General features: G+C 34.5%; 1 protein-coding gene and 3 long non-coding RNA genes across 26 annotated transcripts; 3 read left to right on the forward strand and 1 right to left on the reverse strand.

Annotated features, from left to right (window-relative positions):
* Window positions 1–10,040: 10,040 nt before the first annotated feature.
* LOC110007263 (uncharacterized) lies at window positions 10,041–12,284 on the reverse strand. Its single transcript, XR_002280941.2, has 2 exons — window positions 11,876–12,284; window positions 10,041–10,474 (listed from the first exon to the last, which is right to left on the reverse strand). It is a non-coding gene; the product is annotated as an uncharacterized LOC110007263 (long non-coding RNA).
* Window positions 12,285–19,647: 7,363 nt separating this feature from the next.
* Window positions 19,648–49,482, forward strand: PPL1 (PsbP-like protein 1). Of its 18 annotated transcripts, none has more exons than XR_016061325.1 (9): window positions 19,648–19,880; window positions 19,986–20,088; window positions 22,437–22,533; window positions 22,621–22,761; window positions 22,937–23,059; window positions 23,151–23,222; window positions 48,514–48,610; window positions 48,756–48,931; window positions 49,065–49,482. XR_016061325.1 is itself a non-coding variant. In XM_088874547.1 (8 exons), the coding sequence occupies exons 1-8, from the start codon at window positions 19,683–19,685 to the stop codon at window positions 48,872–48,874; spliced, it is 951 nt and encodes a 316-aa protein (XP_088730673.1). In that variant the 5' UTR covers window positions 19,648–19,682; the 3' UTR covers window positions 48,875–49,001. The 18 variants fall into 18 exon arrangements, 5 of the variants coding, with proteins under 5 accessions (XP_088730673.1, XP_088730674.1, XP_088730675.1 ...); XR_016061329.1 differs by having other exon boundaries at window positions 22,679–22,761; window positions 22,852–23,059; XR_016061328.1 differs by having other exon boundaries at window positions 22,679–22,761.
* An 898-nt stretch (window positions 49,483–50,380) lies between these two features.
* LOC110007262 (uncharacterized) lies at window positions 50,381–52,064 on the forward strand. The gene is made up of 3 exons (XR_016061333.1): window positions 50,381–50,682; window positions 51,312–51,465; window positions 51,687–52,064. It is a non-coding gene; the product is annotated as an uncharacterized LOC110007262 (long non-coding RNA).
* Window positions 52,065–65,278: 13,214 nt separating this feature from the next.
* On the forward strand, window positions 65,279–109,080 carry LOC110007259 (uncharacterized). 6 transcript variants are annotated; one of them, XR_016061337.1, is made up of 4 exons: window positions 65,279–65,498; window positions 70,535–70,610; window positions 104,989–107,929; window positions 108,230–109,080. It is a non-coding gene; the product is annotated as an uncharacterized LOC110007259 (long non-coding RNA). The 6 variants fall into 6 exon arrangements; XR_002280936.2 differs by having other exon boundaries at window positions 108,334–109,080; XR_016061334.1 differs by having other exon boundaries at window positions 104,989–109,080.
* The last annotated feature ends 16,880 nt before the right edge of the window (window positions 109,081–125,960 follow it).

Genomic DNA, 125,960 nt, shown 5'->3' on the forward strand with positions numbered 1-125,960 from the left:
TGAGAAAAAGGTGGCGAAGAAGGTTCGATTTTCTCAAGATGAAGATACAGTAGATGATACAACAACTCCTGAAAATTGCCGAAATTTAGAGACAATCTCAAATGAAAATGATTAACATGAGAAGAAAAAGCCAACCCCAAAATGGTTGAAGAGAGAAAATGCATCCATGGATAAAACCAATCATGGCAGTAAAGCTAGGGAGGAAAATAAAGAAGAGATACAAGAAAATCCTGAAATTTCGATTATGGTTACAAGGTTTCGTGCTATGAAGATGCTTGAGACAATAAGCCAAAATGAGCAGGCCACCCCTCTTCCTCAGAAGAAGGGGAAAAGATTAAGAAGTCAAAGATAGAGAAATTGGAGAAGAATGTTGAGGTAAATGAAAAATTCCCATCTGTTACTAAATTTTACACTGATGATGAAACTACATGATCAGACAAGGATGAAATTGCCAAAAAGAATGGCTAGAACTATGCTAGAAAGACATTACAATCTCTAAGAAATAGGAACATTATCACCCCAATCAAATCAAATGGAGAAGGTGACACAACTCTCTCTGTGTAATAGCTATGCTTACAATGGAATTATCTCCAAAAGCATTAGGATTAGAGCGAGGAGGGGAAAACAAAGAACTTGGTCCAAGTGCTTGGCATACCCAATTGATTCATAAGAGTTTCTCTCTCTAAATTATTTTAGTTCTCTCTAGAGTGTTTTGTTTTAATCTAATTTTTTCTCTCTTAAAACATAGTAAAACACCACTTGCCATCCACCAAGGTGATGGAGAGAATATGGAAAGAGAGGGTAAGGGAGATGGACAGAGCAAGAAAGGAAAGAGAGAGCAGCGGATGCAAATTTTTTGGGATAAAGGAGGGCTATACGTATAGACAGAAAATGAGGGATGCGTGGCTCTCTAAATCTTTTTAGCCAGCATGTGAAGTCAACTCACTTTCGGTTGTCCGGTTACCCATATGAGAGTCATCAACTCATACTTACATGGACGTCTTGGATGTGGGGTCTGCAACATAATAGGTGCGGGCTTGACCGTATAAAAACCGGGTTCATAGTTATATTATATTATAAGCGTAGTATAGGACCCTGCCACAAATAGGGGTGAGACCCCCCATAGATTACAATAGACTCCCATCTCAAGATAAAAATTCAATTGCCCTTATTCTTACTTTTTTTTTCTCTCTCTCCTATTAAATTTCTCATAACAAGTACAACAAGAGCCAGACTTGTCTATGAGTTTCTCTCTCTCAAGCAATATAGATGCCCCTCTCTCCTCCCTCACTGGTCTCTCACCCTCACGGCCTCCCTCTTCCGGCTCCCTTGCACCTCTCTCTTACCCTCACATCCTCCCTCTTCTCTTTCCCCCACAGCTTTCCTACACATCTGTCACACCCCAAGATTTCTAACATTCTCGAGGTGCGACAGACTATTCTTATACTAGGAGAAATTCAAATTCCTATTAATATATAATGTAACAAAACAAATTTTTCTATTAATTAAGCTTTGTACAAAGTTTGATCACAACTGGTATTAACATGAAGTCTAGGTATACATCTGTTGATAGAGCAAAAACTTACAGTGGTGAAGTTAAACAAAAGTTACAAAAGAGAATTTAGTTATGACATGACTGCATCGTCTTCACAAACTGGTCCTGATGTGCATTTAACTATGAGACTGCAATTACCTTGAAAAATATTTACCATAGTTTGGTGAGTTTGGCTACTCAGTAAGTGATCATCATGGTCTTAAAAATAATCATGGTTGGAAGATATAAACATTTTCTGAAGAATGTATGTTAAAAAAAAACAATATGAGGAAGAATTTCGAGCAAAAGCATTTATAGATAACAATTGCACTTTCACAAATCCACAGTTAAACATAATCCAATGATGGAAATGCATATAAACATTTTAACAGAAATGCATAATTCAAAGGATTTCACCAAATACCCTATTGGCGTCCCAAGTAGGTCACCTATATACGCTACCAGCGTTCTCATGGGTCTAAACAATCCCTGCAGGTCCAAACATACCTCATCGGCGTATCGGATGAGTCCAAATAGCCCCTATCGGATAGGTCTAAACAATCCCTACAAGTCCAAACATACCTCACTGACGTCCCGGATGAGTCCAAATAGTCCCACCGATGTAACCGGATAGGTCCTAACAATCCATGCAGGTCCGATCATACCTCACCGATATCCCGGATGAGTCCAAATAGTCCCTACCGACATAATCGGACAGGTCCTAACGATCACTGCAGGTCCACTTATACTCAAATTATCTATGAAACTCTTTAAACATCAGAAAGAAACAATATCATATATGCGAAGTATAATTGAAAACATTAACATAAATTCACTTGAAGCAATTTAATAACAATCACTTCCATTGAAATATCTCTAAGTAGCCATTTAAACATTTTGTGCAATAATTTCTGAAAGATAACAGTTCTAAAGGACATTCTAGAAATCTAACATGATAACAGTCCAGTATCAATAAAAGAACCCTTATGGGAATCCAAAATTAAATACAGAATTATCACAATTTATGGAATTGTCAATTTGTAAATGATCATTTTATAGGCAATACTACAATCAAGTGCAAAAATATCAATTTTTCAATAATAAGGAAGTCATTTACACATGAATTTTACAATGTCTAAATATTCAAAAATAGTAGAAGGAAAATCTCACACTTTTACTAAAAGCGAAAATATCACATTTATTTCTAATAATTTACAGTATTTAAAATTCTTAACAATAGATAAAATATCACAATCTTTTTACTAAAAAAATTATTCTTCAAGACAATGAGATCGCTTACTCGTAACTTTGCAGCTAAAGTCGAAGTAACAAGAGGACTCAAGAAATGGGGCGTGACAGAGAGGAGATAAAAGTAAAGGCCTCAATGTGCAAACATTGTGGATTAACCTAGATGATAGAGAAACAGCCATTCCTCGACCATTGACATTAAGCGATATGAATTAGTAACAAAAAAACTTACAAAAAGCTTGGCGAAAGGAGACAGAGAGAGTGTTGTTGTTCATCAGGACCGTAGCTTACCTATGGCTTAAAAAGAGAAAACGCAACTCAAAGTATGTGAGAGAGAGAGAAGTTTCAAATAAAAAAACAGATACACTTGCAAGGTGTTTGAAAACCGAGATGAGAGGGATATAACGCTGCCACGTTAAAAGCAAAGTAGGTAAGATATGAAGTTCAAGATGGTGGACGTAAGGTCCACCTAAATAAAGCTGAACCCTCAAGTGTTTTAACATGATGTAAGTGGGCTGCCACATAAGGTGGAGACGCCACCCACCTTTACACAAAAATTCTTACAAAAAGTTGGTGGACCAAGGGTCCATACTAACAAAATGGTCAGGCACAAACTTAGGAAAAAGTTGCTAAAATTGTATAAGTGAAAATAATGGTCCCTATAATGCATAATGAACTATCGTTCTGGATATTTATTTATTGTAAGTATTTTATTTTATTTTATTTTATTTTAGTTTATTTGTTTATTTTGTGTTTATTTATATCAACACTATTAATCTTATGTTTTAATTCTACAAATTTTAGGTCGTCACAACATCTCTCTCAACCCATTTGAATGAGCTACAGAACAACTACCTCAATAGATACCACCTCCACGACCAACATACAATCTTCTCTCCTTATTACAACATAATTGGTTTTACAGGTTTGAATGTTGGGGTTTTTTTAAATTAAAGATTTTAAAAAATATGTGGCTCTGTAGGATTAGGGTTTATGGTGGTTTTCCAAGTTTGAATGTTGGGTTTTTTTTTAAAATGAGAGATTTTAACAAATCTGTGGCTCTGTAGGGTTTTAGGGTGCTTTCTTAAACTAGGTTATAGAGGTTTGAATGTGGGGGCTTTTTAAGTCGGCGATTTAAAAAAACTCTGATGCTCTCTATAAAATGAAATTGTTTTTCATAGCTGCAAAACCCTTGAAAATGTGCTTTGCTGCCAAATTTGTCTGAGATATCTATTTATTTGTCTTCACTCAAATAGTTCTGTTAAAAACTAGATTCTGCAGCTTGTTCTCAGATTTTGTTGAATAAATGGTTTTCTCAGTTTTAAAAATCTTGTTTTATTATCAGTTTAATTGGAACTGTTTAATAAATGTTATTCATTTTCTTTCATTTACCATCATTTTTCTTCCATCACAACCTTTACTGTATTTCTTATTCATACATGAAACAAATATCTTAAGTCTTTAATTATGGTTTGAGTTTGTATTATCAATAATGCATCTTTTTTTTCTATTATTTATGTATTTAGATTTTGTAGTTCTAATGAAATTGATGTGTTTAATCCCTCTCATTTCCCTCATACGCTCCCAGTGTTGTTTTACCTGAATTCATTGTGAAACTTGAATGCTGGAGCATTGACTTTGTCTTTGAAAGATAACATTTAAGTTTGGATGCCCATGTGTCCATTCAAATTAGAGAATCTGTGCCTATTCCCTGAAATTGATTTTTTCTTTTATTTATTAAACTTGAAATTGGAGCATCCATTGAATTATTGGTAATCCTAAATGATTGAATTATTAGTATTCCATTCTTATACTATACTAGTTGTATTTCAATGTTTATAAGGTAGTTGAGTATTTGTATTTCAATGTTCGAATCAGGAAAAAGACTTTTCAAAAAGTTAGGGCCCAGTATACCGAGTCCTATTCTCTCTACCAAAAATAAAGGGTTGCATTCAATAATATAAAGCTGGTTCCACATGTAACCTACAATACTAACACACAAATAAAGTAAGTTTCCTTAAAAATAATAGCAATAGAGAAACCAAGAAAACTACATTTGTAACTTCCTTAGTACTCTTATATGAGTAATGATACTATGAGATCCTCCCACACCCATGTGAATAGGACCCCAAAAGATCACCACAAAATTTTCACGCAGATCTCTAGAAGATATTGAAATTCACCGGGAGACCTCAGCACCAGTCATAACTCTCTCTCTCTCTCTCTCTCTTTATTAGGGTCCTATACAATTGGGTGTGGGAAGGTCCTATAGGATCATTACTCTTTTAATTATTATTGCTTTAACTTTGCGCAGAGAGATGCCACTTTTGTTATGGAGCTTGTAATTGATTGTTTGTGGAGACAACTTTAGCATATAAACTTGTTTCTCTCAATGCTATCGATATGACTTCAAACTAAAATGTATTGTTTCTATACATGTTTTTCTAGTTGAATTGATCGAGTTTTCCAATTGTCTCTAAAGTCTAAATATTTATATTACACTTCATTGTGTCACTCTAATTCCATGTTGCTGATCCAGAAAGAAACACCAAAAATGTTTTAAGATTTTGTCTTAACCATGGAGGCAACCATTGAGGATTAGCTCTGATAGTATGGTGCCAATGCGGAAGAAATTGATAGTGCTATCCATGTAATGAGTTCTTCAGAATTGGTTAGTTTTTTTGTTCGTGTTGAAGTTTGACTAATATTTTTTGTTCATGTTGAAGTCTAATCAATCATTTGAATGACAACAGACACCTATAAAAAGTCCACATGCACCAGTGGAATAACATGTAAAAGGGAGCAATAAGGAGGTTAGTGTTATAAACACTCGTAGTGAGGAAGATGAAAGTAGAAGAATGGGAAGCTTGAATGCAAATGAAGAAAATATTGGTTGTGAACCATCTGTGGTTATGGAATTTTCATATAAGGAAGAAGCAAAATTATTATATAATGAATATGCAAGGCGAATGGGATTTAGCATGTGCATGGGAAATACAAAAAAAAACACAACATGACGGGGTTGTGTGCTCTCGTAGATTTCTATGTTCAAGATTATGATTTCCTTCAAGGAAAGTTGATATTGAAAAACCTACTCAAAAGGTACCAGACACAAGAGTTGGTTGCAAAGCAATGATGAAAATATGTAAAAAAAATATTGATAAGTGGATTGTTACACGGTTTGAGAGAGACCACAATCATGAATTTGTGAGCCCAAGCAAGGTGCGTTGTCTCTGATCGCATTGGGCTATTTCTGAATGTAAGAGAAGTATTATCGATACTGTTCATAAAGCCAGGATTCTTACTAATAAGATTATGAATGTCTTTGGAGTAGAATATGGTGGAGACTGTAATTTAGGTCTAATGGATCGTGATTGTAAAAATGAGCTTCGAAAGTTTAAAAAGAAAAGCCTTGACGATGATGCTCAATTGCTCTTAAATTATTTAAATGCATGCAAAGTGAAAATCCTTCTTTCTTTTATGCAATTGATGCTGATGATGCCCATTTACCAAATATTTTTTAGGTTGATGCGAGGTCAAGAAATGCATATCAATGTTTTGGGGATGTGGTAATTTTGGATACAACCTATAAGACTAATAGGTTTAAAATGCCTTTTACCCCTTTTATTGGAATCAACCACCGTACAAATTCTACCTTATTTGGGTGTACACTTTTAGGAGATGAAACTAAATCATCATTTGTTTGGCTATTTGAGATATGGCTTTCGCAAGCAAACATCCAATTACAATAATTACCACCAAGACAAGGCCGTGCAAGGAGCTATTGCTCGTGTATTCCCGAACACTGTCCACAGATTTTGCAAATGGCATAATTTAAAAAAGGTCAATGAGAAGTTGGGTAGCATTTGTGTAAAATATCCTACTTTTGTAAAGGAGTTCCTCAATTGTATTAATTGGACCAAAACAATTGAAGAGTTCGAGAGTTCATGGGGATTGATTATTGATAAGTATGAGCTAAAGGAAATAATTGGTTAGTATCATTATATGATATTCAACATCAATGGATACCAGTCTACTTGTGCGGTACATTCTCTGCAAATTGCTCTACTACCCAGCGAAGTGAAAGTATGAACCATTTTTTTCATAGGTTTTTTAACTCTCAAAGTACCCTGTAAGAATTTGTTCTTAAATATGAAGAGGCCATTGATCGCTGGTACAACGATGAATCCTATTTAGATAATCTCACTTCTTATTCTACACCAACTTTGAACACAAGACTACCTATGGAGAAACAAGTAGCATATGCTTATACCGAGACAATGTTCATTAAGTTTCAAAAGGAACTGGATGAAGTGATATCGATTGCGGTAAATAACATTGAGGATGATGGGTCAATCAACGCATACAAGTTGACCACATATGAAAAAAATAGCAAAGAATATATACTTATATTTTATGTCTCTAAAACCGAAGCAACTTGTAGCCGTAAATTATTTGAGTTTTTTGGTACCTTTTTAAACATATGTTAGCCGTTTTGCATCGTGAGCATGTTCAAGAAATCCCATCCCAATACATTTTAAGGCGATGGACAAGGAATGCCAAGAAAGGGTTAAATGAGCATAAAAAATTAGTGATGGAAAATTCCATGAATTCTCTATCCTAACGATTCAACTATTTAAGTCGCAAAGCAATTAACATTATAGAGATTGGGCAAAATCTACACTTGTTTTTGATGTAGCGTTGTTAGTATTTCAAGAATTAAGGCAAAGAGCTATCTGCGAGGAAAGTATTGAAAATGCAACACAAGTTTGCACTATGGGCAATGAAAGTAACATGGGAGTAGCTACGACAACAAGTGAAATAAATCTAGATTGTTCAACAAGTGATATTATATTGCAAAGTCTATTGCTACCAACAACAAATGGCCGCCCTTCGACCATAAAAATTAAAGCACCATCAGAGAAGAAGCCGTGAAAGCTTGTTACATGTCATATGTGCAACAAAGTGGAACATAATTCTCGCACTTGTTCATTGTCAAAAAGCAGTGATTCACACCTTGCAGAAGTAAAATATTGGTTATGTTGTAAGTATTGATTACTTTATACTCTCTTTATCTACTTTTTCTTCTTACTCTCACCACTTGTATGACAAGTTATTGTGTTTTTTAACATACGTTATAGATTTCAACGATAGATGCCATGACCACGGGTTAGTCCTCGAATGCTTTGATTCAAGATTATAGTGGTACGTTTTAGATATGCTTTTACTATTATGGTACTCTTCCCAATGACATACATGCAAGCTAGTTAAATATATTTTGTTTCATATGATAATTTCTTTTGTACCTATCATTTATTTTGGCCATGACATTTGGAACCTCTTAGTGAAAACCTATTATTTATTGCTTAGTGGTGATTTTTTACTCTTTACATGCAATTTGATGCAACCACAACATTTTGTTCCGACCCTTGTGGATGAGTCCCACTTTTGTTATGGAGCTACTCATTGGGAGGGACAGCCCAGCTTAGCATCCGATGATCTCGCTAAAGAGGAGCAACACAAGACAACAAACATAGGATTTTTTTAGAACCTTTTTTAGCATATGGTCTCCCATTTTTTTTATTTAAACTTCTTATTTATATTTTTGATATAAAGCATTTTTTTAGCCTCTTTTTGGGTTTTTGTATAGAGCAACCTCTTTGTGGGCCGCTTAACACTTGTAAATGGTACTAGCAATTTTTTCTTGTTACGGTTCTAGTCTATAGAAATATTATAGAAAATGAGAATTACATGCTGAAATTTGATGTGTATATCTTAGCCTCCACCCTCAAGTATCATGAGTGTGGATGGTCTCTCTCTACATACTGTCATCGGACACTCTAGATTGGACCGAAATCATTGACAATGAACACTTAACTAAGTTTCAAATAGTAAATGAACAAAAACGGTAAACCATATCCAAAATCATTCATTCCATATAGAGAGAGCAGAAAACAATTGTGCAAGCTGGGCAACAAAATGTCATCTTATTTGATAAGAGCAGAATAATGTCCCCTTGACAGCTCACAAAGACTATATGATTTTATAATACTTCTTTGTTATTGATATGGTACAACTTGGTAATCGTTACTTTTTTTTTGGGTAAGTCAATGGGGGAGAGCCGAATTGTTCATTAATAGGAAAAAGAAGAACACATTATTTTACAACCCTATAATAGGGCAGCTGCGCCAAATCATGCAAACGTTACTTGTCATATAGATAATACAAGTCTCATAAGAATAGAGATTAGAGAGAGACTGAGCAATAAAACATTATTGGGATAGGGATCACCTTTATGATGCAAGTTTCATAAGCCTAGTGGGCAATTTTGGACCTTATATAGAAAAACACAAGGTTACAAAAATACGGTCCTGACCATATTTTTCGGTATTTTATAGATCGAATTATAATTTTTTTCTCTTGCTCTCACACTCTCTACATACACGACCTGTATTATATCATATCCATAACATTGCATCTCTTAGATAACAAAAAAGTTTACAAAGTTAGATAATAAAAAGTTAACTATAAATTCTCCGATAATTGATTAAATAATATTTCACAGTACCAACATAAAGTAAAAAGAAGTTGTTCTATACAATTCACATTTTTGCACTCAATATGGGACGTAAAATTTCAACTGGCTGTTCTATACAATTGAACAAAAATGTCAACATCCAGGGCCTTCTTTAGCCCATGTAATTTCACCCCAAGTTTGGATGTTATCTTCTTTTCAAAAAGCATGAAAGAAAGAAAACAAACATTTGACTATGTCTCTTGTGTCAACAATAAAACAATAGAATAAAAATCACGCATGTAATAATTAAACAAACCAAAACTCTAACCTAAACATAAGGGGCTCATATAATACCATGTCAATTAGAATTTCGTAGAAATAAGTCAAAGAGGCAGTGGGTTATAGTGCTTTGCACACAAGTAGTTTAACAATGCCCAGATAGTTCCCATTATTAGTTAAGGCATGATCCAGGGTATTTACACGTTAAATCTGTATGACCACAACAAAGTCAAGTCTCCAAAAGGACTTATGTGTAATCAAAAGAAAGCAACCCCACTCATTAAACACTCTCATCAAAACAAAATGAGTATGTGTGTATGTGTGAGCTACTATTGTAGAGAGGACTCTCTCTCCCTCTCTCTCTCTCTCTCTCTCCCTCTGAGAGAGAGAGAGACAGAGAGAACATGATACAATTAAAGCAAAACCATTGTTTGCATTATAGATACATGAGAATCCAGTCAATTGAAGACAAATCATTGCTTGCATCATAGAGACATAAGAATCCAATCAATATAGAGTCAAGTCTTAAGAAGAAAAGAAACAGAAAGGAAAACCACAACATACAACATATTACAGGCAAGAAGGTGAAGAATCAAGCAGCCTGCTTTGTTAAATTTTAAAGCACAAATAGAAAATCCTAACAAATTCCAACTGACGTAAGTGAATATCGCCTTCTAAATTTATTTAAAAATGTTCATGGGGAAACCATGAACGTGCACCTGTACTCATCAGCCTTTTAAGAAGGACCAGAGCATCTACTAAAAAAGTAATCGGCCTTATAACTTGCTTAGGAAATGCTTCCATACCATTACATCCAAGTTGCATGTTGATCATCCATCCCATCCATCATATCTAATGGTAACTTTGCTTAAACACCCTTTCATGATTATGGTACTCTGCTGATGATTAATCATGTAACAAAATCCATTAACCACTCATTCATATGAAGGAGGTGACACACTCTGAACTTGTTATCACATCCATTCATTCATCCCTATATTCATATGCTCATGAACTCTTGTGCCGTATTTCTACTATGGTGGGGTTCCACATCATTGCTCAAACAACCAAAAGTCAAACAATAAGTACATATTCATGAAATTGACAATCTTTCAAAGACAAAGTTAATGCTCTAGAATTCAAGTTTCATTATGAGTTCAGAAAAAACAACATTGGAATGTATTATACAATTGAAGGGATTAAACACATCAATTTCATCAGAACTACAAAAGTTATATACATCAATTCTTTTATCATCTAAAAAAAGGAAAACAAATGCATTATAGGTAATACAAACTCAAACCATTATTAAAGAATTAAGATATTTGTTTCATGTATGAATAAGAAATACAATAAAGGTTGTGATGGAAGAAAATATGATGGTAAATGGAAGAACATGAATAACATTTATTCAACAATTTGTGGAAAACTGAGAATAAACCAAGATTTTTAAAATTGCAAAAAAAATTTATTCAACAAAATCTAAGAATAAGTTGCAGAGGTATAGTCTTGAACAAAACCATTTGAATGAAGAAAAATCACTAAAAATTTGGCAGTAAAGTACATTTTCAAGGGTTTTGCAGCTATGAACAACAATTTCATTATATACAAAGCCATATATATTTTTAAAACCGCTCATTTAAAAAAGCCCTGACATTCAAACCTCTAAAACTAGGTTTTAGAAAGCACCCTAAACCCTATAGAACCATAGATTTTTTAAAAGGAAAAAGTTTATATAAAGTAGCAACATTAAATGTAGAACTGGGAATGCACCTCAAAAATCCATCAGAAAAGGTTGTTTTAATGTTGAAAAAATCCTCTAATTGATCATCTCGACATAGAGATGCATGACTATGACAAAAAAAAGGATTTTGAGTCCCATAAATAGTGCATCTTACAATATATTATCTAGACCGTCCATTTTCAAGATTTTCATATGCTTATAGATCTACTTGATTTTAACTATTTTTGGAGTTTAAAATTTTATAATTAGATATGAAAATAGATTTTGAGAGAATCCTTAAAATATTTTACATCAAAATTTTATGTTATGATAAATTTTGAATGTGCGCCATAATTGGATTGTTTAAGGTTGCAACCTTAAAGAAACCATACCCTTTTTAAAATCTCTAATTTAAAAAGCCCCAATGTTCAAACCTATAAAACCACCCTAAACCCTAATCCTATACAGGCCCAAACTTTTTTGAAATCTTTAATTTAAAAAAGGCCTAACATTGAAACTTGTAAAATCACACTAAACCCTAATATTATGATGTAATAGAGAGAGAATATTGTACCTTGGTCGTAGCTGGGAAGGTGGTATCTGTTGAGGTAGTTGTTTTGCGGGGTTTGAGAGAGAGAGGTGCAGGAAAGTCATGAGGGAAAGAGAAGAGGAAAGCCATGAGGGTGAGAGCGAGGTGCAGGGAAGCGGGGAGCACTGAGGGAAAGAGAAGAGAGAGGTTGTGAGGGTGAAAGACTAGACAAAGAGAAAAAGTGAGGGAGGAGAGAGGAGCGTTCATCTTGCTTGAGAGAGAGAACTTTAGAGACAAGGACAACTCTTGTTGTACTTATTCTGAGAAATTTAAGGAGAGAGAGAAAAAGAAGGTAAGTATAAGGGCAATTGAATTTTTATCTTGAGAAGTGAGTCTTGAGATCTACGGTGATCTATAGGGTCTCACCACTATATGTGGCAGGGTCCTATAGAATCATTTCTCATATTATAATATAGTATATATTTATGTAATATAATATTGAAAAAATTATAGATATCCCCTAAAATGAACTTTGTAGATATCTTCCTCACCAATACTTTTATCACACAATAGACCCAAACACTTTTTCTTTTCTTGTATTTATCTCTCTCACCCTCTCTACCCACCTTCTCTCTTTCTCTCTCTCTACTTGCCCTCTCTCTCTACCTGCCCTCTATATATATATATATATATATATGTCGCCCCACTCTCTACCTGCCCTTTGTGTCCTCTCTCACTTTCTCTTATCCGCTCTCTCTTTCTCTCACTACCTGCCCCTTCTCTCTACTTGCCTTTTCTCTTACTCTCTTTCTACCCATCCTCTCTCTGTGAAATCTCTCTCTACCTATTTTTTTTGCTCTCTCAAAATCTTTCTCTAGAGAGAGAGAGAAAGAGACAGACAAGCGGGTAGAGAGAGTAAGAGAGGGCGAGTAGAAAGAGAGAGGGCTGGTAGAGAGAAAAAAAGAGAGAAGGCAGGTAGAGAGAGAGAAAGAGAGGGTGGGTAAAGAGACTTAGATAAGAGAAAGGTATTTTAGCCTCAGGTTTTTTTATTTTTTGATTGAGAGTAAATACAAGAAAAAACAAAATTTGGGTATAGGGTATGATACTAAAAGTATTGGGGGGAAGATGTTTATGAAGTTCATTTTGTGGAGTATCTATAATTTTCCTATAATATTTAAATAAAACTTATATAATATAATAGTTATGTAATATTTATATATTTTTTATGTTATATATATTTAGTTATAATATTTAAATATTACATGTATAGATTTAATATATTTACAAACTATATTTAAATACCAATCAAGTTACCAAACATATGTAATTCATTTCGCAATGCTTTTTAAACGTGTTGACAAACATTGTAAGAAGAAAGTTTGCAAAAGTCGTTCCTGCTGGGTGTTTACTTATGTAAATATTTTTCATGGGAAAATATTTACTCACCAACGAAACATGCCTTAATAGTTCGATATCGTAAATATTCTATAGGTTGTGGTTCTTGCCTTAGAATTAGATCACTACGTATCGGATCGGTAGGCAAAGTTGATTGTGGAGCTCGATTCGTCTCCAGGGTGAGATTTGGTGCAAGATCAATGGCTTTATGAGCACCCTCTTTACGGCGGTTAGTATTTTGTAATCTTCAGATCTATTGGTTTCATATATTCCACTCTCTCAGGTAAAACCATATAATAATATTTGTATTTCAGAAAGCACGTGCACTCCACAATTCTATCTCTATTTTAAATTTGTGAAATTTCACTTCCACTTGGTCCAATCCAAACCTTCTATAGAAAGGAATGCGTATAGCATGCTCTCATAAGACACATTGTATGCTTGCATCCATGAAAATACTTCTGAATTTATCTCGAGGATTATATAAATAGAAAAAGACCCATGATCTTTTTTTTTTTTTTTTTTTTCAAATACTTTAGGAGTTATTCTTTCCTCCCTTTGTGCCAACACATATGTTGTAAGCTAATTGTTTTCAATGTTTCTTTTTTTTTTCCCCCTGAAATTTGATGACAGAGCCATCTGGGTAGAGCTTGGTATTTATTTTATTAAAATCTATTTTATCCTACTATTCTTGTTCCGCATTTATCCACCCTAATGCATAGGGCCTAGGGTACCTTGTACATGATTATGTGCGTCGTATCGCAACTGTCAACTTCTTTTTAGCTATTTTTCTCGTTCTCCCCGTTTGCTTCTTGTGAAAGCACTTTGGGAGTACCTTGGGAATGTTTGTTTTCTGAAAGAGTTTTTTCATTAGTCTGAAAAAGCACTTTCACATCTAAATAAGTATTAACGTTAAAAGTCAAAAAAAATAAAAAAGCCTGGCTACAATATCTATCGCTTTCTACAAAAATAAATACAGGACAATAATAGTCCGGCGAAAAATCGTTTAAGAAACAGGCCCTATATGAGAATTTCTCTGAAAAATATTAGAAAAATAGCTACTACAAGATTCAAGATTCAAGATTGGAGGAGGGATAGTGATGTGCCAGCTGTTGCTATGAGCATGTTGAATTTTCCCCGTGTGTGTGGTTTGATCTTTATTATTTTTTCCCTTCAATATTTCCACTTGTGACTTGTTGCATGTGACTGCCAAACAATCACATTTGTTTAGGGTTTCTTTTTTTTTGGTTTGTGGCACCTAAGGCAACAAACATAAACATTTGTAGTCATGTAGCATGTATTTAATACTGGTCAATTGTAATTTATTGGGCAAATAATGACTTCTGTCTAGTGACAATATAAAGCCAAATGAGCTGGTTTGGTAACTGGTATTCTTCACTTTGAAAACATTGTTTTTTAATGTCTTCACTTCGAAAACTCTTCTTTTTTTAATGTCTTCACTTTGAAAACTCTTGTGAGTTTGTGACATTTTCTCTTCTGTGACATAATCATGAGACACATGGAACAAAATGGAGCATCAAGGTTAAGAAGAACACGAAATTGGTCCACTGCCACAATTTGAAAACATTTTAAATGTGAAGGGTATCATAGGAAATGTTAGGAAGAAGAAAAGAAAACGTGAAAGAAACATGGCACACAAAGGAACAAAAACAGGAATTGCTTCTAGAATAGATAGTTGTTCAAACCGATTATATAAAAAGGAAGCCATTTCCTGCCATTAATTCGAGAAATGGTCTGTTTTTTTGAAATTGAAAGTTTGAAACTGGTACGAATGTGAAATCTTTTGACTGACGGAAGCATCCATTTTATCCTCCAAATGAGTCAAATAAACACATACATACATGTCTTTCGGAGGCATAGTTTACTTCTATTCCCTTGGTTATCAGATTTACTTGGGAGGATTTTTTTCCAATCTGAAATTTTGAGAACCACTCAAGAATTATTAGATGATTATTCGAAAAAAAATATATATTGAAATTTGAGTTCTTTGCCATATGGAGGGTCTCTATTCAATCTCAAGACATTATTTTTCCAAGTGCATAGATGGTACTACTAGAATTGGTTTGTTTTAATTTAGATTAATCTATGTTTGAAGTGGGTACATCCCTAAAATTTGGTTTCCTAAAATTTATTCTCGGTGAGATTTTACCCAAGGCAGTATATGCGCATTCTACTCCTATGGGAGTAGAATACCTTTTGGGTACATGTATTATGGCAGGAAAAAATTTACATGAGTTTTCAACCTTATACTACAAAAGTAAGGTGCACCTCAAAACTTCAGGAAAAAAGGGTGTTTCAAAGTTGAAAAATCTTCGAAATGATCATTTCAACTTAAAGAAGTATGGATATAAATGTTGGAATAAATGGTCCAACAACTGAAGCGGAAGCAAAATAATCAATTGAGAACCGAGTATCATACCTAAGTGATTGTAAAATAGTTTTGGTGAATGAATGTGGAGAGGAATGATCAACTCACATAGGCACGTCCGACAACTACAAGCTACCGAAATATATTCTACACCGTAAATCCTGAACGAGGTGGAAGCTCACAAATACTCTTACAAACGCGATTGAGGAGCAGTCCAAGCTTGACTCTCACGTACAACTCTATCTCTTAGGGCCGGTTCTATCATTAGAACTTGAATGGGAGAGAGATTGTACTCACTCTCTTTCACACACTTTCTCTATCTCAATAGAAGCTCTCACACCTTTCTTTTGTGTATGTTGTTGTTATGTAGAGGCCTCCACCCCTCTCTTTTTATAATGAGCGAAAGGAGCATCTCATTCATGTGAGTAACTTTCTCATGAATGGGCACCTTTATGGTGCATGGTGCATGGTGCATGCCATTCATAGGAGAGTAACCCCATCTTGAAGAAGTGCAACATCTCCCCACCTCCCTTCATGTAGTAATGTAAGTCAAATGTGAAGGAGGTGTGGTCCGCTTGAGTGTACCCTCACACTAGGGATGCACCCTCATGTCTACAATGAAGGAAAACTAAAATTCAAGTCCTAAAAATAATTATCTTGGCCATTTATTTTTCAAGGTATTCATGTGCTTATAGATCTGCTCGATTTGTTACTGCTTTTTAGAATTTTTAAATTTCATAATTATGGGTGAACATGGATTTTCAAGCCATCATAAGGTTTCTACACCAAAACTACATCTCCCATAAAAATTTAAAGGTGTGCTTTACGTGTATGGTATAAGGTGAGCACCTCATACAAACCTCAACTGAATAGCTAATAGTGCATGCTTTGGTCCTTTCAAAGAGATCAAGTGAAAAATAATTTTTGAAAAATAAATCAAATAATTTACTTTTATATTTTTAGAGAAATTTTCATAAGTGTCCTTTATAGTTTGTGGAAGTTAAAAAAAATCCTTTATTTTTCATATCTTACATTCCTTCTTTTGTTCTCCAAAATGCCTTGGTTTAGCTTGAAGTTCCGGTTCAGAGCCTAACGTTCCAAAGTATTTTTTTCTTCTATTTTTTGAGTGGCAATTTTGCTTGGAAGTTCATGTTTTGAGTAGGGTCCCATCTATTTTCTTGGTGAAAGACCAGTTCGGAACTTAAAATTCCGAACAAGTTCCCTTGTAATTTCCTTTTTGAATGATGGATAGGTTCAAAACTTCAAGTTCTAGACTAGGTCGCCTTATTTGTAAATAAATACATAAGGAAAAGTGAGTACAATTTGTTCCTTAGGGGCAAATTGTAAACTTAGCCACTAGAATAGAAGACTTAGATCAAAAGGTGACGGCATTACTCTCTAGACGGTCAGATGGGGTCTTGTGGAAATTTTTCGCAATCTACGGCTTCTCACACATTGTTCATCTACCCAATGCTTATAGCATCGGGTACTAGACCTATTTGAGTTACAGTGGCTACTTTCTTTCTCCATTGATAATTTCATAGCACCATTGTGGAGAACTATTGTGATGTGGCAGGTGTGGAAGGAAAAACGTAGTAAAGAATTTGAAGTTGTGATGGATATCAACACCTTTAAAACAAAAACCACGGTCATTCCAATTTCATGGGCCACATCAAGAAAGGAACTCTTTGGGGCATTTTCGAGGCTAATGTCGTATCATGCTTTGATGATGTGGTGGGCATGGGGCAGCAGAGTAGGTCACTCTCAAGTAGTCGGCTGCCCTACTCCCCCTGTCACGTCCCCTAGCCCAAACAAAAAAAAAAAAAAAAAAAAAGCCGTGAAGGAGTATACATATTAAATTTCGACAAGAGTTCCCCAGGCAATCCAGGCTAGGAGGTACTTGGGACATGTGAAGGGAACGTATAGAAGATGTGTACTCAGGCATTTGGGGAGTGCAATGCATATGAGGAAGCTAGATCCTTATTACAGGGGCTATGGGCGGTAAAAATAATATCCGGGCAAAGCTGCTAGTTGAAGGAGATTACCTAGATACACTAAAACAAAACATACTAAATGTTGGCATTTTATTCTTATTTTGGATGAAATTAAAGACGTCAGCAGAAATCCGTTTTGCTCACATCCACATAGAAAAGGACTCAAATGCAAAACTCTGACATGAGAAGGGGTTGTCAAGTAAGTCTTGATAGTCCAAGGATTATGATATTAATTAGGTCCAATTTTCTAGTCTTGTGTTACAATTAAAATAAAAAAATACATTGGCAAATTACTTAGAAAAATGATCCTCTTATGTGTAACAAAAGAGAAAAATGATCCTCTTATGTGTTTCATGTTGATAACATCCAACATGAAACACTAGAATAGATCCCCTCTTCTATTGTTTCATTTTGTTTAAGACACCACACGATTCAAGCTTGGGCTTGATCAGTGGCGATGTTAATTCAGCTAAACCCCCGAAAGATTGATTTAATGCAAGAAGTCTCGATCCTTTCATGGCAAATTCAGCTAAACTGAAACTAAAGGGAGAAGAGACTACGGATTCAACAAAAGAAGGAAAAAAATATAAACTTCCACAGAGTGTGCATTGCATATGACAATCAAGGAGAGAACAAATTAGGACTCGAAGTATATCAAATTCCAAAGTCAGAATTTCAGGAAAGAATATATCATTGCAAAGTTAGCGAACAACAAAACAAAATTTGAAGTTACCTAAGCATAAGGAAAGAGGTGTCAGAAAACTGAAGAAAGAGAAACAAGAACTCAAGTACAAAACCATAGGAAAATGAGAATACACAAAGAGCAATATTTTAAGGGTGTGGTTTCTATAATGTTGCAACTTTAAACAATCCAATTAAGGCGCATCTCCAAATTTTAACATAACACGTAATTTTGGTGTAAAAAATTATTAGCATTATCTCAAAATCTATTTTTATATCTAATTATAAAATTTTAAACTCCAAAAATGGTTAAAATCAAGTAGATCTATAAACATATGAATATCTTGAAAATGGACGGTCTACATAATGTGTTGCAAGATGCATTATTTTTGGAACTTAATTTTTATTTTTTATTTTTCATATTCATACATCTCGATGTCAAGATGATCAATTAAAGGATTTTTCAACATTAAAAAAACTTTTTTTCAATGGATTTTTAAGGTGCATATGTAGTTCTACATTTTAAGGTTGCAACCTTATATAAACGTTTTCCATATTTTAAAGAGCAATTACTTATTAGGTTTGGTAGAAGACTAGTCCTGTTCTTGGAACCCAACATCAGTCTCATTCAATGGGAATCACTCAATTCTATCAAAGAACCTGATAGTTTTGTGATGGGTGATCAAGTCCAAAAATCGGACATTTCTGTATATTTTGATACTTTTAATTATGTAATATTTTAATCTTCGGGTTTTAAGATATTGCCACTAGGGTGGGCAACAAGACAGACTGGGGCGGGGGCTTATGTATAGTAGTTTAGTCTTGAAATCAATAGGGCCAGCCCAAGCTTAGGTCGGGTCTGGCTTGGACCTTGGCAAAGAGGCCCTGGCCCAGGCCCAACTCTAGACTTATTTGGGCCGGACTAGATAAAATAAAAAAAAATAAAAGAGAAAAAATAAAGAAAAGGAGGGCTAAACTGGATAGCCCAATCCTAGCCCCACTCAAGTTGGCCCAACCCCGACCCTCGGAGCATAGTGGTTCGCCCCTGGCTCAACCCTGACCCTCGAAGCATAGTGGTCCAGCCCTAGCCCCTATTGGGGCTAGACTAAATAAAATAAAAAAACGAAAGAGAAAAAAAAAAAAAAAAAAATAGGGCTAAACTAGCTGGCCATGGAGCCACCCAGCCCCGATCCTCGGAGCATGGTGGCCCAGACTTGGCTCAGCCCCCCCATACCCCTGTTTTTTAGGGACCGCCTACCACCCGGTCGACTGCCACCTCAAAATTTTCCATGACATATCAGTAAACCACAATCTCTATAATCCGCATCATAAAGAGTAGTCCACTCGCTCTCTATAGCATGTCGTGATGTGGTGGTACGCTTCTCACGGATAAATGGATAAGTCCAACACAAATAAACGAACCCGTCATCCACAAAGACGACCTTCACATACATTCCTTGAGAGGGGCTCTCTCTTCCCTCTTCCCTGTACATTACGTACCATTACGCCTATTTTCACTCGACCAGTGATGGCTTCTGTGCAGAGTCTAACCGCCACTCAAATGATCTTCCCATTGCCTGGTTCTTTGCAGGTTCGGTGCTCTTTCTCTTGTAATTCTTTCTCTGTGTTTCTTAATCTTTTGGTGAGAGACTGAGGGACTCATATGGTCTCTTTTACTCATTTGACTGTATTTCAGCTGGGTTTATCTCATGCATGTCTTCTCCCATTCTGTAAAAGACGGGTTCCTTTCCTTGTAAAGGCTTGCTCCACCCCACAGACAATGGCTCCTCCAAGACAAGGTAATTAGCCCGGTCTTCTTCACATTGTTTTTTTGTTTATTTGCTCTTTTTATCTCTTTCGGTCATTTTGTTATATATAAAAAACGGCTTTTTCCCCTCAGAGTGAGTGTGTTTTCTTGGTGGTTTGGTGGGAATTAATGCTTCCATCCGTTTCATTAATATGGGGATGATGCATGTTTGAGTAATTTCTTTACCCGTTTTATAATGTTGTGGTTACTGGAGTGGTGATAAAAAAAATGTGAAAATGATATTGTAGTCTTGTTTTGGTAAATTGGGATTGTATAATTATGGAATTTTGACCTACATTTTACTCAACCTTGTGTTTTCTAATGGTAACCGGAAATGTGCTTGGGAGATTTAGTGTTGGAAATATATCCTTGAAGGAGGAAAATGCCTTTGATTTACTTCGTCTGTACTCGGTACTTGATGGACACATGTTAATTTTCTGCAGGAAAAAAATGAATGAATCTTCAAGTGATCCTTTAGAATTTGTAGTTATAGTGCGGCGTGAGGCTGTGAGGCAAGTCTCTTAACAATGCAGACCCCAAATTGGTGAAGGAAACAACAATGCTGAAAATGCATTAGAAGTGGCTTCAATGTAAATTTGTTAGATCTGGGAAGTAATATGAGAAGATGCTTACATTTTTGTGCAGTGAAAGTCACACATAAGTGGCATTTCTACTAAAGAGGAAAATTTTCTCAATAGGTTCATGGCTTATGCTATGGGGCTGGAATTTGGATCAGTTTAAATAACTTTGACTGCCAACCCATTTACTTTTACATTGTTATTGTCATCATTGTTATCTCAATTCATTGTTGTGGAGACCAGAGACTGCCTCACATTCTAAAATCAGTTTGTATGACCATTTAGAGAAAGAATAGGAAATCGATTTGCTGTAATGAGAAGTTTGGTATTCTGGCATGGAGTTTACTTGAAAGACAAATGAGTGCAGCGAAATTGTAGGGAGTGGCTTGTCAGGGGTGGTAAGGTCCATGTGTCAAATGTAAATTATTTTTTCTAAATTTGGTAGGTTAGTCAACATTTGGAGATTGGAGAGTATACGGATCAGGTGTGAAAGTTGAGGGAACGTGAATCAAGATAAGATTCATGGAGGACGTGCCATTAAAGAGCCTGGTTGTAATATTTGTAGCAAAATCACTGGTTACAGTCTTCAAATATCTTATAGTGGACGGTATCAATTGCAATCCATTGGTGAACTATGGTGGGTTTATGAGAAATAAATGCCAAGCTACCACCAATGTTGCAATTCAAATAATACATCACACTTGCATAAAATATTGAAGAGGGATTGGAACTCTATAGCCACATAACTTATCTGAAAGGGACGTTGTCAATGTCTAAACCTCGTGAAACTTTTTGGGATAAACCAAGATATGTGGCCTTAGAAGAACCCAATTTTTCTTTCTTTTTTTTTTTGCTGAACTTACGAGGGGTTTGAGAGGGTTCGCACCCATTGTATTTATAGGTGAAAAAGGAAGCACAATGGCAGAATGACATTGAACTCACTATATACTCTTTTATCTTCTGTATGTACATGAGGTCCTCACTACATGTCAGTCAAGTGGGCTTTGTAAGTTTTGCTCCCCCTATCCTATAAATGGTTCTTTTGCATTCTTCCTTTGGAGGGATAAGCATATTTTACAGGAATCTATTTTTTGATCGTCCAAGTTACCTCCCTTAGAACCCTTTGGAAGGATTGGTTGCAGTCTTCTTTTACCCTCCTATTTTTTTCTCCTCCTCCTCCTCTTCTTCTTTAGTAAGAAGAACCCAATTTGTTTGGGGTAGAGTAGGGAAAGCACTATTTGAAAGTCTTAAGTGATTCCCACGTTAAGGGTGTATAAGAATTCCAGTCACCAGTTCTATGACTCTATGTTAGCTCTATTGTGCTTGTAATCGAGCTGCCAAACTTTCTCTTTGACATATGCTAGAGCCATTCCAGAAAGAACACTTTCGTAATGCTGACATGTATAGATATATGCTGAATGCTTCTATATCTCTCCTTCTATGGAAATCCCTGCCTTGGAAGGGATTTTAAAGGGCTATTCTAATTCACTAGATAAATTTTGCTACAGTCTCTCTTCAACTAACCTGATAATAATTATTCTAAAAAAAACCCATCGATAATTTTTTCATCAGTCTTTGTTAGCCTAAAATGGAAAACTGTGATTAAGTTTATTGATAAAACATCCTCCTCAGTTTTAATTTTGCACTCTATGCAGGGCAGGGTATCAGATTTAGAGTCAAGAGATGTCCTTTCTCTTACAATTAATTAAAACAAATGACACTTGGCTGTTGTTGTCATCTGATTGGATCTTTATATTTGCAGATGCAGCTACGAGGCGTCAAACTCTTGTGTTAGGAGCACTTGCAGCTAGCTTTTCTCTTATTAATGCTGCTTCTCCATCACGTGAGCAGTTAATTCAGTTATGTTCTTTCTTGTTATAATCTGTTCATTGCTCCATCATTTTCCTACATGAGTAGCATTGAAAGCACGCCTGCTGATTATGCAGTGCGTTGGTTCCTTGATAATGATGGATGTCCTAAGAGAACACCCTTGGTATGGCACAGTTGCTGCAGAAGCTCTAAAAGGATTTCAAGCTGTCTCAGACAAGAATGATGGATACTCATTTCTCTACCCATTTGGGTGGCAGGTTGGTTTTAGCTCCAGTTTTGTTCTGTTTTTTTTCCTAACCTTTGTTATATCTATGATGAATGACTGTTCATTGCTTCTATATTTTTAGGTCACTATTCTGGCACTTGTTTTATCTATGATTCTCAAGATGAAGGACATACATCTCCATGAATAATATTTGTTTGTTTCACTAGGAAGTGGTCATTCGGGGGCAAGATAAGGTTTTCAAAGATGTGATTGAGCCCTTAGAAAGTGTGAGTGTTACAATGGCGCCAACCAGTAAACAAGATATTCGGGACCTTGGATCACCTCCGGAGGTATGAATTACAATAACCACTGCTGGAAATTCCTAAAGCAGAAAATGCTGTTGCCTTTATTTGATATCCTGGTCGAGATCTGTGTATCCAGGTTGCTGAGGCATTGATTAAGAAGGTTTTGGCTCCTCCCTCACAAACAACTAAGCTAGTTGAGGCAAAAGAGGTTAATTCTCCCTTAGACCTTTATGTTGTACAAGTCAAAAACACATGGCAAGTTTATGCATGTATTACCCTCTGGAATACATATGATTAGTTTTAATCCATTATTTATTGTAGTCTAGGTATGATTATATACTTTATCCATGGTAATTCTATGTTTTTTGTTTTATGCGATTCAAATTTAATGGTTAACATAAGTTCATACAAGAAAAGAACATCTTAATTATTCACAAATTGATTAAAAATGAAAGTTTTTCTTATTAGATTCTTAAAAAATAACATTTATAATGATTTTTCATAATTTTTTTGGATTTTTTTTAAAGCTTAATAGGACCGATTCGGCCGATTCGCGATCCGGATCGTCGATTCATCGATCCGGATGGGTTTTTGAGGTGCCCGATCTGGGGCACCGATCCGTTTTTTAAACCACTGGTACGAACTGTCGAGGGATCAAATTATGAGTCACACTATGGAGTTGTGGGAGAGAGTGATTGCGTAACAACTAAGACATGAAATGAGTGTATCAGAAAATCAGTCGATTTTTTGCCATAGAAGTCAACAATTGAAGCTATTTTCCTACTTAGAGAACTGATACTTAGAGAACTGATTGAGAAGATTAGGGAGAAGGGAAGAGACCTCCATATGGGCTTTATTGATTTAGAGGAAGCATACCTCAGGGTACCTGGAGAGTTAATTTGGTGGGTGTTTGAAAAGAAAGGAGTTTCTAGATGATATATTGACATGGTGAGAGAGATATACGAGAGAGCACTATCTAGTATGATGACAACTAGTGGAGAGAAGTGAATTTTCAGTGCAATCGGCCTACATTAGGGGTCAACATTGAGCCTATATCTCTTTGTTTTAGTTATGAACGAGTTAACTAGGCATCTATAGGATGAGGTATTGTGGTGTATGTTCTTTGTGGAAACATGGTTTAATTGATGAGACTAGAGTTGGCATCAATGTAAAGTTAGATATTTGTAGGGATGCTCTAGATTATAAATGTTTAAAAATTAGCCTAACTAAGATAAAATATATGAAATGCAAGTTTAGTAATAATAAGAGTAGAAATAAGGAAGTAGTTAAGATTGATGACCAATAAATACGTAAAAGAAATTATTTTCAATATCTTGGATAGATAACTTAGGAGAATGGATAGATTGAGGAAGATGTTGCGCATAGAATTAAAGCTGGGTGAGCAAGGTACAAATATGCATCCAAGGTTTTATGTGATTGCTGTACACCAATGAAATTGAAGGAGAAGTTCTATAGGACAGTGTAAGACGAGCCATGTATTATGGGACAGAGTGTTGGATGGTCAAGAAACAACATATCTATATACGGCTGATATAAGGATGTTGAAATGGATGAGTGGTAAGACAAAAAAGGATAGAATTCACAATGAATACATCCAGGGGAACTTAGGGGGTTCCAATAGGCGACAAGATAAAGGAAAGTAAACTTAGGTGGCTGGCCATGTATGACATAAATCCAATACAACATTGGTTAGTTGGGACAATTTGGTTCAAGTGAAATGCTCTAAAAGGGCAAGGAGAAGGCCCAAAAGGACAATAATGGACGTAGTGAGAAGAGATATGGTGACTTATAGTCTGACTCAGGGTATGACTCTTAATAAAGCATAATGGTGAAACAAGATTTATGTAGCCGATCAAATAGTTGGGACAAGGCTCAGATGATGATGATATGTTCTTTCATAATCAAACTTCTGAATCCCCTGTAAGGTTTGGGAGATTTATATGTTTATTGTATTATGATATATCTAGCAAATAAGAACAAGATTTTCCCTATGTAATGGTGGAAAAATGACTAAATTTGATTGTTGTTATATATATATATATATATATATATATATATATATATATATGGCTTATGTTAGGGTGCTCACACCATGGAGTAATTTATCATTGTACTCAACAAAATTTGGACATTTATATACCCTTGTTTTGTATATAGAGCTTTTCTTTAGTAAGGGTATTTTTGGTCATTAAGAGGGATGTGACATCTACATGGGGTGTAACATCACCCACATGGAGCATTAAATTCCACTACATGGGGTGTAACATCACCCCCAAATGGTATCAGAGCAACTTTGTTTATTAATTGTATTTTATTAGTTTTTACACGTTTGGTCCCAAATGGTATCAAAGCCAAATGATCCGATAAACCCGTAGATTCAGAGCCAAAGAGATCCAAATAAGAGCCAAAGTCGATCCCAAAACAAAGCCAAATGATCAGATAAACCTTTAGGCAGAGCCAAAGATGATCCAAATCAGAGCCAAAGATGATCCAAACCATAGCCTAATAATCCGTTTAAACTTGTAGTTTAAAATGCCCATTCCGATTAGAACCCAGTCTACAGCCTAGCTAAAGTCAACTTCAGTACTTAGGTTGTTAACTAGAGTATGTTACTAACTAGTACTTCCGAAATCTAGTTTTGTTTTAGAAATAGTTTTGTTTAAAGTTAAAATGCAGCTGGAGGTGAGGCCAACCGATAGTCGAGGGTGGAAGCCAACCGATAGTCGAGGGTGGAAGCCAACCTGTAAGTAGTTATTTAATCAGTGTGGGAGGCCATTGTATACCCGTTTGAGATGACTAAGGGCTTTTGAAGTTCATTATTCATTGAAGCGGTTATTGCTAGGTAGGACGTTTTAAGCCTTAGGCAGGTCGGACGTGGTAACTAAAGGTCAGGTAGAGACTTTGAACTAGACTATGACTGAATCCGAATTAGAACAAGAAGTTTTAGATAACAGCAATTCTGGATTCATACTAAATACGGAAGAGCAGGAGTTTGAATCTTTAGTTGTCCCAACGAATTGAAAATGACCTATCACCCACTAGTATCTATAGGATTGGAACCGTCAATCTTTGAGCCAAATACACGGTTAGGACAATAGAAAAAACTTTGTCATTAAGAGACGATTAGACACTCATACAATTATTTGATAAAAAATTGCTAAAAGAAAATAAAAAATATAACTACATACATATAGGTACCTTACAAGTAGATATAGTAGCCCTAACAAAACAAGGTCTAATACAACAGTATTAGCCTGTGTTCAGGATAATTGACATTTAGATTTTCAAGATTCTTTATTAGGAGTCATAGAAGCTAGTTTACATCGAGGTTCAGTTTACTTTATTTGTTACCCTAATTATATAGTAAGCTTAGGTGATCCCAACCTATTAAAAGGTCTTACTTTAACCGTAAGAACCCAAGGTTTAAAAAGATACCTAGATCCCAAAATATAAGTATACACTTAATCCTAATAATAAACTTATTAATACAAGAGGTTTTATGACTCTATTTGAGTCAAATATTCACAGTAAAACCATAATACCAAAACAAATTAAATGGGAAGAGGTAAGAATCCCTGAAAATTGAAAGCTGCTACCAGGCACCTTACATGGAGGTGATAGACAGCTCCAAAGGGCTGCAATAGATTATATTTAGAGAATTACCAAGAGGAGAGGTGCAACTTACTTTTCATGAGATACCTTGACTAGAAGCACCACCTAGAAACTCACTAAAATTAAAAGATAAAATTTTAGAAGAATCTAGTTCTGATAATAATAATAAAACAGAAGCACCCATAGGAGTTAGTTATCTTGTGTATAGAAATTTTGTTAATGCTATAGTCCTAGATGAAGAAATAAATTCTTTTGAAATAAATAAAAAATTTCTTTGAAAAGACTTCTACTCAGTAGAAAATAGAGATCAAAGAAAATTATTTTTTAAAAATTTTCCTAAAGAAGAAAGAGATAAAATTCAAGAATAATTTTATACTTAAGAAAAAATAAGTGTCATGTATTTTTCTTTAGTTGGTTTAAGAATATGTATTTTGAAGAAATCACATTAAAAGTACAAACTATCCAAAAAATAACTAAAACTTGAAAAGCTATAGAAAATACAATAGAAGCGGTACATTCGCCTATGCAACCTGTAATAATAAATTCATAAACTAACACTTTAGCTATTCCAGTATGTGATACTAACACAAAAATTGAAAGATTAAATGAAATAGTCGAATAATTAAATTTTACAAATGTCTATTTAGAATCCATTGGTTCTCAGACAGAACGCATAGAAATAAATATAAATAATATAAAAGATGAATGTAAAACTATAGAAAAAATAGTTTTTACAGATGGAGGAAAAGAAATATTTAAAAAATTTGCTCCACAAATAAATAGAAATATTAGTTTAATAAAACCCTCTTTTATTACAACCCCATCTATACCTAACTCGGTAAAATTAGAAATTAAACCAGTAAAAATTAAAGATAATGTAGAATTATTAACTAATCAATTATCTAATTTTTCTATAAAGGGCAAAATTTATAACAAACAAATTAATGCTTTGATAGAAATAATCAAGAGATTTCCTGTGACTCTAACTCAGATTCAGATCTGTCTTATAAAGAAGAATACTTCAAAAATGATTCTGATAATGAAAAATATATTAACGTCTATACCAAACCCAACCATGTAACTCAAACTGCTAAAACTAAAAATTATTACAGAAGACCAACACCTTTAGATCTTCAATTTGAAGAAAAGGGTGATATCAACCATCTCTTACTCTGGAGATGCTATAGTTGATTGGAATATTGATGGTTTATCTGAATGCCAAGTAATAGATGTTTTCCAAAATATGACTATGTTTTCTAATGCATGTTTGATTAGATGAAATAAAGACGATTCTATTGTAAAAATGATCATAGTAGGATTTACTGGGCAATTAAAAGGATGGTGGGATAATTACTTAACAGAAGCTGATAGAAATTTTTTACCCACTCATGTAACCTCAAATGATAATGATAAGCCTATAGTAAATGAACAAGGTTTCACTACTCAAGATGCAGTTAGAACATTAATCATAGTAATAGTACCAAATTTTTCTGGTAAATTAGAAGAAATACAAGAAAAATTAGAGACCTATTACATACTCTTAGATGTAGAACTTTATATGAATATAGACAGTGTAAGGATGTATATACTATGAGACTTCTACAACTAGTAGATTGTGCTGCAGTAACTTGGAAAGACAAATTTATTTCAGGATTACCTAGATCCTTTTGTGAAAAGGTAAAACTCTATCTTGAAGAAGGAATCCATATTTCTGAATTTAGCTATGGAGAAATAGCTCAAAAAATAAATAGAGTAGTAATTATGCTTTGCACCCAAATGAAATTAGAAAACAGATAAAGAATGAACAAGCTTTCTATAAAAGAGAATTAGGAGTTTTTTGTTATCATTTCGGAATAGAAAATAATCGAATGTATGATAAAAGACACAAAAAACATAAGCAAAAAGATCATAAAAAAGATTATAAATATAGGGATAGAAAAATCCATAAGAAAAAGAAATTAGTTAAAGATTTCCAACGGATAATTATTTTAGAGGATTCTTGACCATGATACAACCTTTCTCTGTTGCTGAAAGAGGAATTCATGAAAGGATAAGAGACTATCCTATTACTTCTAATTTTTGTGAGAAACCAAGAGTAACAAGAATTAATGAATTACAAAACTCAATTAATACTAAAACAAATGAATTATAGATATCTGTTAATAGAACTAGAACAAAGGAAAGGTTAGATAAAGATGAAAATCTTAAAAGAAAAATAGATGAGTTCAAGGAACTTCTAGAAAAGGAGGTTTGTTCAGATTTGCCTAGTCCATTTTGGCACAAGAAGAAACGCCTAGTAGAACTCCATATATAGATGGATTTACTAAAGATAAAATCCCTACTAAAGCTTGACCTATACAGATGAACCAGAGATATTTAGAAATATGCCAAAAAGAAATAGAAGATCCATTAAAAAATAAATTAATTCGAAAAAGCAAATCTTCTTATTCATGTGCTGCTTTCTATGTAGAAATTGCCGCAGAATTAGAAAGAGGAGTACCCAGATTGGTAATAAATTATAAACCTTTAAATAAAGTTTTAAAATGGATAAGACACCTTATACCTAACATGCAAGACCTAATAGCTAGGATACAGTATTAAAAAATATTCTCAAAATTTGATATGAAATCTGGATTTTGGCAAATACAGATTAAGGAGTTTGATAAATATAAAACTGCTTTCACAGTTCCTTTCAGACATTATGAATGGAATGTAATGCCATTTGGAAATTTATCAGCAAAACCAATGGCTCTAACTACTGGAAAAGTAGTGTCTTGATCAATTTTATTTCCTAGAAAAGTGATACTTGGAAAAGCTTGATCTTCCTTGCTGAAACAACATGTCCATTAATCTTAAATTTCATTAGAAAATAAAGTTAAGTGTTTCAAGTGTTTATCAATGGAATCTAAATATACTAAAATACCATCTATTTAAACAATGATAAAGTCTCTATATTTGGCAAAAATATCATTCATAATATTTTGAAATTCAGAAAGAGCATTTTTTAATCCAAACGGCATTACATTCCATTACTTAGTATTTGGTATTCAGATAGACCATCAATATTCCATTCAACAAAAGTATCTCCGGAGTAAGAGATAGTTGACATGTCACCTTTTCTTCAAATTGAAGATTTAAAGTTGTTGGTCTTTTGTAATAATTTTTTGGAGCACTTTCGGTTACATGGTTGGGTTTGGAATATGCATTGATATAATTTTCGTTATCTGAATCATTTTCGAAGTATTCTTTATAAGACAAGTCTAAATCTGAGTCTGATCTAGAGGAAGTTTCTTGATTATTTTATGTTAAACATTAATTTTTTATTATTAATTGTCTTTTATAATAATTGATTAGTTCTACGTTATCTTTAATTTTTAATGGTGTTTTTTCTATGTTTACCGCGTTAGGAATGGAAGGGGTTGTAATGAAAGAGGGTTTTATTAAACTAATATTTCTATTTATTTGTGGAGTAAATTTTTTAAATATTTCCTTTCCTCCATCTGTAAATATTATTTTTTCTATAGTTTTAGTTTTTTCTTTTATATTATTTATTTATTTTTCTATTCGTTCTGTCTGAGAACCAATAGATTCTAATTAGACATTTGTAAAATTTAATTGTTATACTATTTCATTTAATCTTTCAATTTTTGTGTTAGTATCCCTTACTGGGATAGCTAAAGTGTGTTTATGAATTTGTTATTACCGCCACGGATCATGCGCCGTCTGTTGTGGCTCTGTTCAATGCCGCTTTCATAGCATGTCCATTGTGGGGCAAAACACTGTAGCAATTTGCCTATACGCGTTTTTATAACTTTTCCTATATATATGACTAAAGCTACCAAATATTGGCAGCTTCAATGAATAGTAATATAGGTGGATTTCCAAACGTCAGATCTTCATCGGGTGGTTCAAAATACATATCACTATTTGAATTTTAATTTTTTTTCTATAAATCAGATTAAGATGAAAATTTAATTATATGTACCTAACACTATTGCACACCATATAAAAATATATAAAAAAATACTTTCAGGAATTTAAAATGACTAAATTACCCCCATCATTTTTCAGGGATATTTTGGTCAATTTATTTTAAGAAATATTTTTTATATTTTTTTTCATTTATGCCCTATTTTTTAGTACACATGCCCAAAATTTCATCACGATCCGATTTCTGGAAAAAAGATTAAAATTTAGATAGTGACATGTATTTTGAACCACCCGAAGAAGATCAAACGGCTAGGATTCCATTGATATTAATATTTATTATAGCTGCTAAGTGCTTGTTAACTTTTTTCCTATATATATATATATATATATCATCACGGTAAGTTTTAGCAAAGTTTTACGTTGGTTTCCTAGCTAATACAACCTGCCTCGTTTATCCGTGCTTGAATCGGTTGAGGGAAAGTTTAATGTCCGCATAGGGTTTGTCTACAAAGGGACTATATATCTTTTGTACATGGAGGTCACAATCATTCTTGCTCATTAGATGTCAAATTGGATGGCTTGAGGTGAGTCACGAAGTCCGAGATTTTTTTTTTGAAACTTTGTGTTTATTCAATAGACTCTTACAACCACCCATTTTGAAATTTAAGGGACAACAATGAATATATAAAAAAAAATAATTTGTACCCACGCTCACTAAGATGTACCCACGCTCTAAATTTCAAGCCATTTCGATTAGTAAAAAAAAAAGAAAAATGCTACCAGACAATTGTGACCGTGCGATGAAGTTCGGATGGTGATGAGGGTAGGAAAAAAAAACTGTTCATTTTCGCCTATAGGCATTAGGAAGAGTTTTCCTATATATATATATATGGCATTGTCTACAAAGAGACAATTTATCTTTTGTACATGGAGGTCACAAATATCATTTAATAAATATATATAAAAAAATAATTTGTGAAATAATTGATCAAAATACCCCCAAAATGTAAAATATTTTGATCAATTTTATTCATGTAAAATATTTTTTTAATATTTTTCGAAGATTCGCCTATTTTTGATGAATACAAGCTCCAAATTTCAGGTCATTTTGATTTGTAGAAAAAAAATGAAAAATGAAACACTACCGGACAATCGTGACTGTGCGATGAACTTTGAACGATGATGAGGGTAGGCGAAATCACTGTTCATTTTCTCCTATAGGTGTTTTGTACTATATATATATATATATATACACGAGCAAAGAGATCTAGTCATTAATAAGAAAAAGGAAAAACATGAATAATGATTGGATTGATGGGATTTGGTATGATACTTATAAGATTGATGATAATCGATGAGATTGATATTCAAATCTTTCTTCTTAGAACGTATGGGGGGTATAAAGGCTAAGATGAACAATGTTAAAAAAGAAAAAAATGATTTTGAGTTTATAAAAGCTAAGATTTTGAAATTCACAAAATGAATGGTCTAGATTCGTTTTTGGAGGGGACTCATTTGACCATATCTAGGATTCAAATTGAACTTTTTTTTTTGGGAATTGATTATTGAGATGCAGAGAGTGTGTGTGCAAAATTTGGGGTCATACAAATACCACAAACATGGTTTTTTAGAAGTATCGTTGCATGATACTATGATACAACGGTTGCATTATCTATATATATATATATATATATATAGATGGAAAAAGCTGGGATTAGCGCACTAGCTCATATGAACATATGAGCCCAACGTCCCAGATTGAATCTGAGCCGATCTGATGATCACGGATGTCTGGTAGTGTTTGAATTTTAGTTTTTTTTCTACGAATCCAAATCACTTGAAATTTTAAGCGTGTGTTCATAAAAAATAGGTGAATTTTCGAAAAATATCAAAAAAAAAATTCACATGAAAAACATTGACCAAAATACCCCTGAAATGTTTCGGGGGGTATTTTGGTCTTTTTGGTTACGGATAATGTTTTTTAAATTTTTTTTAGGTGCACCTTGATGAGAAGAACTCACACCTAAAATTTCAAATGATTTGAATTTTTAGAAAAATAAATAAAATTCAAGCACTACTAGACATCCGTGATCGTCAGATCGGTCTAGATTCAATCTGAGCCGTTGGGCTCATATGTTCATTTGAGCTAGTGGGCTAATCCCAACTTTTTTCTAAATATATATATATATATATATATATATATATATGGAAGCATCTACACAATGTTTATGGACAAAATGCTTTAGTGACTTCGCCCATAGGCCAATTGTAGTTAGAAAAAATTAGATGGCGTGCGTTTTTCGACCGCCACAAACATGCTAGGTTCGTGGTGGTCCAAAAATTCTTGCGGAACCGCAATGGACGGCACTGTCCATTGCGGGTCCATTCAATAAACCACTATGGACATAGCAAGTTTGTGAAGGAGGAATGTGTGCAACATGGGACATTTTTTTTTTCCTAAAATTGTTTCAGATGTCTTAGATTAATATTTTACTCAAAAAAGAAAAAATGATGTGCTACATAATATTTGAATTGGCAGTTGGCTGATGGATCAATAGTCTTGTCCTATTTTGCCGTTTGCCTAGTATAGAACATGTCTGATCTTCCGGGCTATTTGGATAGAGGAAAGTGACAAGAAAATCGCAGGCACTTTGTATGGATTGCTTCGACATAAACAACATTTATGGTTGTGCACCGTTAGCCTCAAAAGAAATTTTGTCTTCAAAAGATGGTTCTAATCTGTGATGGAAATTTAGTCATCTACATAACCTTCAAAGACATGCCTAGGGCCAAGTAGGTCAAGCATTGTAGGGCTGCCTCTCACCTTACAATCATTTGTAATCAAGCTATGACATCTGATCACCAATAACCTAATGCATTGATCCTGTTGTACTCTTTAAAGGATCAACGAATCTCTTTCAAGGTAATAAAAAACAGTTCATCTAACATCAAATCCAATTTCTGAGGAGGTAACCAAATACATTTCGGACTATCATGCATTCCTACTGAAGCAGAATTTGGTCAGAGGTGTTATTGCAACACTTCAAATGAATAAGAAGACCTAATAGCAAATTTACTCACCTAGGCACTTGAGTGTAATTGTTTTTGTTATCTCGGGAGGAAGTTGCAAATCGTCTATGTTCTCCAACTTGAGTGCCTGTTAGAGAAGTTAACAATATTTATACCATATATAGTATAGAAGAGAGTTATGTCCCGTTGGTTCTTCAATCTCTATTTTTGTTTAAAAGAATAGCTTCTATTCCTGTTTAAGAGAATAGCTGCCTTTCTCTTTGTAATATGTACATATCACTGTATTATCATTTGCAAGCATCTGTTCGTTCCCTTTAAAATTGCTCTTAAGTGTCTATTATATGCGCTGTACGAGCCAATTCTGTATAGTTGCTTCTTTAGTCTCCTTTATGTTTCGAGGAATTATGACTTGAAAGGTAAAAATAGTGGCATTGTTGCCCACATTGTTAATTGCATGTACTATACCCTGATCTCATATAAATTGATTCATTCTCTTGGGGTACATGATATAACAAGGAATTGAGGTGGAACTGTTTATGTTAATTTATGTCACGGGATAAATAGAAAGTTCTCATCATAGGAAACATATATTCTAAATTTGCTAACATTATTGCCCAGTAGAATTTTTTTATTTATTTAATGGATTGTATCAATTTATAAGATGTTCATGAAACTGAAATCCTTTCTGCCTATGCTGTGAGCAATAAGATAAGCTTGCTTCCCTTAGATCCAGCTTATCTCAAGGGGTATTAGTCATGTTTATGTAGCATCCATATCCAAGTTCAGCAATGTTATGAGGGTTTATGAGGGTTTGCAATTTGGTATATCACCACATTGCAATGGTTTTGCAATATGGCTACCGCTCTCTAACCATGACTTCCTTTTTTGGTACATTCGGGCACCCATCATGGTGTATTTTTCACCTACAAAACCAAATTAATTCATGGGCTTGGAATGATCCAGCTTATTCCTTCTGGAAAGTGATTTGGTCCCCGCCCCCCCGCTCCTCCCAACCATAGTTACCGGGATCGGGAGCAAGGTCAGTTCCTAGATTGTGATCAGCACCATAGGTCGAGAGATGCACAAAGATTCCTGGGATAGGGAATGAGATATATAAACTGTGAGTTAAAAGGCATTGTAATCCCAATATGAAGGGAGCATGATCAAATTTTCCAAGATCAAATGATGAAGCATATGGGATAGAGGTCTAAGCCATCTTAGAATTGAGGCTTCCCCAGAGCACTTAACTAGGGTAGCTCGGGAGCAAAGTATGTTGAATGATATGATTAATGCTTTTTCTGAATTTCATAACTTAAGTATCCTTAATACAAAAAATCCCTTTTTTAAAATTTTTATTATCTTTGGAGAGTGTTTCCCAAGTGAGAAAGTGAAACTGAAAACCTAAAATGAGGATTCTGTCTTCAGGCATGAAAACAGCCCTGTTTCATGAAAATGCTAGTGATAAGAAACAACTCAAATAAGTTGGTGATCCATGCTTCCACTGTAAATGAATCTTTGAAATGTGCTACTGATCTTGGTATGAATGTAAAAGAAACTTGCTTCCATGATGGAGGTTCGATTCCACTTATGTTCCCATGATTTGGATGAGAGGGATCTGGATCCGATTAACTAGGGATCTAGATCCCTAATTTGTGGATTGAGATCCTTAATTTCAAAAAATGTCTATAATCAAGATCCCTTGCCCCGGAGCTCAGGATCAAGCTTCTGGACCTAGAATGGCCACCTTCTTGGGGAAATGTTGAACGAGACAACCACGATGGAATTTCACCCATATTCAGGTCTAGATCCACCGGACCCCGGGCCTGTATTATCGGGATTGTGGGCAGATTGTTGTTTACAACCAAACAGATCCTAAATATGTCCTCATAATTGCACTATATCGAATTATATTTTAGGAAAGTCATTCAAATTCTGCGGATAGGCATTTACTTGGACAGGGGAAATACGGGTAGGCAATACTCGTAGAGGAAATGAAGTGTATTAATTAGGATAAATTTATTTTTTATATGCAATATATTGGTAGAAATAGGAGCTTATTTTGAAGAATAAGGAAATAATTATAACAATGACATTGTACTTATAAAAAAATTTGACCATCACATATTAGGGTCATAGTCCCTTTGGGAATGTGAGAGCTAGTTAAGGAGACAATCAGCCGCGATCATGAAGAAACCAGACCTGGGGTTAGTCCAACCCAAAATAAGGAAAGTGCCTTTTAAGAAACATTTTGGTTAGTCTAAGAATTTTTACCATAAATATTTTCATGGAATTTGTAATATAAAGAAAATTGTGGAATTATGCTTGGACTTTTTTTTTTAACTCCGCCATGGCTTGTCCCAAGCCAGTTGTGCTGACCCCAAGCCAAGTGCTAATATAGGAGGGGGATTGTAGGTAGGTAGCCGGAGTAACACTTTACCAGATCTTTTCATGAATTCTAGACCTATGTTATATGCTCTTGCTAGGAAGTTCACTGTAAGCGATGCCTTATATCAAGTATGGTCTGATTGAGGGTATGGCCCTTGATAGAGCCGAATGGTAGAACATAATTTATGTAGTAACCCTTAATAATTGGGATACGGCTGTGATGTCGATGATGATGATGGTGTTTGTCATTTTTAAAAGTTTTACTTTCTCTATTCCTATACCCTGTGTGATATGTGAATAGTTCAATGGAGTTTATAGAGCTAAAGAGGCTTTGAGAGAGTTTAGAACATGATTTGGGTTTTCCTGCATCATTTTGAAGTGAGTGTAATCTTTTCACAGTGGGTTTGCTTTATTCATAGTATACAGCGGTTTGATGTTCTCTTCTGTCATATGTTTTACAACTTGGTTGAGTTTACTCGGACTTCCCCGAGTAAATTAGGCTTGGCGGGTTGCCTAGTCCGCATCCCCCGCCAAACTCGGGGGGTACATAATGAATGAAATTCTTGTATAAATACAATTAAAGTTAACATTATTGATTTGATCTTTAATTAAATCAATTATAAATGACTTATTTTTTGTTTTGCTTATACGTTTAGGGTATTTATTTTTAGTTTTGCTTAGGGTTTTATATTCTTAAATTCATATTTTTTGGTTTTCTCTCTATTTCTTATTTTTATGAGAAAATGATTTTCAAACAATTTTCCTTTTTTACTCTTTGAAAATGTTTTCTCATCTTTTATGTACATTTTCGTATTTTAACAGATTTTAAGATTTTTTTCCCTTTTCTTAAAACTTTTTTTGGGCCATTTTTGAGCTCGGCACAGCTCGGCCAGAGTTGCCTTATTCGCCTGAGTAACTCGGCGTGGTCATGTTGAGTTCTGAGTCCAAGTCAAGTAAAAAAACATTGTTTTTGTCTCTTGTATTAGAGAAAATGTGTTTCCAAATATTTGCAAAATAAGGGCGCAATTTTTATTTTATTTTTTTTCTTTTTCTATGCCACTTAAAATGTATTTTTAAATAAACTAGTGCTTTTTGTAGAGAAAAAGAAAGGGCCCCGTGAAGAGAGGGACAAGTGGCCATTGAGAGGCAACACTTGGCCATTCTCTCTCTACAAGTGTCGCTCTCATTTTTTCTTTTGTAGCTATGTATGAGAATGGGTTTTGGGAGGCTAGGGTACCTTGCACTATCTCTCTCTAAAATCTCTTTCTCTCTCTTAAGCTTCCATGTGAGCTGGGGATCAGGGATGTGCCTCTCATCTCTGTGAGAGCCCTCAAGTATCACAAGGTAATTTACAGCACTGTGTTGCATCTCATAGTAGTTTCTCTCTCTAAATTATTTGCTAACCATTGTTTTGCAGTAGTCTTATCTTCCCTCTTATACACTATGTTCATGGAAAGCTTAATCTCAACAAATTTCTCTCTCTAGAAAGGCTACAAAACTGGGCCAACAAATCTCTACGAATTTGATGAGTTTGTTCGAAGTTTTTCTTCATAGTTTGCATTTGAAACAATACTTGAAGGTTGGGAAATATTGTATGAGGAAGGGAAAAATTATTGGCCATCATTTTATTTTGTTGTAATGATTTACAATGGGTTTTTTGATGGGTATATGCTTACTAGAAATTATATTTGGGTTGCTTAGAAGAAGTTTATAATAGTTGCAATTGATTTTGGGTTTTGATTCTTTTGTAGATAACAAAGCTAGTGATCTTTGTGCATCTCTTTTGAGTCCTAAACAAATTTACAGCAAGCTTTTGTGACTGTTTTGATAGGAGTTGCAAGCCATATGTTTGTTAATATTTCTGGTTGAGTTTAAAACCCAACGTACATGTTACTTTAGCTCTAATTACTTCTGAAAATTAGAAAGATCCACTGTTTTTGGGCCAACATCTTCTTGTGTTTCTATGCCCATCGCTCTTTGTGTTTCTTTGCCCATCACTTTTATTATTCTTTTTGGGAGATTTTGTGGAATACATTCATTCTTCCCTTGGTGGCCCAAAGAATATGAAAAATTGATCAGCAAATTTCATTGGGTAGTCTCGGCACCAAGAGACAAGTTCCATCTAGTTAGATGGAAAGTGTTTGTGGGGCACAAAAGAAATGGGGGACTGGGCTTCAGAAGGATAAAGGAAACTAATCAGGCACTCCTTACCAAATGGTTGTGTAGGTTTGGCACGCAGCTGGGGTATCTTTGGAAGATAGTTATTGCAAACAACAAAGAATGGTGGTTGATGAATTAACATCGAAGCAATGATTGTCTTTCATGAATCTGGAGAGAAGTGAGTTAATGCCATTTCTGTGTTTACAAGCCATATCAGGTTGCAAGTGAGAAAAGGGAGTAAATTGAGGTTTTGATTTTGATCATTGGATTGGAGATGAACCACTCTATATGAGGTATCTTGAGATGTTTTCTCTGGCTAAATATCTGGGGGCGTGGTGTCATAATCAATAAGGGACTAGGGCATAATACCCTTGGAACCCACCCCTTAGACACGTGCAAAAAGATGATGAATTTGAGAAGATCAAGATTATGCTTGAATACTTGCAGGTTTTCTTCTTCACACCAAATGGGGAAGATAGATTGAAATGGTTTCTAGAGAGCCAAGGTGAGTTCTCCGTGAAATCAATGAATTGTATCCTAACTTGGAGACTAGATGTTGACGCTGCTATATGAAGCGTGTGGTCCATTCTTGTCCTGCCAAAAGATCAGGCTTCAACATTGGTTGCATGTTGGACCAATAACAGTGGATATTTTTGGTTTTTCGAAGTAAATAGAGCTATAGTAACATGCAAATTGGGTTTTGAACTCAACCAGAAATATCAAGAAATATATGGCATGCAACGCTTATCAAAACACTCTTAACTTTGGGACTCAAGAGGATGTACAAAGATCGCTATCGTTGTTATCCATAAAAGAATCAAAACCCAAAATCAGTTGCAACTATTGTAAACCTCTTCTAAGTAACCTCAAATGTAATTCCAGTAAGCATGTACCCATAAAAAACACATAGTAAATCATTCCAACAAAATAAAATGGTACCCAATAATTTTTCCCTTGCTCATATAACCTTTCCCAACCTTCAAGTACTATTTCAGATGCAAAATATGAAGAAAAAAACGTGGCACAAACTCATCAAATTTGTGAAGATTTGCAGGCCCACTTTTATATATTTCTAGAGAGAGAATCTTGTTGAGAATGAATTTTCTAGCAACATATTGCACAAAACAATAGTTAGCAAATAATTTAGAGAGAGAAAACTATTGTGAGATGCAACACAGTGCTGTAAATTATCCCAGGACACTAGAGGGCTTTCACAGAGATGAGAGGCATGTCCTTGATACCAGCTCACCATGAAGCTTAAGAGAGAGAAAGAGGTTTTAGAGAGATATTTTTCAAAGGTACCTAAGCCTCTCAAAACCATTTCCCATATATAGCCACAAAAGAAAATTAGAGAGAGATGCATGTAGAGAGAGAATGACCAAGTGTTGCCTGTCAATGACCACTTGTCTCTCTCTTCACATGGCCCTTTGTTTTTCCCTATAAAAAGCACCAATCTATTTTAAAATAAATTTTAAGTAGGGTAGAAAGAAAATAAAGAAAATAAAAATTGGGCCCTTATTTTGCAAATACTTGAAAACACGTTTTCTCTAACATTCCCCTACTTGTTTTAAATATTTGTAAAACCATCATACAAACTTTTAGTAGCTATATAGAAATTGCTTGAACTGTACATCCTCAAACAACAAATTCATCCACACATATGGTCATCCACTCAATGGCATCAAAACCACATTTACATGCTCATCAATTGTCGTGAGGTATTGCGTGATCTTCACCTACATGCTTCTAGATTAGTGGACTTTCTCCCTTTTGCTAGTATCATCGGACGCTCACATCGTGGAACATACATCACTAAAAGGAGTTATTGTCACCTGAAAAGGTGAATAACCATCAATATAGTGAATCATGCCACGATCCCATAAGGATCCTCAAACTGTCCAAAGTAGCTATCGCAAAGTGGAAAACGGTGTTTATAAGATATGCCAACTTGAGGTCATTCTCAATGAGTCATGCCAAATACAACTGTCTAGTTTAACTATTATAATGTGGATCACAGAGTTAAAAGACTGCCAATCGGAGGTCATGTTTAACTTTCCAGATATCCAAGCTGGCCATCACAATGTAGAACACGGAGTCAAAAGACTACTAGCTAGAGGTCATACTCAATAAGTCATGCCAAGTATAACTGTCCTGTCTAGTCTCGCAATGTGAATAACACAGTCAAAAGACTGCTAGCTGGTGGTGGTTCGTAACACTTACCCCTCTGAGGGATTTTGCCACATATGTGAACTATTAAATGTCTGAAGACATAACCTGACCTCCCTCGGAGGGCGCTTAGATATGCCACACCGGCTTCATCGCCACAAAGACGGATATGCCATATATGCCTCATTGCCACAAAGCAAATATCCCACACATGCAAAGGGTAATCACATAATATTCCACATGTTCAATAGTTGCTACTAAGGCTCATCACAGGTGTATCACAAGAAACCTGTAGATCTCAATTCTTTACCCCTTACACACCTTTCATGTGTGTTTATGTTAACACCTTTAGTCAATGGGTCTGCTATTATGAAATCTGTGTGGGGATATGTTACTTCTATATCATTTCGTCCCACATAAGTGAAAAGCCATCCAGATGTAGATCTAAATTCATCCTCTCTACCAGCCCAGTTAGCATCACTTTAGCCTTGTAATTCTAATTCACCATTTTCATAGTAGAGGCTATAACTGGTGGTCTCTTTGAGGTATCTAAATATTCTCTTTACTACCTTCCAATGTTCCATGCTTGGGTTACTCTATGCCTCACAACCCCCACTGCATATCCTATGTCAGGGCGTGTGCAGTTCATTAAATAGTTTAATGATCCTATTGCTTGTGCATAAGGGAACTTTTCCATAATCTCCTTGTCCTTATCAGTCTTAGGACACATGTCCTTAGATAGTTTACACCCTTTCTCATATGGGGTTCCCATTAGTTTAGATTCATCCATTCTAAACCTTTTTAGTATTTTTACGGTATATAATTCTTGGCTTAAGTAGAGTAATCTGTTTTTCTTATCTCTTGTAATTGGCATGCCAAGAATCTGTTCTAGTTCTCCTAAGTCTTTCATCTCAATTTGCGAAGAACCACTCTTTGGTATCTTTAGTAACCTTAGGATCACCACCTGTACTAATAATATCATTTACATATAACACCAAAATAAGATGACTACCCCCACTACTTTGGATGTAAACACAATAGTCAACACTAGTATTAACAAAGCCATAATTCTTTAGTGACTCATTGAACTTTAAATGCCATTATCTTGAGGACTGTTTAAGTCCATAAAGAGATTTCTTTAACTTGCACCCTTTGCCTTCTTGCCCTTTAGACTCGAATTCCTCAGGTTTTCTCATAAAAGTCTCTTCGTCTAATTCTCTATTGAGGAATGCTGTCTTTACATTCATTTGATCTATATGAAAGTTATTATAATTTTCTTTGCTAGTACAGTCCTAGTGGATGACTTTCTAACAACAGGGGACAAAGTTTCTTTACAATCTACCCCTTCTACTTGGGTAAAACCCCTAGTAAGTCTAGCTTTATACCTATCAATTGTTCCATTTGGATTCAATTTCTTAGAATGGACCCCTTTACCGCTAGTGGCTCTACAACCTTCTAGTGGGTCTACTGAGGTCCATGTCTCATTCTTCATCAATGAGTTATATTCATCTTGCATTGCCTCCATCTAATTGGATACCTTAGATGAACTTATGGCCTCTTTGAAGCTCATGGCTTGATCATCAAGTTCTACGTTATATATATAGTAGTCATCCAAGTAACTAGGTCTCTTTGTTTCCCTAGTACTTCTCCCAGGCTCTATTATAATAAGAATACGGTTAATACTACTAAGGTTCTCATAAGAATCACTAGGTTGCCCCATTTCTTCTTCTTCTATTTCTATAATTCTAGGTTGTTTTCCTTTCGACATTTCTTTATCCTCAAAGAAATGAGCATTTGTGCTTTCTATGATAGTCTTAGTCTCAGTCTCATAATCATAAAATCTGTAACCCTTAGAGTGACTTGAGTACCCAACAAAAGTGCATTTAATTGTTTTAGGTCCTAGTTTTTCTCTGTTTGGGTTAAGGACATGAGCTAGACAACCCCAAACTCTTATGTAATATAAATTAGGTTTTTTATTAAACCATAATTCAAAAGGGGTTATATTTGTAGATTTGTTAGGTATTCTATTTAGTATATAAGTTGAGGCTAACAAAACTTTTCCCAAAATTGGTAAGATACATTGGCTTCTTGTATTATACAATTAACCATCTCTAGTGAGGTTCTATTTTTTCTTTCAACCATACCATTCTGTTGGGATGTATAAGGGAGTATGCATTGTCTAATGATCCCATGTTCCTTACAAAAGTTTTCAAACTCAAGGGAAGTATATTCTCCACCTCTATCACTTCTCAAAATTTTAATCTTCCTATCTAGTTGATTTTCTACCTTCATGTTATAGTCTTTAAATTTTTCTAAAGATTCACTTTTATGAGAAATCAAATATGTATATGTCTATTGTGAATAATCAGCAATGAAAGTGATAAAATATTCATGTCCTTTAAATGTTTTAGCATTTAATCCTCCACAAATATCACTGTGGAGTATGTGTAGAACACTTTCAGCCCTTGATCCTTTTGGGAATGGTTTTCTATGCATCTTTCCTTTTAAACAACTTTCACAGTTGAATTTATCATTTTCTTTATAAGGAATTAGTCTATCTTTCATCATTCTAGACAATTTTTCATAGCCAATGTGTCATAATTTTCTATGCCATGTATTAAAGCTTTCTTGGAAAGAAGAATCAACAATATAAGAGGAAGATGATTTCATTTCATTAATTTCAAGTTTAGACAACGTGCCACAAAGAGAGGCCTTAGCCACTTCTACACCATCTTAAGAAAGGTCATATTACCCCTTTTTACATTCACTTCAACCACATTCTTATCCACCTTAGACAAGGAAATGAGGTTATGCCTCATGTTGGGGCATAAAGGACATCATTAAGGGTAAGTGTACCCCCACTAGGAAAAAGAAGCTTCACGGTTGCCTCACCAAGTATGTGGACCCAGAGGAGTTTCCCATATAGAGCTTCCAATCACCCACCTTCTTCTCTCTAAAGTCTACCACGAGCTTCTTGCTTGTGGTTTTATGCCTTGTTGCACCCGAGTGAATCCACCAACCATCAGATGGGATGATCGTGAGAGACTCTTCTACCACGAATGGAACATCCTTTGGGGGATTGGGTTCTCCTCTCTCCATCTTCTTTGGTGGGGCCAGTGTATCAAAAAGCTCTAGGCGGGTCTTAGGCGGCTTGGGGGGTCTAGGCCGCCTAGCGCCTAAGCGGGCGCCTAAAACCTGGGCGGCTGCCCAGTTGAAAAAAAAGTGTAAAAATCCCAATATACCATATTCCAAGTTGAAAAAAAAAGAAAAAAAAGAAAGATGTCGTGAAGAAAATTTTGATAATCCATTTTGTTAAAATAGTAAGCTGTAAAACCATACAAGTGTAGGATATAAAAGTCAACACTCAACCCAACAGAAATAAACAGAAATTTAGAAAATATACAGTCTAACAAGAGTCAGCACTCATCACTCAACACAACACTCAGCAGTCAGCACCAAGAGGCAAGAGTCTTCAGTCATCATCATCATCATTATCATCAGAAGGAATATCAATAGGGCAAGCCTCATCATATGCAACAGAGTCGAGGCCATCATCATCAGAGTCATCTCCCTCTTCAATATAATGCTCGTTCTCCTTTGTTTCTTCTGAATTTGCCTCTTCCTCCTCTTCTTCTACCTTCCTCTTACTAGTATGTACAGTTTGTGCAGATGATTAGTATCATTTCCACAATAATTACATTTAATACGATTTTTATTACTTGGATTCGGGTTATAACCATACTTCCAACCCGGATCACCACTCCGACTAGAACCTGGAAAAGATACTTCCATAGAACAAGGCTTATTTTCATCCTTTTTTGGTTCTTTAAAATTCAGAAGATGTCTAATCTCATCTCGAATTGCTTCAGGCACCTTTGTACAAGAAGCAACATTACCTCTAACACCAGCAAGGTGTTTTTTGAATCGACTAATACCCCATTGGTATCTTTTTCACAAAAGTTACACCTTAATACAATTTTTATCATTTGGTTTTGAGTTGTACACATACTTCCAACCCTGATCACGTTTTCTAGGAGTAGCAAAAATAGATCTATGACAAGGATTTTGTTCTTATTTTTGTTTTTCATAACTTAAAAATTGCTTAATCTCCTCCTTGATAGCTTCATGAACATTTTTACAAGGGGCAACATCCCCCTTAATACCGGCAAGATGTTTATTAAGCCGGTTTAGACCTCCTTTTGTATCTTTTTCACAAAAATTGCATTCAACACAATTTTTGTCATTTGGATTCAGGTTGTATCCATATTTCCAACTCGGATCTCCACTCCGACTAACTCCTGAAGAATACATCTCCAAATAAAGCAAGCAATCTAAAAAATGCACTTACTTTGGTTACTTGAACTCCAAACTTTGATAAACACTTCGATGATTCGATCCAATGAAATGTAGTTTTTTGGAGGTTTCTGTTACTCTAAAAGGGGTTCTGGTGGGTTTAGGGTTCAAATGAACCTAAAAGCCATCATTATTAACTTTTATATCTTTGAAAAAAATGAAAAAAAAAAAAAAAAAAAATTTTTTCCGCCTCTGGGCAGGGCGCAGGCCCTGGGTAGTCGCCCAGGGCTGGGCGCTAGACGGCCGCCTAGGCGGATTCCGTACCGCCTAGGCGGCCGCCCAAGGAAGACCGCCTAGGCGTTGGGCTGTCCGCTTTTTAAAGCATTGGGTGGGGCCTACAAAATTTAGCAATATGACCAAGTTTGTTACAATTAAAATTTCTTCTTAACTTTTTAAAGAATTTTTCCTTTTCTTCTCTTCTTCTTTGTTTCCTCATTCTTTTCTTTATTCTCCTTTCTCTTCGTATGATTAGGTCTAGGATACCTTTTTTGAGTAGCCATATAAGCTTGTTGTTGGTAGCCATATAAGCCTGCTATTGGGCTCTTTCATTTTTCGCTTTTGCCCTATCATTCTCTTCCATCCTAAGATGTCCTCTTAAATCATCAAGGGTGTGGATCGTACCATTTGGCACAAGTTTTTCTTAAGTTCTGTGCATGAATTAGGGAGTCTTTCTATTATCTTCATAATTTGATGATGATCGGATATGGGTTCTCCATAACCGGCAAGTTGGTTATCCATTACAATCATGTCATCAAAAAATTCTAGCATTGATTGGTTCTATCTCATTTTGTGTTGGTTATATCTTTCATAGAGTTCATGTTTTGACATGTAATTGTCTTCGGTGTGCCTTTTCTCTATAGCCTCCCATAAGTCTTTAGCATTAGTGTAGGGTTCAAAGACTTTATGTAATCTATCACTAAGACAATCCAAGGTAATACCCTTACATGTAAATTTATCATTCTTCCATTTTAAGTAGCATTACCTCTCAGAAAGTGTAGAATCAATATCAGGTTCAGATATGATTTCTTCTTCAATAACATACAACAAATCCGTAGTATGCAGCAAATAAGATACTTTACTCTTCCAAAGTGAGAAATTATGGCCATCAAGCTTATCAATAATTACCAAGTCTATCAATACAGCTCTAGGATTAGGCATTTTTTATACAAATTGAAAACCCCTATGCTCTGATACCAAATGTTGGCCAAATAACAGTGGATCTTTTTGGTTTGCAGAAGTAAATATAGCTACAGTAACATGCAAACTGGGTTTTGAACTCGACCTGAAATATCGACAAACACATGGTATGCAACTCTTATCAAAACACTCTAAAAAACTTTCTGTAAATTTCTTTGGGACTCAAGAGGATGTACAAAGATCACTAACTTTGTTATCCACAAACCCAAAATCAATTGTAACTATTGTAAACCTCTTCTAAGCAACTCCAATGTAATTTCCAGCAAGCATGTACCTATCAAAAACCCATAGTGAATCATTCCAACAAAATAAAATGATGCCCAACAATTTTTCCCTTTCTCATACAACCTTTCCAACCTTCGAGTACTATTTCAAAAGGAAAATATGAAGAAAAACTTGGAACAAAGTCACCAAATTTGTAGAGATTTGCAGGCTTAGTTTCATAGCTTTTTTAGAGAGAGAATCTTGCTGAGAATGAGTTTTTCAGCAATATATTGCACAAAAGGGAAGACAAGCTTGCTTCAAAACAATGGTTAGCAAACAATCGAGAGAAAGAAAACTATTGTGAGATGCAACACGGTGTTGTAAATTATCCTGTGATATTGGAGGGCTCTCACAGAGATGAGAGGCAATTCCCTGGTACTCAGCTCACAAGGAATCTTTAAGAGAGAGAAAGAAGATAGAGAGAGAGAGCTCGAGCCAAGGTACCTAGGCCTCCCAAAACCATTTCCTATATATAGCCACAAAAAAAACTTAGAGAGACACATGTAGAGAGAGAATGGCCAAGTGTTACCTTTCAATGGCCACTTGTCTCTCTCTTCTCATGGCACTTTCTTTTTCTCTACAAAAGCACTAGTCTATTTTAAAACACATTTTAAGTTTGGTAGAAAGAAAATAAATAAAATAAAAATTGAGCTCTTATTTTGCAAATATTTGAGAACATCTTTCCTCGTAGGCTTAAGAGTAATGAAGATACATAACATCATATGCAAAAGTTTGCCCATTTCAAGTATTTTCATTTTGCGTATAGAGAATGCTTAAACAGGCACCACCTGTTTCTTCAACTTGTTCTAAGGCTATTGAGATTTCTTCTTTTGTGTTGGAGCTTCTTGACCTGTTTTGGGTTGTACCTCCATCTTTTGAAGCACTTCTGGTGCAGTGATTTGCCCCATCTCTCACAGAAAGGGGCCTTATCATGTGAAGATTAATTGGATGGCAGTCATATGAGCGATATGGTCAGAAAGAAACAACAGAAAACTCAAAGATAAAGTTGTGGGTTGGATAAGATTAGGGACAGCTAAGGAGCACTAACATAGTGAAGGCAAGATCTAGAAAGGAGTTCAACAGTCATTTGGTGGTAGTTTCAAAAATCATATTATACATAAGAGATAGGAAGGCAAATGGGTCTGGGAGATGGATACCACCCTTGTAAGATATGGTGAAGATGAACTTCAATGGCAGTTCGTGTGAAATCCTGGTCCAGCTGGACAGGAGTTATAGCAAGAAATCATTTACGTTAATGACATAATCAGCCCCTCTTCAAATGTGTGAATCCAGTAAAGTTCAGGCGTGATCACCACTAATTTTTTAGGAACCTTGATCCACAATGAACGAAAATCATAATTGAGCAATGTGATCATGGTGGACAACAAAGTATGGGAATGGCCTTGGCACTTGAACAATATATTTAATGAAATCTGGGATCAGTTGAAAACTCTGAATACCTTAAAACATTCAAGAAGGGTGTCCAAGCAAGAAATGGACACCCTCACAAAGGACGGAATCTCTAAATCAGTTTTGATAGTCTCTAGGATTACTGATTGTTACGAATTCTTACAGAACTGATGCATATAGACTTGGTTCTGTATTTGGAAATCATATTTATACATCAATGTTGCATTAGTGAAAACATTTAACATTTCCAAAAACAAAAAAATAAAAAATAAATAAAGATTGTGCTGAACATCGTCAATGGAAAATCAATTAGCAAACACACACGTTTTACATAAATTGGTGATTTTGGCTCATGTTATCATTCGATTTCATCTCAATTTCTCTTTATTTGTGTTCTCTCAGGAGCATAGATCTTTTCTTCTTGTTCTCAGTCTCAGGTTGTTTAGACTAATGGGACACTAGTCCTCTGCTGTGCAGTAGTCATCACATGGTTATAGAATGCACGTCACTTATTTGGAGCTACGTGTGGAAGGTTCCATCAGAATTATGGATTGTCAACTTGGTAAAAGGTCTTCTGTTTACTATTCTGTTTATAAACAGAAAAGAAGAAGAAAGTAAAGAAGTATCTGCTTGGAATTATATTTATAGACAAATTCAGTAGGAATCTTTCGGATTTATGGAATGCCGATGGGGATATGTTTGGTACATCTTCAACATTGGTTTCCAGCATTACCTTTACCTTGTCTGCACCAAAGCTACAATATGCCATATTTACAGTTTAGTTTAGTTTTTTATATTCTTGCAGATTGATATGTGGGATGATTGTCTTGTGTTGAAAGGAGATATAACGAGTGGTTTTAACCTACACCCTGGATATATCTATGGACTGCGAAGCATGTTTGTGATTCTGTGTTACAAGGTCAAACGTTTTGTATGATGAGACCAACTCCATGAGTGTTGCTCTTTTGCAGAATACAGTTGATGGGAAGTCTTATTACACTTTTGAGTTTGTTGCTCAGGCACCAAACTACACCCGCCATGCACTTGGCTCTATAACAATTGGAAACGGTAGGCTATCAATTACTATTTATTCCCTACAAGTAAAACAGAGAGAAAGAGAGAGAGAGAGAGGGAGAGAGAGAGAGAGAGTCCATCTCTTAAGAAAATCTTTTTCTGATTATCGTATGCTTTTGTTAATTTCAATTCATTGTAGGGAAATTTTACACATTGACGACAGGAGCTAACGAGAGGAGGTGGGCAAAGATGAAAGACAAATTGCATACTGTGGTGGATTCCTTCAAGATCTTCAATGAGCAATCTGCTTATCCTTAATCAATCAATGATGTTCTTTATTTCGAAGTGTTTGCAAGCATGTTTTTAGTGACTGAGGTACATTTGAATTTGCCGGAATATCTGTAATTCTTTTAAGTGTATATAGGACTTTTGGGGTTCTTCCAAATTTTGTGTTTGTATTGCCATTGTTTACGAGTTATTATTCTAAGTGCGAGTTTCGATTGGGCAGAGTTTTTTTTCTAAGTAATGGGGAAGAGGATCGAAACATGCCACTGAAGAGAAATCTCAAACAGGCCAAGCTTGCATATCTATGGGATACAGAAATCCTAGGTATCACAAGGGGCGGAGTCGTTTTGGTACAAGACGTCGTTGATGGCCAACCTTTTCTAGGGTCAGACTTCAGTTACCCTTGGTTGTGATTAAGATATTAATTTCAGTTATTTGTACTTTTCTAAATTTTATTTTTGTAAGCTTATTAAACTGTTCTATATCACGATGACCCGAAAAAATAGTGATATACAGGGAAAAATTTCGTTACGTATTCTCTTAACGGAGATTGAATTTGTTATTTTGTAACAAATCAATACTTTCCCATTGAATGTAATCTTACAGGCACTTAGAAAACAATAATTAAATTCTATTTGCCCTCCCTCGTCTTCCTTTTTGTTTCCCTCTAAGTTTGGGGAGATTTACGCTAGTATCCCCTAAGGTATTAAATGAATGTCACCTATATGTTGCTCTTATGATGTCCATGTTCTTTTTTCTTTTTTTGAATTTTTTGAATTTTTTTCCCCGAAGTACTCTATGTTTGGAACTATTAGTTCTGAACCTCTCATTGTAAGGAATCATAGTGGTCAAAAAATAAAAGTTATGAACCGCTCATATACTCACTAGGGTTTTCATCATCCCCCCATCACACACTCTATCTCTCTCTCTCTCTCTCTCTCTCTCTTTATATATATATATATATATATATATATATATATATATATATATATATATATATATATATATATATATATATATATATATATATATATATAGTAGATACTACAAAACATATATAGGCGAAAATGAGCAGTGATTTCGTCTACATTCATCACCATTCGAAGTTCATCGTGCGGTCACGATTGTCTGATAGTGCCTTATTTTTTATTTTTTTTTCTACAAATTAGTATGACTCGAAATTTGAAGCTCATGTTCATAAAAAATAAGCAAATTTATGAAAAAAAAAAAAAATGTTTTATTTGAAAAATTTTGATCAAAATACCTTCGAGAAGTATTGGGGGTATTTTGGTCAACTAGTTTTTAGAGAATTATTATTTTTTTTGTATTGTTATTAAGTTTGTCTCACTAAGATGTATACACGTTTTAAATTTCAGATCATTTCGATTTATAAAAAAAAATGAAAAATAAAACACTACCGGACAATCGTGTCTATGTGATAAACTTTAGACGGTAGGTGAAATCATTGTTCATTTTTGCCTATAGGCGTTGGAAGGATTATATATATATATATAAATGCTTTCATGTCACGGTGTCATTGTAATATAACGAAACTGCATTAAAAGAAAACTATGTTTGTGGGATATGTATGACCCTCAATTTTGCCCACATGCTTTCTTTATTGATTTTTTGAGCGAGGGTTGTAGTTTAAAACCCAATGGGCTTTTCTTAATTTTTGTGGGTTCGTAGTGAGAGAATGGAGTATTGGATTTTTATAAAAAGAGAAAAAGGGATTGGTAAGTACAGTGGGTTGTTGGGTGGATGTGAAATGCGATTGTCATTGCTTGGCCTTCAAAAGGTGGAATGCCATTTTCACGAATTGGGAATTCCGGTGGATGCATGTGAGTCATTGAGCAGGAGGGGTTTTCTTTGTTTGATTTACAAGCTTTTTGCAATTTTTTTTCTTTCTTTGAGGTGTTTCTTTTTCTCACCTGCAAATCCCCAAGTCACCCTGTTTTGGGGTTAAATGTCAACCGAGGAGACGTGATATCAAATCTCTATCTCTCTCTCTCTCTCTCTCTCTCTCTCTCTCTCTCTCTCTCTCTCTCTCTCTCTCCATAGTCAATGTAATACTAAATTGTGAGACATGGATTGTAAAAAATGGATTCTGGATGTTCTTTTCTTTTTGCTTAAATTTTTCTTTATTCATCCCCATCAATTTTTCTTTAGTGGTGATTGCTGTAAATAAAGATCACCACATACAAAGAAAACCAAGGAGAAAAAGGATACAACAATGCATTTCTTTATTGATTATTCATAGCTTATAAGATTTCGATGCAGCCTAAACTGGTTTGGTTATATATGAATGCTACTTAAAATGTTTGACCTATTGTTTTTATGGTTTTATTGACTGAAATTGAGTTTGGACTCTATTGTTTTATTGACGGACCTAATGATCCTTTTATCTATTTTATTAACTAATAAGTTTTTATCTCATAGTTTATATTTGCTTGTGTTTGAGATGATGCAGGTTCCTTGACCCAATATATTTTTAGGGACTACCCAAAGGTCATTTGTTTAAGTGAAATTTATGAGTTATTCCCTATAGTTATGCATTGGAATCTGGTCACTATGAGTTATAGATGTCAGGAATTTTGGCACCTATTTGGAAGCATCAAATTTTGGTGAGTGTATTGAATTTGCAATTTATTGGTTGTGTAACTTTGATCTAAGTATGCACTACTCTCAATCTTGTTATGGTTGGAACATTTGTTTTTCAACTTAGAATCTTCTTAGAGCTTTTTTAAAATGCAATATCTTGGGATTCATTATGTTAGCTCTTACCCATTGCTAGTTGTTTCTCACTGTTTCATATGTTCCATTCCTTTTGGACATGGCAATACAGTTGAGGACAAAGGACCGGGCTCCTATTCTTGAGATCAAGGCAATCAAGGTACCCTTGGACATGTCAATTCAGTTGGGGACTAAGGACCAGACTCCTATTCTTGGGAGTGAGGCAGTTAAGCTACCCAATTGGGCTCAACGGTTTTGTGAAGTGCTTGATACTAGGTTGAGGGATTAAGTTTTGGTCTTACGAATACGAATACTGTGTATCTCAAGATTCATACTCTTGTATATAAAAATTCATTGTGATTGAGCTCCTAAGATTTAGGTCTATTGTGCGTCTCAATATCTATTAAATAGAAGGTGGTTTTTGCTTTGTAAAAAACAATTATCTTGTCCAGGCATTCAAGGGCCATATAATGAGAATTTGCTTGATATTTACTTCGGTCTTTTTTCACTCTATAATGAGATTTTGCATTAATTTCTTTCCTTTAGAAGCATTCACAAACACATCCAAATATCATCATAAGCTATCTACAAGATAGTCATTTGGGCATTCACAAGCACAAGAGAATCATTTGGGCTGCTTAGAATCCCATAGCATATTCATTTTTCATTTTAGTTGGAGAGAGAGAGAAAGAGAGAGAGAGAGCTTTGTCAAAGGAGCATCAAAATAAACTATTCATTAGAACATATTTATGATCCAAAAAATACAAATCGATGTCTTCTGCAACACGATAGTGACATGTGCTTGTTGGATGCCCAAGAAGCAGCGAATACGAAGGGGAATGGGCAGCATAAAATAGATCATGAGTTATTTGTAGCTTTATTGAGATCAGAAGCAAATTGTGCAAAAGCTTCTACCTCTGCAAATTGAGCCAGTTCCAATTTTGATTTGCGAAATACACACCCAAATAGTTCCCAAAAACATGCCCTCATGGTAGATAGCTACAAAGACAATGGCCCCTTTGAAAGATACCACATGAGTTAGTTGAAGATCGAACATGGTAAAAAAAATGTCAAAGTTTCCTCAGGCATTAAAGTAACCATGTGCCCATGTTCCTTCTATTGAGTAAGCTCGTAAGTTGCTTCATTGACCTGATTTATTGCATATTGAGATGATGCCACAAGTTCCTTTTGCAACACTGAAAAGACGTAGGGAGTTAGAAGATGAGATGCATGTTCTTCGATTGGTGTCTTAGTTAGCAGAGTGATGTTGTGATGTTTTTGTTTCATTGTATGCCCAAAAATTGCTTGATCTCTGGTGTTTACAACTTCTGCAATCTACAGAAAAAGCAAATAAGTACAAAATAGTATAATTATAGATAATCATAATGGTATCACAAAAATTTAAGTGTTGATGTATGATTTCCTTGACTGGGGTTTGTGGCTTTTGGAATCACTGCATCAATGAATTAATCGACTTTGATCGATCTGTGGTTTTCGTACCAGCATAAAAATGACCTCTAAATAAAATACGGCAAATCCAAGATTTTTGTGATTCCAACAAATTAATATGGTTCTTAGAATTCAATTCAAACTTTTCAACCATTTAACGCCACCCAATTTCAAAGTCTTCTACAACTTGCAAATTATATAATTTGTGAAATTCGGAGTTTCACTCATTGTAACGTGAGCCAATAGGTGCTTTAAACCATCCAGAAATTTTTGATAACATATGCCATATGCAATATGCATGCCTCGTATTTGGTAATTCACTCCGAGAGCTTTGTCTTGGTTTGTTAGAATTATTTGCGGGTTCTTTCCATTCATTAAACCAACAAAATGCCTACAACAATAAAATAGTCCCTAAATGAAATAAAACATATCTACACATGCTCATCATTATAAGGAATATTTTAAAATTGCAAGATGCTGTGTATACCTTCATAGCCTAAGACAACGAATCAATTTTTCCATCACATAGTCTTTGGATTTTTACAGTATATAATTCTTGGCTTAAATAGAGTAATCTTATCTTCTTATCTCTTATAATTTGCATGCCAATAACCTATTCTTGTTCTCCTAAGTCTTTCATCTCAAATTGCGAAGATAACCACTCTTTGATATATTTAATAACCTTTGGACTACTTGGGTAAAACCCCTACCAACCAGTCTAGCTTTATATCTATCAATTGTTTTATTTGGATTCAGTTTCTTAATATATATATCCATTTACAGCTAATGGCTCTACAGCCTTTTGGTAGGTCTCATTCCTCATCAATTAGTTATATTCATCTTATACTGCCTCCATCCAATTGGATTTCTCCGATGAACTTATGGCCTCTTTAAAGCTAATAGACTTGTCATCAAGTTCTACATTATACCCATAGTAGTCATCTAATTAACTAAGTCTCTTTGTTTCCCTAGTACTTCTCTTAGGCTCTATTATAATAAGAATACGGTTAATACTACTAGGGTTATAGGAGTTACTAGGCTTCCCTTTTTCTTTTTCTCCTATTTTTATAATTTTAGGTTGTTTTCCCTTCAACATTTCTTCATCCTCAAAGAAATGAACATCTCTACTTTCTATGCTGGTCTTAGTCTCTTGATCATAGAATCTGTAGCCCTTAGTGACTAGAATACCCAATAAAAATTCATTTAATTGTTTTAGGTCAGAGTTTTTTTCTATTTGGGTTAAGAACATGCACTAGACTACCCCAAACTCTAATGTGATCTAAATTAGATTTTCTATTAAACCATAATTCAAAAGGGGTTCTACTTGTACTTTTGTTAGGAATTCTATTTAATATATAAGTTGATGCTAACAAAACTTATCTACAAAATTGGTAAAATACATTAGCTTCTTGTATCATACAATTAACCATTTCTAATAAGGTTCTATTTTTTCTATCAGCCATACCATTATGTTGGGGTGCATAAGAGAGTGTGCATTGTCTAATGATCCCATGTTCCTTACAAAAGCTTTCAAACTCAAGTGATGTATATTCTCCACTAGTTGATTTTTTACTTTTATACTACATATTTTAAATTTTTCTAAAGCTTCACTTTTATGAGAAATCAAATATGTTTATGTATATCGTGAATAATCATCAATGAAAGTGATAAAATATTCATGTCCAGTAAATGTTTTAGCATTTAATCTTCCATAAATATCAGTATTGACTATGTGTAGAATACTTTCAACCCTTAATCCATTTGGAAATGGTTTTCTATGCATCTTTCCTAAAAAGTTTTCACATTTAAAATTATCTTTTTCTTCATAAGGAATTAATTATTCTTTCATCATTCTAGACAATTTTTCATAGCCAATGTGTCATAATCTTCTATGACATACATTAAAGCTTTCTAAGAAAGAAGAATCAACAATATAAGAGGAAGATGATTTCATTTCATTAATCTCAAGTTTATACAAACTGCCACAAAGAGAGGCCTTAGCCACTTCTACGCCACTCTCAAGAAAAGTCATATTCCCCTCTTTTACATTCCCTTCAACCCCATTCTTATCTACTTTAGGCAAGGAAATGAAGTTACGTTTCATATCAGGGGCATAGAGGAAATCATTAAGGGTAAAAGTACCCCCACTAGGAAGATGAAGTTTCACGGTTGCTTTGCCAAGAATGTGCACCCAAGAGGAGTTTCCCCATATAGAGCTTCCAATCACCAACCTTCTTCTCTCTAAAGTCTACCACATGCCACTTGCTTGTGATGATATGTCTTGTTGCATCTGCATCAATCCACCAACTATCGGATGGGGTGACCGTGAGAGACTCTTCTACCACAAATGCAACATCTTTTGAGTGATTTGAGTTTTCCTCTCTCCATCTTCTTTGGTGGGGCCTTACAAAGTTTGGCAATATGACTAAGTTTGTTACAATTAAAACATATTCTTAATTTTTTCAATAATTTTCCCTTTTTCTTATGCTCTTTCTTTGCTTCCTCATTATTTTCTTTAATCACCTTTATCTTCTTATGATTGGGTTTAAGATACCCTTTTTGAGTAGTCAAATAAGCTTGCTGGTGGGTTCTTTCATTATTTCTCTTTGGCCCTATCATTGTCTTCCATCCTAAAATATCATCTTAAATCATCAAGGGTGTGGATGGTACCAATGTGGCACACGTTTTTCTTAAGGTATTTTCATGAATTAGGGAGGTTTTCTATATCTTCATGATTTGATGATGCTCGGATATGGGTTCTCCATAACCGACAAGTTAGCCATTACAATCATGTCATCAAAAAATTCCAGTACCGATTTATTCTCTCTCATTTTATGTTGGTTATATCTCTCATAGAGTTCATGTTTTGCCATATAATTGTCCTCGGTGTGCCTTTTCTCAATAGCCTCCCATAAATCTTTAGCATTAGTATAGGGTTCAAAGACCTTACGTAATCTATCACTAAGGCAATTCAAGATAGCACCATTACATTTAAAATTATCATTCTTCTATTTTAAGTATCTTTGCCTTTCTCTAAGTGTAGAATCATCATCAGGTTCATATATGATTTCTTTTTCAATTACATACAACAAACCCATAGTAGGGAGCAAATTAGATACTTTGCTTTTTCAAAATTAAAAATTATAGCCATCATGCTTATCAGTCTTCATTAAATCAGTCAATAAAACTATAATATTAGCCATTTTCAATACAGATTGAAACCCCCTAATCTCTGATACCAATCGTTGGCCTAAATAAAGTGGATCTTTATGGTTTTCAGAAATAAATAGTGCTATATCAATATGCAAATTGGGTTTTGAACTCAATCAGGAATATCAATAAATATATAGCGTGCAACTCTTATCAAAATAATTTCAATAGCTTGTTATAAATTTCTTTAAGACTAAAAAGAGGTGCACAAATCTCATTAACTTTATTATCTATAAAAAAAATTAAAGCCTAAAATCAATTGCAAGTATTATAAACATCTTATAAGTGACCCCAGTGCAATTTCCAGCAAGTATATACTTATAAATAACCCATAGTAAATCATTCGAATAATATAAAATGATGCCAAATAATTTTTCTTTTGCGCTTATAATCTTTTTTAACCTTCAAGTACTATTTTCATATGAGAAAAGTTGGAACAAAATCAACAAATTCGTATGGATTTACAGGCACAGATTGGTAGCTTTTCTAGAGAGAAAAACTTAGTGAGAATGAATTTTTCAGCAACATATAGCACAAAAAGAAGACAAGATTGTGGTTAGTAAATAATCTAGAGAGAGACTCTTCCGTGAGATGCAATAAATGTTGGGATTTATCCCTGTGATACTAGAGGGCTCATATCCTTTGCACCCATCTCACAAAGAAGCATAAGAGAGAGAAAGTGGTTTTAGAGAGAACAGAGTGAATAAGGCATCCGAACAATCCGACCTACACTTCCTAAATCTTGAGGACATTAGCGTAGGCGATAAGAGGTTCAATATACCTCTAGAAACGTTCGACAGCGGAGGGTTCATAATCGATTCCAGCACCACATTTAACTCTGGTAGATTAAGCATACAGACCACAATAGGCCACACATATCACCTCTTCACTAAACAGTCCGAACAAGTACTGGGGAGGCATTTTCCAATCGGCACCTCCAGAAAAATTATAAGTGATATCAGGGATCCCCTCGTAGTTGTTAGGTTTCTTATAGTAGAGCTCCAACACTGTAGGGTGGTTCTGGGGTTGTTTGCCGCCTCCAATTGGATCACAGCTTTCAATTCATCAGCTATATGATTGATCTACCAAATAGTTAAATATCGTGTCAGAATCAATTATGAACTCTCCCCTATCGATCGTTTATGGAGGTATCCTGTACGTAAATGTCCTAAAGATTTTTGAAGTGTACGTCGGATTGTTCGGATGCCTTATTATCTCTTGGTGTTTGGCCCATTGATCATGGGATTATCTCCGAATATCAACTGGCCGATGGCAGTACCAGAACTTGCAGCCTCAAATTGGAAGGATAGCGAGAGGGGCCCTCCCCCAAGCCTGCCGTGACCTCAATAAAATTCCCAGTGTTTTTGTGGGCGCACCCAAAACCAATCCCAGTGAGCACTTTCTTAATTGCATCATTAGTCCTAATAACCTTAAACACTAGGACTAGTGCTGGTAGTACTAGCACTTGGAGTAGTGCCATTTTTAGAACTAGGAATTAAATCTGAATTCATATTGGTGCTTGAACTAGGATTAGTTTCTACAAAGCTGTGAGTTGATCTAGGATTAGTGGTGGCACTAGAATTATAGAGAGAATTAGCATTGGTTTTACAAGGACAAACGAGAGGATTAGTGCTTGCACTAGAATTATAGCCAGGGTTAGCATTGTTTCTACAAGGAGTAGAGAGAGGATTAGTGGTGGTGGCATCTACTCTAGAGGTCTCAAAAGTAAAGGATTCGGTTGCAAGTATGCCGCTACTCTCTGATTGATCAAGATATAAGATAGTAAGGGCTGGGATTATCTGAGGGGTGCCTCCATGGTAGGCTTGACGAAGAGGGACAGTGTGGTCAAGCGGGACATATGTTCATGAATTCTTGGGATCAATTTTTTTGCCATTACGATTGAAGCAGACCATGCATGGCTCGCATTGAGCCCACAGAAGATCACTCCCTGTGTCAAGAATTTGCTAGAATGGTTGGGGTGGTGTCCCTATGGTGATTTTCATGAGGTACTCAGCTGGTATTAGCTTGACCTCGGTTTCAAGATTCGACTGTGAGTATTTGCTGGAGATTACCCATTGGAGGGTACGTGAGATATGGAACGTTCCATGGCTAGCTTGTGAAGATCATAGGGAGAAGCCGAGGGTTCGTGGAGTGGGTAATGCAGAGAGTCATGGTGGTAATGATCTACACAAAAAGAGGTAGTATATGGAGAAGGATCACAGAGAGAAAAGGAGGGTGAGTAGTAAGAAAGAGAGGTAGTATATGGAGAAGGATCACAGAGAGAAAAGGAGGGTGAGTAGTAAGAAAGAGAGGACTCCTTAGTAAGCCATGGTTCTGCAAAAAGAGTGGTAGAGAAGTACACGATTAAGCAGCATGTTCATGGAAAGCCCAAGAAGTGAGGATAGCACTAAGGTATTTAGTTTAGTTTAATACACCTCATTGTTCGTGGAAACATGAAATTGTGATCTAACCATCTAATGTCACTGGCTGTGGAAACATGAAATTGATGCTCTAACCATCTAATGCCACAAGTTGTGGACACATGAATTGATAATCTAACCATCTAATTTTCATGTGCGTCATTGTTAATGTAATTTCTTATATTTGTAAGGGCATTTGATGTCAAAATTTTTAGAGTATTAAATTTTATGTTCACCATGTATTATTGCAAAATCCATATATATATATATATATATGGAAAAAGTTTATATAAGGTTGCAACCTTAAAATGTAGAATTACAGGTGCACCTCAAAAACCCATCGGAAAAGGTTGTTTTAATGTTGAAAAACCCTGTAATTGATCATCTCGACAACAAAATGTATGAAAAAGGAAAAAGATTTTGAGTCCCAGAAATAGTGCATTTTGCAGCACATTATTTATACTGTCCATTTTCAAGATTTTCATATGTTTATAGAACTATTTGATTTTAACCATTTTTGGAGTTTAAAATTTTATAATTAGATATGAAAATATATTTTGGGATAATCCTAAGAATGCTTTACACCAAATTTACACATTACGATAAAATTTGAATGTGCGCCTTAATTGCAACCATATATATATATATATATATATATATATATATATATATATATATATATAGGAAAAAATCTATATAAGGTTGCAACCTTAAAATGTAGAATTATAGATGCACATAAAAAATCCATCATAAAAAGTTGTTTTAAGGGTGGGTTAATTATGGCAAAAATACCTTAATTTTAGATTAATTGGAAAAAAACCCCCAACTTTCATAAACTTTGTCTACACCGTTTTTATTCATTTTAGGATTTTTTTTTTTTTTATGAAAATAACATTCACGGTAGTGGTTTTACCGTAATACATATTGCAAGTTTTACGGTAATTAAAATACAACAATAATTTAAAGTAATATTACAGCACTTTAAGTACCATAATAGATAACATTTTCTTTACGACATTCTTTCTACCATAATAAGTTGAAGTTTTACTACGGCAATCGAAATGCCGTAATACTTTCGCATGTTATAAACCCTAACCGAGGCATTCTTTCTTTACAGTTCTTGTTCTACCATTATAGAGCTCTCAACCTTTGCGGTTCTCAACCTTTGTACTCAATCTCTCACCAATAACTCACGGATCTCTTTGCCTCATCAGATATTTGAGGTAAGAAATATTTTTCTATATTTATAAATGAGGCTGTATATTTATTTTTTGATTCCATATTTTGAGCCTACCGTGTGATGATTGATTGTATTGTTTCTATATTCTAATATTTGTTATTTTGAAGTTGTTCCGCATTGTGCATTTTTTGTTTGTTATATATATATATATATATATATATATATATATATATATATATGCGAATAGACTTGGAAATGTGCTACATATCTAACATATCAAGATAGTTATAGATGAGAGCTTCACTTAATGAAACGGACGTTGTCTTATAGAGATAATAATAGCATGATCCTAATTGTATATGAACTTATGTCTCATGGCTCTAAGAAATGTGGCGAACTGCCATTATATTCATGAGAAGCTATGATTTTTGTGATTTTTGAATCTCATTTTTTTTTGCTAATCCCTTTAAACGAAATTATCAGTATTCTCTCTTTAATTAATTAAATAAATAAAATAAAAATAAAATAAATGCTACTGTAATTTTATCCAGAAAAAGATGTTGAAATTTTCGAGAGAGATATAGAGCTGCTACTGTAATTTTAGAGAGACAGAGACACATAACTGTCTCTGAAAATTAGTGCAATTTGTTTTTTTGGAATATTGAAAATTGTATTGCATGCAACAACAAGTCGAGTAAATGTCGACATATGAATTGCATGCATTTTTTGTAGCTTATAATTTAGGGATTTTTACATATTTTATTTGCATCATAATTGTCATTGCCTTACATAATTATCTTATGCTTTGGTCTCTTTAAGTGATAAAATTTCATGATCTTGATTTAGTGAACTCAATCTTTGTGATTATGTTATGCTATATTTTTATTGAAATCCCTCTTGTGCTAAAACATATTATTATTCTTATGCAAGATTTGACATAAAGTAGTTTGTTGCCTTCCTTTTATTAGTTTTTTGTTGCATCACAATAGTGCAAACATAAATTGTTCGAGAAAATTTTTCTGTGAGGTTGCAACTCACTGAGAGTCGGCAACCTATTGATTTGACTAGCAGACAACCTTGTTCTTCTAATCTTTGTTTCTTTGAAGTTGTTCAACATTGTGTATTTTTTGTTTGTATTTTATTATACTTTCTCATGTTCATTTCGCATGTATGCATTGGTTGGGGATTTATAACTTCTCGTGTTCACACCTAGAGCTTAAGCTCTTTTGTACGTTTGTGTAGTAATCACTATGATTAAACCTACTTGACTCACTTGTACCAAAAGAGTCTAGTGTGATTAAACCTATTTGATTCACTGTGATTAAACCAAAAGAGTCATGTGTGATTACTATGAGTTTGTTGTTTATGATGTTTTTGAACAGGGATTATGGCAGAAGATGCACCCTTCCCTGGAGATCATGAGATTCCTACATTGCTTAATAGACAGAGAGAACATATATCACATAAGATCTAAGAAGGAGATGTATGTACAAGTATTTAAAATTATATTCTTTGTCTATCATGTTAGTTAGTCAATTTATTTATTTTAATATTTGAAATCATAAATTCCATTTTAAGATCAGGATAACGCCCTCAGGGTTGATGAGAAGCCCAATACAACTTATTTTGGATGCTGTAACATGATCCCGTCATTGACCTCAGTATTTGCACTCTTAATCTTTATCATGTACTCATCGAAGTCGGTTGTAGACAATGCACGTGTAACTTTCCAATAAAGTTTTGTGAGTACCGAATTTCTATAGGCCTTTTTGAAGTTATCGACAAGGTAATTTATACAATAGCCTTGTTTACTGGTTAGAAATACTTTTTCAATTGCAGCTTGTAACCTTTTATGATGATCTAAGACAATAGTAAATGCTGGCAAATCAGGCCTCTCACAAAATTGCTCATAGAGAAGCTCTAGAAATCAATTCCAACTTGGTGTATTTTCACTCTTAACCACTGCATATGCTATGATAAATATATTTTCATTCGCATCTACCCCAACTGCAGCCAATAGTATCCCTTTGTATCTTTCCTTAAAAAATGTCTCATCTAGTCCCATCAGTGGCCTACAGCCAAATGTAAAACCATACAAACATGTATGATTGCCAATAAACACACGCTCAAACCTATCATGATCATCTGTTTGAATAACCGTGACGGTTTCAGGGTTAGTAATTCAGATCTTATGAAGGTAATTTACGAGATCCTCGTATGCGTTTACGTGGGAGCCCTCATTTATCTCTTGTGCAACCACTTTTCCCCGCTATGCTTGTTGATAAGATAGCATAATACCGTGATCACGCTGTATATTATTAACTAGATCTCTAGGTGTCAGATTGGGCATATCATTCAAACGGTCTTTGATCTTGCTTGCCACCCAGTGGCTTCGGGCAAGTGGCTGATGAACCTTACATATTCCCTTGGCACATGAGTGCATGTTTACAAATTTCTTCACCCTAAAGAAATTTGTTGTATTAACCCTCCAATAATGCATTTTCCATGAAAACCCATCTGCAGCACACCTCGTACATACACGTCACACATCGCTTTTTATAAACTTCATATTGAAGTTTTGTGATATGGCATAATCAATAAGGTGATTACGGCATGCCTGTATGTCATCAAAATCTTGACCGTCTCAAAGTACAACTTCGTAATGGTTAATCCTAAAAGGGCTTTCTATAAGATCGATGTCATCGATATGCCGCTTGATTTTTGAATCATGCTCATCTTCTACGCCTATACTAGTAGCACATTCACTATGAACTACTTGCTCTGGTCGGTAAGTGCTGTAGAAAAAAATTTAAAGACAAGTTAGAATTATCCTAACACAAAACAAAAAATTAACAAATAAGAAAATTAATGATTTTCATTGCAAACTTCTTATATGACCAATCTTGATGGACCATTATTAGGGCATCGTTAGTGGTCGATATTAAGTACAGTCAAACTCAATAGGTTTGTTTGATATGTACATAGCGATAGGAAAATACCCTTCCATCATATTTACAATTATCATCAACAATACGCATCATATTATTGTTACTTGGTAATCCTAGGTCAACATACTTAATAGTCATGGTACTTGAGGCATAATTTGATACTTTTGACATGTGACCCTTTACTTGGTCAAATGATGGGATCCCCTTAAAAAAATATAACCTTCACGTCCCCACCATCATAGAAAATACATCCATCATTAGATTTCCTCTTGAAAAAAACCACCAAAATGTAAAATGATTTTCACTCTGTTGTCACCCATTATTGTTGGGTACAAGCTCAATCACTGCATAGAAATTTCAGATAGAAACAAATATAAAATACTTATAAAAAGATTCAAAATACTTACATATAATGAGGATGTTGCATTTTAGAGGGACACTAGATTGCAATACAGATGCCACAATATAAATAAAATTACAATGGCTAACCCAACTACATCAAGTATTATAAAAAAATATTATTTTGATGGCCAGCAATTAAATAAATCTAAAACTTATTTATGCAATAATATAAATAAATTTAAAACTTATTTATGCAACAATATAAATAAATCTAAAACTTATTTATGTAATATTTTAATCAAACTACATCAAGCACTATAGAAAAACAACATAATATTTTGATGACATACCTATATAATAGTGTTGGTGTATATATTTGATGCTCTCAGAGACCTCGTTCAAAGATTGATAAATAATAGATGATATGATAGAAAATGGATGAGAGAGATAGAAAGTGGATGAGAGAGAGTGGAGGCTAAGAAAGAAGAAAATGGTAAAGAAATAGCGAAAATAGGATTTTATGAAAAAACAATAGTAAAAAAAGGCAGGAGAGCATTATGGTTATTTTAATACCGTATAATCTATGTAAAGTATTACGGTAGTGCGAGTACCGTAATTGGATATTATGATATTACAGTAATTAAATTACTATATATATCTAAATTACTGTATAAAATTTGATAGTCATTACAGTATTTAAATTACCGTAATATTTTTCATGGTAAATAGACTACCGTGAAGGTCATTTTGGTCCAAAAAAATACGAAATAATGAGAAAGGGTATAGACAAGGTTTTTGGAAGTTGGGGATTTTTTCTGAATTAAGCTAAAATATAGGTATATTTGTGATAATTTCCTTTTCAATTACCTTAATCCTGACAATAACTGATCCATTGTTTAGCAATGTGTGTTATGTCTGTGATAACCTATTGGTAATTTTAAGTATGAATTCATATTTATGTAAAATTGCTTTTACTCTGTTGAAAGTAATTTGCTAAAAACCTTATGTTTTAGCCATAAATAGCTAAAAATAGCTCAAAGTAATTAAAAAAGTTAAATAATTAAATAATATTACATATAATATAATATATGCACCAACAGCTAATAGACTTATATTATCTAGGTAATATTAATTTTAGATAAGCTATTCTCCCTTGGAGCGTGTTTTAAGAAAACTAACTTGGAAATATTTTATTGATCCAAAATTAGGGAACCTCTTAAAATTTACTCCAATGATAATATTCAAAACAATAAAAATATGAAATTTGAGTTTTCCACCAATTAGATCTCATCCTCCAAAAATTCATTGGCTTCTATGTAATCTTGAGGCATTGTTTTCTTATAGCCCATAGAGAATGTAATTTGAATATGGAATTTGAGTTTTCCACTAATTAGATCTCATCCTTCATAAATTCATTGGTTTCTATTTAATCTTGAGGCATTATTTTCTTATAGCCCATAGAGAACGTAATTTGGAAATTCTTTTAATTGAATATAAGATTGGGCTGAAGAGGTTATACCCCCAAAATTTGGGGTTCAAAATGTATTCCTAGTCCTGTGGGAGATTTGTACACACTTACTCCCGTAGGCAAAAGACTAACTCAGGAAATTTATTTGATCTGAAATCTTCAGAAACACTTAAAATTCACTAGATGAAATTATTCAAAAGCATTTTTACACACTTACTCCTCTAGCAAAAGACTATCTCTAGGAAATTTATTTGATCTGAAATTTCAGAAACACTTAAAAATTATTAGATAAAAATATTCAAAAGAACAAAATCTGAACTATTAGTTTTCGAACACTAAAATCTCACCCTTCAAAAATTAAACGGCATCTATTTAATCTTGAAGCTTATTTCTTTCCGGCCCATAAAATAATGCAATTTGGGATTTTTTTTTTTTTGTTAATTGCATATACCTTGAAAGGCTATATCCCTCAAAATTATTTAATTTTGACCTAGAGAGTAAATGAACAGCATGATCCCTTGGTAGCATGAAATGTTTAGGCATGAATACATAGAAGCGTACGAGGTCCCTGCCCCACCTGGGACATGGGATTTCCAAAGATGACCGTTGGATCAGATGCATGCTGACTGTTTATGGACCCCAAAACGGTTGGGATCCCAAAGATTATAAAACCTTCCGCATCTTCCTCATTCAAACCCATTTTCAAATTACTCTCTCTCTAATGCGATATTCTCTCTGCAACTCGTCTCTCCTCTCTCTAAGTTAACTTTCTCCTGGTGGCAAGGAGCTTCTCGCTACAACCAGGGAAGAGGATTCTCTTTCCCTCTCTAAAATTAATTTTGAACGAGAGTCTCTCTCTAAAATTAGGGCATGCATGATAGGAAGTGGAAATCACTTCCTATAGCAGGTAATTTCTCTCTCTAAATCTCTCTTTCTTCTCTCCCATCATCTCTTTTTGTTTCTTGCCCATCTCTCTCTCTCCGTCAACCGATTTCTCTCCTTCTCTCCCACCGACCATTTTTCCCCTAATTTCCTCTTTCTTCTCTCTTCTCTCCCATCGCTAATTCACTCTCTCGCCCCATATACTGATCTCTCTCCCTCTTCCCCACCGATCATTTTTTTCAATTTGAATGCAGGTGGAGAAGCCCTTCCACCCCGCCCTCTCTACACCTTCCCTCTTCCTCCTCTCTTCTCTGCAGTCTCCCTTTCCGTCTCCCTCTCTCTCTCTCCTGATCTTTGAATCTGCCTTTCTCTTTCCCCCTTTTTCCTGCAACCTCTTGATCTCTCTCAATACAGGAAAAGAAGCCCTAATCCATCGCAGCCCTAAATCCAGGAAGCCCATATATATATATATATATATATATATATATATATATATATATATATATATATATATATATATTGATTTACAGTGTAGTTACTGAGAAAACCCTATCTTGCCTCTCGACTGTCCCTTTGAGGGTAGGCCATTTGGCATAATAATTAGTTCTTTCAATTATTTGTGTTATAGTACATGGAAACAGAGTATCCTTGGTTGAGCTGAAAATGAAAACTGAAGAAAACGAGATTCATATTAGTATGCTTTTTAATGTCAAATTGGGGGCTGTAGAATTTAAAGAAACAAGAAAATATAGAAGATTTGTGAAATCTAAGGACATAGGTGCGCATGTTAAATTTGAAATGTATTGCTAAATTTTGAGAAATCCATCCTTGTATTAAGCCCAAGAATATATTCCTTCCCATCTATTATGCTCAAGAATATTCAAGGATCGACGCATGATCTCCTACCGGTATCAAGGTTGTCTTTCTAGTGTAAATTATTCCACTCTAAAGATGAGAACTAGGTTATTACCAGCATTAGTCATTTGAGACCTAAGATACCCAAATATATGGACATGGTAGTGAGGACTAGTGATTGGAATCTACAATTTTCAAAATCCAAGGTGCATGCTGATACAAGTTTTCCTTTTCGACTTACATGAAATAATGGAAACATATATGTTCTGTTTTTGTTATATGTTTATATTTGTGTCTTTTTATACTAGAAGTACCTAAGTCTTTTTTCTGTATCAGTGTTGTATTGTGTCGACACCCATGCAAGCATATTTATCCAGTATTAGAACTGCTCAAATACACCTTTCTCAAAAAACTGTCCCTTTAGACATGTTTGATGAAGAGTTAAATACTCACTAGCTCTAGGAAAGGGTACCGAGTTTTTGAAGAATCTATCTAAAGGTGAATTTAGTCACCTTGTTGTTCGGAACCTTGGCATGTGAACATTTTATATGGTTGATGGTTTCTGTTTTTGTTATATGTTTATATTTGTGTCTTTTTATACTAAAAGTACATAGGATTGTCTTTTTTTGGGTATCAGTGTTGTATTTTGTCAACGCCCATGAATTAAGCATGTACAAGTATCCAATAGTGGAACTGTTGAATATACCTTTCTCATGAACATGTCCCTTTATACATGTTTGATGAAGAATTAAATACTCACTAGCTCTAGGGAATGGTACCGAGTTTTGGAATTGATATCTTGTTTTTTTGAGGTAATTTTTTTTTTTTTTTTGGAATTGATATCTAAAGGTTATTTCAGTGACTTAGCATGTTGTTCGGAAGCTTGGCTTGTGAACCTTTTTGTTATGGTTGATGGTTTCTGCAATCATGTTAGATTCACATCTCATGGGGATGTAATTTTGGGAGACAAATTGTAAGTGAATTTTAGAAATAAACTGCCATGTTTAAAAAGCCTAAAGTTGGGTATCATTCCTAAGTATTAAGCTAGGAATTATTATCCTTTTCTTTTAGTTTTATTTTTTTGAGAGCAAAGTTAAGGGAAACGGATGCACCAAGTTGCTTTCGGAGTTGTAAACAAAGGAAAGGAAGACAAAGTACAGGGAGAAGGGGAGGTGAAATGGGAGGAGTAGTTATGCATTGGGGCAACCCCCATGAAAAACACATCTGGGATGGCTCTAGATTTATTTATTTGAAGTGTTAACTAATGCTAGGTAGAGAAGCATAAGCCCTATAATGGGCCACATAGCCTGCCCCCTAGCTTTACACTTTTAGCACACGAAATATTTTGCCCTGTAATGGGCCACATAGTCTGCATTTATAAAAGGGAGACATATAACGAATAATATTTTGTGTGCTTAAACTGTAAAGCTAGGGGGGAGGCAGGCTTAACATCTAAAATTGATTTGGAAAAGGCCTATGTCAAGGTAGACTGGGGTGTGCTTATGAAAGCAATTGATGCAATGGGTTTTGGAGTTAAATGGATAACTTGTATTGAGGATTGTTTTAGTTCTGCCCATGTTTCAGTTTTGATCTCAAAAGCCTTTTTCAAAGCAACAAGATGTGCAAGGTGATCCACTATCCCTTTTTTTGTTTACCTTAATGGCTGAAATATTTAGTGTTATGCTAAAGAGTGGAGGCTGGACTATTGTAGGGATTTGAAGTGAGTGATAGATCACATTTATAGTACGCTGCAATCCTTGGATGCGCTGTAAGGAAGTTTCGTGTTAAAGTATTTGGGATTACCTCTAATTGAGTCAAGGGCTCTCTTAGATCTAGGACCCTGTGATCCAAAGAGTACAGTTTAAGCTTGACTTATGGAAAGCTAAATTTTATCCTTGGGAATGAGATTGACTTTAATTAAGTTGACAAAGTCGACTTACCAGTTTACTATGTTTTTGTTTAGAATACCAAGAGATATTTGTTTAGAATAAATACCAAGAGATATTGCCAAGTCTGTCAAAAGAGACTTTTGTGGGGAGAAAAAGAAAAAGAAAAAAAACACCAGTTTGGTGGCTTGTGTTAAGGTTTGTATCCCTATGAAACTAGGTGGAATGGGTTTGAAACATGGGAAAGACCTACAACGTAATATGGTAGTTAAGGATTTAAACAAGAAAAGTATAACTTTGATTTGGAAGAGATGGGGAGCAAAACAGATTCTGGCAACAGAAGTGGATGGGGGACAGGTGTACAAAGGTATACAGTTCCCAGCTTTGTTTGAAAAAGTGGCTTCAAAAAATTCAAATATTAAAGAAATGGTCACTTGATATGGGTATGATGCTATCTGGAATATTACTCGCATCTACAACAAGATTGTGAAAGAGGACATGGACCAATATTTTAGGTGTTTGCAGATGTCACAAGAGTTCTATTACTGTCCAAGAAAAAGAGATACGATCATTTGGGAACCAAAGAAGGGGCTTTTACTGTTAGTTAGGCCTGTCTTGCTCTTTACCGATAGAAGAAGATGGACGAGGTGCTTTGGAAGTTGCCAATACCAAAGAAATTAAAATGTTTTAGTTGGTAGCTTAGCATGTACAGGCTGCTGATTATTCATTTGCTTAGTAAAAGGGGGAAAATTTTAACAAATATATATATTCTTTGTAAACAGGATGAAGAGCAGTGACCATCTGTTTTTGCATTTGTGAGTATCATGGCAAATATGGAATTTGATGTTGATGGAAGTGGTGTTACAGTAGATGTTACAGAGCATGGATGTAATAATTTCACATAATGTCATGTTCAAGGTTGAAGGAAATTCACTTTGGAAAGTCATTAAAGGGGCTCTTGTGTGGGAACTTTGGAAGGAGAAGAATAGAAGATGTTTTGACGGGAAGGGGATGGAGTGGATGGATTCAATGGAAAACATAAGTTAGCTGAGTGGGTATCGGTTGGGTTACCATAGAGATGCTGTTATTGAAGGGGTACTTAGGGATCGTATCGGGACAATTTTAAAGAGATATTGTGGGCCTGTGGGTATTATTACAACAAATGAGGCTGAAATGAGATCAGTGTTGCAAGGGATTAAATTGGCTGAGCAATTTGGTGATAAGTGGATCATTGAGGGTGATTCCATGAATGCGATTTGTTGGTGTAAGAAGGAAATGGAGGTTCCATGGTCTCTTATGATGCTTTGGGATAAGGTTATGCATCATTCTGCTGATAAAGATGTTAGGTTCATGCATGTATATAGAGAAAAAAACTCAGCAGCATTTGACTAAAGATGGAGTCCTGGTGCAAGTGTTAACAGTGATATATAGATGTGTCTAGAGTTAGGGGGAAAAAGGCAGGTTTTCTTTTCTTTTTCTGTAATGTTGTAATGTTGTATATTTTGATGGCAATTTTTATAAATTGCATTACTGCTGTATTTTGTTGATGTACTTTGTTATTTTGTGAATGAATGAATAATTAAATGTATAAGGTTAATAACAGAGTACGCTGAAAAGTATGTTTGCCACTTCTTTTAGGTTTATTAAATAAGAATTAGTATGCATGTCGAACAAAATGGGCTATTGCTTCATAGAATATTTTATTTAAGACAAGTGGCATCTGAAAAATTTCATGTCACCATTGTAAAAAAAAAAAAAAAATGCCTTGTAATTTTTACGGTTAAAACCTAGTGGCATATGAAAAATTTCACTTTCGAACTTTTTTACTTAATTGTCAGTGTTGGTAGCTTTCTGTTACGAGTTTACTTGAGAAATTGAATATGATAAATGCCATAATTTGTTTTTTTGTTGTTTCATCAGGATATAAGGTGCATTCTTATAACAGAAATGGTTTTTGTACCTTGGCTTTTAGAAATCATCATTACACTGTGTGTTGTGCGTTCTCTATTCTTCTTTGATTTCTATTTGGTTTTAGGCTTGTACCTATTTGTTTCTGCTTCATTCAGCTTGCGCATTAAACCTTGGCTTTTACGAATGATCAATGCCTCGTCTGTTGTGCGTTCTCTATACTCTGATTTCTATTCGGTTTTAGGCTATTATTAGCTATCTGTTTTTGCTTCATTCAGCTTCAACCATTTGCATATTACCTTATTGGATTATAGTTCTAGCGGTACATATTCAATTACTTACGTAGTCGTTGTTTTGAGTTTACTTGAGAAATTGAATATGATAACTGCTGTAATTTTTGTTGTTTCATCAGGACTCAAGGTGCATTCTTACAACAGAAATGGTCTTTTGTGCCTTGGATTTTACGAATCATCATTGCCGCGTCTGTTGTGTGTTCTCTATTCTCTAATTTCTATTTGGTTTTAGGATATTAGCTATCTGTTTTTGCTTCATGCAGCTACAACCATTTGCTTATTACCTTACTGGATTATGGTTCTAGCGGTACATCTTCAATTACTTAGATAGTCGCTGTTTTGACCTTTGAAAAGCAAAATCTTAGTCTTTTAATGATTCATGAACTTGATTTCAATTGACTTTTGGTGATAACCAAAAAAAGGTGACTAGGTAACTTATTTAATGATTTGTGAACTTCATTAGGAACTTTGTTTCTCACATTTTTCTCTCACTTAGGTAACTTTCCTTCTCTCTCACCCCCGCTCTCTTTAACTAGGTACCTATCTCCCCCTCTCTCTCTCTCTCTTTAACTAGGTACCTATCTCCCTCTCTCTCTCTCTCTCATCCACTCTATTTGACCTGGTACCTATCTCCCTCTCTCTCTCTCTCTCATCCACTCTATTTGACCTGGTAATTTCTATTCACTCTCATGATGAGTTCTCTCTCTCTCTCTCTCTCTCATCCACTCTATTTGACTTGGTAATTGCCATTCACTCTCATGATGAGTTCTCTGTCGGCCATTTTGCCTGATGACTTGCTTGCTCAAGTTGCTTGTCCCTTGTATCTTGGGTCTTAGAGCGTCTCAATGCGGGTCCACTCTCTCTTCCCTCATTTTCTCTCTTAACACTGTGCTATCTTCCTCCCATTCTCCCACACCAAGAAACGTCTCCAATTTTCACCATCTCCCTCAAACATGATAGCATAATTCAACTGCATGACCTCTCCCATAAAATCATGCTTTTCTTGGATGCCAAGAATATCGAACATGAGGTGGGATGCAGAAATGGAATCCTTTGTACCTTGATAGATGGGGTGTTGTCAACCCTACAACTGACCAATCCACCCACCTTCTTCTTGTTCCTAGATCCCCGGATTCTCTTTCAAACCCCCCCATCATTGCAAATTTAAGGTGTTGGCTGTGGTGTTAGATGAGTTTGCATGGAAGCCCATTCAAGAGTACCAGCTCTTTGACTTGTCGATGGGATAGTGGAGGCGCCTTAACAGCATGACATTCAAGAACATGCGGTGGGATGCAGAAATAACATCCTTTGTACCTTGAAAGCTGGGGGTTGTCAACCCTGCAATTGGCCAATCCAGCTCTTTGACTGGTCGATTGGACAGTGGAGGTGCCTTGAAGCCATTCCATTCAAGAAATTGAGGTGGGACGTAGAAATGGCATCCTTTGTACCTTGACAGGTGGGGTGTTGTCAAACCTGCATCTAGCCAAGCTAATCCACCCGCCTTCCTCCTATTCCTAGATCCTCATATTCTCTTTTGACCCCCGTCATTGCAAATTTAGGGGGTTGGCTATTGTGTGGGATGAGTTTGCATGGCAGCCAAGTATACCAGCTCTTTGACTCGTCGATTGGACATTGAAGGAATGCCAAAAGATGCTGATCTTTAGCTGAAGAATCTCATCATATCTATTAGCTATGCACGTGATCGAGCAAGGTAGCAAATTCATGGTGGGGATGACTTGACGCTGTGCCATCCCCAGTGTGATAGCGGATGAAGGCTCGCCTCCCTCCCTGACATACATTTGCTCTCGGTGATGGTGGGGTGGCAGTCCTGATGCTGCGCTGTTGTGTCGCAGGCACAACATTGCATGTCCTAACTGAAGGCAATGGATGATGGTGGGGGTGGCGGTCTTGATGCTGTGCCATTGCATCTTAGGCACAACATGACACGTCTTGATCAAGCTAAGGCCGTGGATGACATGAATTTGCTCTCGGTGCCGGTGGGGGTGGCAGTTTTGAAGTTACGTTGTTTCGTTGCAGGCACAATAAGAAGATGATATTTAGCTGAAAAATCTTGTCAAACAAGGCAACAAATTCATGGTGGGGATGACTTGACGCTGTGCCATCCCCAGCGTGACAGCGGATGAATCTCCCTCCCTGACATGAATTCACTAGAGGTGATGGTGGTGTGACAGTCCTGATGCTGCGCTATTGTGTCGCAGGCACAACATGGCATGTCTTGAGAAGGCAGTGGATGATGGTGGAGGCGGTCCTGACATTGTGCCGCTGTGTCTTAGCCGCAACATGGCACGTCTTGATCAAGCTAAGGCAGTGGATGACATGAATTCGCTCTCGGTGATGGTGGAGTGGCAGTCCTGAAGCTGCGTTGTTGCGTCGCATGCACAACATGGCATGTCTCAATCGAAGGCAGTGAATGCTGCGGTATCCCCAACGTGACAACGGATGAAGACCGGCCTCCCTCCCTGAAATGAATACACTCTCGGTGGTGGTGGGGTAGCAGTCTTGACGCTACCGCGCTGTTGCGTCACTGACAGAGCATGGCATGTTTTGCCTCGCCATCAGATATGATTCGCTCTGGGTGATGGTGCTGGGGATGGGTTTGAGGCTGCGTCGTCACGTCCCCGACATGAAATGGGCCAACCACTATAGCAGATGAAGGCATGCATCCCCTCTTAGACATGATTTTCTCTAGGTGATGGTAGGGTGGCAGTCTCGAATCCCCCCCTAGACATGATTTGCTTTAGGTGATGGTGGGGTGGCAGTCTCGAATCCCCCCCTTAGACATGATTTGCTCTAGGTGCAGGTGGGGTGGTAGTCCCGAATCCCCCTCCCGTATACATGATTTCCTCTAGGTGATGGTGGTGTGGCAGTCCCTAATGCTGCTCCTTTGCATCTCAGACGCAACATGACACTACGACATTCTGCATGGCAAGTTGTTCAGCTTCGACATGGTGCGAGGCAGTAGAGGTTATAGTTGTGCCTTTGGAGCTCCAAAGTGGATTATGACTCTCGTTGTGGGATTTATGTTGCAGTTTGGGATTGGAATGGCCGTGTTTCTCTTGCTGCTGTAGGGCTCAGTGATTTTAAAAAACAGTCAATTGAGAGCTAGGCGGGCTTCCCGGGCTAGGTGAGTCCTGGTCCAAGCCTTCTCTTCAACTTTAGATCCATCGGGGTTAGATTTTACCACATGGACCTTCCTTGCCATTCTTTCTTCTTCGGCCTCCAGAAAATACACGATCTCGTCAAATGCCAGCGGCGTCTCATAGCCACTAGGTTTGCTGTGAATACATCCCATGAGGATGACAGGGTAGAGAAAAAATATAGTAGTATGGGTTGGAACATCAAAAGTCATCTTGGCTGCATCGAGCTCGCTGATCATCGTACGTGGTCGCCGACCTTCCACTGCTCTGGTATGCGAAAGTCCAGTAATTGCTTCATGATGTAAACCTTTCGGTTTTGTGAAGGTGTGTCATATGCTTTCTTGGGGCTATCCATTATTTCATTCACTATCCTGCACACCTCATACTCTCTTGTGTATGTCTCAGTCATTGTGTTCATTGCAGTGCGGTTCTTAGAGACCCAGGTGGCATAGGCATCTTTATTGGCCTGAGCGGCATTCCCATTATGACTGTGAGTGATTACAATGAGTTAGGGTTTTGGCTCTTGTCCTCTTAGAGCCTAAGTTCACTCACATAGGGCAAACTAAAACACAGAGAACACGATCCATTCACAAACGCATGGTCTACAAATGTCATGAGGCATCCATACCGAGGGAACCCATAAACATCTCGATCTAAAGAAAAAAATGGCTTCTCTCAATCGCCTCACGAGCCAGGGTTTTTAGGCTTTAACCGAATCACAGTTCACACAGACATAATTCCATCATTCCCACTCGGCCTTTTGAGGCTTTGTGAAGAGGTAGGAGCGAAATTATGTCTTTGAGCGATCAACATGCTCACCCAACCCTCTAGTTGCATTCTTTTGAGAAACTTCTTTTACGGATATCCTTATGTTCATGTAAAATGTTATATCATGACACAACACATGGTATTATATCAGGTGCAACTTTATTATCTTTCTTGAGGCTATAGATCGATAAATGAAAATTGACCTCTATGCAATTTTACTATGCCTGCTGAGTTATGACTGTCCTTAAAGACTCTCATTGCCTTAGGGAGGGACTTTATTTTGAATATCACACTACCTGGCTAGGCTGTCATTTAGCAGTCGAAACTAGTCTTGTCACAATTCTTTCTTGTGATGATAAATGAACGATTTGTTTAAAAGTAATGTGCCGCTCCCACTGATGTAATTAGAGGTAGGAATGAAAATCATTTTTCTTTTGATAACGAATGAAAATCATTCTTTGGATAAAAAAATGAAAACATTATTATCATGTAGAGTTCGGGAAGCGTCCCCTCTTGCCTCTTCTCTTAGGGCTCTAAGTTTTGTTAGAGTTCCAACGATCCTTAGTAAAAATATCTAGCTTTTTGGCTTTGTGTCCTTTCTTGTGATCCTTTATGCCTACCATAGCTTGATACCTGTATGCTTTGTGATGGCCACTCTGAGTGGATCCTTCACATCACAATGGTTTAGGGTTTTCAAATTTTCAGTTTAAGGTTTTGTTTTCGAAAGGGAAAAGGTTTAGGGTTTGCTAGGGTTCAGGGTGCTGCTATTATCCTAAATTTCAAGTTTTCAGTTTAAGGTTTTTCTTTCAAAAGGGTTTTCAAAAGGTAGGGTTCAGGGTGCTGTTGTTATCCTAAATTGATATCAGAGCCTAAGATGTAAATCCCATAGCAGAGGTGCACAGCGGTAACCGTTAAACAACTCGAGATAACATGGAGTTAAGCAGAGAGAACTTCAACCTTATTACCCCTTCATTTTCCCTTCGAAGGTGGCTTGCTTTGGTTGGGTTGTTATCTTCATTTTTCTTTAATGGGAGTTGAACAAAGTATTTGGGGTTATTCTAGAGAGGATTCTGGCATTTGGTAAGGAATTGTGTATGGGACTCCGCAAAGGAGGTTTTTATGATGTTGGTCTGGAAATCAACAAGTAGGTAAAAGTTTGGGGTGGATGTTCAGGGAAGAAGGTGGTTGTGGTATTTCAATCCATCATCTATCCATTTGAGCATTGGGAGTAGTGAATGTAGGACATCATATCCTATCTGTAAATCTTTGCCTTGTAAATGGAGCCAAGAACCCTATGGTGGATTTTGAATTTTGGGAAATGTTTTATGGTGATTGGTTTACTGATCTTGTTAATCATGAATTTTTCACCATTTGCAGCTCTGAAGGTTTGCTCATAAGGCTTCCAATGGATTAGGGGTAGAAGGTCTAGATTTATGATTGATACTGCTGCTCCAGTATCGAAAAAGGCTATGGCTGGGATTGGCTTGGAATATTTCTCGAGCAAGATTTGGACTTTGGATAAATGGCATCGGTATTTGGTGGTGATTTTGATTTCTGAGCCTGGATTTGGAAGGGGTTCTAAAGTAAACAATTCTTCAAACTCAAGCTCTGAGTTTGGGTCAGATGAGTATCCAATTACAAAGGATAGAGTTTGAGCAGGTCTCATCATATAATGAAAAATTTGCTTGAGGTCTGCATCGGGATTTGACATATATTTAGAAACTCGGTGCAGAACCTTGTTTCTTTTTAGCTTTCTGGGACAATTTTTGGCGTAATTCCCTTTCTTCTTACAGATGAAACACCTGTAATTGGTCATTTTCTTTGCTTTTTCCTGAGGAATTTCCATCTGTGTTTCTCTGGTTTCTATTCCCTTTTGAAGTGAGATTTCTTATTTTGGGGCATGAGAACTGAGACTCATCTTTGCACTTCATCTGTAAATCCTTTCGAGCAGAGGCATGAGCCGTAAGAGCTTGATTGTTTTTTCAATCTGCTCAAGGAATTTCTTTTCTGATTGCATAGTTTCTTCTTTATGGCTAGAAAAGCATTTTGGTATAATTCTCTAAGGGATGTTGCCTGATGGGGATGTTTTTTGTTGTCAAGATCTTTGAAACTTCCTCTCCCAAAGGTTTTGTGCATGTATGTCTACTTGAGGTTTCACATCATCATGTCCTCCTAGGGTATTGGGACATTTGCTCATTATGCCTTTCAAGGTTCCTATTGGTCAAGGAGCAACATTTTGCTTTATGATTTTTTTCTCTTGCTTGGGAGACAAAATGCTGGGAATTCCCTAAGAGGTATGAATATGTGCCATGAAGGTTTCTAGTGAATCTGACTGGATCAATTGGAGTTGTAAAGCAAGCCTAAATGCTAAACTTAAACAATTTTAAAACAATAAGGCGACCCTAAACCTTAAACCTATATAGTTTTAAAACAATCCTTAAACTTAGGTAACTTTATGGCGAACAAAACCCTAACCTTTTGATGTAAAAGATCCATAGAGTGGCTATCAAAGAGCGTACGGGCATGTAAGGGCAATCAACAAGAAAACACAGAGGGTGGAGAGATGAAATATCAAAGTGAAAAACCAAGAAAAGATTAAGCACACAAAACACATGAATATGTCATTGGTTTAGTTTATTAGTTTAGTAGTATCTGCACCTTTATTGGTATCAAAGCCAAGTAAGTCTTCCATAAGATGAGAGTAAGTGCGTCAGGTATCTGAAATGCTTAAGATAACAATGAGTACCAAAAGACTGTCCAATACGTCTGAATCCCTAAGCTCTGCTTGCTCATCAGTTAGATCCAGTTCTGTTTCAGAATTACAAATAATTAAAAACCTTTGAAAATCCAGCAGGAGTTTATAGTCATACTTGAAAAATTGGAAAAAAACCAAATGTCCATGCCCAAGGCCAAAACCAACCCTTAGCTGTAGAAGCGGCTTTAAATTAGCAATATGAAAATGCTCATAACCAAAACAAAGCCTTAGTGCAAATCCTTGAAAACCAAAAATCACAAACCATTAATCGTTTTAGAATTAAAAACAAGAATTCAAATTCCTCATGGCCAGTTACTTGAAATATCATCAGTTAAATACCATGAAGCTCTCCAGAAAGCAAACAAACTATTAGTCCTCAAATTAGAAGAAAAAAGAAAACCCAAATCATTACAGTATACTTCACACAATAATACTATGAAATTACAGTAATGAAGATGAGAAAGAAGGAGAAGTAGAGAAGATGGAAGACGATTTCTAAAACTTCATCCTTCTGTGAACCTGTCTGGTTCCTCTTATAGTCGTTCTGAGGCTTCGGATTTCAAACTCGTTTAATTCCGCATAACAGAAAGTTGGATGCTTTCTTATCTTTAATAGGACAAGCATATTATTTTGTAATTTGGAATAGTGAAAAGTTGATTCTTTTCGTACTGTCGGCAACACAGTAAAAGTAGATTCTTGTACAGTCATCTTCTTTTGTATAGACACATGTGCTGAATAAAGCTACAGTCGATCCGTCCAGTATCATTACTTGTCTAGTATGTTTTAGTGCCACGGTCTCACTACGCTTCTATCCTTCCATCATGTTTTGAATATTGAATTCTCCCTCCAATACTATCAAAACTATAATCACTTAAATCATCTTTTGGACCACGACGCGCTTCCCATTCAAGATAAGCATTTTTGAATTCTTCTTCAAAAATATCATTTGCTTCCATGATAAATTCGATTGGCATGTCTAGTCTTGCAGGCCTTTCACATAGGGTCACAAATTCTTCTGTCTCTCTTAATTGTTTAACAGTAGGACAGTGGCTTGTTGGCAAAGATATGACAAATAATCTTCTTCCGTCACTAATTTTGAAAGAATGATCATATCCCCGGGGAACAAATTTCTTGGCTAAATGAAACAATATTTTTTATAGCATATTTTTTAACATTCTGGCCAGAAATATCTTCTTCTTTTATCAAATACCAAATTTGATAAGGTTGATAAAATCTTTCTCGAGATCTCCAAACAATTGTGCTTATAATATGAAAAGTAAATTATTTATTGAATTTCCAGGACTTGAAAACTTTATATAGCATACTATTTGTAAAATTTGAGAAATGTCTAATTCGCATCCATTCTAGATGCTTAAAGACTAATCTTCCCGTAATTCTCCAAGCAATTGCAACAGAACACCATTCTTCATGATTAATGATTATATGACGGTTTTAATATTATTTCGGGAATCTTTGAACAAACCAGGATAATACTTTTTAAGTAGATCCAAAATTTTGAAAGCCTGTTCAGAATCAACAATTTTAGATATTTTTTCAAAAACTCCAAAAGGTAAGACAGTTCTTGCCTTTTCGTATAAACATATTCTTTTGATTTTTTTAAATATTGGCTCATTACTTTGATTATCTATGAGATGAGCAATTTCTAAAAACCAATTGATTTTATCAAAAGAAAATTCTTCATTCTAGTATGTTAGTTTAAATGACTCACATACCTTTTCTTTTAATTTTGAAAATTCTATACTCTGATTTGCTATCAGGTCTGATGATTTTCCCATATACTTTCGAAATTTTGATATGTTTTCGAAAATATGGTTTTTCCGTACCTCGTTTAGTTCTTCATAAATGTCATTGGGTATTTTAGGATTTCGATAAAAACTGGAAATTATTTTAGTTTCAACTGGAATAAATTCCTGAATCTGTTTTTATGTTTTTACAATGCCTTTGTAAGATAACGGTTCAAAAGTTTGAGATTGAGCAAAGTGAGAATATAGACGGGTTTCTCTAGTTTTCTTTTTTTGGTTGTATCTCAAGTTTAATTTTCTTTTTTGTTTAAGACTTTTGTTCTTTTGTTCCTTGCTTAGAACTGCCTTCTTACTTTTATCCATCTGGCTTGTCTATATGCATGCTGAAAAGATCTGCAAGAACATTATTAATTTTTTTAATATATTCGACCTGAAAATTGTAATGGTGAATTTGATTAGACCATCGAATTCTTCTGAGATTATCTTCCCCTTTTTTATTTGTGAGAAAATCTTGTACCTCTTTATTATCTGTCCTAATATTGAATTCTTATGGTGCCAAATATATGTGAAATCTCTTTATTCCTCTAAGAACTGCAAGAAGTTCTTTTTCATATGTGGTATAATTTTTCTCATTTGGTTTAAATTTGCTTGAATTATAGCCTCATATAAGTTGTTCTTTATTCACCATAGGTTTCAAAACTGCGCCCCAATTTTTATTTGAAGCATCAGTTTCAAGGATCAGTTTTTCCCCTTTCCTAGGAAAATAAAGAGTTGGTACATTTTCAAGATCAGCTTTAAATTTTTTGACTATTTCTAAGTCTTTAGTATCCCTAGTGATTTCTTTATGATTTTTGGGCGTCTTTAATAAATTTTCTTCTTTTTAGAGAGATTTGAAATAAAGTTTCCTTCATGGTTAAGAATTCCTAGGAAACTTTGCAAATGTTTTTTCTCCACGAGTTTGTCAGGAAAATTTTTGATTTTGGCGACAATATGCTTTTGTAATCTTCTACCTTTTTGGTCTAAGATATTCCTAAAAATTCAATTGTTGTTTTTTCAATTTCAATCTTTTTAGGGTTTGAGATAATTCCATTGTCTAGGATTTTACTGTATATTATTTTTAGATGTTTTTTATGATCTTCTAGTGTTTTTGAAAATACTAAAAAATCATCAATCTTTTAGGTCTGAAAAGATTTTGTCCATCCATCTTTGAAAAATTTGAGGAGCATTACACAATCCATAAGGCGTAACCTCCATTGGCAATGACTGTAGAGTGCCCTAAAAGTAGTCAATGGTTTTGACTCTTCTGTTAACATAATTCGCCAAAAACTTGATTTACAATCAAACTTACTATAATATTTTGAATTATTTGTTTGATGGATTAACACAACTTTTCTAGGTATTAAAATATACATCAAATTCAAGGTTTTGATTTAGTCTTTGGTAATTTATAACCATTCTGGCTATGTTTCTTTTTTCTTCATTATGGTTTCTTACTATAAAAGCAGGGCTTGAATGTGGACTTGTAGTTAGGTCTATAAGTCATTTTTCTAAAAGTTCTTTTATTTGTATAGAAAATTCGTCTATATCTTTTTTAGTATAGACCATAGGCTTAACTCTAATAATCCTGTTTGGATCACAATATCTAGGGTTTCTATACCTTAGCTTTAAATGATTATCACTGAAATTTGGTTTAAGAGTTTTATGTAACCAATGATTTTCATTATATTGTTTTATTTCATTGATTTCTTGGATAAAATCACCACGCTTTGCTGCGAGAATCCTATTTGACAACGATAATTGTGTTTTAGAAGTATAAGAATTGATACAGTTTTTCCTTTTTGAGTAAGTACCAATTTGTCTTCATGGATTTCTATTGGATAGTGATTTTGAAATAAATTGTTTTTCAGAAAGAAATTTTTAAAATCACCTGCATGAAAGGAAAGATTAAAATTTTTGGAACGAGAAATTTTTTATTTCCTAGTCAGACTGAGACATTTTTTGCTTTGTACTCTATTCCAGTTGCGTGTATAGAAGTATTCATTTTTTCCCTTTTTTATAATAGGGGGGCAGTTAGACTACACGCACATGTTGTTGGTCTTGTATCTTTAAAATATCCAGATGATATGGTTTATATTCTGAAATATTAAATTCACCCAATCAAGGACCCTAGTTATATCTCATTATAGGTCTAGAAAAAACATTTTAGACTATCTAGCAGGAACATTGTAAGGAGATACCCTGCAAGTTCCTAGAAAATGGGAGAATTCAACTAAAAGACAAGTAGAAAAAGTACTTTACTCTCAAAGAAAGATAAGGAAATGGAAGATATTTTAAAAGATTTCACAAAAATCCTAAAGGAAGAATTTTGTGGATATGTTGATTTGTATAGTTTGCAAAATGATGCAAATTATACATTGTCAGAATTAAAACTCTGTAAGGTTCAAGAATTCGAATCATTTGCTAAAGAATATCAAAAGTGGTATCAAATGTTGGACAATGTTAAGACAGATTTTTGGAAAAAAATAATTTTTCCGAAAATTACCAATTCCTTGAGATGAAATTTGTGGAACTGACTATGTAAAATATGTCAGTAAAACAACATCAAAATATACCCTCGGAAATAGAATAAAATTTGTTTTTCAAAATATTGAAAAACATTTTCTAAAAGCTGCAAAGCAAGTCAAGAAAGGACTTGGCTTGAAAGACTGTAGCTGAAATCTTAAAAATGATTTTGAATTTGGTGTCGAAGAGAAAAAAATTAAAGAATTTTTTCAAAAGAAACAAATTCAAATGGAAAAAGTGGAAAAGAGGAAAAATTTTAATCGTAAAAAATGCTACTTAGTTAAGAAAAACAACAATAAACCAAAAAAAGGTTGTCATTGTTATATATGTATTAAATATAAACATATTGCTTCTAATTGTCCTTAAAAAGGAAAAAATATCAAGAAAATGATAAAAATCCTTGAAGCAAACAAGTTTGAGATTTGTTTTGGAGAAGAAATATCTGATAATGAATCAATTATATTTGAAGTAGAAACTACATAAAAAAACAGCAATTCAGATTCAGAATTAGTCTTCATGAGGAATGAAGAAAATCTAACTAAAGTTTCTAATGATGAAGAACATCAAGTTCTTAATTTAGGTGATGTAATTTATAAGGAATTTACAATCAACGAATCTAAATTAGAAAAATTAAAGGTTCTCAAAAAAGAAAAATATAAGCTGTCTAAATTTCAATTTTGGAATGCAAGACACTTTGAGCACTTAAGTGGAAATGCATATGCTAAAGCCTCAGAAAATTGATCTATTGAAATAACTATTTTTGACAAAGCTAAAGTTGCAAGAATGATAAAGTAATATCCAAAACTTAGATATATGCATATTGGTGTAATTTTAATCGAAATAACGGCTTTATTTCGAGAATGAAGAGATATTCCACTGTTGGTTGTCGCCTTGGATAATAGATTTAAAGATCCTATTAAGGCAATAATAGGAGGATTACAATCTAATTTGGTTACTGAAAAAGTTTGGGTTAAAATAAAACCTAATTACTTTTTCTCAGTACAAGTTAAAAATATCATGGATACCGTTAAAATAATCATTCAAACAAAAAATGTTGGAATTAAATAAGATAGTTTTGATCTTGCAATTGAATGAAAAGCAATCTATGAATTGACAAATACTACAAAAACATCTACAAAAGACATAGACAATAGATTTGTAGAAGTGTTTGAACCTCATAATTTTGATAGAGAGATTCAGCCAAAATTAATCAATTGGCGCGATTTAGAAATCTCAACAAATTGGTTGATTTAAAACTTTATTGATAAAACTTCAAAATAGGAAGTATATCATGTTACTTTCCAAGCTTATGGAAATAACATATATTTTAATGATCAATGATTCTTAAACAGAAGATTGAATTTTTCATAAATCTAGAAATGTCATTGAAGAAAAAAGACAGTTTTGATCAAATAGATAAAAAGCAGAAATCCATAATTATCCCAAAACCCTTGGGGCTTAAAAAATATCCAAATACCTGTTTTTTCGAGATCCTCTTCAGAAGAAATGTAACAGTTTCTAACTGTTTCTAGGATAGAAGTTGGAAAAGATGAGGAAATTGTTTTTCCCATCACCAAAACAGAAAAATATATTTCTTTTGGGTGAATTTAATTTTTTAGGATATAAACTTATATCATCTGGATATTTTAATAGATACAGAAGCTACATGTGCTTGTAGTCCAACTGCCCTACCATTAGAAAAATGGGAAAAAAATGACTACTCCTATACACGCAATTGGAATAGAGTGTAAAGTCAAAAATGTTTGAGGCTGGTTACGAAATAAAAAATTTCTTGCTTCAAAACTTTTATACTTTCCTTTCATGCATGGTGATTTTATTCTGGAAACAATTTCTTTCAAAATCACTATTTATTAGAAATCCATGACGACAAAGTGGTCCTTACTCAAAAAGGAGACGTGGTATCCATTCCTATACTTCTAGGATACAATGAAATAAAAGAACTTAATGAAAATCACTGGGTATATATAACTTTTAAATAAAATTTCAGTTATAATTCTCTAAAGCTATGGTCTAGAAACCCTAAATATTGTCTAAACATGATTATTAGAGTTAAGCCATGTTCTATACTAAAAAAGATATAGATGAATTTTCTATACAATTAAAAGAATATTTAGAAATAGAAGTTATAGTCCCAACTGCAAGTCCACATTCTAGCCCTGCTTTTATGGTAATAAACCATAATGAAAAAAAAAGTGACAAAGCCAGAATGGTTATAAATTACCAAAGACTAAATCAAAGCATGGAATTTGACGGATATTTTATACCTAGAAAAGAGATATTAATCCATCAACAAAGAATTCAAAATATTATAATAAGTTTGATTGTAAACCAAGTTTTTGACAAATTATGTTAATACAAGAATCAAAGCCATTGATGGCTCTTAGTGCTCCCTACAGTCATTACCACACCAATGGAGTGTTACGCCTTTTGGATTGTGTAATGCTCCACAAACTTTTCAAAGATGGATGGACAAAATCTTTTAGACCTAAAAGACTTTTGTGTAGTTTACATTGATGATTTATTAGTATTTTCTAAAACACTAGAAGATCATAAAAAACATCTAAAAATAATATACGGTAAGTTCCTAGATAATGGAATTATCTCAAACCCTAAAAAGATTGAAATTGAAAAAACGACAACTGAATTTTTAAGAATAATCTTAGACCAAAAAGGTACAAGATCACAAGAGCATATTGTCGCCAAAATAAAAACTTTTCCTGACAAACTCGTGGATAAAAACATTTGCAAAGTTTCCTAGGAGTTCTTAACTACGAAAGAAATTTTATTCCAAATCTCTCTAAAAAGAAAATTTTATTAGAGAAGCTCAAAAAAGATAAAGAAATCACTGGGAATACTAAAGTCTTAAAAATAGTACTAAAGTCTTAAAAATAGTCAAAAAATTTAAAGCTGATCTTGATAATACTAGGGATGTTAAAGACTTAGAAATAGTCAAAAAATTTAAAGCTGATCTTTAAAATGTACCAACTGTTTATTTTCTTAAGAAAGGGAATAAACTTATCCTCGAAACTGATGCTTTAAATAAAAATTGGGGCGCAATTTTGAAACTTATGGTGAATAAAGAACTTATATGAGGATATAATTCAAGCAAATTTAAGCCAAATGAGAAAAATTATATCACATATGAAAAAGAATTTTTTTCAGTTCTTAGAGGAATAAAGAGATTTCATATATATTTGGCACCAGAAAAATTCATTATCAGAACGGATAATAAAGTGGTACAAGATTTTCTCACAAATAAAAAAGGGGAAGATAATCTCAGAAGAATTTCAATGGTCTAATCAAATTCACCATTATAATTTTCAGGTCAAATATATTAAAGGAACTAATAATGTTCTTGCAGATTTGTTCAACATGAATACAAACAAGCCAGATGGACAAAAATAAGAAGGCAGTTCTAGGCAAGGAGAAAAAGGACGAATGTCCTAAACAAATGAGAGAATTAAACTTGAGATACAACCAAAAAAAGAAAACTAGAGAACACCCTTTATATTCTCACTTTGCTCAATCTCAAACTTTTGAACCGTTATCTTACAAAGGCATTGTAAAAATATAAAAACAGATTCAGGAATTTATTCCAGTTGAAACTAAAATAATTTCCAGTTTTTATCGAAATCCTAAAATACCCAATGACATTTATGAAGAACTAAACGAGGTACGGAAAAACCATATTTTCGAAAACATATCAAAATTTCGAAAGTATATGGGAAAATCGTCAGACCTGATAGCAAATCAGAGTATAGAATTTTCAAAATTAAAAGAAAAGGTATGTGAGTCATTTAAACTAACATACTAGAATGAAGAATTTTCTTTTGATAAAATCAATTGGTTTTTAGAAATTGCTCATCTCATAGATAATCAAACTAATGAGCCAATATTTGAAAAAATCAAAAGAATATGTTTATACGAAAGGCAAGAACTGTCTTACCTTTTGGAGTTTTTGAAAAAATATCTAAAATTGTTGATTCTGAACAGGCTTTCAAAATTTTGGATCTACTTAAACAGTATTATCCTGATTTGTTCAAAGATTCCCGAAATAATATTAAAACCGTCATATAATCATTAATCATGAAGAATGGTGTTCTGTTGCAATTGCTTGGAGAATTACGGGAAGATTAGTCTTTGAGCATCTAGAATGGATGCGAATCAGACATTTCTCAAATTTTACAAATAGTATGCTATATAAAGTTTTCAAGTCCTGAAAATTCAATAAATAATTTACTTTTCATATTATAAGCACAATTGTTTGGAGATCTCGAGAAAGATTTTATCAACCTTATCAAATTTGGTATTTGATAAAAGAAGAAGATATTTCTGGCCAGAATGTTAAAAAATATGCAATAAAAAAATATTGTTTCATTTAGCCAAGAAATTTGTTCCCCGAGGATATGATCATTCTTTCAAAATTAGTGATGGAAGAAGATTATTTGTCACATCTTTGCCAACAAGCCACTGTCCTACTGTTAAACAATTAAGAGAGACAGAAGAATTTGTGACCCTATGTGAAAGGCCTGCAATACTAGACATGCCAATCGAATTTATCATGGAAGCAAATGATATTTTTGAATAAGAATTCAAAAATGCTTATCTTGAAGGGAAGCATGTCGTGGTCCAAAAGATGATTTAAGTGATTATAGTTTTGATAGTATTGGAGGGAGATTTCAATATTCAAAACATGATGGAAGGATAGAAGCGTAGTGAGACCGTGGCACTAAAACATACTAGACAAGTAATGATACTGGACGGATCGACTGTAGCTTTATTCAGCACATGTGTCCATACAAAAGAAGATGACTGTACAAGAATCTACTTTTACTGTGTTGCCGACAGTACGAAAAGAATCAACTTTTCACTATTCCAAATTACAAAATAATATGCTTGTCCTATTAAAGATAAGAAAGCATCCAACTTTCTATTATGCGGAATTAAACGAGTTTGAAATCCGAAGCCTCAGAACGACTATAAGAGGAACCAGACATGTTCTCAGAAGGATGAAGTTTTAGAAATCGTCTTCCATCTTCTCTACTTCTCCTTCTTTCTCATCTTCATTTCTGTAATTTCATAGTACTATTGTGTGATTAGGGTTTTATTTTTTCTTCTTCTTTGAGGACTAATAGTTTGTTTGCTTTCTGAGGATTTTCATGATATTTAGTTGATATTTCAAGTAAGTGGTCATGAAGATTTTGAATTCTTGTTTTTAATTCTAAAACAATTTGTGGTTTGTGATTTTTGGTTTTCAAGGATTTGCACCAAGGCTTTGTTTTGGATATGGGAATTTCATATTGTCAATTTAAAGCCGCTTTTGCAGCTAAGGGTTGGTTTTGACCTTGGGCATGGACATTTGGGTTTTTTCCGATTTTTCAAGTATGACTATAAACTCGAGTTGGATTTTCAAAGGTTTTTAATGGAGGGAATTTCTCATTGTAGTTTGAAGAGGAGGGGGTCAAACATATAACATTCTACGGGCTGAGTTTCCAATTTTTGTTGGGGCTCTAAAAATTTTAGAGCCTTTTGATAGTATGGCATTAAGGGTGGGGTAGATGGTGATGATGGTCCTGGTGGCTGATAGGGTGTGGGGCATTCTTCTAGAGTAGGGGTTTGGTTGAACTTGATTCGGCTTTCCATAGTCTATTAAAAATTCATACCTTCATGTTTGTTCACCTAGGGTTCCTATCGTGGGATCTCCATTTTCATATCTTTCTTTATGTTTTAGTTCAGAAAATTTCTTTTTATTTTATATTTTTGGTTTGTTCATATCTTCATGTATTAGATCAAACTGGTCAAATGGTCATGAATACACCCAACACTATTACCGAAGGGGTCAAATGGTTTGTGTTTTTCTTTGGCTTTCCTTCATGGATGGGTGTTCCATCAATTTTGAAGGCTATGATTGAAGTTATTAACATTTTGTGTTGAGAATATTGATTGTGTAGGGTTTATTTGAAGATTTGTTGGAAATCTGATTTCTACAGTTCCATCGTCCATTGCAACATATACAGGGTTTGTTGCTTGGGTAGGTTTTTCAACTGGTTATCTTAATTTTTAATAACAAGTGACCCCTTTGTTTGGAAGTAGTCGTAATAGTTCTTCCCTTGAAATTTGATTGGGTATATAAGTGTGGCAAGGTGCTCTTGTTTCACTATGAACAAAGATTTATTTGGATTGAGCTCCTTTGGTAGTGGTAGTTGTAGGGCATGGTTTTGTAGGTTATTTAGTAAAAGGTTGCATTGTGTGAATCTTAGACCATTGGGGTACCGGTTATTTGTATTTGAACTTTTAAAGCTTTCAGCATATTTGGATCTGCATGGGTCATTGTGAAATTTGTAAAAAGAGTTTATGAATATTGTTCCATAATTTAAGGTGGTTGAAGCAGTGGCAATGCAAGCATGCTCATATTTCAAGAACTTTGTGTCTAGTAAAGCTATTCTGGATGAGATTGGAAGGCCTTCTCTTCCATGAAATGTTAATGCGAGTCTTACTGCTCCAAAATGAATATGTCAATATTTTTCATTCTTAAGGTTTGGAAGGTGTTCTTGCAAAGTCAAGGTAAATAGTTGTTCTTCACCTGTAGCAGGTGTAGGATACTGGTCAGAACCAGAGGTATGAAGGAATTGTTTTGTAGACTATGGTGCTTTTTGTTTAACTAGCATTCGTATGGTTTTGTTGACGGATGGTGAAAAGTCCTTTTTAAATATATGATAGGGGTTTAGGAGGGGTAATTCTGGGAGAGTGCTGGTTGAGGCTTCAAGGATATAATCTATTTGGTATAGCCTTTGTAATGCTAAAACTGAACTGGATCTAACTGATGAGCAAGAAGAGCTTAGGGATTCAGACGTATTGGATAGTCTTTTGGTACTCATTGTTATCTTTAGCATTTCAGATATCTGACGCACTTACTCTCGTCTTATGGAAGACTTACTTGGCTTTGATACCAATAAAGGTTCAGATACTACTAAACTAATAAACTAAACCAATGACATATTCATGTGTTTTGTGTGCTTAATTTTTTCTTGGTTTTTCACTTTGATATTTCATCTCTCCACCCTCTATGTTTTCTTGTTGATTGCCCTTACACGCCCGTATGCTCTGTGATAGCCATTCTATGGATCTTTTACATCAATAGGTTAGGGTTTCGTTCGCCATAAAGTTACCTCAGTTTAAGGATTATTTTAAAATTGTTTAGGTTTAAGGTTTAGGGTCGCCTCATTGTTTTAAAATTGTTTTAAGTTTAGGGTTTACGGTCGCTTTACAACTCTAGTTGATCCAGTCAGATTCACTAGAAACCTTCATGGTACGTATTCATACCTCTTAGGGAATTCCAAGCATTTTGTCTCCCAAGCAAGAGAAAAATATCATAGAGCAAAATGTTGCTCCTTCACCAAGAAAGACCTTGAAAGGCATAATGAGCAAATGTCCCAATACCCTAGGAGGACATGATGATGTGAAACCTCAAGTAGACATATACCTGCCCAAAACCTTTAGGAGATGAAGTTTCAAAGATCTTGGCAACAAAAAACATCCCCCTTCAGGCAACATCCCTTGGAGAATTATACAAAAATGCTTTTCTAGCCGAGAAGAAGCTATGTAATCACTGCCTTCGATTGGGAAATGCCATGTTGTGCATGCGATGCAACAACGCATCTTCAGGACTGCCAACCCACCATCACTGAGAGTGATTTTCATTTTTTTATCAAAAGAATGATTTTCATTCTTTGTCAAAAGAAAAGTGATTTTCATTCAAACCACTAATTACATCAGTGGGAGTGGCACATTACTTTTAAACAAATCGTTCATTTATCATCACAAGAAAGAATTGTGACTAGACTAATTTAGACTGCTAGATGACAACATGACCAGGTAGTGTGATATCCAAAATAAAGTCTCTCTCTAAGGCAATGAGAGTCTTTAAGGACAGTCATAACTCAGCAAGCATAGTAAAATTGCATAGAGGTCAATTTTCATTTATCGATCTATAGCCTCAAGAAAGATAATAAAGTTGCACCTGATATAATACCATGTGTTGTGTCATGATATGACATTTTACATTAACATAAGGATATCAGTAAAAGAAGTTTGTCAAAAGAATGCAACCAGAGGGTTGGGTGAGCATGTTGATCGCTCAAAGACATAGTTTCGCTCCTACCTCTTCTCAAAGCCTCAAAAAAAGGCCAAGTGAGAATGATGGAATTATGTCTATGTGAACTGGGATTCGGTTAAAGCCTGAAAACCCTGGCTTGTGAGGCGATTCAGAGAAGCCATTTTTTTCTTTAGATCGAGAGGTTTATGGGTTCCCTCGGTATGGATGCCTCATGACATTTGTAGCTTGGGCGTTTGTGAATGGATCGTGTTCTCTGTGTTTTAGTTTGCCTGTGTGAGTGAACTAGGCTTTGAGAGGACAAGAGCCAAACCTTGACTCATTGTAATCACTCACAGTCATAATGGGAATGCTGCTTAGGCCACTAGAGATGCCTCTGCCACCTGGGTCTTTAAGAATCGAACTGCAATGAACACAATGACTGAGACACATGCAAGAGAGTATGAGGTGTGCAGGATAGTGAAAGAAATAATGGATAGCCTCAAGAAAGCATATGATACACCTTCACAAAATCGAAAGGTTCTCGTCATGAAGCAATTACTAGACTTTCGCATGCTAGAGCAGTGGAAGGTGGGAGACCACGTACGATGATTCGCGAGCTGGATGCAGCCAAGGTGGCTTTCGATGCTCCAACCCATACCACCCTATATTTTTTCTCTACCCTGTCAGCCTCATGGGATGTATTCCTCAAAAGGATCGAGGTCTAGAGAGAGTCTTTCATCTTATCTACTTCTCATTCTTTCTCATCTTCATTACTGTAATTTCATAGTACTACTATTGTTTGAAGTATACTATAATGATTTGGGTTTTCATTTTTCTTCTTCTTTGAGGACTAATAGTTTGTTTGCTTTTTGGATATATTCATGATATTAGTTGATGATATTTCAAGTAATTGGTCATGAAGATTTTTAATTCTTGTTTTTAATTCTAAATCGATTTGTGGTTTGTGATTTTTGGTTTTCAAGGACTTTCCCTAAGGCTTTGTTTTGGATATGGGCTTTTTCATATTGCCAATTTTAAAGCTGCTTTTGCATCTAAGGGCTGGTTTTGGTCTTGGGCATGGACATTTGGGGTTTTTTTGATTTTCCAAGTATGACTATAAACTCTTGCTAGATTTTCAAACGTTTTTAATGGAGGGAATTGCTCACAGTAGTTTGAGAAGGAGGGGGTCAAACATATAACATTCTATGGGTTGAGTTTTAAATTTTGTTGGGGCTCTATAAATTTTAGAGCCTTTTAATCATATGGCAATATGGGTTGGGTAGGTGGTGATGATGGTCGTCGTGATTGATAGGGTGTGGGGCGTTCTTCTAAGTGGGGTTGGTTGAACTGGATTGGGGTTTCCATATTCTACCAAAAATTCATACGTTCCTGTTGGTTCGCCTAGGGTTCCTACCGTGGGATCTCCATTTTTATATCTTTCCCTATGTTTCAGTTCAGAAAATCTCTTTTTATTTGATCTTTTTGGTTCGTTCATATCTTTATTCATTAGATCAAAAGCGGTCAAATGGTTCGTGTCTTTCTTTGGTCTTTCCTTCATGGATGGGTGTTCTATCATTTTTGAAGGCTATGATTGGAGTTGTTATCATTTGTGTTGAGAATATTGATTGTGTATGGTTTATTGGAAGATTGGTTGGAAATTTGAATTCTACAGTTCCGTCGTCCATTGCAACATATACAGGGTTTGTTGCTTGGATAGGCTTTTCAATTGGTTATCTTAATTTTTCATAACAAGTGACCCTTTTGTTTGGAAGTAGTTGTAATAGTTCTTCCCTAGGAATTTGATTGGGTATATAAGTGTGCCATACATGGCCCATGTGTGAGTTAATTAAAACATGTGATGGAAAGGGGCCTTGTAGGTATAACACTATATAACAATATATAACAAGACACCATAACACAACCCATTGTAAAACAAACTGTCAAATGCCAAACTGGTCCCCCCCGCCTAGGGATCAATGCCCAGTTGGGTAGTGGGGTGCCACATGCAGCCCTATGGCCACTCCGATGCCACGTGGCACTACTAGGTTAGGACTAAAGTAGAATTTTAGGCAAGGAATTCGAAAAACCTCATTTTTGAGCAAATAAAAATTTTAAAAAATCTAAAATTCACAATAAATATTTAAAGTATTTGTGAGCAATTATTAGGTTTTTATCATCATTATAAAATCGGACAAAAGGGATAGTGAGAACTTAGGCTTATAGCTGTAGGTATCAGGATACTCCATTGGGCTAGTCCGAATGATGTTTCGCCGAGTCTAGATTCCTATATTCCACGATCTAAAGCAGGGACACATAATTGGCCACATCAAAGCCGCTGAGCACGAACTTTCAATCATCCGGCTCTCAATGGATCACAAGTGTATTCCTATGGGACATGATCTAATTCAATTACAGGGGTCCTCTCAAAGCACATGTGCACTAGCTCTTCCAAACTCGAATAATGCATTTAAAAGAGTGACTTCCCATATGAAATAAAAATGCATATATCATGCAATGGTCTCGTGTCAGGATACAGACTTATGTCCAACAAGTCTTGACCATTCCATACTGGGCGAATACTCAATAAGTACTCAGGTTCTATTTTTATCATTTGGATTCTCCAAGCCCTGGCCAATCGCAGTTAAACATGAGGCTAACTTATAAAATTCTGACTAGGAGGTGACCCTCACACCTCTTTGAGAAATTGCTTTCTCAACACGTGAACTTTTGATGCCTCATACATACTCGAGGTTAAAGAATCTAGGCTCCATTTCGCAAGGCGCTCAGATTTCCAGCATAAGGATATCTCTTTGCTAGCAAAAATAAAAGGAGTTACTGAGGACTTGGCCGATATTATTCTCACAGATGAATTTGCAAATGGTTAAGACTAAAGCTATGCTAACAAGAATATTTTGTGTACAAGAATCTTTAGACCATCTTGTATATTCTCTAGGATGGACCCTGGAAGAGAATAAAAGAAGCTAAAAGAAAAAAGGAGAAAGAGATAATACAAGCTGCTTTAAAAAAAAAAGGAAAGGGAGAAAGCTCAAGACAAATACCAAAATTGCCTCATGAGGTATCAAAAGAAATTAGCTGAAAAGCTCAAGCAAAATATCTTATAGAAATTTGGAGCTACTTTCAAGATTTCACTTATTACAAACAAAAAAGAATTTGTTGGAAAAAAGGTCTTCCTTGGAATACACCTTCAAGACAATGAAGAGGAAGAATTATTAAAGACAGGAGGATTAATTTCAAGCTTTTATCTCGAATCCGATGAAAAGGGGATTCCTAAAATGTTGTCTTGCCTCCTAAAAACCCTTTCAAGACCTCTTTTTGCTAGTTGTTGCAATGCCATCCCAAAAATTTACCAAGAAAAATTATTTGCAGCCCAATCATGTTTTTATAATTAACCATGGAGAAAGAAGAGTTTTGCCCTTCTCAAACTCAAAAAGGATTATTTTATGAAAAGAAAGATATCCCTGAAGGAAGAGCAGAAGGATTTAAAAATATTTATGAAGTTGTACTGGTTCATTCCTATAGTGAAACTTGAGAGATCTTTCATCATGAAAGAATTCTCGTTATTGACCCCTCTAATTGGACTTTGGCAATACCAAAAGAGTGATATGAGAAATTAGACAGCTGTGAAATGTATCTCAATACAATAAAAGTAGCCCAAGTAAAAGGGAGTCCCGAAATAAAACAAAGACTGTTAAAGAAAATGAATGATTAGAAATGCTATCAAAATCATGAAGATGATGGATCAGATTTTTATGAAACCTTAGACGATGTGGGACTGGCAAATCTCGATAACATGATGGAAGGATGAGCTCATAGCTCTAAATTATTCTCAAAAACCCTAAACAAGCTTATTAGCCTTAATTACTCTTAAAGAATAGAAGTCAAGATATTTCTCGGTCAGATGACTTTAGCAAAAGAATCTCTGATACCAGCCTACCCTGCCTCCTATTCAAGCCTTCTGTCAGAAAGGATGCTACCACTTATTACACCTATTTAAAAAATAAAAAATAAAAGCCATGAAGGCTCTGCCACCTGTTGAAGTACTATGCCACTACTCGAAGATTCCCATACCACTTAACAGCCTTTTTGAAGATGTCAGAACGACCTGCCATGCCACTTGTTCGAAAAGAAAGAAGATCCTTAAGGATAATTATGCACTTCACCAGCCACCTGCTCAAAACGACAATTCCTGACGCCACCTGTCGAAGAAGAGATGAAGATGTCAGAAACTTGATGTTGCCAAATGACACCTGTTTCCATAGGATAACCATACTGAAAAAGTTGATAGACCACATGTCCAAAGAGAAGCAAGGCCTTATTAAGAAGGATGCCTGAAACATCTATAAAAAAGGCAGAAGGTAAGAAATTAGGGCATCAGTAGATCAATCGAATAAGTCCCCTCTCTTCTCTCTAATTCTCTCTTTATCTTTTTTCGCTCTCTCCCCATCAGAGTGGGTATTCTTTCTCTCTGACATTCTCCCCTTCCTCTTTTCTCCTTTCTGCTCGTCTTCGCTTCAAATATCTATTTGATCACTGTAAATACTTTGTATTTGTCTTATAAAGTTCATACAAGTTAGAATGTTTATTAAAAGAGTTGTAATCAAAAGAATTATCAGAGTTAAATACGCGATCAAGCCATGAGCCCATTGTGTATACAAGTCCGTTTCTCGTCTCTAGTTCTGTCATTGTACAATTCCAATAAAATCATGTTTATGTGAATTTTTTTAAATTTGTAGTTTTTTGTGCTTTGTACTTGTGCTTTTACTTTTTGATCAATTTATTATATATAAAAATTACACGTCAAAAGTTAAACACTATTCATGTCAGTTTTAAAATAACATGTATATATCTGGTTACTAGTCATGTCAGTTGATACTACTCACGTTTAAATCCTTAAACTCCAGAAAGAACCTTAAACTACATGCGAAATGATTGTATGAGTGTCTGATCGTCTTTTAATGATAAAGTTTTTTCTATTGTCCTAACAGTGTATTTGGCTCTAAGGTTGAAGGTTCCTATCCTATAGATACTAGTGGGTTTTATGATAGGTAGTTTCCAATTAGTTGGGACAGCTAAAGATTCAAAATCTTGTTCTTTCGTATTTAGTATTGTGAATCTAGAATTGCTACTATTTAAGACTTCTTGTTCTATTTTGGATTTAGTCGAAGTCTCGTTCAAAATCTCCATCTAACCTTTAGTTACTACGTCTGACGTTCCTTAGGCTTAAAACGTTCTGCTTAGCAATAACCGTCACAATGCACAAACGACCTAAAAAGCCATGTATCAACTCAAGCGGCAAACAACGGCCTCCCTCACTGATCTAGACAACTGCTTACAAGTTGGCTTCCACCTTCGACTATTGGTTGGCCTCACCTCCAGTTAGATTTTAACTTTAAACAAAACTGTTTCTAAAGCAAAACTAGGTTTTAGAAGTACTAGTTACTAACATACTCTAGTTAACAACCTAAGTACTGAAGTTGACTAGAATTTGGCTTTAGACTAGGTTCTACTCGGAATTTGGCATTTTAAACTACAGGTTTAAACAGATTATTAGGCTCGGTTTTGGGTCCACTTTGGCTCTGCCTATAGGTTTATCTGATCATTTGGCTCTGTTTTGGATTGTCTTTGGCTCTGATACCATTTGGATCGAAGCGTGTAAAAACTAATACAATCCAACTAATAAACAAAGTAGCTATGATACCATTTAAACGAAACGGGGATAAATTTTGTAAATATATTGCTAAATGAGTGAATAGTGTGCAAGGAATAGTAACGATGAATAGTGTCAAGTGAATAGTATTATGTGAATAGTGCTGAGAAACTATGTGAATGGTGACCGCCTATCTACGATGAATAGTATAATCTGTCAAATGTAGTTTAACGAGACTACCTCAACATTTCGCATGTAGGTTAAGGTATTTTGTAAAAATCTAAAAAACTAATATATTGCTAAATGAGTGAATAGTGTGCAAGGAATAGTAACGATGAATAGTGTCAAGTGAATAGTGTTATGTGAATAGTGCTGAGAAACTATGTGAATGGTGACCGCCTATTTATGATGAATAATATAATCTATCAAATGTAGTCTAACGAGACTACCTCAACATTGCGCATATAGTTTAAGGTTTTTTGTAGAGTTTAAGGATTTAAGCATAAATAGTATCTACTGAAATGAATAGTGATCAGGTACATGTGTTATTTTAAAATGTACATGAATAGTGCCTATCTTTTGACGTGTTACTTTTATATCTAATAAATTAATCAAAAAGTAAAAGAACAAAAAATTACGAATTTAAATAAATTCACATGAACAAGATTTTATTGGAATTGCACAGTGACAGAAACTAGAGACGAGAAACGAACTTCAATGCATGACATGCTCATGGCCTGATCACGTATCTGACTCTGACAATTCTTTTGATTTTAACTCTTCTAATAAACACTCTAACTTGTATGAACTTTACAAGACACATACATAGTATTTACAGCGATCAAATAGATCTTCAAGGCGAAGACGAAGAGAGGAAGGAGAGAATGTCAGAGAGAGAATCCTCACTCCGATGGGGAGAGAGAGAGAGAGAGAGCGAAGCAAGATAGAGAGAAGAGAAGGGACGGACATTTTCGATTGATCTATCGATGCCTTGATCTCTTGCCTTTGCCCCTTTTATAGAGGTTTCAGGTATCCTTCTGATAAGGCCTTGCTTCTCTTTGGACAGGTGGTCTGTCAACTTTTTCGGCATGGTTATCCTCTGGAATACAGGTGTCATTTGGCAACATCAAGTTTATGACATCTTTATCTCTTCCTTGACAGGTGGCTTCAGGAATCATCCTTTTGAGTAGGTGGCTGGTGAGGTGCATAGTTATCCTTAAGGATCTTCTTTCTTTTCGATCAACTGGCATGGCAGGTAGCTCTGACATCTTCAAAACGACTTTTTTAGGTGGTATGGGAATCTTCGGGTAGTGGCATAGTACTTCACTAGGTGGCAGGGTAGTACCTTCATAGCTTTTATTTTTTATTTTTCAAACCGGTGTAATAAGTGGTAGCGTCCTTTCTGACATAAGGCTTGAATAAGTGGTAGGGTAGGCTGATATCAGAGAATCTTTTGCTGAAGTCATCTGGCTGAGAAATATCTCAGCTTCTATTCTTTAAGAGTAATTAAGGCTGATAAGTTTTTTAGAGTTGATCTCTTGCCTTTGCCCCTTTTATAGAGGTTTCAGGTATCCTTCTTGATAAGGCCTTGCTTCTCTTTGGACAGGTGGTCTGTCAACTTTTTCGGCGTGGTTATCCTCTGGAATACAGGTGTCATTTGGCAACATCAAGTTTATGACATCTTTATCTCTTCCTTGACAGGTGGCTTCAGGAATCATCCTTTTGAGTAGGTGCTTGGTGAGGTGCATAGTTATCCTTAAGGATCTTCTTTCTTTTCGATCAACTGGCATGGCAGGTAGCTCTGACATCTTCAAAACGACTTTTTTAGGTGGTATGGGAATCTTCGGGTAGTGGCATAGTACTTCACTAGGTGGCAGGGTAGTACCTTCATAGCTTTTATTTTTTATTTTTTAAACCGGTGTAATAAGTGGTAGCGTCCTTTCTGACATAAGGCTTGAATAAGTGGTAGGGTAGGCTGATATCAGAGAATCTTTTGCTGAAGTCATCTGGCTGAGAAATATCTCAGCTTCTATTCTTTAAGAGTAATTAAGGCTGATAAGTTTTTTAGGGCTGATAAGCAATTTTTCAGACATAAGCTGGAGTCCGATCTTCACCCTGACTCCAGTGTTCAGAGCTGGACACCTTGTCTTCTGTTTCTAGGTCCTCCATCTCATCATCAAGATCTATCGCTCAATATTGTTCTTCGCATACCATCTTCCTTCTATTATTTTGGCCAAAATTAGAGGATCTGTTTCATTATCAATTTCATACTTCCATTTGATTATCCATGGGATATGTTTCTTCATTATAAACCGAGCCATTGACTTATCATTGTATCCCACTTTCGCATAAAAGTGATCTAAGAGTCTTCTTGGTAAAATTTCTCTTTTCACCCGAAGGTTTTTACCGAATTGAGAACTAATTCGGGAAAGATTCTTGGGTACAACTTGCACAGCTCTAGATCATCCATGTATGGGTATAACCCCGATTTTGGTAAGATAAGACATTATTCCAGGCATCCATGTAATTAAAATAATTCATTTTTAAATATGCTGAAAAAATAATATATTAGAATTTTCTCCTTCTATAAGATCTTTCCAGAAATACATTGGGTGTAACCGGCATTAAACTCTTCGGGCAATAGTATTTTTCTTATTTTGAGCTTTGAATAAGCAATTTTTGTCATAGATCTGTATTCATGCTTTATATAAGCACTATTAGTTTGAATCAGAATTTTCGCATAATATTCTCTATCTTTTTTAAAGGTTTTGATTGGAAAATACGCTTTTGGTCCCTTGTATTTTTTGGCAAGTTCCATAGGGGTTATTGATAGATCTTTGTCTTTGACTGTTAAGACTTTTTGAAGAGGAAAGAATCTGAAGAGAGTTATTTTCCGGCCATGAGACGAATATCCCATTGTTGCTCGCTTATCGGTGTATTCTGTAGCCTTTCCCTTATGGGTGATCCAAGCCAATTCTGCAAGAATTCACGAGTTAGATTTGTAAGTAGTGATTTGTGAATTATTTTTTAATATTTTTAATTAAGTTCGACTTGATGAGAAGAATGAACGTCTAAAATTTCAAGTGATTTTAATTTGTAAAATAAGAAATAAAAATTTAAATACGAAATGAGGTTGTAACCATTAGATCGGCGCAGATTGATTCAATCTGGGCCGTTGGCTGACACTGTAGCTGTTAATTGTAGGCTGATAGGATCCAATCCACATATATATATATATATATATATATATATATATATATATATATATATATATATATATATCTGATACCACTAATATTCCCAGCAATCTTTCTTCAGACTTTAAGTCTATTTTTAGAAATTTGAGCAATCTAGTTTTCAGCAATTATTCACTGAAGTAAATATTTTAACAAATCCTAAATATAGTAAAACTAATATTATAACAAATACAGAAAAAGGAGAGATATCAAGAATTATCCAACTAGTATACACAGTTCCTCGTACCTTAGTGCTAAATATAAATTTTAATTGCATTTCAAACAGCACAGAAAACAAGTATTTATTAATAGAGAAAGGTTACAGGACTTACTGGTTACAGATACATAAACTAGTAAACAGTTTCCATTCTTCAGGGCAATAGCTCTGAACAGAGGTGATATTACAGTTACACATTTAGTATCACTCTATGTGGTTTATAATATACCACGGCAAGAACTACAAACAGTAAAATTTTACAGAGAACAGAGAGTAGCGATCTTACTGAGAAATAGATTCGCAACAGTTACTCGGAAAATATGAAGAACTGAAAGAGCACAGGTATATAGCCTTCCTAGAAAACTTCTGAAATTAAATACAAGAGAGAGGGCTCAGAGAAAGGGCTTTAGAGGAATAGAGAAGTTGAGTTCTCCAGCCTGCCTTCCACTGGGAGGCTATCCTTGTATTTATAATCGCCGGATTTCAAATTCCATTGCATGATTTTGTATTAGTCATGTCTCCTTTTTGATAGGTGGCTGCTTTTCTGGTATCGGCAGAGACAGGTGGACTGGTAGCCGTCTTCATTTTGACAGGTGGCTGCTTTTCTGGTGTAAGCAGGGACAGGTGGACTGGTAGCCATCTTCTTTTTGACAGGTGGTTGCTTTTCTGGTGTCGGCAGGGACAGGTGGACTAGTAGCTGTCGTGTCTGTTACTGTAATGTTGGCAGGGCTTTGCTGTCAGTAAGTGGGAGTACTGTTTAGGATCAGGTGGCTGTCACTTATTTTGTCCGTAGGTTTTTGCTTTTGGTAAGTGGGAGTACTCTGCAGAATCTTTTTGGATTATCGGGCCTTTTTGAGCCTTGGGCTTCCGATTTGGTTCTATCGGAGAATTCATCATCGTCCATTCTGTATTCTTCTTCTTCATTCTGAGAAGACATAGCTGCATCGTCTGCCTCTCCTTCAAGAATTTCCAACAGTTGTCTTTTTAGTTCTTCCTTGGTGGACGCAGGGTTTTGTCTTTTCATTTTATTAATATATTATGAAAGACTATTTAGGTTTTCATATGGAACTTGTTTTGGTATTTTCTTCAGTTTTATATTTTCAAGATCAAGAGCTTTATTCTCGAACACATCCCACCATTTTATAAAAATCTTTTATCCCAATCTTGGGATATATTCAAAATTATTTGTCAAGTTCTCAGATATTTCGAATTTCCATTTCATAATCCATGGTACCTGATAGATAGCCATAAAGTACAAATGGTGGTCTATATTAGGATCTTTCCTATTAAATTTTACAAATTTAGCCTGGGCTATTTGTAGCTTTTCTGGAAGGATTTGGGAATCAGATCCCCAAATTAGGAACCAGTTTCTGAACCAATTTGGAAATGGCTCAATAACAGGCGTTTTAATTTGGATAAACCAAGTATGGGAGTTATTAATATTTTGGATTGCAAAAACCATATGCTAGGAATCCATATATTTTGAGTATTTGTAATACTTGTTATGGAAGTCTGGAGCCCGTAGTTTTCGTCCTCCCAATCTTTATAAGACAATATTTTTCTTATTTGCAATTTTGAGTAGGCAATTATTTTCGTAATCCTTTGATATAAGGGAACTAAAGTAATTGAACCTGTCTCAAGTAGAATGGCTTCGTACCATTTTCTGGTTTTATTGCCATTAGATGGATTCAAGTTATTGAGTAAATAAATGTTGGCAACCTTTTCTGGGTTTAGAGCCCAATGTTCATCTTCTATGATGGAGTCTATTAGAAAAGTGGTTTCTTCAAATTGAGATTTTCCTGTGGGAGATACTTTATTTGGGATTGGTGACTGGGAGAATACTGGGCTTGGGTACTGGCTTATTTGATTAGAATATTCTGGATAGATTGTCAAAGGTCTAGCAGGTGAAGAGGGTGAAGAAGGTGGGTAACTGATTATTAGAGAGCCAACATATGGAGATGGAACAATTTCCATTTTAGCATTTCCTTTATTTTGTATGTTCATATTTAATATTTGCTTTTGCTGCTGGCTAGGTTGCTGGCTGGCTAGATCTCTCTACCCCCTGCAAAAATTCGCGAGTGAGAAAGTCAGGAAGAGAGTTAGAGGTACCATGAAGGTGTTCAATAGTAAAATCGAAAGAGGAAAGGATAGCTTGCCATCAGGCAAAAATTTGCTTAGAGACGAGATTCTTGACATCTTTTTGCAGAATTTCTGTAGCGGCTTTAGAGTCAGTACGTATTAAAAAGGTAGTCTTTAAGATATCACTCTGAAATTTAGTAACACAATGGACAATGGCCAAAATTTCTTTTTTAACAGTGGAATAATTTTGTTGTGTAGTATTCCATGCTTTGGAGGTATAACAAACTAGTTGTTCTGTATTGCCAATTTTTTTTTTTAATATTCCTCCTAATCCAAGTTCGGAGGCATCACACTCTATTATTTTATAGGCATCTTGGTCGGATAATCCCAGACAAGGGAGTTCTTTGGCTTTACTCTTGAGCTTTTGGACTGCAACAGTATGCTCATGGGTCCACTTAGGAGGATTCTTTTTTAACCTTTCATATAAAGGTTTTGCTATGATTGCCAATTGTTCTAGGAATCAGAAATATAATTTAAGCATCCTAGAAATCTCTGAAGCTCTGTTTTATTTAAGATTGTATCAGGAAATTTACTTTCAAACTCTATTGCTCTGTCAATTGGGATAATAGTTCCTTGACATATATTATGCCTTAAGAATCTAATCTTGGTTTGGCATAAATGAATTTTCTTAGCAGAAACAAATAAGCCTGCATTTTTTAATGCGTTCAGAAAGGCATTAATATGCTTCAAATGCTGATGAAGATTTTCTGAAAAGATTAAAACATCATTTATATAGACAATCATAAATTTAATATAGGGATTAAACACATCATTCATTATTTTCTGAAATTCAGAAGGGGCATTTTTAAGGCCAAATGGCATGACATTCCATTCATACTGACCGAAAGGAACATTAAAAGCTGTTTTATATCGGTCCTTTTCATCTATTTGGATCTGCCAATATTCGGATTTTATGTCGAATTTTGAGAATATACAGGCATTGAGTAACCTATCTAGTAGGTCTCTTTTATTGGGTACTCGATATCTTATCCATTTCAGTACTTTATTTAAAGGTTTATAGTTTATTACTAATCTAGGTACTCATCTTTCTTTTTTTGAGGCTTTTTCAACATAGAAAGCTGCACAACTCCAAGGAGATGAGCTTTTTCTTATTAAATTTTTCTGAAGTAATTCATCTATTTCTTTTTTACATATTTTTAGTAATTTTGAATTCATCTGTATTGGTCTTGCTTTTGTAGGAATTTTATTTTCTGTGAACCCTTCTTCATATGGCAAACTTACCATATGTTTTTTTCTGTTCCAGAATGCGTTTGGTAATTCGCTGCAGACTTCTTTTTCTAATTGGGTTTTAATATTTTCAATTTTCTTTTGAACTTCCGGGAGTAACAACTCATTTTCTATTTGTTTATATCTTATTTCTTTTACCTTTGGCTTGTCTATAAAGTCAATCTTAATTCTATGGCCATTTAGGTTTGTCTTTATTCCTGTATTAATTATTTTTAAAGGATAAAGTAGATTTAAAAATGGAGTTCCTAATATGACGGCTTGGCTCAATCCTTTGACCATGATAAAAGGTGTGTCAAAACAGCTGCCATTTTTTCAAACAATTGCATCTGTTACTTTGTAGTTTATTAAAAGCTTGCTTCCATCAGCTGTATTGAGTATTTGAGTAGTCTTATCAAAATATTTTGTTGGTACTAATCCCTCATTTATGCAATTTAAATCAGCTCCAGAGTCTATAAGAACAAGAGATTTAAAACTATAATCATTTTTTACCACTATTCGTACGAAAGTATACCATTTTTGGGTAATAACCTTATCTATTATGTTTAAATGGTTTTCACCGGATGATTCCGTTTTATCACTAGGTATCATTTTATTACTAGATTTAAGTAGTTCATTAAACTCTAACTCTTCATCAGAACCGTCTTCCGAAAATTCAGTACTCATTTCTAGTATTCTAATTCTGTTTTTCAATTGTTGTATTTCAGGTTTTACTTCATTAATCTCTTGTTTTAATTCTGCTATAGTTGGTTCTTTTGTTGTATTATTTCTTTTATTTATTCTTTTAAGTATTTCAGACAGACTATAATCATCTTGGGGTTTTACCAGTTGCGGAGGTTTATTTTTTGCTTTAGTTACTTGTATATATTGAGTTATTGCTTCTGTTTTTTCTCCTGGGTCAGAGATTTTATCTATAAGGTCTAAAATCAAATTTTCTTCTTTAATAAGGGTATTACAGAAACAATCATTCATTTTTACATCAGGTCTGAATCCTGATTTGATTCCAAACTACTCCATAGGAAGTTTTCATCTTCTATTTTACCTATTAATGATTCTGTCTCGGATTCTGAATAGTCACTATCAGTTTCATTAATTTGGATAATATCATATATTTGACCTTTTATAGTTTCTTCTTGTTCTAAAGCATCTATTTTCTTTTTTACTCTACAAGTACTCTTGTAGTGGCCAACTTTTCCACATCTATAACAAACTGGAAGTTTCTTTTTCCTTGATTTAAATTTATTTTTAAGGGCAAATTTTTTAATAAATTTATTCCTTTGGTCTTTTTTCGAGGGTTTATTTAAAGGTCTATATTTTTTATTTCTTTTCTTATAGTGTTTTTTAATTGAAGGAATTATATTATAACCAAACTGTTCACAGAAGTCTCCTAATTCTTTCTTTCCTGTCATTCTTTGCTTATCTAGCTGCCTTTTTAATTTTAGGTCAGTAGAAAGAGCTAAACCTTCTGCACATATTTCTGCAGAAAGTTCTCCTAATGTAAACTGAGAATATGGGATTATTCCATTATTTTTATTTTTTAGTCTATTCTTAACCTTTTCTACAAAAAGGTAAGGGAGACCAGCTATGAATTTTTCTTTCCAGTGGTCAGCACTGGAGTCTTCTCTTAATAAGAGTGTTGAGAAAAAGACATCCTTATACCATTTATAATGAGAGTGTAGGACATCTAATATTAGAAAGCAAATCTTCAGACCTAGCATCTAGTAGGGTAGTGCTACCTACAAAGTGAAGGGTTATCGTATATATGAGTGTATTTACCGCATCGCTCTCACTATACGGTATATCTTGATTATGTTCATTTTTTACAACCTATAGACGAGTTGCATTTAATATTTGGTTTTTAGTAATTTCACTCATATGGAAGTCCCACCAGCCCCTTAACCAGCCAGTAAAGCCACATATAATGGCTTTAGCAACATCTTGATCATGGCTGCCTGAGACTTTGCATGTTATAGTATACATGGTCATATGTCTCATGGTATCTAATATCTGATGGTCTGACATTCCATCTATATTTCAATTAACTATGGTTCTTCCTGAATATGACACCATATGAGAAATTAGATCTTCCTCGAATTGTATATCTACGGTTGTAGGGCGAGTATGGTACATCCTTGCAAGAGAAGTAGGTCTCCATTTTTTCCCATAATCTATTCTGTTAATTTCAAGATTTTTTTCTTTAAAGGCTTGTTCTATATTTGGTATTTCATCAAGTTTTATTTGTTCTTCCTGAAGAACCATGGCTTTTGATTCTACTACTATTCCTTTCCCCTTTGATTCTTTTAAATTTAACTGTGATAGTCTTTTTACTAATTCATTCATTAAATCTTTATTATCTTCTTTTAGATTAAATCGGTCTTTATTTATTGTTGGAGGTGGTTTGAATATTATTGCCTTCTTTTTTTCTTCTATTTTTCTTTGAGGTTGACTAATAATATTTTCTATCCTAGTGGCTTGTTTTCCAAGAGATTGAAGATACATATTAGTATAATTGTTTTGTTCTACTATAAGTGGAATTATTTCTACCTTATGAGTATGTTCACTTGGGATTACCTTAGAGGGAGATGCCTGGGTTTTTAATTTTCCCTTTGACGTTCCTTTTATTTGGAGAGCCCGTTCTGGAGGATGTATACTTTGAACCTCCTCTCCTTCAGTTGTATAAAAGGTTTGGTATTGACTTTCAAGGGTATTTATTTCAAAATTAGGTATCTGATATCCCTTTTCTTTGAGGGTTGCTTTAAGCCATTCAAAGACCCTTATATTTTGCTCATACTTTTTTAAGAACTTATTATATCTTTTATGACAAGCATCTATTAGTTCTGTTGAAAAATATTTTAAGTACCAATTTTTTATGTTTGCATGTTGTTCTGACAAGTAGTCATTTTTTATGAATTCTAAGTCTACCCTCTGTTTTTTCTGTATTGTCAGGGCTTGGAAGTCTAGGTCCGAATTTGTAAGCTCAGTTCTTGAAGAACTAGCATTTGTAGCTTTGTATTCTGGTATATGAATATTGTCCGTTGTTCTATTCAGACCTTGTATTATAAATTCATTTCCTATTGTTGAAGTAGAATGTCTTGCAGGAGCCGACACTTTCTTCTGTGACTTTATCTTATTGTCATCTGAAATCCTTAATCTAGTTCTGCGATTACTATTGAATTGTAATTCAATGTCTCCGTCTGGGTACTCAATTATTTGTTTTGGGTTTGTATTTATAGGAGTCCTATAGTGCTGATTTTCATTATGAATGGACCAGGTTTCTGGTAGATTTATTTGGGACCAATCTATAGATTTGGGTATTACAGTATTGGATTTTTCCATGTTGGTATGGAAGAATAAAGTTTGCCCTTTAGTATCAATATTTAACACATTCGGACTAAGCGTGTTCATAACCTTATAACAACTTCTATATATTAATTCTATATTTTGTGACTCAGGGTTCATGTCAAAACCTTGTGTTTTCAAGTTTAGTGTAAGTACTTTGAGTAGGTTTGGGTCTCTAAGAGAAACTGAAAAATTCGGAAAGCAATTAAAGTAGAAGGGACCAATGCATAAATTCGATTCAACTATTCTTAACATTGAGTCAGTAAACCTTTTGTGTCGACTGTCACGTAAACATAATAATATTGAATTGTTTAATTCTAACCTTGTAAGAGGCTTAATAGCTATTTGTATTATGCCTATATGTAGGTACTTGTAATCTTTATGCTTATGGGACTGGATCATTTTATTAGATAGTAATTAAAAGCTTTCTATATATATATATATATGGATAAAGATAGGATATGCAGCCTAGCTTAGATAAGCTAAATGCGCCAACAACCCAGATTGAATCTGGACCGATCTGATGATCACGGATGTCCGATAGTGTTTGAATTTTAAATTTTTTCTACAAATCCAAATCACTTAAAATTTTAGGCGTGTGTTTATCAAAAATAGGTGAATATTCCAAAAATATTAAAAAAATATTTTACATGAAAAAATTGACCAAAATGTCCCTTTAAGTTTCGGGGGTATTTTGGTCAATTAAGTTTTTGTGGATAATGTTTTTTATATTTTTATTAGGTGCGCCTTGATGAGAAGAACATACACCTAAAATTTCAAGTGATTTGGATTTATAAAAAAAAAAATTAAAATTCAAACACTACCAGACATCCGTGATAGTCAAGTCAGCACAGATTCGATCTGGGCCGTTGACGCATTTATCTTATCTAAGCTAGGCTGCACTCTTTAGCTTTTTTCTATATATATATTTGAAGTTTTTCCAACGCTTAAAGGCGAAAATGAACAGTGATTTCGCCTACCCTCATGACCGTCCAAAGTTCATCGCACGGTCGCGATTGTCCAGTAGTGTTTCATTTTTTTCTGCAAATCGGAATGATTTGAAATTTGGAGCGTGTGTACATCTTAGTGAGGCACACCTAATAAAAATATAAAAAAAAGTAATTCGCAAAAAAATGATCAAAATACCTCTGAAATTTTTGGGGGGTATTTTGATCAATTTATTTCATGTAAATTTTTTTTTTAATATTTTTCCTGAATTCACTTATTTTTGATGAACACATGCTCCAAATTTCATATCATTCCGATTTGTAGAAAAAAAAAGAGAAATAAAACACTACTGGACAATCGTGACCGTGCGATGAACTTTGGACGATGATGAGGGTAGGCGAAATCACTGTTCATTTTCGCCTATAGGAATTTTGTAGTATCTTCTCTTTATATATATATATATATATATATATATATATGTATATATACACATAAGTGTCACTAGACGGGTTGCTATCCTGAATTATCTTTAGTTTATTATGATATATGTTTATAAATGAGGTTATTTTATGTTCATTGCAGTGAGTTAGTTTGTCTTCCTTGCTTGTTTTTCTGCACTCTCTTCTATCTACTTCTTACATATGTCTAACTCTTATCCCCTCTTTGTCATCTCTTTATATCACCATGCAATTTTTTGTAAGTTTGAAATCAAAATTTTGTTTTACTTGTAATTTTTCTCTGTATTCAACCTTTTAGAATTAACAAACTGATGACCCTTGTCTGGTTTAAATTTTAGTAAGTTTCTTAAGTTCTATTACTCTTTGTCATCTGTTTATATCTTTATGCAATTTTTTGTATGTAGTTTGAAATCAAAATTTTGTTTTATTTCATTAGGCTTTTTTCTCACAACTTTGATTCATTCTCTATATTCAACATCTTCTTTTTCTCCTTTTCCCGTTTCAATTAGAGCACTGCCTCCTTCACTTGGCACTAACATGCTCATCTACATCGGTTAGAATTAACAAACTGATGATCCGGTTGGTCCAAATTTTAGTAGGGTTTCTTAAGTTCTGGTACTCTAATGAAATTAACACATCCTGTATTTATGCATGCTTTGTCAACATCTTGTGTATCTTTTGGTTCAACATCAGCCCAACTTCCATAGATTTCTTTCCTTATATTTTCAGTTTAATATTAGAGACACCAGTATCCTTATCATCATACTTCTCAATTCCAAGATTGACATCTCATTTGTTTATGCTTACAATTAGAGCATGTTCGTTTGGGGGAAGGGTTGTCTCTAGAAGACAAACTTTCTCCATTACTTTAGCATGGAACTGTTTAGTACATCCTACACATGAGTTCTTCCTCCAAAATGGTAACAATTTTCGACGGACATCCTACACATGAGTTCTTCCTCCAAAATGGTAACAATTTTCGACGGGGTACGCAATCCCTACCTTTTTTCCTTGTCGCTCAACCTTTCTTCCCTGCTATGTGAGAATTAAAACCAGGTACCCCAATCTTTCTTCCTCGCTAGGTGAGAGATAAAACCAGGTACCCCAACCTTTCTTCCTCGCCAGGTGAGAGCTAAAACCAGGTACCTCCCCTCCTCTTTTCTATCTCCCTCGTGTTCTCTCTGCATACTCTCTCTCTTTCTTCTCATTTCTCCCTCTCTCCATCTTGGTTCTCTCTCCTCTCTCTCCCCTATTCTCTCTGTGCTCTCTCTTCGTCTCTGCCTCTCTCTCTATCTCGGTTCTCTTCTCTCTCTCTCTCTTGTTCTCTTTGCACTCACTATCTCTTCATCTCTCACCCTCTCTCTCTATCTCGGTTCTCTCCTCTTTTTCATCTGCTCTTCTATTCCTCTCCCCTGTTCTCCTAATCGTCAACTTCCACACAGAGACCTAAGGGAGAAAGCTGTAGAGGAAAAGTGAGAGAGAGTGGGTTTGGCCTCAGAAAGGGTATTCACATTGTGGGCTTCTTGATTGCATGATCTGATAGCAGGGACAGAGGTGTTTACATTTATGGTTGAATGGAGTTGCAGAAAGAGGAGATGATCTTCTTTTGTGAGGTGAAGAGGTGGTGAAAGAGAGAAAGAATGATGCATTTAGTGGCCCACATAGGTTGGCCTCAGTAGCAGTACGAAGAAGGCTGTTGCGTGGTTGCCGGATAACCCATTCTTCCCCTCTCATTTATCTCTATTATGTAGTTTTTTTCTCCCTCTTTCCCTTCTTTTTCTCTATCCTTTTTAAGTGCTATGAATGCGGAAGGATGGGAATGTGGGTCGATGGTTTTATTCATCGCTCTACTCGTCATGTTGTCATAGCTGATGGTGGCTTTGTTGTCTTCTTCTGATCTGTCATGGAAGGCAATTACTAGGCGTTGAGAACATTGCCCTGAATCTGTTGGTACTGTGGGTTTAGAAGGCATTTTCTTGTGTTTATTCCTTTGTTCTTGTTGGTTGTTTTCATATGTTCTTTCCGTCTCTATTTCTCTCCTTTCTTGCTCTTCTTTAGTGTTAATGGTTTTAATTTGGTTTGAGAGAAATTATGTGGGGTCTTCCTTTTGAGATGCTATAATTTAACATCATTATATGATGGGAAAATCCCCCATGAGCTTTCATCATCTAGCCTTACATGGACAATATGTTGCTTATATTTAGTAATCTAATGCTACAAGAACAGTATGGTGATGGCTTGTCAATTTCTAGATCATTACGTTGATGAATATAAATGTCCCATCGTTTTGAAATGGGTATGTATATAATGCAAAGATTTTATATCCTCCTCTCAATATTTTGAGATATGAAAGGTAAACACTCCTTTGTGCGACAGAGTACATGTTGTTTCCTGAAGCTATTGTCTCTATGCGATTGTGATTCATTTTATATCTGAATAAGAACCCAAGACCTTCCTAAAGCTACTGTCTCTATGAGATTGTGATTCATTTTATATCTGAATAATAACCCAAGACCTTTCTATGACCTTTCTGGATCAACTAAATGAAGTGTTCCATTGTGGTTACTATTGAATTGTGCTCACTAAGTGCATTTATTTTCTCCTGGATTTCCTTTTATTAGGAGGCGATTTGGCCTCTGATGTTTTTCTTATTGCCATATTGTACAATGTCCTGTCCTAAAATAAGTTAACGTATTAAATGTATGAGATCACTGTTTTATGTACTATTTTCATGAATAATGTTTTATGTACTTTTCATGAATAACGTATTAAATGTATGAGATCACTTTTATATGTACTATTTTCATGAATAATGTTGTCTTTTGTAAAAAAATAACTTTCATCACCAATACCAATGAGGAGGTCAAAGTTAGACCCAAGATCCACCTAACAATGCATAACTTCAATCTCCCTATCACAATGTCATTAATATCTGTGAAGTGCATACACAATGCAACAACATTAAGGAGAACCGGAGTGCCGCAAAGTTTAAGTTTTGATTCATATATAAAACTGGAGAAATGTTATTTCTCCTTCGTAAACATATACAACAGATCCATAAAAGGAAGCTAGGCATCTCTATGCGCCCTACTAGATGCCCCGACCAGCCTTTCCATTATAGATTAAAGATATTTATAGGGTAATTATCGTAAATATACCTTAATTTTAGATTAATTGGAAAAAAACCTCCAACTTTTATAAATTTCGTCTACACCCATTTTATTCATTTTCAAGTTTTTTTTACGAAAATAACTTTCACGGTAGTTGTTTTACCGTAATACATATTGCAAGTTTTACAGTAATTAAAATATCGCAATAACTTAAAGTAATATTACAATACTTTAAGTATTCTAATAAATAACATTTTCTTTACGGCATTCTTTCTACTTTAATAAGTTGAAGTTTTATTACGGCAATTAAAATGCCATAATGTTTTCGCATGTTATAAATTCTAACCCGAAGCTCATTCTTTTTTAATGGTTTTTGTTTTACTGTTATAAAGTTCTCAACCTTTGCGGTTCTCAACTTTTGTGCTCAATCTCTCGGGTCTCTCGCCCTCATCAGATATTTGAAGTAATAAATATTTCTTTAGATTTATAATTGAGGTTGTATATTTATTTTTTGATTCCACGTTTCGAGCCTGTTGTGTGATGATCGATTGTATTATTATTTCTATATTCTTTATTTCTTTGAAGTTGTTTAGCATTATGTGTTTTTTGTTTGTTATGCACTTTGATATATATATGCGTATAAGCTTGGAAATGTGCTACATATCTAACCTATCAAGATAGTTATGTTGGATTTGGTGCTATCCAAAATCACCAACGTAAGAGAATCCCATATTTTGTAGGATTGAGATATTTCTTTGTTAATTAGGATTGCTATTAACCAATTAGATATTATTTAGGAGTTGGTTATTGGGATAAGTTCTAATTGGATTAAGATGAACTTGAACGCCCATATTTAAAGAGATAAAGATTAGTTTCCCAAAAAATAAGGAATAGAAAGGGTCATCATGTGAGCCTTTTTTGTGAGTATTTTTTATCTATATAATGGGCTATTTTTAGAGAGAGATAGTGTGCCCTATTTATGTCACGGGAATGGTGGTTCTTTGAAAGAGAGAGGGAGTGGTTTTTTGAAAGAGAGAGGGAGAGAGCCTCATGTGTATAAGATGTAATTTTTTCTTAGAGAGAAGATAGTTTCCTTTAAAGAAAAACATTGATGGTGCTTGAAGATTTCAGCAGAGTGAGTAGGTGATTTTGATATCAAGGTGGAGATTGTTGGATTTGGTGCTATCTAAAATCACCAACATAAATAAATATCATATTTCGTGAGATCGAGATATGTTTTTATTAATTGGGATTGGTATTAACCAATTAGATATTCTTTAGAAGTTGGTTATTGGGATAAGTTTTATTTGGATTAGGATGAACTTGGGGGCCCATATTTAAAGAGATAAAGATTAAGAGACATCAGGTGAGCCTCTTTGGTGAGTCTCTTTTTTTTATATAATGAGTTATTTTTAGAGAAAGAAAGCGTGTCGTATTTGAGTCACTTTATAGGAATGGTGGTTTTTTTAGAGAGACAGAGGGAGATAGAGCCTCTTGTGCATAAGATGTAATTTTCTCTTAGACAGAAGAGAGTTTCATATGAAAAGAAACATTGATGGTAAATGGATGAGAGAGAGAGGAGGCTAAGAAAGAAGAAAATGCTAAAGAAATCATGAAAATAGTGTTTTATGAAAAAAAAATGGTAAAAGAAAAAGGCAGGAGAACATTATGGTTATTTTAATACCGTATAATCTATGTAAAGTATTATGGTAGTTCGAGTACCGTAATTGGATATTATGACATTATGGTAGATAAATTACCATATAAAATGTGCTAAGAATTACGGTATATAAATTACCGTAAAACATTTGCTAGTCATTATGGTATTTAAATTGCCGTAATATTTTCACGGTAAATAGACTATCGGGAAGGCCATTTTGGTCCAAAAAAACCCGAAAATAATGAATAAGGGTGTAGACAAGGGTTTTGGAAGTTGGCTTTTTTTTTCTTCAATTAAGTTAAAATATAGGTATATTTGCGATAATTTCCCTTGTTTAAATGTAGAAACACCCTCCAATTGATCATCTCGACATTGAGATGTCAGAATATATATATAAAAAAGATTTGAGTAGAGAAAAATAGTGCATCTTGCAATACATTATATAGACCATCCATTTTCAAGATTTTCATATGTTTATAGATCTACTTAATTTTAATTATTTTTGAAGTTTAAATTTTATATTTTCATATAATCCTAGTAATATTTATGCCAAAATTACATGTTATGATAAAATTTGGAGGTATGTCTTAATTGAATTGTTTAAGGTTGCAACCTGAAACCACGCCTCTCTTTCTCTCTCTCTATATATATATTAACCACAAAACACGTAGTGATCATAAAAGTCAAGAGTAACTAACATATAATAAAACTTAAATTACAAATGTTCCCGAGTCTCATTTTTTGACAAAATTATGCAATAACATATATAGAAAATGACTACATTATCTTACTTTTTTTCGTTGTTGTTAGAGAATAGGGAAAAATATCTTTTAAGGGTGCGGATTGTATAGAGCCGAGGCTCTAAACAATGATAGTAAAGCCTACCTTCAAATAGTATCGAGAAATGTGGTTTCAAAACTAGAAATCTTTGTGATAGCTTAAAAATATATTTTCGTCTTTGATTATAAAATTTAAAGCTTAAAAAATAGTATCAATCTAGTAGATCTATAAAATCTTGAAAATTGACGGTCCAAATATGCGTTACAAGATGTACTACTTTCAAAACTTGAAATCCATTTTATTTCATGCATCTTAAAGGCAAGATGATCAATACGATAATATTTGGGCATAAAAACAATATCTTTTAGTGAAATTTTTTAGGTAGGCTCTAGTTTGATTTGTAGAGCCTAGGCTCTACATAAACTTTTTCCATCTTTTAAATATGACGAGTGGAAAAATTGAAGTTTTAAAATCTTATTATGGAGCTTTTACAATTTTTTAATCTCCATGCCATAACTATTTTAAACGTAAGTATTAGGGGCACGTATTAAACACAACATCCATGTATGCCTTAGTAGTAGTATTGGCGTGTCCTATGGGGAGGTCTCACACTCCATTCTCACCACTTGGCAGGGGTTGAAATACCCATTTTTTTCAACCCCATTTTTTAGAATGGGATTGGGGTCGTAGTAGTAGTTCTACTTGTGCATCTAAAGTCTATGCTTTCATTCTCACCTAACACATTAAAAAACCACTAACAATATAAAAAAATGGGTAAGGGATCGTCAGTCCCACTGAATTACCTAAAAAAAAATTAATTCAAAAGGCTAGCTTCACCTTCTATATTTGGCAAGAACATAATCTCTCTCTCTCTCTCTCTCTCTCTCTCTATATATATATATATATATATATATAGGAAAAAGTTTATATAAAGTTGTAACCTTAAAATGTAGAATTACAGATGATCTCAAAAATCCATCGAAAAAGGTTGTTTTCATATTGAAAAAACCTCTTAGTGATCATTTCGGCATCGAGATGTAGGATTATGGAAAAAAGAAAGATTTTGAGTCTTAAAAATAGTGCATATTGCATTACATTATCTAGACCCTCTATTTTCAAGATTTTCATATGTTTATAGATCTACTTGTTTTTAACCATTTTTTTAGTTTAAAATTTTATAATTAGATATGAAAATAGATTTTGAGATAATCCTAAGAATGTTTTCATCAAAATTACATGTTATGATAAAATTTGGTGGTGCGCTTCAATTGGATTGTTTAAGGTTGCAACCTTATAGAAACCACACCCATATATATATATATATATATATATATATATATATATATATATATATATATATATATATATATATATATATATATATATATATATATATATTTGTTTTATATTTTTATCAGGTGCGGCTTGATGAGAAGAATATTCACTTAAAATTTCAAGTGATTTGGATTTGTAAAAAAAAAAGAAAATTCAAACATTCTCGGCAGTCTGATCGGCCTAGATTCAATCTGGGTCATTGGGCTTATACTATTCTGTGAGCTAGTGGGCTCACCCAAACTTTTTCCTATATATATATATATACTTATTTATTTATTTAGACAAGCTCCACCTCACCTATTTAAATGAGTCATCTGTCCAAATTTTATTTTAAAGATAGATTTTGGATCTAAAATTTTAAAGAATGAAAATCTAGACCATGATATATATGAATTTGAAAATAAATAAATACTTTTTTAAAAAAAATGAGTATTTTTTAATATAATTTTAACACCCCTAATTTTGAATTTGGGTGGTGCCACCATTGGTTGACGTCCATCTGCAAGATGGATGTTCATTGTGGCAGCGATTGCCATTGTAGAAGTGCGTCCCCTGACGCATCAATTACTTTTTTTCTTTTTATGTTTAGTAGATAGGCATGACATTCTAAGATTATATTTTCTTTAGTTGGTAAATTAGTGGGATTGGGGCCCTATCCGATTTTTCATTAGTAAGTAAGAATGTTACAAAATAATATAAAGTTTATAGTACAATTATTTCATGCAAAATCCTGGCCAAATCTAAGATTAGATTTGGGGCTGCGCGGTCACCACGTGCTCAATCAAGTTTACCCAAAAAACAAAGAAAAAAAAAAAGTAAAAAAAGGAAGAAATTATGTAGAATTCCTATAGGACTTTTCGCTATTTTTGTTAATTATAGACAATATATTATTATTATTTCCTTTTGCATTGATCCTGGGAAAATTGTTTAGGTCATTTTCAATGAAATATCCATTACAAATATACACTTCGAAGTTTAATTTTAAATTTGAAGCTTACAGTCGATTCGGCGCTCCAAGTGCCGAAACAACCACAATTCATTGCATTGAACTGAAGCTGAGGGCAGTTTGGCACTCCTCAACAAAGAATTTAGTCACTTGGAGTGTTGAGTTGACCTCAAAAAAAATCTTGAACTAAGATCAGTTTGGCACTCCAAATGCTGAAATAGCCTGACTTTGGTTCGATACAATTAACCAAAGTCTAACGAACTTTGGGTTTCCACACGACACAAAATAAAAGCATTAAATTTAAAGTTCAATATGCTTGATTGTGAGAGGCATTTTCATCTAAAATAACCTAAAAAAATTAAGCAGGGAATTATTGCATAGCAAAGCAATGATGAAGTATCGGATGTATTACCAAAATAGTGGGGTTGTGTGGAAACTTCTAGAAGACACACGCATATTTAAATCTATCTTTCTCTCTCGTCTCACTACTTAAAAAAAGTGAGCCCGAAAGTTATGACTAAAAGTTTCACAGTATTACCGATTTTATGCGTTGAGTCCTATGGAGCACATATTGTGTATTTTATGCTCCTCACGAACATTTTGTACATATATTCCTTTTAAGTAAACAGCTTTGAAAATTAGGAAATTTATGTGCATATGCCCAAAATTTTTAATATTTTAAAATTCCTCCAAAATTTTATGTTATTATGCTCATACCTATGTTTTCATTTTTTCTGTTTTGAAATTACTAAATTGCTCCTACTTTGGACCTCCATGTTCCGAACTTTAACTTTTGTGTAACATAACCTAAACTTTAGATGAAGGTCTGATGTTTGTTTTTAACTATTATCCAAAAGATAAAACTTTGGACTTTAAAGGTCCAAAGTCAGGGCAATTTGTGGAGGTGTTTTCTGTTTGAAAAATACTAGCGTAGTATTTCAAAATAATGTGCTTTATGAAAGAAGGAGAAAGTGCAAAAGTTTGTGTGGAGCACACGAAGCATGAAATATCCAAATACATACAGGTGCATAGGGGTGCTTGAGGCAAGCTTTGCACTTCATCAGCGCCTAGGTGCCCTTAGCCCTTGCACAAGTTGGGCTCGCAGCTTGTTATCTTTTGCAAGTTGTGACGCAGACTCAATTTTCCCGAGTAACATCAGATGGTGTTGTGCGGCAAAATCAATATATTTTTAGTTATTGGATTTATTTTCTTGACTATTGTTGTAGTTTGTAATTGTTGGATAGTAACTGTTGGGTTTTCAGCAGCTAGTAATAGTTAATAGTCATATGCTATAGTGTCGGTCACAATTATTCACTTAAAAAGCGGTAAAGGGAGCTCAAATTCTGTGAGTGAATAGATGCTGCTTGGATATGCGAGGCCTCTTAGAGATCAAGCACGGGCATAGTTTAGTTGCACGACACCAGCTCTACACTCAAAAAAGTTTTGATATATAGTCACTCAGCTTAACTGCTAGTGTGCAATGCTTCTCCCAGCATGGATGGTTTGCGCTTTATGCATTAAATTGGCAAAATATTCTACCCTTCTGTTTTTAGGTATGTCGAGTATTGGTTTGTCCACTTCACCCTTATGCACACTGGTTTAATTCATTAGGGAGCAAATATAGTCTTTAGATAATACTTTGCATGACTGAAAACAGGACGTCCATTCTATCTTTAATATTGTCCACTACTAAATTTTACAGCCTCCCATTTCACCTACTTCTTATCAACAATTCAAGACTATAATCGAGTGAAACGATGGAGACATCAACAAGTTCTGTCAAGTCATGAACTCAGATTCGATCATTTTGATGGGATGAATTTCAAAATGTTGCAACAAAAGCTAATGTTTTTGTTGACCAGGCTTAACGTTGTATATGTCATCCTTCAACAAACACCTAGTGAAGAGGAGAACCCTTGGCTAGCCAAAATTTGACAGAAGTGGTTGGAGGATTATTAGATTTGCATGGGTCATATCCTCAAGGATGCGGTTAGCATGTGGCCAAGCTCGCACATGTAAAAATGCGGGCTTGGCAATAAATATAATTTTTAAAATATAATTTGATCCTAATTTTTAGAGGATATATAATCTTTAACATGAATATCATGAATATGAACTTTTTTTTTTGGAAAACTAGAAATAATAATTATATTAAAAACATATTTGTACTGTTAGTTGCAATTGTTTTTAGATGAACCACTTATTTGCATCTATCTTTAAGATTGATGCTTTATATCTCTAGACTACATATTGTAGAAATGTAGTCCAGCCAGCATGAAACAACTGTTCCCTCCTCAATGCACTTACCAATCCGATACACGCTTTGTACTCTGTTGTGGTATCAAGGAAACTTTAACAACTATTGGAGACCAAGTACCAAACGGAAGAACTAGATAACCAAAAATTTCTTATTTTAAATTATTTTGAATTTAAATTCATTAAATTAAACATACACTAAATCAGGTGTATGAGTTGCAGCTTTTCATAAGTGAATCCAAATCAAGTGGTAATGAGTTTGATGAATCATTTTAAGTGAAAAGAATAATATATAGGTTTGCTTCCGTTATTGCTGCTGGATTGGCTGTAGAACTTGTTTTTATTGGACCTGGAGTCGGTCAAGGTATTGCTGTCCCCCTCATGGAAAGAATACGAAAAGAAAATGAAACAAACAAATGTGATGTTGCCTCAGTTCAACTCCAACGGTTTCTAGGTGCAGATGAAGATAGTAGCTTTCAAGAAAAGAAAGAAGAAGTAATAGAATCTCAATCTACTAACCTTATAGAGTCCAAGTCCAAGGACAATGGCTCAAAGCAATACAAGGCCTTTCTTTACGCAGGATGGAAAGAATAGTTCTAAGAATAAGAAAATCTAACAAAAGTAAAGGAGTGTGCTTTCTTTGTGGAAAATCTGAAAATTATTCAAAGGAACGCCATGACCAAAAACAGTCTCCACTCAAAATCAAGCAAATATGACCACCAAAGAGAAATTAATGGAATAAATAGATTTTCTTGTAAAAAAAAGTAAATAAATAGATAAAGATGACGGTTGGTGGGTAGACACTAGTGTTACCATTTATATGTTGAAAAATTAAAACCTCTTTAAGATACATGCACCGGTGGGTGATGGAAACTTGTTCACTTGAAAACTTAAGCCACTGCAGAGATTCTTGGGAAATGTATATTTATTTGAAGTTCAATTCAGGCAAAGTGTTAACTTCGAAAAACATTTTCCATATACTAGATACGAGAAGAACTTAGTGTTGGATTATTTATTGGATAAAATGAGATTCAAGAGAAACATAGGGTCTACTAAAATCATTTTGACTAAGAATGATGTATTTGTGGAAAAGGGATATTATTGTAATAGAATATTCAAATTTGATTTAAGTAATGAAATAAAGACTAATTATATTGATTTTCTGATCACTTGTAATTATGGCATGCTATATTAGATTATTTAAATTTTTCTACAATAAAATCCATGATTAAGTTAGACTTTATCTCTAATTGTGGTGACATATTTAATTAAAAAGGTTTGGACATGAAAATAAAATCTTCTGGACATGAAAGTAAAATCTATAAACTAGTTAAATCACTTTATGAACTGAAGTAGACACCTGAGTAATGGCATACCAAATTTGATAATGTATTAATATCAAATAATTTTTAAGCAGAATGAGACATATAAATGTGTGCATAACAATGTTTTCAGAATTTATTTTTCTTCACTTCGATGAGAAAAATGAAGAAATTCGGTGTTTCGGCAGACTCGGAGGAAGACTTCAGATTTGTCTTTAAATTTAACGTAAAGAAATTAGATATTTATATATAAAAATATATAAAACTAATGAAAAATTTAGAATACAAATTTAAAAAAAAATACTTTTATGTAGATATTTATTTGCTTAGGCCGAATCGGCCCGAAGCTGACTCGAAATCTAGCCGAAGCAGCTCGAATCTGGTCGGAGCTACGACACCGGGCTTCATTTTGCTTCGGTCTAGGCCTAAACTCCATATGCTTTGGCCTCTTTGGCCGAAGTGAAGTGAATTTAACAACGCTTGCATAATAAAAAAAAAAAATTATTTAATTAAATATATATATACCCTAATTTTGAAACAGTGGATGAAACTGAAAGTCTACTCACATCTAACTTTGATATGAAGGATTTAGGAGATGCTAATGTGATATTTAATATTAAGATAGTGATGAAGGTAAATTTATTAGTATTAACACAATCTCATTATATTGAGAAAATGCTCTGAGTGAATATAGTGCTAAATCTGTCTCTAAATCAATAGATCCTCATATAAAGTACAAGAAACAAAGAAATTGTTTTTTCTCAAATTAAGTATGCTAGGATAATTAGTAATTTAATATATGCAATGATCAGCATGAGACCTAACATTACACAAGCAGTGAACAAACTTAGTAGACATACAAGTTGCTTGGGTAGAGAGTGTGAGGAAGCAATCTCTCGAGCATTAAAATATTTAAAAGAGACTATTAATTTAACATACGCTATATAGGTTATCTCGATGTGTTGGAAGGATATAATGGTGCTAATTAGAATACCGAAGTCCAAGATTCACTATCAATATCCAAATAAATATTTATATTACTTGATGGAGCAGCATTGTGGGGGTCAACTAAACAAACTTATATATCACGCCCCACAAGTTGAAATTCATTACTTTAGATTTGCTTGTAAAGAAGTAGAATGCTAAAGAATTTATTGCATGACCTATTGATGCAACCAAAACCGATACTGGCGATCACAATTAATTGTGATAAGGAATTGTATACAATGAGACCATTTACCTTTATTACAAAGATGTCACAATTACCTATAACCATTTGATAGTTTAAGTGTGCTACAAAGTTCAAGAAAAATTTCGCTCAGACTTTGAGCTTGGTCAATGGAATAAATGTAGCTACCCAATATTACATCCAATGGTCAAGATTAATTGTGACCACTTTGTACCAAAGGTAAATGGTCTCATTATATACTTTTTCTTGTGATAATCATGCTACTACTGCGAGATTATGTAATGAGAGAAAGAGTGGTAAGTCTAGATATATTGCATGCATGCTAACTCCATAAATATGTTAATAAGAGATGGAGTACTAAGCCTATAATATGTGAACTCAAATAAGAATTTGGTCGATCCTTTGACCAAAGGCCTTGCAAGGGGTGAGGATTTGTATGATGCTAAAAAGAATGCAGGTAGAGTCCATAAAGTAATCATCCTCCACAGGAAAACTTACTTAGTTTGTAACATCAAAATTCTTAGTTTCATGTGGTAAAAACAAGTAGCTCGCATAATTGATATGGCCACTAGATAAACTATTTTAGAAGCCCATATTTAAAAGAAGAGTGTGGTTTGTATAGAGCCGAGGCTCTAAACAAAGAAAGTAAAGCCTACCCTTAAATAGTATCTAGAAATGTGGTTTCAGTTTTGAAAATCTTTGTGATAGCTTTAAAATATGTTTTCATATCTAATTATAACATTTAAAACTTCAAAAATAGTATAGATCGAGCAGATCTATGAAAACTTAAAAATCTTGGAAATTGATGGTCCAAAAATGGTTATAGGTACACTATTTTCAAAAATTGAAATCCATTTTCCACCTCTTCTAGTGAAATTTTTGAGGGGGGTTCTAATTTGATTGTTTAGAGCCTCGGCTCTATATAAACTTTTTCCTTAGAAGAAATCCATATAGTTAATAAGTCTAGTGATAACCTGCATTTAAAGTACGATGAGTCAAACACATATTGATGTCTAGGACTATTTATAAGTCGAAATGTTTTAACTACGGTATACTCTTGATAGACACACCCATATGAGTGTGGAATTAAGGCTGGTTCCTGTGACGTGGAACTTGTTTCTAAAGCATTTATGAAGTTGGGACACAAGCACAAGGCCCAAAACGTATTGATAAATGAAAGATACTAGAGAATATTTGATTTGCAAGTCGTACTACTAGTCTAATGGATAAGAAACATAGTCTACAACTATACACTACCATGGAACTTGATAGATTTTGCACTACATACTTTAAGTGAAGGTTCAAATCAAATGATACTTTCATTGTATGATGGCTCCCTATTTTGTTTTTTTCATATTAATTTGAAATAGTGGAGAAAAGGTAAGCTTTTTTGTTTGAAAAATATTAGTGTAGTATAAACAAGATAGTTTATAAAATTTGTGTTTTCCTAAGTTTTTAATATAGAGATAAAAGTATGGATATTTAGTCCCACATTTAATAATAGCGTAATGAAATAGTTATATTTATATAGAAATGCTCTTTAGCCGTATTTTCATATAACAAAGGGAAATGGTAGAGGCTTGTATGGAGTATGGAAAGTGTGTGATGTGTGATTGCAAGTACATGGGTGTAATGGTGCTTGGGGCCCACTTATTACATTGTGGTAGAGACACTCTTAGCCCGTGCATCAGTATGAGTTGGTGGAGATTGGATAAGTGGGGAATGACATGTGATGATGTCATGTATCCCTTTGAAAATGACTCTGACGAAGTTTTAAGTGAAGTGCAAGCAACATGTGAGAAGGATGGGGAGAGAGTGTGATGATCCTCTCATATAATCTTGTTTTGGTTTGAAATTAATGGTTGAGATTGAAAGATTTCAAAATAGATGGTTGTCATTTGCTTGAATCAAAATGATGGTTTAAAGGATACATGATATTACGGGAAATTTGGAGGTATTTTACGTGATAAAGATATGTTTGATCATCATTCATACGGTACTTATCAATAGTGATTGATTAGGCTCTTTAACCACTCTCAAACCTTGATCAGTAACAGTTAGTCATCAATTAACAATCATATTCTAAAGTGAACAATCACAATTGTTCACTCGAAAAGTTACTTTCTACTATATATATAGGGTTTTATGGGCATCGTGATAAAGATATGTTTGATCATCATCATTCATACGATACTTATCAATGGTGATTGATTAGGCTCTTTAACCTCTCTCAAACCTTGATAAGTAACAATTAATCATCAATTGACAATCATATTCTAAAGTGACCAATCACAATTGTTCACTCGAAAAGTTACCTTCTACTCTGTAAATAGGGTCTCGATTTTTGCACCACTTACTTTTTCTCTCTCTCAAATATCTTACTCTCTCTAAACCAAAGGCATTTGTGGTGCATTGAAGATTTGTCATATTCATTCATTAAATATGTAAGATTATTGTGTCCTTCATATTTAAGGTATCCTAAGGAAGTTTACCCGCTTCACCCTTGCGCATGCTAATTTAATCCAGTAGAGACGAGTATATTCTCGAGACTCACCTTGGCCAAGGAACTCGCCCCTTGGACGACGCGGGTTATTTGACCAAGTCATACATGAAGCTAACAATTCTTTAAAAACATTAGGGAAAAAGAAAAAAAATAAAAAATAATAAAAAAGCTTGTAAAAGTAAAATAAAACAAAAATAAACTTTTTAGTTAAACAAACTTAAAAACTGGATTTTAGAAAAACTTAATTTACACTTTGGGACAGTTTTTAAAAAATTCGAAAGAAGGAAATATACAAAAGATTTGATATTATGACAAAAAGAACTTACCCATTTTTGACAAAAGCATTTAAATCATATACCAAAAGATTATAATGCCATGTCACATTTTTACATTTTTTATAAATTTTTAAAATTTTTCATTCTCAATTTGTACAACCGATTTGCAGAAACTTAGCCTCATCCTATAAGGCAAGGCTAAGTTACTCAGACTCAGGCCAGTCAGGACACACTGCTTGAGATGATGGTTGAGCGTGAATAAAAACAAGAAGGTCCCTCATATGTCAAAAACGTTTGTAATATCTTTGACGACCATATTTTATTGCACCGTATCACCTACTTTATTAACAATTTGGTCCAAGGTTTTAAAAAGAGGATTGGTGACCCGGATCGGCCATACCAAAAATCGGGTCACATTGATGGATCGGCGATCTGGTTGGAGAATCAGCTGGTTTTGACATAAAAAGTATTCCAAAAAATCACTGAAAAACCTAAAAATAGTATTTTTGAAGTTTTCAATAAGTATTAGAGATGGTGTATTGTGGTGTATTATGTACTTTCATTATTTTTGTAAAAATATAAGTTGTTGCATGTACGGATGTGTATTGATTACTAAATATTCTAAGGTTCTCAAACCTTAAAATTCCTATTGAAGATAAATTATCGCTCTATCAATTTTGGTTATGGACCTTAGTAGAGAAACATGGGCGGTCGAAAGATCCAAGTAAAATATTGAAAACAGTATGAGTTTGATGATAATTTAAATGTTGTTTCCTGAAGTTTAAAAATTTAAATGCACCAAGATTTTTTTATATTCATATATCATTTATTATTTTCATATATTTTTTTATTTGATACAAAATTGTATTTTATGTTTAGCAACAATATTTTTATGTTCTACATGAAAGAATATAGAAGAGGAGACCAAATTGTCCCACATTGTAAATTTGGATAATCATTGGGTTCTATAAAAGACGGTGCTTCTCTTTGCCAACCTTGAATTTTGCACATTTTGGAGGACGGTATTTTGTTAAGTTTCCCTATGACGTGGAAGGCGCCAGCCGATTATTTAATCTAAAAAAACAGAGAGGACAATGTACAATTTAATTTCAGAAAAGATAAAATAATTTAAAGATACATTTGAAGCTTTCAAAACGACAAATTTTTTATTTGACAAATGGTTCAAAAAAGAGAGAGTACTAGTACTATGTACTATTTGAGACAAATGGTTCAAAAAAGAGAGAGTACTATGTACTATTTAATTTCAAAAAGACAAAATAAAATGATAAAATTACTTAAAGATACGTTTTAAGCTTTCAAAACGACAAATTTTTTATTTGACAAATGGTTCACTTGTAGAGGCGCCGGGTTCTCTTTGATAGAACTGGCTTGAGAATTTGTACGAGCCGGCTCAAATAGGCTAGTTCTGGAGGAACACAACCGGTTTTCGATAAATTACAAGAACTTGATTGCTCAGAACAAATTTTAGTCCAGATCGGGCGATTTCAATCCAAATCCTCGACAATTGAAATATTGATTTGGTTATTTAAAAAAAAATAAAGAAATAAATTCCTCTTGAAAATTTCTTATGAAGTTGTTCACACATTGGACCAATAAAATACTGGCAAGCTTTTTATGTTTCCCTTACAACATAAAACTTATATGCTTCCCCCTTATATAGCAATCCAATCTGAACGAAGGATTAAGATTGCCCCAATCACAATGTCACGTCTCTACACTATTTTATTTTTAATTTTTTATATAAAATATTTTGACACCAAATTTTTTGTGCCCAATCCTCTATTAGCCTTGCATTTATAAAAAAATACAAAAAACTAGGAAAAATTACTAATACCCCCCCCAAATTTGTACTTTCTACACTCTACCCCCCACCTTAATTTTTTCTCACTAAAATTTTATAAAATGTGACTTTTATGATTAATACTCCCCCCCCCCCTCCCCCAACCTCAAAAAAAAAATTACAAATTTACCCTCCTTACTTTTTAACCTCCTATTTTACCTTTTTTCACATCTCACACTTTTTTACCCTACGGCTTCCTCTCTCTCAATTGCACGATATCTCATTTCCCTTTCCTATGGTGATTTCCCATTTTCTCTCCTTTATCTCCCCTCACGCCCTTCTCCTACCTGCAGTATATCCTTCATCACGGTGAAAAAATCCCCTGTGTGCATTATCTCCTCCATCACGGTGAAAGAGTCCCCACTCCTAGAAGCCCACTCATTCTCTCTCACGACCTACCAAGGCCCCACTTACTACTTTCAACCTATTTTTTTCTCAATCACTCACTATACGAAGGCCCACTCACTTACTCTCTCCCACAAAGAACCCATTTTTTTTCTCTTTCTTTCTCTACAATCCAATCTCTCTCTACAATCAAAGGCGTCACTGCCTATACGAAATTTTGTTGTCCCTCTATCTCTACAATCAAAGGCCCACAAGTATCTACAAGGGTCCCACAGCGCACATCTATCTTGAAACGAGCAGGTCGAGCTTCATTTTTGAGGCCCAGGTATGAAAAAATATTTCAATTAAATATTTAAAAATATTTTTTATCTAATATTAATGTTGTAACTTCAAGTTTAGGGTTAAAGATAGCCACATTGTCTGTATTTAATTTGTTATACAATTGAAGGAATTGATAGGTAATTCTTAAGATGTATTAATTTCTTTAAAAATTGTTATGGATATTGTCAGTGTGTCTCTATTGTCATTTTAAGGTATGAATGTTATTGGTGGTACTCATTTTTGGGTTTTTTTTTTTTTACTGTATTTTGTCGATCTTATAGATGTTGATGCATACTATTTCTTTTGTTGAAATTTAGTAGCAATTCTTGTTTACAATAATCTTTTATTTTCATAACTCTTGTTAAAATTTATTTTGTCAATAAGAATTGAAGGAATGGATTGAGAATGGCTTAAGATGTATTGATTTTTGTTCTTAATTTATTATACATATTGTCGTTGTATCTGTATTTGTCATTTTAAGATATGGATGTGATTGATGGTATAATGTTTTCCTTATTTTTACCGTATTTTGTTGAATTTTGTATATGATCACCCATCATCTTTATTTTGTTAAAATTTAATACAAATTCTTGTTACAAAAAGCTTTCTTTTTGTCGAGCTATTTTTAAAAAACAATTTTTAATGTATGGATGTCATTGATAGTAATAATTTTTAGGTTATTTTTACTGCATTTTGTTGAACTTGTAAATGATGATTCATCATCTTTCTTTTGTTAAAATTTAGTACCAATTCTTGTTAAAAAAAGCTTCTTGAATAAGCATAGGGCAAGTTCAAGGCTAGTATATTGGTGGCGAAGTTACTACAAATATTGTGCATGACAAAAAAACATGGGTGATAGCAGATTAATTTATTGCATTTTTTGTGGAGAACTCTGAACAAGTGGCGATGGGACTTTAGATTATATCGGTGGTGATGCATTTACCATTTTTACTGATTCTAGAACTAAGTCAGATGACAAGCGAAAATACGTAGCAGAGTGTTTCTCACTTGACATGCACTTGCTATCACTAAGGTATTTTGTCTGGGGAAATAGAAAATTTCTGGTAAACTTATTTATTGATGATGATATTGTTAAGATGTTGAACGCCCATGAAGGCAAAAATCAAGTGCTCGTGTATGTGTTTCTTGGGAGTGTACGTAGGGGTGGAAGTACTACAAGTAATACTATGACAGTCGAAGATGTCAAACCCCCCCCCAAAAAACCCTATAATGTTTTAGTATCTAGCTCTGAACAAAACAATGCATCAAG

Source organism: Amborella trichopoda, chromosome 8, assembly GCF_054954075.1.
Source record: "Amborella trichopoda isolate Santa Cruz 75 chromosome 8, AtrichopodaSantaCruz75HAP2 v2.0, whole genome shotgun sequence".
Lineage (NCBI taxonomy): Eukaryota > Viridiplantae > Streptophyta > Magnoliopsida > Amborellales > Amborellaceae > Amborella > Amborella trichopoda.

Coding starts and splice junctions, on each gene's coding strand:
- PPL1 (XM_088874547.1), top strand. CDS start 19,683: ATGGATAAGTCCAACACAAATAAACGAACCCGTCATCCACAAAGACGA. Junction 22,762..22,936: donor TCTACCCATTTGGGTGGCAG/GTTGGTTTTAGC, acceptor TTGTTTCACTAG/GAAGTGGTCATTCGGGGGCA. Junction 23,223..48,513: donor AGCTAGTTGAGGCAAAAGAG/GTTAATTCTCCC, acceptor GCTCTTTTGCAG/AATACAGTTGATGGGAAGTC.